At 33.5% G+C, this 135,369-nt stretch overlaps 3 protein-coding genes and 2 long non-coding RNA genes across 10 annotated transcripts; 2 read left to right on the top strand and 3 right to left on the bottom strand.

Annotated features, from left to right (window-relative positions):
• Window positions 1-7,044: 7,044 nt before the first annotated feature.
• LOC134281819 (uncharacterized protein C12orf56-like) lies at window positions 7,045-38,815 on the top strand. Of its 3 annotated transcripts, none has more exons than XM_062764256.1 (12): window positions 7,045-7,425; window positions 21,010-21,587; window positions 24,136-24,301; window positions 27,087-27,163; window positions 30,793-30,810; window positions 32,789-32,930; window positions 33,206-33,315; window positions 34,193-34,282; window positions 34,874-34,985; window positions 35,565-35,717; window positions 36,088-36,269; window positions 36,507-38,815. In XM_062764256.1, exons 1-12 carry the CDS (start codon window positions 7,168-7,170, stop codon window positions 36,646-36,648), a joined length of 2,028 nt encoding a protein of 675 aa, XP_062620240.1. In that variant the 5' UTR covers window positions 7,045-7,167; the 3' UTR covers window positions 36,649-38,815. The 3 variants fall into 3 exon arrangements, with proteins under 3 accessions (XP_062620240.1, XP_062620238.1, XP_062620239.1); XM_062764254.1 differs by having other exon boundaries at window positions 21,010-22,037; XM_062764255.1 differs by lacking the exon at window positions 30,793-30,810 and having other exon boundaries at window positions 21,010-22,037.
• Window positions 38,816-43,521: 4,706 nt separating this feature from the next.
• On the bottom strand, window positions 43,522-44,403 carry LOC134281807 (uncharacterized). Its single transcript, XR_009995176.1, has 3 exons — window positions 44,144-44,403; window positions 43,790-43,863; window positions 43,522-43,599 (listed from the first exon to the last, which is right to left on the bottom strand). It is a non-coding gene; the product is annotated as an uncharacterized LOC134281807 (long non-coding RNA).
• A 3,148-nt stretch (window positions 44,404-47,551) lies between these two features.
• Window positions 47,552-52,120, bottom strand: LOC134281815 (meiosis expressed gene 1 protein homolog). Of its 3 annotated transcripts, none has more exons than XM_062764252.1 (3): window positions 52,029-52,120; window positions 50,178-50,332; window positions 47,552-48,313 (listed from the first exon to the last, which is right to left on the bottom strand). In XM_062764252.1, the coding sequence occupies exons 2-3, from the start codon at window positions 50,301-50,303 to the stop codon at window positions 48,185-48,187; spliced, it is 255 nt and encodes an 84-aa protein (XP_062620236.1). In that variant the 5' UTR covers window positions 50,304-50,332; window positions 52,029-52,120; the 3' UTR covers window positions 47,552-48,184. The 3 variants fall into 3 exon arrangements, with proteins under 3 accessions (XP_062620236.1, XP_062620237.1, XP_062620235.1); XM_062764253.1 differs by having other exon boundaries at window positions 51,982-52,108; XM_062764251.1 differs by lacking the exon at window positions 52,029-52,120 and adding an exon at window positions 51,820-51,953.
• Window positions 52,121-65,302: 13,182 nt separating this feature from the next.
• LOC134281810 (neuroglian-like) lies at window positions 65,303-124,279 on the top strand. 2 transcript variants are annotated; one of them, XM_062764243.1, is made up of 10 exons: window positions 65,303-65,753; window positions 81,066-81,233; window positions 111,715-112,020; window positions 113,645-114,027; window positions 115,653-115,884; window positions 116,226-116,356; window positions 116,546-116,756; window positions 117,192-117,314; window positions 117,796-117,969; window positions 119,625-124,279. In XM_062764243.1, the coding sequence occupies exons 2-10, from the start codon at window positions 81,164-81,166 to the stop codon at window positions 119,756-119,758; spliced, it is 1,764 nt and encodes a 587-aa protein (XP_062620227.1). In that variant the 5' UTR covers window positions 65,303-65,753; window positions 81,066-81,163; the 3' UTR covers window positions 119,759-124,279. The 2 variants fall into 2 exon arrangements, with proteins under 2 accessions (XP_062620227.1, XP_062620228.1); XM_062764244.1 differs by lacking the exon at window positions 65,303-65,753 and adding an exon at window positions 75,390-75,651.
• A 5,622-nt stretch (window positions 124,280-129,901) lies between these two features.
• Window positions 129,902-132,526, bottom strand: LOC134281816 (uncharacterized). The gene is made up of 5 exons (XR_009995177.1): window positions 132,393-132,526; window positions 132,155-132,228; window positions 131,806-132,006; window positions 131,563-131,640; window positions 129,902-131,256 (listed from the first exon to the last, which is right to left on the bottom strand). It is a non-coding gene; the product is annotated as an uncharacterized LOC134281816 (long non-coding RNA).
• Between the last annotated feature and the right edge of the window lie 2,843 nt (window positions 132,527-135,369).

Raw genomic sequence — 135,369 nt, 5'->3', positions numbered from 1 at the left:
AAAAAGTGTAAGGGATGGGGGCAACAAGCCTTTCGCTGAACTTCTCCAGTAGTAGAGAGTCTGTTACGTTTAGGAAAATGTTTCGTGGCAACCCTCCCCTCTACCGGTGAAACTTACCCCATAAGGGGTCGTACAGACGGAAGTCAGTATACTTATTGAGACTTGGGGGTGTGATAATGATTGTACATTGTATAACGTCCCTATTTTTAACTCAAATGGAGAAGCCACCTCTTGCCGGTGGAGAGCTACAAATTTTTCCTATATACTCGGCACTTATAGCCATTGAGCAATGAGGGATCTTTTTTCGTGCCAGCACCTACTGCGATACGGGACCTCGGATAATACGGTCTAGATCTCATCCGAAAGAACTCCACTTCCCATAGTGGTATTGATCGACTCCTTACTACTGTGTTTCTTGACTCTAGAGCAGACGCCGTAACCACAGTGCCACGCGGGCGACTGCACCCGGGGGGTGGGGGTGGGGGCTGCATTCGGGGGGGGGGGGGGGGGGGGAAGGAAGTCATTATCCATTTGTAGTCGTGAAGATTATCTTTGTTTAACTAAATGATCAAAATGATTTAATTATGAACCACTATTAAAATAATATCATTTAAACATTTATTCATATAGGACGGATAAGTCCTGAAAACGTTAGTATATAAACATTGTTTTACGATTAAAAAAAACTATTCGGGGAGGGGTTGCTATGAAGGGGGACGAATTGCTTTATACAGCGAGATTTCCCACGGAAGACTATAGCTAGCTATATATTGAAACTTCCTAAGTCTCACTGTATAGTCTTCCGAAGGAAGCATCACTATGTAGTCAGTCTTCCAGGGGAAATCTTACCATCTTCCGAGGGAATGGCATTATCGGGTACATACCTGAACTTATAACAAACATCATTTGAAAATTTAAGTTCGATTTATAAAGTATTAAGGCAGAAAATTGAAAAATCTCGAATAACCCCGGCCCGGGTTGGCTTACCTAGTTTTACCAACACTCGTAGCGAACACCCCTGCCACCTAACGTTATAATGCGGCACTAAATTTTGACAACTGTATTCGTCTTCATTGAATATGCTTCATTCTTTGTGTGATTTAATTCACGTTCGTAATAGAGATAATCATTTAAGAAACTGTATCAATTTAAAAGAAAGTAAAATGAATTTACAAGAAAAAAGCAACATAGAAGTAAGGGCAAAATGAAGAAGGATAAAAGTCAAAGTGTAATGTAATAAAGACGAATATGAAAACAATAAAGTGACATATAATTACAATAATACTAAAGCATAAAGAAGTAGGCAGAATAAGAATAAAAGCAAGATACATAGACTTTTGGCGGTAATTCCCTTCCATATCTCACCGTCTTTTTTCATGCTAATGCATTTCTTTTCAAAACGTCGTCTGTTGATGTTCGATGTTAGATCTAGCAAGAGTTAACTCTCTTACGTCACAAGTACTATCATTTGGCGCACTTTTTAAAAAATAAAATCGCAATATTCTACTAGTGTAAATATTAAATAAATTTGTGAGATTAGTTCTTATTTGTAGTGTATAAAATATTTATCTTTAAACATGTTGATAAAAAGATTAATGTTAATTTTCATCCACACAAATAAAACAGAAATAATCGATTAAAAAGGGGGCGACATTGAATCAGAAGTGTCGTATCAAGCAGCTGCTGTCTTACCAAGTCATTGCTAACACGCTATTTTGTCTGACATCATAAATCTTTCAAATTGTTGGCTTGATAGTGATTCAGCCTCTCTACCAAAGTATAAAATAATTTTCATAAACCCATAGTCCCAGCTCCAAGGAATCTCATTTTGTATTCTGGACTTGATTTAAAATCTTTCTTTGGTCTCTACCGCCGAAAAAGGATTATTAGCGATACATGTATCACCATTTTTTAATTTTTTTTTTCTTTTCAGTAAAAATTTTGATTTCTGCTTTGGCCCCTGGGGTTAAAAAATATGCGATTCCTTAATTATGAAGAAGGCATTCTGGTATTTTTTGGCGTCATTTACATGTACTTGGATTTGGAAGCAGGTACGGATCCAGGAATTGTTTCCAGGGAGGGGGAGGGCAAACCAAGTCCAAAAAATCCACCCACAAGGGAAAAAACAAACGTTGAAAACATTATTTCGTGTGTTGGGGGTGGTTTCGAAATTTTAGAACTATCTTTGATTTTTCATACCTTCTAAAGCAAAAAATACTGTTATGTATTTTGGGTCTTCCCACCATTTTCCCCCTTATTAATCAAAAGTTTGTCATGTGTATTGCAACTGGATTAAAGTGTACACATTTCTTTTTAAATCTGACATGAAAAAAATGACACGGATCGAAATTGTAGGAACTTGATATAAACGAATTTACTAGGAAGGGGGGGGGGGGGGGTAATTGCGACATTAATAAGTTTTACAAAACTAACTTTTAAAAAGAATCATTAAGGATATACGCAGAGAAACTTTGATTTTTTTTCTTATTCCCTTTATAATTTTAGAATTTCAACAATTGTTTATAAGGTTTTATTACTTTGTGCGATTTTATGATGCCTGCGTTAGTGCGTATACTATAAAATTTATCTGAATTAATGCCCCATGTCTGCCTTATAACATTTAGATGTGTCTAAATAAAAATTTTAATTATTTTCAGAGCGCTAGCTTAATGACTTTGTATAATAGGAATTAATCTTTTGAGTGCCTCTGCTTATAAATACAAAACAAAACATACATGTACTAATAGAGGGCGGAGCCCTCTCACGGGCCCGAAGCTCTCCCTATAGGTAACACGTATGTATATGAAAAATAAAAGAAATCTATTGTAAACTATATGTCAATTACAATACCTATGGAACTGAGATTCTTGTCGCCAATATGGCGTCCTGTAAAATGGCGTCGTTTTGATTCACGCGCAAATTCTCGTTGTTGATGAGACTTTCATCAAATGAAAACCATTTAATCCAAGGATAAACAGTAGTAATGTTTTTTTTTTTACTAAAATCAAATCCATCTTCCAACTTTCGATTTAGACGTTTAGATTTATTTATAGTTCGCGCTTCACAAGTATAACGGCATTTGATTGGTTAGAAATTCCCTACGGGCGGCGCTGTCGTCTGCACTATTAAGGTATCCAAATTGTTTATGCATAGATATATAAATATTTAGCAGATGGAAGTCTGAGTCTCATTTTTGTTGTTGTGATTTTTAAAATTCAATATTTCATTTTATGAAGTTTTTCAAATGACAAAATTTCAGTATCTTAAATATAATAATCAAAACAGAAATCTTAATTGATATATATAATTTTAAAAATATAGAAAAGATTTTTTTAGACAATTGGAATTACATATATACTGTAAAGTCTAAAATTAGGAAAAACTAAGTTAGACAATGTATGATGTACAGTCTGGAGAAGTAGTTGTTCAGTGTCTGCATGTATCCGTAAATGCATGTAAATATACAGTCACAAAGTTATATGACTTCAATGTTGCAGTGCATGCTGTTAATGTAATACACATCAAGCATATCAATATAGTTTTCTATCCTAATAAATGTGCTTTAAAACTTTTAAAAACATGAAGCAAATATTCAGAATTTTTGTTTGACATCAATAAAGTTAAATATTCAATTCAAACTTCTCAGAAGTGTACCCTTCTATTCACAAGTTTTGGTTTTGAAATTATATGATTAACCAAGTCTTAAACGACAAAGATACCAGAAAAATTACTTTTAATTTCGAGATTTTTTTTTCTTCAGATAATTAAAAAGTATAACTGTTTTCAAAATGATTGTGTTAATGTTAGATTTAGAAAATTCGAAAGACTATTTAAATCAGATTTGTTTTAACAACATCAGCCAAAAAAAAAAACAAGCTAATTCAGAGAATTCATGTCCCCCGCTTAGGGAAAAAGTCGGCTCCCCCTGACTGAATTTGTAGAATTATTAAATGTATACATGTATACTGAAGCAAATAAAATACATGTATGTCAATATGCATATAAAGATTTGATTGCTTATTCTTTATTATGTGTATAGAAGATTTTTTATATGGAATATTTATCACACTGTAAAGATGATTTGATAACCTCATAAATTTTTCATTTCACATGCTGAATACTATCATTTAGTAAAAAAAAAAAAAAAAAAAAAAAAAAATAAAAATTTTAAAAAAAAAAAAAAAAAAAAGCTTCGACCAAGATTCGATCCCGGGATCTCTCACATTTGAAGCGAGACACATAACCACTAGACCAGGGAATCGCTTTACCCGGAGTGAAGTATATGCAGAACTGAAGTCACATACATGTATATATTCATGTTTTCATGTTCAGTATTCTCAAAATTTTACACAATCCATGGTGTTTGATTTATTTAGCCTTTATTGAACAGTTCTAATAGATGTAATAAGAACATAAAGTCCGCCGAGAACCTGTTTTATACGCAATAACTCTCCTCAAGCCCCTGCGCTAAAAATTGCGACATGTAATACTATAAATACTAATAAAACAAATGGGGTGGGGCACTTTGAGAGGAGCGAGAGACGTCCTAGGGAATTTTGGTATAAAATTACATTGCATAACCTCAAAATCTTCTTGAAATATCGCCCGGAAATGAAAGTGTTACACACAGACAGAATGTATAAATTTACGACCTTGAACTTTGACCTTTTGACCTCAAAATCAATAGGGGTCTTCTTTAGGCCACAGGGAGTTGTTATGTAAAATTTCTTTGCTATAGCTCAAATGGTTCTAAAGATATCGTGTGGAAACGAAAGTGTTTTAACAGACAGAATTTGCCTATTTATGACCTTGACCTTTGACCTTTTGACCTCAAAATCAATAGGGGTCTTCTGTAGTCCATAGGGAGTTGCTATGCTAAATTTCATTGCAAAAGCTCAAAGGGTTCTCGAGATATCGTGTGGAAACGAAAGCGCTACAGACAGACAGAAAGACGGACGGACGGACGGACGGACGGACAAACCCAAAAGTGAAATATACATTTTTCGTTAAAATAAAGAAAATAATCATTATAATTAAATTAATGGGTTACCAATTAATGTAAAATAAAAAGAAATAAATAAGAAGAAACTTTAAAAAGATATATCACAACAGGGACCTAATAAATGTCCCTAATCATGCATCCGTTGCAAATTTTTTTTCTCATAAAAGTTGTGATGCTGTTATATTTTCAACCTTCGTGATAGTAACACAGTCAAATTTGGTCTGATGATCAGATTCATCCAGGAAGTAGACCATCTGTCTGTATTTTAGGTCATCTGAGTTCGTCTTCTGATCTTATGCTAGCTCTCCATACGTAGCGGTTAGGTTAGCTCTCTGTTTAAGAGCGTAGCTTTACGTAGCGGCTATGTAGCAGCTACGCTGTTGAACGCAACCCTGGTCTTGACAATATATTGTTCTTACTTTAGATGATGTCATAACTATGATAATGTAATGGGAGTAATAACAGTTGAGAAAGGACTTGAGGTTTCCAGATCAGTGTTGTTAAATAAGCATATGAATTAAAAGTAGTGAAAGACAAAGAAATGATGCTCAGAAAAGTTTATGAGTTGATTATTGTAGGATATATTTGGGAACAAGTTTACTGTTATACATGCATTAAAGTTTGAGGTGTCGTTGGGCCGAGGTGTATCACATTTCTTGGACCTCGGTACGTTGAATCCCTTATTGGTCCAGTGCATGCCGCTCCCTTTCCCCACTACATTCTTCGACGTTTAGTGCTCTGGCTAGACAACCCTTTGTCTCATGATGAAATATCTCAGTTAGTTCTTTGATTTATTACATGTATTTGAATGAAAAGTTTTTTTTAAGAACTGAGTTCTTTGTTATGATTCTCTGACACTGACATACAATTTCAGAATTTAACTGATTTCACTGGCGGATTTAAGGGGGGCGCGGGGGGGGCGCACCCCCCCCCCAAAAAATTTAAAAGTATGATGTGTCTGATATTTATAAAGCCACAATTTGGTACAAAACTAACCAAAAAAGTGTTATTCTGCCTGGTTTTATTCTTAAAATACACAAAAATCCAGGAGCTTCCAGGGGCTGCGCCCCCTGGGCCCCCACCATTCAAAGTATGACATGACTAGTATTAAACACGTCGTACTTTGGTACATCACTAACCAATACCACTATTAGTAAGTAATAAGTAAGTAAATCGTTTATTATATAGTGGCATGTGTTACAATACAATGAGAATTGAGAAACATTCAATACATTTATTATTTAAACATCCGGACCTATATGCTATTTACTTTTACCAAAAATAATTGAAAAATATGCACTATTATTGTGCCTGGTTTTACTCTACAATACACGAAAACCCAGAAGCTTCCGCCCCCTGGGCCCCCACCTATATGCTATATACTTTTAACAAAAATAAATTGAAAAATATGCACTGGTTAATATGTGCCTGATTTTACTCTAAAATACACGAAAACCCAGAAGCTTACGGGGGGCTTCGCCCCCTGGGCCACCACCTATATGCTATATACTTTTAACAAAAATAATTGAAAAATATGCACTATTATTGTGCCTGATTTTACTCTAAAATACACGAAAACCCAGGAGCTTCCGGGGGCTTCGCCCTGGACCCACTGGGGCCTTAAGGCGGCCCCCAGACCTCTTGCCTCAACAAAGTTATCCACGCCCCCCCCTAACCACAAATCCTGTATCCGCCCCTGGATTTGTCATTAAACAATAAAAGGTAGCAATTTTCTCTTCATGGCTCCGCCCTCACTAACGGTCACACCGTCTAACACATTAACATTTGTTACTCAGTAGTTTTGCAATTATCGATTTAGTACTGACAGTAAAATTTTACAAAATTTTGAAAGTTCAAAAATGACTAGTAGCCTTACATTTTAACAAGTCGTGAAATTTGATAACATTAGGGTTTAGATAAAAATTCAGTCGTGTTTGTTAGTCATGACTGTTAGAGTTATCTCTCTTTTTATTAGAACTCTTCTGTTTAGAAAACCACATTAAGACAATATGACCTTTGACACAAACTTCCTGCATACCAATTAATCCAATGGAGTGCTTGGTAGCAGTGTCAATTGTTTGGAAATGAGTAAACGTGCAAGAGGTAGCTAATGTCGTTATTTGACATCAGAGTTTAAATAAAAGTGAAAATAACCACGAGCATGCATGGCGCGGGGAAACACAGATGTTTTGTTCAAGAAAAACAGCAAGTTGGAAAGTTTTCTCAAGCGCACCTTGCCAGAGGAGGCGTTCGAGCGCGTGCGGGGATACGAGGCATGCATCATCGTGACAGAAAAAGAGAATAAAGGCTTCAAATATTGTGTTCTGGACGATGAATATATTTATCAGGCGGAAAACCCGCCTAAAAGCCGGGAAGACCTCCAAGTTATGGTCCCTCTCAAGGAGATCATATCTGTTGACTTGGTATGTACATGTATTTTATCTGTTGTTGACAATTGTTTGCTTTGTATTCTCGGCTATATCAATCACTGGAAATTTCTTCATATGATTATTTATGAATTGATACACTGTATATATGTACAGTGAGGTTGCCAATAACGAATCGCACCCATTAACGAATCACTTTCAGATGAAAATTCTGTATTTTTCTTATCAAAGTCCAATACTTAGCTAAACCTACCCTGTCATGCTGAATTATTCTTGCTTTTATCATTTATCATGAAATTATTAAATTCAACTTGTTCAATGTCCTAATTTTTAAATAAACATGAACAAGCTTTTTTGTGACGCTGACCAGAAGCGTACATGCAAGCAGACTACTTTCACTTTTCGGTACCGCTCCAATGTGAATCGTACATTCTAGGTAAACAAATTTGGTGCAGATGTTTAATAAAATTATGTGTCAAAAAGCACTGAAAGCGTCATACAATTTCTAATTCAGAAATTGATACTATTCGCTTTTAAGTTGTGGGTAATTAGGTTTCCAATAACGAATCGCTGTTTCTAGAAATATAAGATGCAGGGATCCTGTCCAAATTATAATTTTTCATATGCGGTTTTTTGCACACCAGTTACAGTAAAAAACAAACAACAGAAGATGTCTACCAAAAGCGTACAATAAAGGTGGTTAAAATACACATAAACAAAATCAGCAGCCAAAATCAGTAAGAAGTGCAGAGAATGTGGATTCGACTTCGAGAATGTCTCCCGGTGGTATAGGCTATACGTACATGTATGTGCATGTAAGCTAATGTGAAGACATCGAAATAAAAATCGTCATGATTACCCAACAAAATTAAGATTTATAAATTTTATTTATTTATCCCTTTGCAATTTAAACTTCCCTACTAAATCATTATTTCCAACAATACCCCGTCTGCAGTTTTCCTATTCCCTAAAAAATTATTTCCAATAATAATTTTTTAATTTCTTGTCATCATGATCAAGATGAAGCTCGTATAATATAAAATGCATATTGCTAACAATACTTTTTCAATTCAACATCAAGCTAAATAAATTATAAACAGAGTATTATGATACCCCCCCCCCCTTTTTTTTCAAGAAAATGATATGCAGACTGCAGCCTTTTGCCTATATATGGAATATATGCCACCATTGTCTTCACGTAAAAGGGAGAAAGAGCACTATGAAAGCAGCTAGAGGAGAATGAGCTGTCTTATTCATTTCTATAGAGACGATGGACAATTGAAGTAGACCCATATATATAAAGTGAAAGGACAACCTCCAGTATTTAATAAATCGGAATACTGGTATTTAATCTACTGTGGATGTTGGAATGGAGAAATCCAGCAAATGAATCCCAACATCATTATTTGTAAAGTTGTCTCTGCTCATCGGAGGAAATTTAGGTGTTGGGTCTCGACATTTTGAAAATATAATTGTTCCTTTCAGCTTTAGGTATCTCTGCATCCAGGCTCGTAGGAAGCAATTTCAGTTGGTGGGGGAGGGGTGTAGAGCCATACATTTTCAGTTGAGGAGGCACTATCATCCACCAAAATTCCTTGACAATTAATTAATCAAGCATAAAAAAGGTCATCAGACTTTTTTTTAGGGGGCACAAATATATATCTAGCGATATATTTTCTATCTAAATAGCGACAAAATTATGGGGAGGGGGTGTGGTAGCTCAATGAGTACAATTTTTTAATCAAAAATTAATTCTTCGGCTGTTTGCAGTTCATCATGCACATATTATAAGTTTTTATGTCCTCTTATTTCAACTAGTCTGTTTTTTTCCTATGATTTCATTGTTGTTGTTTTTACATTAATTTTCGGATGCAAACAACTCAAAAAATTCCTAGCTTTTCTCCTTTGGGGGGGGGGGGGGGGGGGGGGGGGGGAGTGGGTGGGGTTTGAAATATTTTTAGGCATAGTAAAACGTTACGTAAGAAGGGTATTTTTAAATTTACACGGTCCCGAACCAGAATAATCAGCTTTATGTCACGTGATTCGGTAATGGAGAAAATGATCCGGTAAAGGAGAAAACATCGTTAATACAAGTACAGCGATAATTTTTTATTTAATCAGTGGTTATTGGGAATTAATATATGATGTTATAAGTAAAACATAGTACCACCAAACAATGTTGTAAAATGAATTTAACTCAAACTCAGGTACGAAATATCCAAGCAAATTTACTGTAATATGTGAGACCTTCATCAGCTGTTCATGTGCTTACTCTTGTATTGTTTACAATTAATTTATTCTGAATGGAGATACACTATAATCATAGTACATGACTTTAAAGTAATTAATTAAGCTTAAGCAGCATTTATTATGTCTTATTTTTATTCAGATTTTGTTTACAAAACTTGCAGTATTACCGATCGTGTTTTGACAACATCCCCCATTTTCAATAGTTTGTTTACAAATTTTATTCTCTAAGTTTCTGCGTAAATACGGTAAAATAATACATTTTAACAGATTACAGTTGTTAATAATTACCGGTTATTGATCTGTGTTCAGTACCAGCGTATTCTTTTACTTACATCTATGTGAAATCGTCATTTTACCGCTCGCGAACTTCTTGTGTACTTAAACATGCGTTTCCTTCGTCTGATTGACCGCTTCACTACTCATCTTGTCACCTGTGATTCTGCTGCCTGATTTCTCATTATTCAACCATGTTGTACATTATTTTTATCTTGAATTATTGTAATATGATGCTGACCAATATTTTTGTCCCTTATTTACCTTATTATGGTGAACTATTGTCTTATTTTATCGATCTATCCTAGGTACTATGTTGTGAAGTCGCACTTCCGTATTTGCGTATATCGCTACGCGCACTACTTCTGAAGGCGCCTAGATTCGAAACTTGATTTTTATAACAAAACTACGTAGTCTTGGATAATTTTATTTATTAAACTAATTACGTATTTTAGTGTCCATGTAATTAAAGTAATCCGGACAAGGTCTTGTATTGTTCATTAAATGTTTATTAAGGGTTTTAATTCTGCTTGTCCGGAGATTGTATATTGTTCGGATTTTCCATAGATCCGTACAGCGTTTGGATTGGTCAATTATTTTCCGGACAAAAAGGACAAACGCTGATTGGTGATAGAAGGTTATATATAGGACCCAATTTCAGCATCTCGACACTCAATCTTGACTCTACATCCCTTGTGGTTGCTAGTTCTTGAACCAAATCCTCAGAGAAAGCTTAAGGTATTCAAGATGATAGATCTTGTAGTGGATGATGCTAATTTTTATAAAGACTCGAGACTCGCGCGTCCGGACTGGACAGTATTATAAGTAGAGGAATTATTCCAGTCATGTAGACCAGTAATTTGTTTGTTTACAGTTCGAGTTATTAATTAGGACTTATGACCGGAACATTTCTATTAGTTGTTTCCAAGTTCAGAAGTTAATTGGTTATAGTTTATGACAGAATTATATTTTGATAGTTGTCCGGATCGTTTGTTCGGATGTCCAGAATAGTTCATACAGTTAAGTTCACATAGGTTATTCTTGTCCAGAATGGGTTGTCCGGATTTGGCAGTATTTGTTCGGATTTGCTTAAGCTGAAAATAAAGTCATTTTAGGAATATTCATATGTTCGGGATAATTTACGCATAGTGTCTTTGTAAGTTAGGCAGTAATAAAGTTGATTGCTGGAGATATTTAGTACAGATTTAGAATATAGACCTATATTTAGGGACTGTCCGGATTGACGCATGTTAAAATGAATTCATAATTATTTATTTTAACGCAAGTATTTCCGCAAAGTTATTTCACTTCGAGTCCGAGAGCTAAGGTTGTTTGCAGATACTAGAATATATAAATAAACTGTATTAAGTGTAGTCAGGACAAGTTCACCCCCCCTTTTTTTTTCGGGTCAATTGATTGTCTGAATGGTCAGCATCTCATTTGTTGTTGTTGTTTGATTGTTGCCATCCTCAATAAAAACTTGTTATGCCTGACAATGGAGTTTTTATTTTGTGACAAGGGTCCGCTCGACTTGTTACAAACTGGTGTCAGAAGTGGGATTTTACATGTTTGTAATTTCCAGGATGCGAACTCTCGTCAGTTGTGTCTTCCGTGTTGGGTATAATTTTTTGAAGTTTTGCTCTGTTCTCTCTTTTAAGTATCTTCTTGTGATTGAGCTCTCTGTCTGACGCAAAATGGCATCTCCTGATAACGAAGTTGTTATAAATGTACCACAAGACCAAGAGAATGAGATCGACCAGCTATCGGAGCATGAAGATGAATTTGATCTTGACCTAGATAGACGAGGTGCAGGTGACTGGCAACCTAGACCAGGTGCGAGAGGTTTAAATCTAAAACCAGAACCTTACAATGGCAGCGATGATTGGCAAGAATATATTTCACACTTTGAAGTTTGCGCTGAATTGGGAAGATGGGGTGACCATGATAAAGTATAAGCGCTAGCTGCATGTCTACGGGGCTCTGCACGCACGTTCTACATTAGTCTACCTGTTGAATCTAGGCAACCATATGCTGTCCTTGTTGACAAACTTGAGCAAAGATTTGGAAGTTCCCGACAACAGAATCGCTGGCTCTCCCGATTTGAATCAAGAAGACGCACACCAAACGAATCTATAGCAGCTTTGGCTGACGATTTGAGGCAGATGTCACAGAAGGCCTATCCTAACCTGGATGCCATGGCACAAGAGGCGCTGTCCATTAACCAGCTTTATAAAAGTATAACATTGGAGATGAAGTGCCGCTGCATAGATAAAGACTGTCAGACGATCGCCGATGCTGTAGAAGTCATAGAGCGCTATGAAGCTGTCCTAGGTGATAGTGAAAAACGGAAACAACCTGTTAGAGCAATTGGGGAAGAAAAGGACGTCAAGAAAAGCCAGAGTGGTGCCAGTGCAGCCCAGACGGAAGTGACAGATGCCTTGAAGCAGATTCTCGTCAGACTTGAAAAGCTAGAATCCGGACGGCCAGGGAAGTTCGGTGGTAGACAGAATTTCAACAACAGAGAGTGCTACATTTGCCACGCCCCTGACCATTTCATGAGAGATTGCCCTATGAACAAACAAAATCCTGACGTGAGAAACAGATCATACAACCCTAGCAGCAAGCAACAAAGAGCATCCAGTCAGGGAAACTTCAAACCGTCGGCTTACTAGGTCGGAGCTTGGCGGATGATACACATGAAAGGCCTAAAGAAAATTTAGAATGGGATGAAAATATTAGATTAGGACACATTGGTAAAGCTGAAAAGAAATGGGATGATGGCCTTTATGTATCTGGGTTGGTGGGTGGTCTTCAGACAAATTTTCTAGTTGACACAGGTTCAACAGCAACAATTATTTCCAAATACGTGTTTGACAGTATAGATCCACATGTTAAGCCACAGTTAGAGAAGGACGAAAGGACACTGGTTGATGTTAACAACAGAGAAATTACAGTCTATGGCCGTGCAGAAATTCCAGTGGTACTTGGTCCATTGAAGTGTACCCTTCCTGTGGTTGTGTGTGATGTGCTGAATGAAGGTATCCTTGGTCAAGATTTCCTTATGAAGAATGTGCAGAAATTGGATCTCGGGAGATTGGTTCTATGTACCCATGAAGGTGACATCAAGTGCTGGCTTGGAGGTGAAGCAAGCATGGTTTGTAGAGTTGCAGTCAAGGAGACGATGGTCATTCCACCTGAAACAAAAGTAGTTATTCCAATTTTGATACCTCAAGCAGAGCATTTGGCAGAGCTTGGCCTAGTAGAAACACCAGCAGCAATTTTTCAAGACAAAAATATCTCTCTTGTTCCAGGCATTGTAGAGACTCGTTCTACCACCCAATTAGCAGTTATTCAAAATTTTAGCAGCAACCCAGTTACCCTTTATCCAAACATGAAACTGGGCACTTGTGAGTCGTTTTACGAACAGCCTTCTTCTCCAGACCAGTCATGCTGCAAGATCACTGAAACCAAGAATCCTGATGATAGCAACCCCAAACTGCCAGAACACCTTCTTGACCTTCTGCAACGTAGTTCCAGGCACCTACAGAATGAGGAAACTGTACAGTTAAAGAATCTACTAATTAAGTACCAGGATGTCTTTTCACAATCATCAGATGACCTTGGGAGAACAGATTTGGTACAGCACAAAATCAACACTGGTCCAGCAAATCCAATTAGACAGCCTCCACGAAGATTACCTTTTGGCAAACGCGAGGTTGAGAAACAGGAACTAGAAAAGATGCTAAAAAGAAATGTCATTGAGCCATCAAACAGTGCATGGTCATCTCCTATTGTCCTGGTTACCAAGAAAGATGGTTCTACCAGATTTTGTGTCGATTATCGGAAATTGAATGATGTGACAGTCAAAGATGCCTATCCCTTACCACGCATAGATGAATGCCTTGATTCTTTGTCAGAGTCAAAATGGTTTAGTTGTATGGACCTCAACTCTGGATTTTGGCAGATTGGGATGGATCCAGCTGATAAACACAAGACAGCTTTTTCAACCAGTCAAGGACTCTACCAATTTACTGTGATGCCATTTGGACTTGCCAACTCGCCCTCCACTTTTGAACGATTGATGGAAGACGTATTCCGAGGTCTCCAGTGGCGAGAATGCCTGATTTACATTGACGATATTATTGTACCTGGAAAGACAGTTGAAGATACCTTAAGTAGATTAGAACATGTTTTCATGAGACTCCAGGCTGCCAATCTCAAACTCAAACCTTCCAAGTGCTCTCTGTTCCAAAAAGAAATTAAAGTATTAGGACATGTAGTATCAGAAAAAGGCATCCATACAGATCCAGACAAAACAAAAGCTGTTCAAGATTGGCCCATACCTACCAGTGTCAAAGAAGTAAGAAGCTTTCTGGGGTTATGTTCCTACTATAGGAGATTCGTACAGGGATTTGCAGCAATTGCCCGACCCCTCCATTTGGCTTGTCAAAAAGATAAGAAATTCCAGTGGAATGAAGACTGCACTATGGCTTTCCAAAAACTCAAAGAAGTACTTGTTTCTCCCCCCATTTTGATTTATCCAATACCTGGCCAGAGTTTCATACTAGATACTGATGCAAGTAACATGGCAGTTGGAGCAGTGTTGTCTCAAATAGAAAATGACCAAGAGAAGGTAGTCTCATATTACAGTAAAGCACTCAATAAACATGAACAGTCTTACTGTACTACTCGCAAAGAGCTGTTAGCAGTTGTGTGTGCCCTTAAACATTTTCACCCATACCTGTATGGCCAACCAGTTCTTCTCAGAACAGACAATGCAGCAGTCAACTGGATGAGAAACCTTAAGAATCCTACAGGGCAGGTTGCCAGATGGTTACAAGAGCTAGGAACCTATAACCTTACAGTTGTTCATCGCCCAGGAATCAAACACAACAATGCTGACGCCTTATCTAGAAGACCGTGTAAAGCCTGTAAACATCAGCAAGACAATGATGTGGAGAACAACCATGAGAATGAAGAGACTAGCTGTAATGACAAAGATACAGAACATGTTTGTATTGTTACCAGAGGTCAGAATCAAAGTTCAGAACCCCATCAATTTCATAATACAGCCATACTTCAAGGTTGGGAGCCTGACCACATCCGTTTACTCCAGCTACAAGACCAGAACATCTCGCCTATCATGACGCTACTAGATGACGCCTCCGACAAACCTGTCTGGAATGATATTTCACACCTTTCAAGTTCTACAAAAACACTGTGGAGACAATGGGATAGATTACAAATACAGGGTGGCATTTTATACAGAATCTGGAAAGCAGATGACAAAGAAACCAAAATTCAGTTAGTTGTACCTTCAACAAAGCAGTCTGAAGTTATCAAATATTACCATGACATCCCGTCTGCTGGTCATCTCGGCATCGAGAAAACCCTGGAAAGAATCAAGAATAAATATTATTGGCCAAACCTTAAGGAGTCTGTAGAAGAATACATAAGAACTTGTTCCAGATGTTCTGCTAGAAAGAAGACTGTTGACAAAAGAGTTGCACCCCTTAGACAGTATCTGGTTGGTGAACCAATGGAAAGGATTGAGATTGACATCATGGGTCCACTTCCTCTATCACTTCAAGGCAATAAGTATATACTGGTCGTCTGCGACTGTTTCACCAAGTGGACAGAGGCCTATGCAATACCCAATCAGGAGGCAGAAACAGTTGTCAAAGTCCTAGTCAACGAATTCCTTTGTCGTTTTGGCACTCCACTCCAGATCCATTCTGACCAAGGTCGCAACTTCGAATCTCAGCTATTTCAACAGATGTGTCAACTTTTTCATATAGACAAAACCAGAACAACTAGTATGAGACCTCAAAGTAATGGAAATATTGAACGTTTCAACCGTACCTTAGCAACCATGCTTACCATGTATTGTGAAAAAGAACAGAACAGATGGGACGAGTATCTACCCCAAGTAATGATGGCATACCGTTCCTCAGTTCACAGTAGCACACACTTTACGCCAAATGTTATGGTATTTGGTAGGAACATCACCATGCCACTTGAAGCTGTTACATGTCTCCCAACCAATGAAACAGAGTCTGACACCCAGGATTACATAGCTGATCTCCAAGCAAAACTCCACTCTATTCATGAACTTGCTAGACAGAACCTGAAAACAAGTGCAGAACATCAGAAACGTTATTACGACATTAAAGCCAGTAAAAAGTCCCTTGACATTGGTCAGCTGGTGTGGCTCTACGAACCTTTACAGAAAAAGGGGATTTGCAAGAAGTTATCTTGTCCCTGGAGTGGTCCCTGCATTGTCCTTGAGAAAGTTGATGATACCACGTATCGAGTCAAACGGAGTGCTAGAAAAGAAGCAAAATTATATCACATAGATCGCTTATCAGTTTATAAGGGGAGGGATGTGCCAGCATGGATAAGGAGGTTGCAGAGAGAAATTCAGGTCTCTTCAGCGCAGTAATTGAGTAATGTTTCTGGAAGGAATGTTTAGTATCCATTGTACCTGTGGGAAGAATAGTGTTCCTCCGCTACCGGGGCATTGTGTAATTCCTGTTGAGATATTACAGGGGTAGATTTGGGAGCAGATTTTTCTTTTTATAATTTGTTGTGTTTTGATTATGGTGAAGTGGGGAGGATGCTTAGTGTCTAGGTGACACTGTGTGAAGGGTCGCGCCCTTGGTTGAGGATGCACAACTGGCCTGATCACCCAGGGTGTGCTCCTGCGGTTTTTGGTGACCATGAAGAATCCTTGAAGAGGATGTTGGGTCTGTATTTTGTTTTAAATATTATTTTGTTATTTGATCTTCGGGATCACTTGGTGTTGCATCTCCTCTGTGGTGATATCTGCTATCTGCCTTAGGTGTGTTGTGTTGTAAAATGTTTTACTTTTCCTTGTCCTGCTGGCCATCCCGACAAAATATTTTAGTGATAGTAGGGTAGGGGGGTGGATTTTAGAATGTTTTACTAAAAATAAAAAATGTATCTGCAGACGGCATTGCTCTCGGCTCAGAATATTATACTGAGCCTGACAGATTTTTTTTTTACCCGTTTTCAGCATGTCCTCTGCAGTGTATGCTTGTTGGTTGTGCCCAGACAAATTCAAGTCGAATCGAGACAGAAAGAACCACCTAATTTCCCGTCCCCATGAGAGGATGCGTGTCATCTGTCCGTTTTGCCCAGTTAGAGATGGTAAACGAGAAAAAACACTGCGTAGAATGGCGGATCTCAAAGTCCACGTGCTGGAGGCCCACAAGGGGTTGGGACGGTTAAAGGATGTTCCCAGTGATTTCTATTCCGAAGCTAATGGATTCTGGTTCTCTGTCCATCCATCAGACTACAGAAAAATCGTTCAACCAAATCCCTGGAAGAGCGAGGCGGCAATTAGAGCACGATTAGAGATAGTGTCATGGGTGAGAAGCAACAGTCTCAGCAGTAGGAAACTCAGAGAATTTGAGCAAGGTTGGGAGGAGGGAAGAGGTTCTTCATTAACTCCAGAGGAACACTTCAGACCAGACTACATAGAAGAGACAGCAGAAGACCACAGTCCAGTAATGAAGAAGCCAAGGGGATATTCACCAACCAAACCCGAGTTAGATGACCGATATACGATCAAGGCCATCAGCTTGGAGGGAGGATTGATCCGGGTTCATGTTGCTTCAGAAGACAAAGTTTTTAACATCAAAATGACTTCAGAGGCCAGCCGGAACCCTCAGATTCTGTCGTCTGTGATGCGGAAGTCACAGAGCATACATCCTGATCCATTCTTCCAGATTCCTACCTTTTTTTCGCCTATCTCCTCACCCATCCTCCTAAAGGAAATGTCCAAGCTGTTGGGGGTTGACGAAAAGTTAATAGAATCCATCAGGAAAGGAGCCTCTCCACCTCCTTATGTTCCATCCAAACCATCTGCTTGTTTTCTACCAGAACCTCAGATGGAAATTTCAACAACTGAAGCTGCTTCTGCCCCAGTATCTGCATCTGGTGATGGTGGTCCTCTAATCGCCATTCCGATAGGTACCATTGAGCAGGATGCGGACTCTCCTCCTGATGCAACGAAGCCTCTGGTTGACTCTACCCCCCCTGCTCCTGAGACGCCTGTCCCATCTGTTCCTTCTCAGACCATGGAACCTGTAGAGAAGCCTCTTGAGTCCACAGCACCCCCCAGTATTGATCTGCCAGACTTCAAAAATTCAGTTCTCTGGGAGTTTGCTGACCCTGCCGCCTTGTGTACTTCTCTCCAGCCATTAGCTTCTTCAATCCTGGAGGACGAGGGCCCTAAGTCAGTCTCCAGTGGAGCCGTGGAACACCCAGTCTCCTCTGCTACCTCCCAACCTTCATCCATCATGTCACAGCCTTCATCCATCTCCGGAGAAGAGACCTCTGATCACCCTGTTGTATTTGATCTTGTGTCTACAGAGAGAGCTCGTGTCCTTCTGGAGTATGGTGTGATGCCACTTTTACCAGCGGCCAGAAGAAATTGGCAAGGGGTGCCTCCTTTTGACATCGCGCGGGAAGGGTCCACCATTTCTTGGCCACCGACCAAATGGGAAACCTTAACACCTGACCAAAAGCTGCAGGCTTGGGAGTTCGCTGCCCTGGCTCTTGAGACAAATGGCGTCCTCTCAGCAGACACCCTCTCTATCTCACGAGCTCAACTTCTTTCTAAGTACAATGTCTTATGTCTCCCCGGATCCGCCAAACCAGCCATGATACCACAAGACGAAGTAGACCGTAAGCTAAAATTTTATAATTACAAAAAACTTTGTGATATTGCGATCAAGGGGGCTAGATCTGATGTTGACCGTGACTTTCTTTCTATGATGGAGGCAGCCGCCCTGAAAAGATTGAAGAAATACAATTCTATTATTGACCAAATTAAGGAAAGGAATGTACCTATCAGACTGTCTTAAATTTTTGTTTATGTGTTCTAAAATTCAGGAGAATTTTGTATTTTTTAAGTGGGGGGTGGTGTAATATGTGAGACCTTCATCAGCTGTTCATGTGCTTACTCTTGTATTGTTTACAATTAATTTATTCTGAATGGAGATACACTATAATCATAGTACATGACTTTAAAGTTATTAATTAAGCTTAAGCAGCATTTATTATGTCTTATTTTTATTCAGATTTTGTTTACAAAACTTGCAGTATTACCGATCGTGTTTTGACAACATCCCCCATTTTCAATAGTTTGTTTACAAATTTTATTCTCTAAGTTTCTGCGTAAATACGGTAAAATAATACATTTTAACAGATTACAGTTGTTAATAATTACCGGTTATTGATCTGTGTTCAGTACCAGCGTATTCTTTTACTTACATCTATGTGAAATCGTCATTTTACCGCTCGCGAACTTCTTGTGTACTTTAACATGCGTTTCCTTCGTCTGATTGACCGCTTCACTACTCATCTTGTCACCTGTGATTCTGCTGCCTGATTTCTCATTATTCAACCATGTTGTACATTATTTTTATCTTGAATTATTGTAATATGATGCTGACCAATATTTTTGTCCCTTATTTACCTTATTATGGTGAACTATTGTCTTATTTTATCGATCTATCCTAGGTACTATGTTGTGAAGTCGCACTTCCGTATTTGCGTATATCGCTACGCGCACTACTTCTGAAGGCGCCTAGATTCGAAACTTGATTTTTATAACAAAACTACGTAGTCTTGGATAATTTTATTTATTAAACTAATTACGTATTTTAGTGTCCATGTAATTAAAGTAATCCGGACAAGGTCTTGTATTGTTCATTAAATGTTTATTAAGGGTTTTAATTCTGCTTGTCCGGAGATTGTATATTGTTCGGATTTTCCATAGATCCGTACAGCGTTTGGATTGGTCAATTATTTTCCGGACAAAAAGGACAAACGCTGATTGGTGATAGAAGGTTATATATAGGACCCAATTTCAGCATCTCGACACTCAATCTTGACTCTACATCCCTTGTGGTTGCTAGTTCTTGAACCAAATCCTCAGAGAAAGCTTAAGGTATTCAAGATGATAGATCTTGTAGTGGATGATGCTAATTTTTATAAAGACTCGCTCGCGCGTCCGGACAGGACAGTATTATAAGTAGAGGAATTATTCCAGTCATGTAGACCAGTAATTTGTTTGTTTACAGTTCGAGTTATTAATTAGGACTTATGACCGGAACATTTCTATTAGTTGTTTCCAAGTTCAGAAGTTAATTGGTTATAGTTTATGACAGAATTATATTTTGATAGTTGTCCGGATCGTTTGTTCGGATGTCCAGAATAGTTCATACAGTTAAGTTCACATAGGTTATTCTTGTCCAGAATGGGTTGTCCGGATTTGGCAGTATTTGTTCGGATTTGCTTAAGCTGAAAATAAAGTCATTTTAGGAATATTCATATGTTCGGGATAATTTACGCATAGTGTCTTTGTAAGTTAGGCAGTAATAAAGTTGATTGCTGGAGATATTTAGTACAGATTTAGAATATAGATATATTTAGGGACTGTCCGGATTGACGCATGTTAAAATGAATTCATAATTATTTATTTTAACGCAAGTATTTCCGCAAAGTTATTTTACTTTGAGTTCGAGAGCGAAGTTGTTTGCAGATACTAGTTAGTATAAATAAACTGCATTTAATAGTCAAGACAAGTTCACCCCCCCCCCCCATTTTTGGGGTCAATTGATTGTCTGAATGGTCAGCATCTCATTTGTTGTTGTTGTTTGATTGTTGCCATCCTCAATAAAAACTTGTTATGCCTGACAATGGAGTTTTTATTTTGTGACAAGGGTCCGCTCGACTTGTTACATTACTAAGTGATTCGATAACGGCAACCTCACTGTACTGTATATATGTAAGTAGATATATTGCGGAAGGAATCGACAAGGGAGCAAAACATTACTTTAACTTTTAGTAGAGATGAATAAAAAATGTAGCATTAATTGTTTTATTTTTCATGTCTAATGTAGTGTTTTCCATGTAGATCATAACAGTTTTGTTCATATGTCCTGTCATTAAAACTTCTCAATGAATTACCAGTAATGCATTCTTAGAACAAGAGGAACTGACTGTTGAAAAAAAAATAATGCCCGTAAATGATCCTTTAATGATGATATTACATTTCTTTTTCAGGTCAATGATTTTCCAGATTTCTTAAGTGGTGAAGAAAGGACTAATACTCAACACATACAAGTGTTTCATTGGACATCAGATCAAATAAAGAAACGATCGCTCAGAAAATCTAAAAAATCTCCACGGACAGGCTCATTATCAGATCTCCATGGTGATAGATCAAATGCATCAACACCGCTGGAAAATATTTCAATTCAAGAGGGAAGTAACTGGTCTGAAGATTATGGTTACATAACACAAAGTACGTCGAGTTTACAGATAAACAGTAGTCGGCCAGAGAGCCGAGGGTCTGTGAGCTCGTCGCAGGGACTTAAATCCAGTGGTAGAGACATTAAGACTAGTAGTCTAAAAAAGAAGAAAAGAATAGGTGAAGGGATGGAAGACAGTGTACTTAAGGCACTCAAAGAAGAAATGGAAGATGGACAACTGGAAGACATGGATGACTTAGATGGTGTTTTCGCTGCCTCATACACATCCATTCTTCATTCGACTCGAGGAAGCAAAAGCAAGGAGGGATCAGGACAAAGAAGGTCATTGGATCACCGGGAATCTATAGACACCACCCTCAGTCAGTCGGGGTCAGTACGGCCCCAACCAAGGGCCCCTTCTATTTCCATGGAAAATAAATTAAATGTTGTTAGTAATCAGAATAATTCTTCTCATGATCAAGTTGAAGCAGAAAAACCCACGCTCTGTAACTGTTTTAGCCTTAATTGTTTCCGATCTTCCCGCGTATCTTGTGGCCGTGATGATATGGTCAAAGATAGCACTAAGAAACCTGTTGTGACCAATGGAAAGCCTTCAAATGATGAAGTGTTCTTTACTGCTAATACCCCTCAGAAACCTGAGATAAATATTGATGTCACCTCTGATATTGCTAGCCAGGGACACAAGGGGTCTATGCAATCATTACATGCATTAGTACAGGAACCATTAGTTAACTCCCGTCGTTCGTCAGTGACGACGATTCGAGGGATATCCAGGGCTGGCACCCCCGCTCAGGACTTTGATGGCACGCGTAGTGCCAGGTAAGACGTAGGCTAGTTGCATGGTTACTATGGTAACTGGGCAGGTGTTTGAGCACTCTTCTACCACCTTTCGTACTGACATTCCTGTTGATTTATTGTGCTAATTAATCACTGGTTTTTCTTTCCTCCCATATTTTTCCCTCAAGACTTGATTTGTTGATTTTAATCTCTCTGCAAGTTTTTTCATCATTTTGCTGTTGCTGTTTTAACACTTCCTAGGTGTCTGTCTTAACAAGATTTTATTACCTTTGTACGTAGTAGCTGTCTGTTCAATGGTTCATAAATTTTATGTTACTGACTTTAAAATCTAATGAAGCACTGTTAATGAGTGAAATTTCTTTATGTACCTTTTGCTGATCGAAGTTAAGACACTGTTTCAACATAAATATATACAGGTATACTATTCAAACTTTGCAATTGTCTTCATGATTTAGCAGCAGATTTGATTTCATGGAATGAGATGAGTGAATCTCTCCAGAAAGAGCATAAATAATACAAGATGCTTGCTTAGTTTAAAAGGCTGTGGAGTATCCCATCAATCATCCTGAAAAAAAAAATCACCCTTGTCTATGGCCAGATTAGTTGACCACATCTGTGACACTTTCCTTATGTTGTCACAAAAATATTATCAGACGTCGGTGCCTTTATATCTTAGGAGGTCGTCTTTATTTTTTTACAATATGTCAGTACTTATCATCGTAGTATTAATTTACATGCATGATATAATACAACTGTAATATATGATATGGCTTACCAACATTATTGGCAATGTGTAGCATCTCCAGGCTATAATATATTTGCTTTTAGTTAGTTAATCAGATTTTATAGGAGTACTACGAACACTTATATGCTACTAGAATGTATAAATCTTTGACTTCAAATATGCTAGAAGGATTTCTGTGAAATGTTTTTTCTTAATTAAAGTAAATAAGAAAAATCGTATTATCGTACACAGTATGATACAATATTAGCATATAAAACTTCTAGAAAAAACAATTCTATTTTATTTGGAGACTACATGTTTGAAAATTCCTTATTACACGTACCAGAAAAGGAATTCCATTTTAATACTAGAAACACAAATTTTCGTGGGCATAAAATTTTGTTGTTTTCTCATCAAAAATAGTTTCGTGGGCATTTAATGTCGTTGTTTTGAAAGTAACCCTATTCAATATATAGTCATATAAAATTTCGTGTGGGATTTAATTTCGTTGAATATTGTTAACAACGAAATAAACGAAATAATTTAATATTTGTGCTTTTACAGTATAACATAATCATGATAATCAGAGGTAGAAATGCCTGTTTGAAGTTGATGGTTCCATTTGCAAGAAAAGTGATATTGATATATGCTGAACTTTTCCCCATTTTTCAAACATGTGTTCAGGTTAGCCTTGCAGGTTCCCTGGCTCAATTGATTTACAATACAATAAATTGGTGCCTGACCACCAGGATTTTGTCCATTTTCATTCCTAAGGGAGCATAAAATGATGCTTGTGTGATATGTGCCTTAAACTTGATTAACTTTCGAATAGTCAAGATGTGTGACATGGATTTAGGGTCACTTGATCATCTTATTCACTTGACATGGATTTTCCTCAGTCACTCCATTGAAAGCACTGATATAGTGAGAGATGATGCATGTGTTGGCACATACTGAAAACTTCATAAATTGTTTTGTTTCAATTTTAAAATCACTGATATGGACTTTTATGCCAACATGTTTAAAACTATTATATTTTCAGGTTTACCTAATTTTTATTGAGTCTATATAATAAAAGTAGTTTATGATATGAATATGCATTATAAAAATCTATGTACAATGTGTAAGCATGTACAGTATTTTGAAATTATTAAGTAATATTGATCAGAAAGTCATGATTTAATTTGAAAATTCCAGTACTACTTCAGTCCAGATTGGGTGAATACTATAGTAATCGTAACATTGAGTTAATTGTAACAAAACAGAGAATTATATGACTGCATGTGTACAGTACTACGGTTCTCTGTAGCATTCCTGTTCATAATTTACATATAAAATATAATGTCTTTCATAGTTTTCATATTTATTTTTACCAAAGTCTATCTACTTTTTTAGTAACCTTGGCATGGCTTCGGTGTCAGATTTCGGAAGCTCAATCATCCGAGTCAACACACTTCTGGCTCCGGAGGAACGAAAAAAGACTTCCGTCAGTATTTACCTCTTAAATCTCCAATCCCCCATGCTGATGCTGATCCGCAGTGCTTGGAACAATTACCTCATTGTAAGTAACCTACATAAGATTTCTCTCCTAAGAATATTGGTAAGTCCAAAATAAAATTATTAAATTTGTTTGGAATTGCCTCCCGCCTCATTGAAATGCCCCCTCCTGAAAAAATTTTTTTGACCAGAAATAGGAAGATTTTTTTTTATTTAATCAATTTTTTTCCCATTACATGCAACATACAAAACACTGAAATATATGTGTCAGATCTACGTAAAATTATTTTTTTTTTGTTGATGGTATATACTTTTTTAAAAAATCAGAAAATGTATTTACTGTTTACTGAGATTTTTTATAAAAAATTTAAAATTTATATTCAATTTGAAAAAAAATAATTTCCTTCCCTCCCTCCTGTGTCTGAAACCCTTCAGGCAATTTCCAAACAAACAATTTTTTAAGGATGGCCTAAGATATGGGTATTATTTCTGACCTACTCATAATGATGCCATTTTTTTTTTGGGGTGGGTGGGGGGGGGGGGGGATGATCGAATTAGCAGATTTACTTCAACTGTGAAATGCCAATGAAATAGAAGAAACTTAAAACATAAAATTAGAAGTATGTTAGGAAAATTACCTTATCATCATTCTAAGTACAGTACTTTAGAAACTCGGTCAGTGTGAGTACTTAAAGAATGAATATAATTCCGAGCTCTTAAATTCAGGAGTAATTTTCTTACTGTTAGTACTTTAGGTTTCATCATGAATTCCCGCTACTTTAGTGTCAGATGATGATTTTTGTAAGAACCATTGAAAATCTAAATTATAAATTTACAGATCAGTCATTTATAAATATCAACTATACAATGTTACATTTAGTCCTTCTCAGCTTCAAAATATATAATACATATACATGTATTGGAAATGTCAGCGTATATTAAATCACGTAGCTCAACCAGGTAGCAATATAATTAACTGTCCTTTTACAACACATATGTTCAGTTCTGTGTTAATAAGATCAAATGAAGATTGTGTCTCTGTTGCTATGGAGATGTTTACTGGTTTCTATCACAACCAGTCAGCTGACATTTATAGGAGCACTATTTATTTTTGCCCTTGTATTGATTTCTCTAATTATCCTGGATTTTTTTTTTTACCTTCACTAGCTGCATTTGATCCATATATTGAATAATCCATGTGTTGGCATTTTATCTATAAACTCTGCATTATTTCACTGTGTCATTGTGAACAAAGGGATGCCCTTTATGGAGAGACATTAAAATAATGACTTTTTTTGTACTGATGTTGAATTAAGTGGTTTGATTGATTTGGAACAGAGAAAGTAATATGAGGGATGGTGGTTAGGAAGAAAAGAATATGTCATTGTCTTAAGCTAAATGTAGGATCAAAATAGTAAAGAAGGTCATATAATTCTATATAAAGACTAATGGAAATTTATCACGAAAAAGGATTTATGTTTATGTTTTTGAAATTCCCAGCATGAAAATGGTTTAGTGTAATGGCTTAGAGACTTGGAAGATCATGTTGTCTTGTAAATATTGAAATCTCTGTGAAATAGTTCCAAGGTGAATGAAAACCTGTCATAAAGAATTAAAGATATAAGATAGCTTTATAAAGTGTGTTTATCAGATAGCCAGTTGCATGTACAAATAAAAAAGTCGAGACAACTTGAAAAAGTTGGCCATATGACCTGCTTTATATACCTATATTGAAGTTGATACTTTACTGAATTACATTTTATGGTGTCACAGTAAAGAAATTATCTTTGGAGTGAATAATAGTTGGTTCAAAGCAGTTTAAATTGTGGCTTGTTTGACTGTTCAATTTGGAGTTTAAAGGAAAGAAGAATGAAATTTAAATTTTACAATTCTCTTTGAAATTCTCTATTGAAATGCTTATTATCAAGATAGAGTAAATCCTGTTTGATATTTAGGAGTGTGGAACACAATTTATTGCTCAGAACAATTATCATTTTAATTCTACGTCACTCTTAATCCAATATACAGTGTACCCCCTCTTGTTATGATGTAAAAGACTGCTTATCTAAAGTGGATGTTGTTGTTGAATTGTTGATGTGACGTATGTGCTAGTTTAGGGAAAGAAATTTGGACTTTTGAGAGTACATTAAATAAATAAAATTTATAGCTGCGTAGTGTCGGGTAGATAATGTTTATTTCATGCAAAAGAGATTTTTTTTACTGAGTCAGTACATTCCTTTATAAGTGTATTAAGCCAAAATCTTTACACACAGTAACACAAGTATTAAAATCAGTAATTTTTAATTGACATTTTAAAAAAAAATCATTTGCCAGTCTTTTAATGAAAACAAAATTATGAAAGACACAAAATAATTATGAAAAAAAAAATATAATAATAAAAGGAAGGTACATGTACTTGTATATATCTCAACTTAAGATTATATAGACATTTAAATGGAAATTAAAGAGGATCAACTGTTTGTTTGTTGGGTTTTTTAATTTAATTTAATTTTTTCTTTTAATTTCCTGAAAAATTATAGACACAATTACATGTAACACATTTATTACAGCCAAAATTAATTGTACATAAGATTTGCAATGGTCAAAGAAATAATTAAGTGTTTATAATGCAGTCTTACTGCATATGAAATGCATCTCATGTAATTTTTCACCTTTACTGCCTCATTTGAGTTTCTTATCTCAAATCAATGTTCATTTCATGATTATTTATTCATCATTGCATGAGTGCTATCAAATATTGTTAAATATTATAACTAGAATATTTGTACACATGGTAAATTTTACATTTGTAAAATTGATTGATTGATTTTTTTTTTCTGTTCTTGTAGAAACACACCCTCAACATTGACTTAGATTATGAAAAGAGCTTCAAATCCGGTGCGATAAGAAGTGGTCCTGTCCAAAGGTATGACATCATCAGGAGAGAGAGAAAGAGAGAGCTGGAGAGAGAGAGTGAAAGAGTACAAAGTGCATTTAGAAATAAAATTAATGAGTGCTTAAAATATAAAATGCAAGCATAGGTTTGACATTTTTATTAGTCTGTAATTGATCCTTATAAATTTAATGGTCTTTACGTAATAATCTTACATAATACTGAAGTTTAATCATTAGATAAACATATAAGCTAAGTCAGTATAGATTTCAATATGCGTGCATATACTATGTTTATTATTTTGAAATTCTCAAGAGAAATTGTGTACATTGCACAGTAGGCAAGTTTAATAATAGGAATGGTTTAAAGGGACTAACAGCAATACAAATGTTTAAAAGATCTTGAGCTGTCAATGAAATATAAGAAATTTAAATGTTGAACTTTAACATGTAAGCAGGAATAAACATGGAATGACGGAGCATTGATTGGACGAGTGGTGGGTGGTGTGATATGGCCAAGGATGTGTATGACTTCTTGTCATGTATCAAAATGCAGTTCTAAAAATCAGCTGATAAGATTTATATTTCTTTAAAGTGCATCATCAGCTGTTTGCATTACATGTCTTTTATGTATAGAACAGTCAGATTTATTTTTAAAAATAATAAATTTTATTCAAATTAATTTACAACTTTAAGAAGTCATTGGTAAAGATTTCGTTATTTAAGTTGAATTTAAAAATTTGGAAAGGAAAAATCCTGAAATATTAATGAACACATTGTGCTTTAGTTTACAACATATGATATTTATAGTCACTCTACATATTAACCAATATGATATTGATCAAATGCAACAGATTAAAAAATCACAGCTAAATCAGCATTACATTGGAAATTTAATTCCCTTTTTAAACAGAATAGTCAGCCAAGCTATGCTTTCGTTTGCAAGAAAGCAAATTTAATTCTGTAAAAATTCTGTAAAAAAAAAAAATGATGCAAAGCTGTACCCAGAAAACATGGTAAATTAATCATACATCTGTATATTTAAGATGCCAGATTTTAATTATCCTGATTATTTTATTTTTCTGTGCGGTCAGAATCCCTAAGTACAGGTAGGTTTTATTGTCGTACCTATTCTGTGTCAGAACATTGTGGCTGTACGTTCCTTAAATTTCACAGACTTTTGTCATTTTTACATTGGTGGCTATTGAAGCACTATTTAACTGTCATCCTTAATGTTCCATCTGACTGTATACTGTGAAGTTTGCTACATAAAATCTGTGATTTCACATACTGCACAATGAAAAAAACTTCTTCCAGATCTTTATTGGAGGTACATTAGGTTTTACACTTTTTCTCCACGTTTGAGGCGATTAAAAAACATTAAATTCCTTTTGTCAGTATAGAGACTGGACCTCAGGTGTTTTAAGGTCACCTGAGTAACTTAGGTGACCTATTGCTATCTGTTTTTGTCCGTCGTCATCGTTCGTCGTCCGTCGTGTGTTAACATTTGAACATTTTCAGCTTCTTTTCTGAAACCACTGAACCAATTTCAACCAAATTTGGTATACAGCATTTATGGGTGAAGGGGAACAAAAATTGTGAATTTTATGGTCCCCGCCCCCATGGGGCCTGAGGGGTGGGGCCAAAACCACCAAAATTATTGCAATCTTTAAAAATCTTCTTTACTCCTGGACATCAAGCAGTCAAATTGTTGGCATGAATGTAATGAGCATTGAGTCCTCTACCAAAATTGTGAAATTCATGGCCCCTGGGGCAGGGGTTTTTGTGCTAGGGCGGGGCTATATAGATTATATAGTGAAAATGCATTATTTCTTTGAAAATCTTCTTCTTTGCTGTAGGGTATTAAGTAAACTAACTAAGTACATAGTTATGTTGAGCAAGAGTACCTCTACCAAAATTGTGAATTCTATGGCCCCAGGGTCAGGGGTTCTAGTGTTAGGGCAGGGCTCTATTGATCATTTAGTGAAAATGCATTTATTCTTTGAAAATCTTCTTCTCTGATCTTGGTTATAGTAAACTAACTAAGTAAATAGTTATGTTGAGCAATAGTGCCTCTACGAAAATTGTGAATTTTATGGCCCCAGGGTCAGGGGTTATGGTGTTAGGATGGGGCTCTTTTGATCATATAGTGAAAATGCATTTATTCTTTGAAAATCTTCTTCTTTGCTTCTGGGTATTAAATGAACTAACTAAACACATAGTTATGTTGAGCAAGAGTGCCTCTTCCAAAATTGTGAATTTTATTGCCCCAGGGTCATGGGTTCTGTTGTTAGGGCGGGGCTCTATTGATCAGATAGTGAAATGCATTAATTTTTTTGAAAATCGTTTTCTCTGCTTCTGGGTATTAAATAAACTAATTAAGTTCATAGTTATGTTAAGAAAGAGTGCCTCTTCCAAAATTGTGGATTTTATGGCCCCAGGATCAGGGGTTCTGGTATTAGGGTGGGGCTCTAATGATTATATAGTGAAAATGCATTAATTCTTTGAAAATCTTTTCCTTTGCTCCTGGGTTTATGCCAATGATCCAAGTATATATATTTATGATGAAGAAAGGTGCATCTAGTAAAATGGTTATTTTTTATGCCCCCTGGTCGGGGGGGGGGGGGGGGGGGGGGTCATAGTCTGAAAATAATTTATGCTTTGAAATCTGCTCTTTAGTATTAATCAACCATTTTCTGATAAAATTTGCAAAATTTTGAAACATGTGGCCCCAGGGTCAGTGGTTCCTTTGGGGTGAGGTGCACAACTGGTTATAAAGTGGAAGTGCATTTTCAATTGTTCAAATCATGACCCACGGGGTATAGTGGGGCCAAAATCTTTGTTACTCTGATCTACCTCTGGGTATTAAGTAAATAGAGTAAACATGATAGGTTTATAATTTTGAGAAGCAATGGATATGGTGCCTCTTTCAAAATTGTGAATTGTGAATTTCATGGCCTCTGGTTTAAAACACGAACCAATTTTAATTGTTTGAAATTTGTTGCACGATACTCAGGTGACCTATAAGGCCCGTGGGCCTCTTGTTAATTAATAACACTTCATTGGGTACTCGGGTTTCATTCTATTCTCTATAAAGGCGGTGTCTGGGAAGTGATTCTCTCTATATACCTTTTTTTAAAAAAAAAAGTGCCACTCATGAGCACTATATATTTATATGTAGTTGTTAGCACACTGGTATTTGCCTAGGTTATGTCCACCAAACCATTTTATATCAATTTATTACAAGTGAGGGCTTTCATAGATATTTGACAAGACCTTTCTACCTTTGGTAAATAAACTATGACTTTTGACCCCAGTGACCTAGGCCTTGAATTTTGACCGACTTTTCAAAAATGATATCTTTTCTTATTAAACCTTGATTGAGAAGAGTCTGGGCTTTCATATTTGTCATGTGCATTACCTGTGACAAGATATTTCTTAGCATCTATGATTTTTGATGCCTTGACCTTTGCTTCATGTTTGACCTAATTTTCAAAAATTTTAATTTTGGTGATTACTTTTAAATTGCATATTATATTTATAATAGGGATTTCATATTTGACAAAAAATGGCATCCCATCCACAAAGACACCGAAAGCGGAGACCAATTTTCTTTGAATATGCTTGTGTTTAACTTTCTCTTTATTTCCTTGTTTACAACAGGAGAAGTTCTTTGAAGAGGTGTGTAACCTGCACTTTTCATGAGCCTTAGTTAAAAAGCCTTAATTTTTAATGTGCTTAAATATGTACATTTTAATATGATAAATTCATTAAGGCCATGATTGCTTGATTAGTACCATTTAGTGCAGGCATATACTATTTCATACAGAGAATGTTATTTTTATTGCTCATGAACTCGTATGAAAATATTTTATAAAGATATTAATTATTATGTACCATATAAATTTGCTTTTACCATGGCTTAGCAGTTTAAGTCACCTGAGTTGCTCAGGTACCTATTGCTTTCCATTTTTTCATCATCCATGCAATTTCAATTTATGTTAGGTTTCTTTTCCTAATTTTAGTAAGGAAACAAAGGTTTGAATCTGCATGAGATCCTTTTGTCCTTGGACACCAGTGATTATTCTCTTCCGATACTTACAGCTTATCAATTATTTTTTAGTGTTTTCCGATATAGCGGTTAATCTTTCAATTTTTGCAGCAATCCGTTTTTGTTCTTGCCTTGATAAAGGCTAAAAAATTCAAGTTGTATAGTTCATGTTTTCATCTAGTCTGCATCATACAGATCGATGTTTGTTTTTATCTGCCGAATAAGATAAACACAAACATAGGGATAATTCAGACTTCTTTACAATGGCGTGGCAATTCATTCAGCCAGGTCAAGATGTAAAAGTTGTGGAAGAAACTGTCACATGTACTGCAATTTTTGTCACTCTTTTAAACATTTAAACATTTTGCTTAAAAGCCAAATTCCATCAGCGCCTCAACCCCCCAACCTATTTCAGATAGTTTGGCCTATATTCACAGAATCATCACTGGGACACAAAACCTGAACAATTAAAATCCACTTGTGATGTCACTCTTGTGTACTTCAGTCTTCACCAAATCTTTTTTTCAGTACATGCCCTTCGGGCAGGTGTAACTACTAATTACACAAGCCCAAATAAATATTTACATGCCCAGAATTAAAATTATCCAGTAATTTTATTCTTATTTGCCTGTTCATGCCAAGGAAATGATCCGAAATCTATTTCTATTAATCTTGCCATTAATAATAATTTCAACCTGTATACTTTTTGTGGCTCCTTAATTTGCAAAAGTTCCTTGGAAATCACAGTAGAATGAACTGTCGCTAAAATTTTTATTTTGTGTTTCACTTAATGATGAAAAATCAAAGACTTTTAAGTCCATTTAACATGTTTAATGTTATCGATATTATTTAATTTGTTAGTATGGAGGCTTAGGCCTTAGAATTTACATGCCCTTCGGGCTTTTAAGTGTGCAATTTCCACATGCCCGCTTCCAATATTATCATGTCCCGGGCTTTGGACTCCCAGGATTTGGTGAAGACTGTACTTAATACTGGAGCACATACTCCATTACTTTTCAGAGAAGGAGAATTGCAAGTTACATTGGAAATGGTGTTTGTTATAATTTATGATAATTGATACTTGTATATATTCTCCATCCAGGATCTCGACGAGGGCAAGAATAAAAGATCAAATATTGATGTCTTATAAGTCCAAAATATACTACTTTGAAGCTTTGGATGGGGGGTGGGGGTTAAGAGGCTTGATGTCAGATGAAGTCACTCTTAGTTTTGTGACCCAAAGTCATTGTTACACTTTCATGTAGATATAGTTACTTATATTGCTTTAACTATTTGTATAATGTATAAAATACATATATCCTTGAAGAGAGTTTTAACACAAAGTTAAAATTCATACATTTTGTTGTTTGTCTCCGCTTCACATGCATTCTTTTATTAATTCCCTGACCTTTATTTTATCAATATTCCCTGAATATCTATTTTGTTCATCAGTGATAGTTATGAATAAATATTTTAATTATGCTTCAATTTATCAATACTTTTTTTCAAATTTCTACATGAACATTGAGTGTTCTTTGATTTAACTTTCCTCTTGTAGGTATATAGACAACAGGAAGAATTCATTTAAATTATTTTCTTTAATTACAGAGAAAAGATGGAAGGCCTTTTTAATGCCCTGAAGCGAGATCTTCTGAATCCAGATAATACAATGGAGGATACCTTCTCTCTTCTCACTGAGCTCAAAACTGCCACCGAGAAAAACTTCACCCTGAAGAAACTCTTCTGGAAAGTAAGTCAGATGAAAGATGTAGTTTACTTCCATCTTTTAAGTATTACACAACTTAAGCTAATTCAAGACATTAATTTACACATATGAATTAAACATAATATTAATTGTCATAATTTTAAAATCTTCAGGTTTATTTTTAAGATTAGGAAATAAAATTATCTAATTTTAATATTATGGAAAAGTTAAAATTAAATAATATGAACTCAAGTAAAGCACATCTGTCTATTCAGGATTTTTAAAAGTCACAAAATATCAAGTGCAAATTGTTTTTTCAGAATGCAGATATGTTCTTGTTCCTTGTACGACAGACCATGCGATATCTTCCAAAATCACCGGTTAATGTGAACACAGAACATGGGCGAGTCCAAAGAGCTGATGAACTGGAGTAAGTGTCATTCTGTCTTTAAAAATAAAATCTGAAGTTAATGCAGTCCCCGATATATTCTTGGTCTAAAGTGATACTGAATAAGGGCACTGCAACACAGATCATTGCAAAAGAGCAAATGAATCTGGGAATAGATTAAGTAACTTCTATTGCCTATGCTTACATTCACTCCCCCCCCCCCCCCCACCCACACCCACACACACACACACACAAGGGTTTTACTCAATCCCCTAACCTCCAATCTCATTCTGTGGAATAACAAACTATGAGGAACACATAGTAAAACTTTGTAAAAGAAATGGAGAGCAAAAACAGAGTTAAAATGTAGTGGCCGGAATAAAAAAATGGGGGAAAAGAATGGGCATTACCAACTTGAACAGATCGAGTGAAAACTACTTGTAGAGTAAATGCTGAAGGGATGTGATGAATGCAAATGAGCAATCTATGAACAAATGTCAAGAATATCATTTAAAAAGTAGTATATATGAATATAATAAAATTATAGTATATGTATACTGTAAATCACTTTTTATTGATAGGAAAAAAATCAAATATTAATGTAGAAATAAGAATTAAATTTTTTTCTTCAAAGATGAGGAAAGGTTAAAAGCAGAAGAAAAAAAAATAACGCGTTATTAAGCAGTGTGCTCGCAAAAATTTAATTCTTGAGTATAATAGTATAATAGATTTATCCTTAACATTATATAGAGCAATAACCACAATTCGTGAAAATTTTGTCTAGCTACATGTAATTAAGAGTCAATGACTATCACACGAAAATAAGGTGTCATGAAAATTAAGTGATCTACAGTACTACTTCTGGTCTTGAAAATCTTGAAACAATTAATACATAATTCCAAACCATTTTTTATTTCAGGCTAGTCATTCTTCTGACAGAAATTCTAAGTCTTATGTTCAGGGAGTCTGAAATTATTCCAGCCAGAATACAGACTCTTAAAGCAGACAGGTAGGTAATCCAGGTCAAATATAGATACCTAAGACAGGTAGGTAGGTAGGTAATCCAGGTCAAATATAGATACCTAAGACAGGTAGGTAGGTAATCCAGATAGATTTCAAACTCTTAAAACAGATAGACAAGTAATCCAGGTAGAAATCAGGCTCTAAAAGCTAGTAGGTAAGTATTCAAGTTACAATATAGATTCTTAAAACACACTGGTGAATTATCCAGGTATAATATAAATTCTTAAAGTAGACAGGTAAATTACTTAATAGATAGAATTAGACTCTTAAAACTGACAGGTGATAAAAGTTATAAAACGGCACAATTTAGACTCCTAAAGCTGGAATTGCTGTTTTCATTCAATGTTATCTATGCTAAAGGCAGGAGCAAAACCTAATATGTTATATACTAGCAGCTGATGTAGTTTGATTTTACATGTAAATTAGATGAAAAAAAAATCTCATGATGTTACTTTGTATTATATTACACTGTAAAATGTCAATATCCATTTTGTGTATCATTCAAAGTTAGAATTCTGGTGTATTCCATTTCATGGATCTGGCTTGAAATAAACATATCTTTTTTTGTTGATTCCAGGGGCAAAGCTATATTTGATCTCATTCGACTTTTGATATGTAACCCAGAAGTACCTGAGAAAATGGCCGCCCCCTCTAAAAGTACACAAAATCTACAGGCCACAGATGAAGAGGTGAGGAAAAATGTCAAAATATGCCCCCAAAATTTATGGATAAAACTTAGAATCATTGGAATCATGAATAAAAAATCCTGCTACACAACATCCTATCAGTGCTAGGGCTGTATATTTTTTAAAGCGATATGCGATATATTGGATTCTAAAACAAGTCCATCAAAAAAGGATTATTAATCATTTAATGCATGAATTTCATAAAAAATTTAGTGTTTTATTACCCATTTCAAAGTTCTTACCCCATAGTCAGTAAATAAAACACTTCCAATCGAAGCTTTTAATGACTGTAAAATCAACATGTTAAAATAAAATTATTATGCATTTTATAATCACTATAAAAACTGTGCTATTTCTTTTATAAATCTATAATTATTGATCAGTTTTAATTCAAAAAAGTGAAATATAATCTTTGCTGCTTAAAATTCCTATCTTTTTAGCAGAATTAGAAGAAAACTGCTTTTCCAACTCCTATTGGAAGTAATTTTTCGATACGATATTTTTCTTGAATATCGATATGTATCGATATATTGATACAGCCCTAATTTGTGCCTCTGAACATTTTTTTTTTATTTTTTGTAGATTAAGAAGCAGATAGATGAGTTCCGTAAATCAGCCCTGTTGGCACTCTTTGAAATCTTCCTGATGGCTCGACAAGCCAACTGGGGAAATCGGGAGGCCAGTTTCTTCAACATCAGCTGGGTCATTAAGACCATGGAGGAGATGAGAATGACTGTATGATCCCAACTCTCTCTCTCTCTCTCTCTCTCTCTCTCTTCTTCCAATTCTCTTTTTCTTTCTCTCTCTCTCTCTCTGCTTTTTTTTTGGTTGATTTCTGAATAACATTTTTTTACTGAGTACATGAAATATGTGATTGAAATGTCACAATATGAGGGAGGCTACTATCTTTCTTATAAGAAAAAAGTAATGTCGAAATATTAACCAGATTCTGATTGTGCTGCATTAAATCGAATTTCAAACATAGTCTCAATCAATTCTTTGAGAAAACTCTCATGTATAGAAGGAAACCACCATCACTTAGCTGAGTTTATTAAAATGTGAATGTACGACGATAAGAAATTAATCTACTTTATTTTGTGTACAGGAGGCTTTTGTGGAGAATGTAATTGACCAGATGATGAAGTTCATTGGACCGAGTCGGAAGGATGCACTGATGCCACAGGAAGCCGTCACGCTTTATGTACAGTTTTCTGTACTGCAGACCTTTTTACATTACAGTCCTAAGATATCTGGTTTTATACGCAGCCACTATCTAGAGGAATTCAAGTAAATTATTTTTCATAATTTTGTGTGTTCTATATGTGAGAGCTGTTAAAAAATAACTGTTAATTAAAAATATTTGAACTTGATAGATATTCTAAATTTCTAAAATTTCAAAATTTTCTAATGATTAAGACCTGACAAATTTTTGAAAAGAATTTGTTACATAACATTTGATAAAGCAGAATAGGTACATGTATTTAACTGTGATTTTTATGCATTGAATATTGATTTTTTTTTCAGATATTTTGTTCAAGTCCCGGTTGTGATGAAGAAACTTCCTCAGTCTTATCCCATTTGTATGATCACCATGTCCCTCATAGAGTCCGTCACAAACAAAGTCCTAGACCAGGGAACCTCCATCTTCCCCAAGTCTCCCAGGTAGCATCACATGACTGTCATGTGACCTCACACACAAACACGATCACATGGGTGATCACATGATTCACAGGGTGAAGTCTGCACTAGCAACGATAGACATTTTGTTTCTTGTAACAGTGTTGTAGCAAAAAATTTACGGAGTTGTGTCCACTGTAGCAATTGAATTGCTGAAATAATTTAAGTATGTTTTGATAAATATTTATTTTTTTATAACAGTTTAATGTGGCATTATTTAATGTGTAAGAGCATCTGCAATAGTAATTTATGATATGTGAGGTTATACCATGTATAATTGTTCTTTTAGATATTAATTTTATGCTTGTTGTTTATAGAAGATTTTGATATTTTAAGATATCATCCTTTTTATTATTCATTTGATATTTACATAAACTTTGACATAAGGTGTAAATCATTTTTATATTGTGTTTTAAAAAATGGCACTATTCACAAGCTGCATTGTTGTATAAATTATTAAAACAGTACTTAATTCCAGATACCATATATACAATGTATAAACATTGATTTCAGACAACTAACTTTTAAGTGCAGTGAAGAATGGCAACTCTAGCTTGCAAATAAAAAATATTAATATGAACCAATCTCATAAAACTGGAGGACAGAAATACAAGTATTTTTTAATAATGAAGAGTTTTCTGTGTCAGATTGAATCCAAATTATAGTACAACCTTGAAAAACTGTTGATTAGTACACATATTGAAGACAATGACAGAATTCAAAGCAGGCAGAGTGTGCCATGTTAGAATCAAATTTAAATTAGTAGGACTTTATAACCACTAAGGTGTATGTTTATAGATGTCTCTGGATTTAGTTTTATATACATGCATTGACAAATTCACAGTGAATTCATAGCTTTTCTTAATCTTCCATTATTTTACTTACTGGTACTTACGGTTTGTGTAACTGGCCACTTGAAAATATTCCCTATTTAGAGAATCAAGATTTTGGGAAAAGAAATACAAAAAATAAATGTTAAGATGCGATGAGTTAAATGTACATGTATTTACATTTTATGTAATGTTAAATTATTTATACTTATTGTGGACTTTTTTTATTGTGTTCATTAAATGAACGTCCAGTTTTGATTCAGCAGGTCTGCTATTTTCTTTATGTTTGTTAAATATTTTTACCAGATCTAAGTGGTTTGGTTAAATATTATTATTATGCCCCCTTCGAAGAAGGGAGGGCATATTGCTTTGCTGCTGTCTGTCTGTCAGTCCACCATCAGTTTTCATTCATTTTCTTCGCAGAGGTTGCAAATATTGAACTGAAATTTGGTAAAGAAATTTATCATAGAATATCTAGATCAAGTTTTATTTAGGGTACAGTTTGGTCATTTTGGACAGGGTTATGCCCCTTGGACTTAGAAAAATTCCTATTATTTGCAGTTTCCATTCATTTTCTTTGCAGACGTTGCTCATATTGAAATGAAATTTGGCAAACAGAATTATCAAAATAATCATAAGAATATCTAGATTAATTATTGTTTTGGATATGATTGAGCCATTTGGGACAGAGTTATGCCCCTTGGACTTAAAAAAATTCAATTATTTGCAGTTTCTATTCATTTTCTTTGCAGAGGTTACACATATTGAAATGAAATTTGGTATACAGATTTATCATAAAAATGACTAGGTCAACTTCTGTTTGGGGTACAATTGAGCCACTTTTGATAGAGTTATGCTCCTTGGACTTACAAAAATTCCAATTGCAGTTTCTGTTCGTTTTCTTTGTAGAGGTTGCACTTTTGAAATGAAATTTGGTATACAGATTTATCATGAGAATATCTAGTTCAAGTTCTGTTTTGGGTATAATTAAACCATTTTGGATAGAGTTATGCCCCTTCAACTTAAAAATATTCCAATCATTTGAGGGAGGGGGCATAAGCATTTTAAAAACATCTCTTGTTTATTTTGACATGATTACAGTAATAAAATACCAGTGATTTTCATTTACTTATAAAAGGTTTATGAAAGCATTCAAAATTTCCTTGGAATATAATTTTTTTATTTATCACATGTACAGTTACAATATATAGTTAAGAATCGAATCTCCATTGGGTGTACATGAACATATATTTTTCTTTAAATTTAAAACTACATGTACATGTTGTTCATGGGAGAGTTCATAAAGAAGTGAAGGGATCATTTTTACTGGAGTTGTTCAGAATTTTCAATTTTAGGATATTCTTAAACTGAATTGGATTTGTTTACTGTAAAAAAAAAAAAAAAAAAAATGATGATAATATCAAAAAATTTACGTGAAAAATTTGTATGTTGAAATTATTGCACTCTGCAGGGTGTTAAGATATAAAAAAAAAGTGCACTGCTTCTAGCAAACATGGAATTTTTGTACCAATATGTAGCACGAACACAGTTACACTCTTGGGTTGGATTTTTCCTTAATCACTCATACATGTACTTGATGTGGGTTAGGACCATTGCGTTACTATGTTTAGGACTGTACCCAGCCCCCCGCCTTTCTGTTTCAGCTGCAAGTGCCAAAGTGTCCACTACTTGTGATATAAAGTGGGATATAAATATTTTTGTATTGTTGTCTCACGTTACAGTTTAATTCATTAATTATTATAATCATTAGTTAATTAGTGTTCTCTATCTCTGTAGAATGTGTTGCCTCTTTGTAATAAATGTCTACTTAGAGATGTAGGTAATATTATTAAATGTAGAAAAATATGTGTAGTTGTTCATTTAGTTATTACTGGAAGATATCTTTATAACATAGAAATTTGAAATGAAAAAGAAGCTAAGTTTTAAGAGTTTATGTTGGATAGGATTTCTGATGTACATGTGCATTTATGTACAATAATGTCAAAGAAATTTTCCTTTACGATCCAGAACCGTAATTAAACTGCTTGGGTTAGGACTGTAGTTGGGGCAAATTTTAATTCATTTAGCCAAAGCCAATCGATCCCTATCTTTTTTATATGTACATTATTCACTTATGTAGTTGGCATGCACAAACAATACTACCTCTTACCATTTTCAAAAGTTGGGGAAGAAATCTTTACTCTAACAGTGGTTCCTCTAAATTGTGATTTTAGGCTACATTATTCTGTTACCATCATGTTATTTCGGACAAATTTTAGCATAAGGAAAAGTTGAAAAGAATTTCAGTCAATACTATAGATACATGTAGAAACATGTCCCTGAAAAAAAAAGCAATACTCAAAAAAACACGTACATTAATCCACAAACTATGCTTGGTTGATTACAGTCATAGCACAATGTCACAAAATAAAAATTTGAATGCAAAGAGACCCACTGCAGAATAAATTTCCAGTATATATAGATATTACGTATGCTATTTTCAATTCTCACAGGTCACTCAGAGTTGTGTCGCATGTTTCTGATTCTGTTACTAGAAATATGTCCATATACATGCCTTGCCCAGGTTACATGAAAATTTGAATTGGTGATAGAGTTTGACGTAAAATCTTGTCTAAATAGTTTCTTTAAAACGCAATGAACAGTAAAGTCAAGATAAAGATGAAATGCTGTTTTCAATATGTAGGGGGAAAAAATAAATTTACACTATCTGGGGATGCTTCCACAAAAGTACCATGGCTTTGATGTTTTTGAGAAGACTTTTGAAAGATTTTAATCATTTTTTCTATGTATTCCTATGTAAAACTTAATGGCTAATTGTAGCCCCACCCTTCCCTGGGGTCATGATTTTAACGAACTTCAATCTACACTATGTAATAAAGCTTTTATATAAGTTTCATCTTTTCTGTACATGTGGTTCTTGAGAAAAAGATGCCAAAATTTATTATTATTTTTTTTTTACCAATTCTTTTAAATAACCTCCCTTTGAAAGAGGGCAGTGCCGTGTCCTTTCATTTGAACAAACTTGAAACCCCTTCTCCCAAGGATACTTTGTGCCGATCAAGTTTGGTTGAAATTTGTCCAGTGGTTTTTGATCAGGAGAAGAGGTCGAAAATTGGAAAAGTTTATATGAATTTTCAACTCAGGTGAGCTAAAAAGTATTAGAAAACATTATAACGAAACTGTGTTCGTTTTTGAGTTTTGGCACGTTGCACTTTCAGTTTCACTGAAGGTGATGAACCTGAGAGTTTAATATTAAATATTTTGATGATATTGTAATTAAATAAAACTTTTCTTTTTTTAACAGTAAAAAGAAAGGGGTCACGTCTGTGTCTGACTTTGATTCGTTATCTATTGCTGGTCGCAGACTTTCCAACGCGTGATCTGTGGCAAACTCAACCATCCTCCTACAGTAAACGTGATTCTGCGAGACTATGGAACTCAGAGACGAGAACCTTGTACATGTTTTGTATTGCATGCATGTATGTAAACGTATGAAATGTTTGTATATTTAATTTAATAATCATATTTCATTTCAATATTAGATATATATATGTACATTTATGGCCCTCTAGCTGATATTCAGGTAGAATGTGTCGGAAAACGAACTTGACTGAAATTCAATTTTATGTTGTTGTTTTTTAATTATATTAATTCAACTCTTGTTTGAATTTGTGATTCTAAAAAAAGTCCTTGGTGAAATATTTTACTCAAGTACGATATAATTTTTGTGCCCCCTCAAATAAAGATTGGGGGTGAATATGTTTTGTCTTGTCGTCTTTTTGTCTGCGAAAAACTAATAATAATGATGAGGGAAAATTCTAATTAATAGGGCTTTTATATTTCACATGTGCATTCCTAGTGGCCAACTTTTTTCAAAGCCAAGTTACTTTCAATTCCATTTTCCCCCTACATTTCCTTGATATCACTATACTTTGGTTACTATGGTAAAAAGTGGGGGGGGGGGGGGGGGGCAACCATCCTTTCAATGTACAATTACTATAGTAAAGGTATTGTTGGGGGAAAAAGTGGGGGGGGCAGCCCCCCCCCCCGACCCCCCTGTGGCTACGTCCCTGCACTTTGGATTTTGACTTTTTAATAAGAACTTTAACCTCTGCAAAAATTTTTAAAAGGTAATTGCTAGAGCTTTCACATATATTTGTGACTATTTGACCCTGGAGTATATTACCTACTCTTAAAAACTTAAATTTCGCCATATATTTGTACATCTGTTGCTATGGCTTTTATATTTCATATGTTTATTACTAATGTTACAAGTCCTTCCTTGGGATACCAACATTCGTAACATTTAATTTTGACCCTAGAGTTTGATAAACTTTCAGGAAACTTGAACCTTGAATGATTGGTGTAAGTTTTTATTTAACGTTTATTACGTGTGATAAAACGTTCTCTTGAATATTTTTTTTTCTTTTATAAGGGTTTTACCTATTTTTTTTAATATTTTTTTTTACAAACTTTACTTATAACCATAGCAGGAACTTTCAATTGAATTGACTATGTATATCTCTTGTGAAAAGACCTGTCTTTGAACACTAAAGTTAGCTTTGCTTTGGTACTACTGCTGTTAGGGCTTTTATAAGTAATCATAGTGACTTGACCCTTCTTTGGATACGAGAATTTTGACCTCTTGAACTTTAAAAGTTAAAGTTTGACTTGCATCTGAGAAGCCTGAACTGGCAATTTATAGTGTCATACGGGATCAGTGTTTCTTGCACACATTTTGTTTTGACTGAGCTTTTCCTCAATGCCTTCATCGAAGAACTTCCCGGTTGATGTGAGAGGTCCTTATGCAATTTGTCTTTCGTAATAAATCCAACTGGCTTTCTGGTATATGTTGAATATAGAGAGATATATTTGTAAAGAGAACCCAAGGAAACCATGTAGAGGGAAGTGAAGGTTGCATGCATCTTTTCATTAATTTTGCCAAAATATGCTGAGTTTATATGTATTCAAAAGTTATCTTGTTGAACCTCACCCTACCCCGACAAAAAAAGGTAAAAAAGTCTTTGGGCAGTTTGTGGGCCTCTTATTTAAGGAAAGATGTCAAGAGAAGGATTTTGCTAACAAAAATCTGGGGGAGCCCTTCATGTACATTTTAATACAAAATTAAAAGGTCGGAACACACTCCTTGAGCTCCCTCGATTCCCGAAACTCTGTGCCTGTATGTGTACCATCTCCCTATTGGGAGCGGTGCGGACCGAAAACCCCAGCTAGCACAAAAACATTTTAAAAATGTTTTTAAAACATTTTCAAAATGTTGCGAAAACATTTTTAAAAATGTTTTAATCACGTGATTTTGTATGGTTTTTTAAACGTTTTTAAAACATTTTAGTGAAATATTTCAGCAAAATGTTGTCAGAACATTTTCTTAAAATGTTACGAAAACATTTTCAATAATGTTTTAATCATGTGAATTTGTATGGTTTTTTAAACGTTTTTAAAACATTTTAGTGAAATATTTCAGCAAATGTTTTTGGAACATTTTCTTAAAATGTTACGAAAACATTTTTGAACAATGTTGTAATCACGTGATTTTGTATGGTTTTTTTAAATGTTTTTAAAACATTTTACAAAATATTTCAACAAATGTTATCATAACATTGTTATAAAATGTAACAAAAACATTTTCAAAAATGTTTTTTTTCACGTTTAATTTGTTTGGTTTTTAAAACGTTTTCAAAACATTCACGTCAAGGTTACAAAAGTATTTTTACTGAAATTTTACTTTTCTCGTTTAAAAATGATATATTTATATTTTAAAAGAAATAAACACAAATTGTATTTAATTTTTGAACCTTTAATACAAACCCATATTCAATATGTTAATCACATTTAAATTCCATTCTCGGTAAAAGTTTTAATTTATTTTCTTTCAAGTCACCGGTTTTTTTTAAAAGGGTGAAAACGGCGTCTAATCCATTCACTGAATTTTAAAAGAACATGAAGAACAGAATCACAGAAATCCTATGTTCACAGTATAGGTCGAACAGAGCGGCGGATCTATAAGACTTAAAATCACATACACTGAAAAGGCTGATAAGGAATCCGCCCCTCGGAAAGAATAGCACAACCTGTTAAGATAAGGAAAATTGTGTTTGTATTAGGGTTCTACATCTAATGTATCTTAAGATGATTATTGAAAATATACAAAAACTATTTTAAATAATTATATCAAATTTAAGTTATTTCCTCATTTGCATTGAAAAAAGCAGAAAAATAATTACTATGACAATATTAATGAAGAGTAATAGATTTACGTACACCTTTGCCTTCACCAAAGGCGGGTCTTTTGAATGTGGGAATTTGAAAATACGGATGATGCAATCAACACCATGCTGTAAAGAAATTTCATTTTTAAATCAACATATTGTTTGATGATTTTAAAACATTTCACAAAGACAACGAATACTTGAATCAAGGATATAATTGTGTTGACTTAAGAATGAAATATTCAAATCAAATACATGCATGTGTATAACCTTAACGCTTTGTCATTTCGCTTTGTCATTTCTTAATGCTACATACATTTGTACAAAGTTATTGGTCATGCACTGGTAGTATAAAAGTCATTTTTAAATGATCTTTTAAAGTCTTTGATAAAGGAATAATTCTTACCATTCAAAGTTAATAAATCCCGAGGTTATTACTGTGGTTTTATGGTGCAAAGTCTTCTCATTCAAATCGGCACGGAGTAAGCGCGCACATCTTGTTTACCAGAATTCAAAATTTGGCCTAGATAAGCTGCAAACCACTATACTCTGTAACGTGCTGCCCAGCAGGAAAATTGCATAATAGGTTATCATGACACTGAAACTGACCAGTGTGCCAATCCCTATCTAATGCCTCAGAGTAAAATCCTGGGAGTGGATCACAGATTTGATGAAGAACATTTAAAAAAAAAAACAAGAGTTTTATCAAATGCTTATGATTTTTTACATTTATTAATATTTTGAATTTTGTGTTTGCCTATTCTTTCATTTATTGTTTTTTTTTTTATTTGTTTTAATTAAAGGACTTTATATATGTCTGTTTAATCAATAAGCCAAAACTAGAAATCATTATAAAATACCGGAAAAAAATCTTTCAATTTAAAAATTACTACTTAATTCCTCATTTCAACACTATTCTTTCTATATATTCTTTTTTTCTTCATAAACTAAATTTTAGGAAAATCGCAATCATACACTATTTGAATGTTTTAAGAACATTTTGAAAATAACATTAAAAAATGTTGCAGCAATGAAAAATGAAGTCTTTAAAAAAGGAAAACACATTAAATTGAATGTTCTAAAATAATTTTAATTAATTTTAATAATTATTATTCTCACAACATACTCTTAAGTAATAAATGAATTAAATTGTGCCGCAATTACATAAATGTTTCAGAAACATTTTGAATTGTTTCCAAAAAATGTTACAAAAACTGTCAATAAAATGTTTCAATTGTAGTGAAAATAATTATTTAGTTAATGTTTTAAATAAACATTTTCACTGCCTAGGCCGAAAAATATCCGGAATTTAATGTTTATAACTAACAGCGATATTAAGAATGTTTTTAAAATGTTTTTAAAATGTTCCTTACAATTTTTTCAGAAAAGTATAGGCAAATTGTTTCCGTTTTACAGAAAAAGAATGTTTCGTTTCATGTTTTAAGAACGTTTTTAAAACGTTTCATAAGATCTTTAATATTTGGAAGCTATACATACCCTTATAATATTTTTAAGAAAAATGTTCCTTAAATGAATTAAAAATGTTTCAAGAACATTTTGACAACGTTCCTTCCAAATGTTCCAGAAACGTATCCATGCAATGTTTCAGATGTATGAAAAGGGAATGTTTCATTTCATGTTTTTAGAACGTTTTTAAAACGTAATATAAAAATCTTTGATATTTGAAAGCTAAACACACCTTTTGAAACATTTTTAAAACGTTTCAAAAATATTTTAGAAAAATGTTCCAAAAGGATTTAATCATAAGCTTCTTGAAAACATTTAAAAAATGTTTTTAAAATGTTATAAAGAGAAGAGGAAATGTTTTAAAAATGTTTTTAAAATGTTTAGTCTGAAATGTTTCGAAAAAACTTTTTTACAACACCAATAAAATGTTTTGAAAATGTTTTGTGCTACCTGGGACACCTTGGCTAGCGAAGGTGGCATGCATGTGTACATGTATAGTTTAATATGTATTGCTTACTGTATTAGACTTGTTTTCAGATCGAAAATGAAATTCTTGTTTTGCAAAACAATTAAATGTGCATTGTTATTTAATACGATATAAAAACCAATTAAACTTGAAGTACTGATCATCAGTATTCGGTTAAAAAAATCTTCTTTGTTATTATTTCATTAAATTGGCTTATCATAAAAAAAATCCTCTGTATGAAAAAAGTGAAGATGACAAACAGTGATCGATCTGTTAAAAAATCATTACAAACATGTGAAGAAGGCATAAAAAACAGATCCCTGGAAATCTCAGAGGTGGGATCAGGTGGCTTGGAGGGGTAAGCATCCCCAGCTGATTAGTCAGAATTATGTCACAAATCAATCAATTAAGACGTAACATTCCGTAATCATTCAGTTTAAAAACAAAGGTCTAACAATTAGTATGAAACAACACAGTCAAAATACTAACCAGTGATAGGTTATGCAATGTCAGATATCTGTGGCTATATTTTATCAAGAAGGTCGTGAGTTCCAAAACTTAGTACATTGAATACATGTAAATCTCTCTGCCTCTATTTTATTTAGAGCAACATAACTATTCAACTAAGAATTCTTGTACTGCGTTGATTAGACTTGCCTTAAACGGTAACTTAAATTTTGAAGTAGATTTTTACATTGTTGTACAACAGTCCAAAATCAAAAAATCCTATTTCTCTTGGATGGGGGATTTGAATTTAACCAATAAATTTTTGTAATATCGAACACTTAAGGAATAACAGCATTTGACAAAAACTATACAGAAAAATAAAAGTAAATTTACTTTTATTTTTCTGTATAGTTTTTGTCAAATGCTGTTATTCCTTAAGTGTTCGATATTACAAAAATTTATTGGTTGAGGAGGAAACCTGAGCTTCACGTTGCAATTTTTAAAGAAAACACACCATTTTTCGAGACCTCTGACGGAAAAACGGTTTGAGATTATGTTAGAAAATAAAATGATTTTGAAAGGTCATCGTAGGCATATGATTGTAAAAAACTTTAATCACATTTAGTCAGGGCCGACTTGTTATACATAACGTACCTAGTTCTTTACATTTTTATATTAAACTACAGCAAAAGGCTGTATTCCATAACAAGAGGCCCATGAGCCACATCGCTCACCTAAGTAATTTTGTTCATTCTGTAATTTAACAGATTTCCCCCTTGTAATACCTATCTTGACCATGCCCAATCCCCCAGGGTCATGATTCGAGCAATTTAGAATCTACACTACCCCAAGACGTTTCAACATAAGTGTCAGCTTTTCTGGCCCAGTGGTTCTTGAGAAGATTTTTCCTACATACTTCAATGTAAAACTTGGATTCCCTGTTGTGGCCCCGCCCTACCCCCAGTGGTCATGATTTGAACAATTTAGTATCTTCACTACCCCAGGATGCTTCCACATGAGTTTCAGCTTCTCTGGCCCCGTGGTAATTCTTAAGAAGATTTTTAATGACCTCATCCTATTTTTGTATTTTCTTGATTATCTCCCCTTTGAAGGGGACTTGGCCCTTTTTTTTAACAATTTAAACTCCCCTTCACCCACTGACGTTTTGTACCACGTTTTGTCAAAATTGGCCCAGTGGTTTTTGAAAAGTTGAAAATGTAAAAAGTTTACTGATGGAAGGATGACGGACAATGGGTGATCAGAAAAGCTCACTTGAGCTTTCAGCTTAAATGAGCTAAAATCTGGTGGCCCAGTTATGAAAGGAGAATAGAAGGCCCGGTTGTAGCCGTTTTTCATAAGCATCTGTGGTATATAGTATAGCTTTCCAGTATGAACCTGAATGTTTTCCCTCTGGATTAAAGGAAAAATAAAACATTTCTGGTTGTGTCATGCTTTGCATGAATTTAATTAATGATGTAATGATTTATAAATGGTAACAATAATATTCAATGTATTCTTATAATATACATTAATTCAACTGATTTTTTGCTAGCTGTATTCAATAATTTGAGCACTTTCTATAGTTTATCTTCACTCAACTGCATACATGATATTTCTCTCAACTTATTTCTCACCAAGAATGTCTTATGGGGGATGAATAAATAAACAATATTTACAACAACTTAAGAAAGTGTGTCCACAAAATCTATAAATAAGTGTTCACAATAGTGCTTGGTAAAATCACAAAATTGTGACTTTTATTCTGTGTTTGCCAATCAAGGCAAAATACTGGTCCTTTACAATTTCAACTTTAGAAAAAAAAATTATGAAATAGATAAATGATACATGAAAACAATATAAATAGATACAATATGTATGTAAAATTATGATGCCCACATCATGAACTTTGTTGCAATCTGAGATTTATTAAAATAAATTATCCAAACACTCTCACACATAATTCTAAAACTTCAAGCTAAAAAATTGCAAGATTTTACATGCAGACTTGTCTTGTATTTACAAATTATAATTATTGTGTAATACCTAGCTAGAGAGACCAGTCATTAATTAATAAGAGTATAATTTGCACTTGGGTACATCTTTGTCGGGACATTCTCTATTTTTGTTGAAATAATACCAGCATCCGTCTTTACGAATTAACTTCTTTATATATCCATTATGTGGCCATCTTGTAGCCTGTAAGAGAAAATTTCAAGCATTATAAATTTATTACTTTAGAAGTTACTCAGCAAATAAGACTAAAATGCTCACTAAATTAGCAATTACAATTAAAACGCAATTAATTTTTAGCGATATTCAATTTTAGTGATCTCAGCACCCTCACTTAAAACACCAAAATTAATTTAAATCCTCGGTAAAAAGTCTGCTTATACGATAGTTACATGTATTATGAGTGATTTTACCTTTATTTATAAATCTTCTACATTAGAAGAAAAAAAGGCAATAACAAAAATAGAAAATGACCTTCTAAAAGATATATTCTACTGAAATTCAAGGACATAATACATTTTTTTGTTTCTTGACATCTGTTTCTTTTTAATTTAATAAATTAACACCACCTTATAATTAACTACAAATCATCCTTTTTGGTGAGAGTATTTCCCATTTCTACTTTTAAATACATGTACATTCATATAAAATGTATAGCCTCTTCCTTAACTTGGTATTTAAGGTTTAAATGTAGCCCTATCATTAATTATAAATTATTGCCCCCTTCCCCCTTTTTAAGGGGGGACCTATGTCCGAAAAGTCTTTGTGTGAAATTTTCAAAACTTTGACATTTCTTTCCTGACCACTTGCTCTTAATTTTTATGTATTAAAAACAATACCTTTATATGCTTATTTTTACACAGGAGCACGTGCAAAAACAGTGTGAAATGCTAAAAATAGATTATTTTCAGACATTATTGTTCTACCCCAAATATGCGCTAAAAAGAACCAAAAATGTCATATCACATTCAAAATCAACTGGTACTTAATTTATATGACTTGTATCTTTAAAGTGAAGGCAAATTCATTGTAATTCATATCGCATGAAAAATTATAATGGAGCGCAATGTAAATATCACCCCGTTTTTCTTGTCGTATTTTTTATAATTCCGACATGCATAACAGGTAATATCTTCAAAAGTCTTTGTGTGAAAATGTTGTAATTCATATTTTTTGAAAGAAATGATTCATCCCTTTATTTTAACAAAGAAAAAACTATACCTTTATGATAAAATAAACGAGAAATATGACGTTTTCATTTATTTTCGTACTCTTGTGTCATAAATATTGACCTTTCTGCACTAAAAAAAGGTAAGTAAGCACTGTGAAACATCTGAATATAAAACTCTTTTGCGAAAAATGAGTATTTTGTATTGATTAGAAACAATTTAAACAAGTATGATTCTTTTCTTCTTCATTCCAATCATTCAGTTTGTTTCTCCCCCCCCCCCCCTCCATTTCCCCGTCAACAACCAACACCTATTAGAACTTTATACAATAAAATCTACATGTAATATAAATCAATAAGCAAATATAGGTACAAGTACATTTCTTAATTTTTTCTTAGTGTTGTCCAGAAATACAATTAATGGTTAACATAAACACATTTTCTTGATTTTAGCCGCTTTCTTTGCTGAATTTTATCTAATCTTTTTGCACTTACCGGGTATATATCTGCATATCATCGAGGTATTTCACAATGAAATTGTTATGAATTATCAACCAAAGGAAGAGAATTCTAATATTAACAAACTCCATAAATCAAATAAAACTGTTATTAATGATGAATAATTTTTCTTTTTAGTAAATTGCGTACGTTATTGATTATTAACAATGTATTGCCTATATCATACTTGTAAAAGTCAACAGGTAAAAACAAACGTCGCTATTGTGACGTCACATAACGCTGCTTTGACGTAGAACGACATAGGTCCCCCCTTAAGCCTCTACCATAGGGATATCGTCTCATTTACATACAGATATTCCATTTTTGCTCCCTTTTTAAACCTTGCATTGTTTGTTCTTGACTTGCAGTAGAGTTGTTCCCTACCTCTTCTTTTGTACACACAGTGTAGTCCTGGGCGTCCCTGTATCCCGCCAACTGGAATCTGTACGCCTCCTCTACGTCATCACTCCACTCTTTGGCACGCACCATCTTTGTGGGCTGAGCTGACATTTTTATTATCCTAGTACAGACTGACACACCTTGAAAAAAAAAAATCTATACATTAAGAAAATGTCCATTTAAGAAATGAATTTAATAGCTACCCATTTTATACGGTATAAATTAGGTTGGGGCAGTTTACGCTTTATAAACTGCGAATTTATAATTTAATTTTCTTTCATTTGATGTAAGAAAAAAAAAGATGATTGAACCTAACAAAATGGCTTCAATTTGTACAAAATTTGAATGTAACATCAGGCGGATTAATACGTTTTTGACACAAGTCATTGTGACGTAGGCAACCCATTTTATACAACATAAAGTACATTTTTTATCCAATTAAATATACAGCATTACAACCAGGATTAAATTATAAGAAAAATATATAAATCACTAGAACCGAATTAATCTTCTGTTCTTCTACCTACATGTACATGTTCATGATACATGTATGTAAAAGGACAAAAAAATAAAATGAATACATATACCTATCAGTTAACAGTATCCTTCTAAAGTTATTATTCACCAAGGATAAACTTACAAGCCAAAGTAATTGAGTAACCCTAGCTGTTAAGTTTTGACAATTTCCATGACACCTTTAGTGCCTCACTAAAGACAGACTGTAATATTTCACTTCGTTCACAGGGACTTGCTCCCGGCGTGTAATAATTATTTATTAAAAAAATCATATACCGTAATAATAAAACTGTGCAGTTTTATTATTACGGTATATGATTTTTTAATAAATAATTATTACATGCTGGGAGCAAGTTCCTGTGCTTCTTTAATTAAAAAAAAAAACAATTATGGAGTTTGATTATGTTTTAACCTCTCGGGTTTAAGAGCATCAAATGATGGTCCAAGGGAGGAAATTGAGATGTTCATATCACATTCATATGGACTTGTGATCAATGTCTGTAAATTGCTTCAAGTCCCTGTATATAGTTTACCTTAATTATTTACCATGGAAACACCATTTATAGAGGTCTCTGACCATAATGAGCCATAACAAGTCCTGCAACAATTTACCAGGCCACATCCAATATCTTATACGCTAAATAATTTATATATGTGCACAGTATACTAATTTTGGATAGTGGATCGTGGATGAAGCAATGAACTTCAGATGATTTAACTTACTCAATTAAAATTTAAGTAGCAATGTTCATATTTTCAAATGAAGCATTTCTTACGTAAGAATATAATTTTTTTATTTTAGCAAACACCAAATGGAAAGCAAGACTTTGTTTACATATCATCATACACAAATTTATGGCAAAATTTTAATTTAAAAGTTAAATAAGTGTGGTAACAAATAATAGCAATAATATAACACTAACAAAAGTAGCTTCTAAGAATCTTTGGTTTTTTTTTTTAAAATATATATCTTTCAGTTTCAATACACACGATATAGTGGGAAAAAAATAGGCCTAATATGAAGATCGATGACCTAGCTTACATATATTTGAATTTTTTAAGAATCTAAAACAAAGGTAACCATTCATCAAAACACAATTTCACTTTTTACCTGAAGCCATTTTCTCTTATTTGTACACAGATGACAAACAATATATTGGATGATAAAATTATGAATTCCGTAGCCGAGAGGTTAGACACAACAAAACAGGACAAGCAGTCGGCCTCGACAACAAATAACAATTGATACTATAAGATAGCTTATCAAACTTACCGAACAATAAGTACAATCAGTTTAGATGAAAGAAGATCGAGCTTTACCTGAATAAACAAGTCAAATCGCTCCGCTCTACTGGGTTTGAATCACGCTTGTTGACATGTAACCACGCCAACTGCAGAGCCGCATGGAATGTATAGCTTCCTTTTGATTGGTGGATAATTTGGAGAACCCAAGGACGGTAACTCTAAAATTGCGGGAAAAATTCACGTGCTGCAAAATGAGGAGCATCGAAAAGTACCTCTTTCTAAAATGGCTGTATGTATGTAGACAACAGACTATATTGATTTTGTTGTTTTATTAATACACTTTGAATCAAAGCAGAAAGATGGAGGATAAATCATCGATCATACCGATCATACCGTTATTAAGAAATAATAAGCTAACACGGATAGATCATTTTACTAAATAATTGAATTGTAATTTCTTATTTATTCCTCTTCTGAATATTTCGTCTTGCCTTTAATTAATAAGGAGGTTACATGTATGTTTGATTTTTTTATGTACATCTCATCTTTTAAAAAAAAACTGCATAATAATTTGCTTAAGAACTATATATGTCTGGATTGTTTTTGCTTTGTTTTACAGGTCCAGTCCAAAGACTATTTCTACCTACGTAGCTATAAAAAATAAAAGCTACGTAGGTATTTAAACCTACCCAAAGTAGCTATTTTTACCTGCTTTCTGCTTTACTTACATTTTGTGGCCAAACGCAGGAACGGCGCAACATGGTGAGCACTGAATTTCTTGATACAGTCACACTGATGATGGATATATATGACAAAAATTTGGCCAAAAAATGGTCATATATTATCAATTTTGCATAGAAACTAATGTAAAATTTCTGATTCAGGAAATAGTCAATTTTTGGTCAAAATTTTGTCGTATTCATCATTACAGTGACTGTATCAAAAACTAGTTCTAATTGTAACGGGGACCGTTACAGATGTTCCCCAAACGCTCCCCAACTCCCCTTTTGTGCAAATTTCCGTTAAAACTTTTTTCAATATGCTTAGTATCGCAGGATTTCATAAAAGAATTTTAAAAGCTACAATGATATCACTTTTTTGTCATTTAACACATTGTTCGCAAACACACGTGCAAGCACATGCAAGGTGATCATGACATGTTGTCTAAACCATTAACATATCTTTATATTCCAGAAATCAATAAAAAGTCATAAAAATATAAATTTTACCGTTTTTCAAACATATTGTTCATTTTACGCATTGCGTGTGCGCATGTGCATGCAAGCACGTCCTTGCATTCAATTTTGATAGCAATATCATGTAGGAATCCATAATACCTATTTATATTCTAAACTTCATCCTGTTTTGTTGAGAAACAACAAAGATATAGGCATGTAAAGTTTTAGCCAATCAGATTGCGGCACACGTGGATTTATGTGCTTTCATGATAATTATTATATATCATGCGGTAGATCTTCATAATATGTGACCAAATTCAAAATTTCAAAGGATTGTGACGTAAAACAAGAAAGATATTGAGACTTTAGTTTCAGCCAATCAGAGCAAAGCGCACGTGCATGCGCGTAAGATCTTGCAATTTTTGACCATGTCATCTTGCCAATATTACTACTATATTCATGCATTGTGAGTTTCAAAAAATTCCATCCAGAAAGAGAAAAGTTACGGCTTCATCCATTATCTTGGTAATTTCACATGTTGCACGTGTGCGCTCTTGCCAGCACACGCGCATGTACGCGCTTTCATGAAAATCATTATATATCGTGCTGTAGATCTTCATATTGTGTGACTAAGTTCAAAATTTCAAAGGATTATGACGAAAAACAAGAAAGATATTGAGATTTTAGTTTCAGCCAATCAGAGCGAAGCGCACGTGCATGCGCGTGAGATCTTGCTATTTTGACCATGTCAACACGTCCATACTACTAATATATACTTATATTATGAGTACCAAAGCATATAATCAAAAAATAGAAAAGTTACGGCTGTATGTATTATTTTGGTTATTTCACGCGTTGCACGTGCGCGCTCTTGCATGCACGTGCGCGCAAAATGACCTTCGTTCCGCAAATCTACATAACATGCCTACTGACCCTAAAAAGGTTTCACCTAAGTTGGACGTGTAGTTTACAAGATCATTCGCGGAAAAGATTTTCCCAGGAAGAAGAAAAATAATAATAATAATAATAAGAAACAGAGTAAAAACAATATGTTCCCCAACTTCGTTTGGGGAACATAAATATGGTATTCACCATGTTGCGCCATTCAGTCATTTGGCCACAAAATGTAGATAAAACAAAAAGTAGGTAATAATAGCTAGCTACTTTGGGTAGGTTTAAATACCTACGTAGCTATTAATAGCTACATAGGTAGAAATAGTCTTTGGACTGGACCTGTTTTAGTTGTCTTTACCTGTGTACATGTTTTTCTGTCATTCAGTTTCCATAATTTTTTTCTAATAAATAATGTATTTTTTATATATGTACATTGCAATGATTTTTTTTTATTAAGTAGTAATTTCAACTAATTTATATTCTGATTATAATCAGTGGATTTTAAGTTGTTAAACACATAATTACATGTTTTTTTAAAACAATGAGATCCCCTCAATTTAAGAAAAAGTTGCTAATATTACTCTATACAGGTCTGGGCGGCCTCCGTTTTTGGAGGATAGGTAGATTCAGTATGGCAACCAAATTTTTTACCATATATGGAAATTGCAATGCAATGTCGGATAGTTTATCATCTGATTTCAGAGGATAACACAGGTAATTTTCAAACGCCTCGTGCCTACCTTTAATCAAAAAGTGCAAGCACCAGAGTACAATTAATTAAAAGATCAAACATTAAAGTAGGTCTACACTCGCGCTACGTCATTTACGAATAGTAGAACCGGAACCGCGCTTCTTTTTTCCGAGATGTGATTTTTTAACTATATTGGTTTGACTTTTACTTAGCGTCTTAAATATCCGGTAACGATTTTGCTCCAAGTCGCTCGCGTCAACAAACGTACAAACACTGATTCTACTACAGTTTTACGGATAAATTAATTAAAAAGAGAAGGCTGGGAACAACTTTGGGTTGACAGAAAAAATAAGGTAATAAAACGATATTTCTGTGAGTGATGCATGTTCTATATGCCGTGCCGATAACACGGACCACGAACTTGCTACACTGATCAGAACATGTACCCCCCCGGTATGATTTGTATCACACTCTCGCGACTATTGTCGGCGGCCAAGTTGAAGCTATTAGTGATGATTCGGAAGAAAAGTAATGACTACGATTTGACTTAGACAATTTATAAGGTTTACTAATCAAACATTACAAAATTTACTTTGAATCATAATATTGTATAAGACGCACCCCCCCCCCGGCAACCTGCTTACCCACGAATTAATGCAAAATTATCGTTTGAATATAAGTATACGACAAAATTTGATTCACTTACAGCATACTTACTTTCTGTAACAAAATTATCCAGTATGTGAGAACCAGTCAATCACATCCATTTTCATTGTCTCCAATTTACAGACAAGTGTGTTTTAATTTTTTTTTAAAAAGAGTAAAATAAGATAAATGTTAGTGACAGTAGGTATTGGGTGTGCATAATTATTGTTTTAAATATGTACAACTTTGTTTATACAAATATACACTCAAACATTAACAATATTACAGGAAAATACATTACTTCTAGAATAAGAAAATTAGGGGGGTACCTTTAGTGTAGAGCTCATACCACGAAAAGTAATGCGTCAACATATAATTTGTTTAAGCTTAATCTTTTTCTTAAATATTATTTAGTAAAAATAATACAATTTCACGAAGTTTGAGTCCATAATTTTTTTTTTAAATGACCGAGATTGACCTGTGAAGCATATTATCTCATATTAAATTTTAATACGTTAGCCTAACAAAGTGCATCTATTTATAATAATTCATTCAAACAATGATTATATATTGTTGACTAACATATTTCTACTCTCTTTAGGGAATTAAAGTTGAATATTTAGATCTGAATCCATTTAAATACAATAAAATCTAGGATAGGTAAATTTCCAGTATTTTACATTTCGGGGTATATATTCCGATAGCAATAGCGGAGAAGTAAACATGTTGACATATCATTTTTCTTGTATCTATCCATTGCTGAGATGTATGTCTATCTTTTAAAAGCAGATTTTTTAAGATTGAGCCCATTTAGTGCCGAGTATAGAACTACCTTAAACTACCGATTGTATGTGGCGATTTGAGATTCTATGTCTAGAATTTTTACAACATGCTTTCAAAGTTGGCACTACATGTGCTTCATTTCTACTTAATGTTTCTTGTTATTTTGTTTAATTTTTATATTTTTCCCTATCAGGACAAATAAAAAGGCGCTTATAAATGCTCAAACAATACATAAATAACATACTTTCATATTTTCTTTTAATTAAAAATTAGAGAAAAAGGAAACACAAAAGAAAACGTACTGTAAATACAACATAAAATCTGCCTGATAATTTAAGCAAAGATAAAATAAATATTATTTAGAGAAATCAAGGAAAAAAAAAAAAAACACTTTTCAGCTGTGCAGCACCCAAATTCCTAGATGAGGCCTCGACGGGGAGTAGACATCCGCAGTATATATATATTTCCACGGACAACGTAAGTTTCAGTCAGATTAGTTTTGAAGTCAACAACGGGTAGACGTAAGTGAATTTAAGTCAGTCTTAAATGATATGGAGGACGGTCTAACCTTGCTGTAGATGGAGATTGATCCCAATTTATTTTAGGGGTCTTAATATTTCAGTTTATAATTAGATACACGTACAGTCGACACAGAGAGTTCTTTACTTTAAAGATATGTTTTTTGAGCGTGTTGTATTTTAGATACGAATAGTTAACTTATTAAACAGTATAGAAGACTAATACAGAACGGTAAGTACTGTAGTCCCGTGCAGAAGAGCAAACTTCAAAGAAAAACATCTCTATCGTGTCATTAAATGAAATAATAATGAAACTGAACTTTTCAAAAATATGTTGTTTTTTTTCTAACTTTTATAACACATAATTATGATACCTGAAAATGAGCTTGGCTACAATTAATTTTCAGACAGGAAAGGGTTGAAAAATCAGCGTACGGTACATAAACCGAGAAATGCAAGAGTTGCTGTCATGTAATTGTTTGGTTTAGACTGCATTTGGTTTTGAAAAGACCGGTAGGTGGCGACACCTCTATCCTCTGTTTCTAGAGGATAAAATATATCCTCCAAAAACAGAGGCCGCCTAGACCTGCTATAGGGGAAAGTGTTGATATTTCTGACACTTCAGTATGCCTATAAGATGAATTAAAGAATTGAGTTCTAGCTGATGAATGAGTGACTTGTAGAATGGATCTGTGGTATTAATATCCCCTTGCAACAGAGTCCAGGAGAATATTGTGTGTATTCGTTTGGGTGAGTGGGTACATGTTTTAAAGTGAGTTGATTCTGTGCAAAACAAAGTGACATATAATTTGCACTAGGATCATTGTTAGGATTCAGTGTTGAATTCTGCTTTGATATAGATCATGCTCTTTGCCGGGGGGTGGGTGGGGGGGATGCTCTGCCTTGCTGTGCCCTTGTTCAAGCCTAGCTGCTGTAGCAGGAGCCAAGAGTTTAGATTGTTTCTGATGTGATCTGTCAAATTGAAGGTAAATTTATTGCCATAATAGCCCTCTGACTTTATCTTTCACCTTTGTAATGGGATCAATGATAGTGCTAACTTAATAGCAATTTAATTTTTTTTAGCATGTCTTGGAAAATCTCACCATTTTTCAATGCCTTTGATTGTTTATATTAAATTATAAGAATATTTAGAATATTTTGTCAATAGTAAACAAAATCATGGTGCTTTAACATCATGCTTTGCAACTTGATGAATGTATTTTTAGATTTCTGTTAATTCGATCATTTTCTTTTCTCTGTCTATTTTTGAGGGAGGAGGGGGTTGGAATAGTCATATTTATGCTGTATACACCATTCAGAATTTTTTTTTTATTGCATGAATTTGCCAATTTAATACATCATGAAAATTTTAAAACTAATATGTATTTTAATTTTAATGAAAGCAGTATCTGTAGTATTCTGTGCTGCATTTCATTGTGCATGGTTTATAATTTTATGTTGAAAAAGTATTAGTATAGTGAAAAATTACATGTCATGCCTTTCATTTTAATTTGTGTATCGTGATTGACTGATAAAAGAAGTACATGCGGGCTTCATCCTCCAGCTGATTGCATTAAGAACCCTTTGGTGACAAATCCTAACGAGGTCTTAGCTGCCATAATCTTGTTGGTGGTGCAGGATGGGAATTACCAGGATTCAATCAAAGAAGATAACTGACATGTTTCCTAATTAAGCAATAAATTCAAGCACTGGTTTCAGTTCAGTATCTGTAGCTAAAGATCACCATTAATTTATTTTAATTAACTTAATCCATTCTCCCTTCGAAATCTGATTTCTGAGGTTTCAAGTTTTGTGTAAATATCAGAATCACTATGACTTTGAGTTGTAGGAAAAAATTCATTAATATGTGATATGTGAATTAAAATTTTTTTCTCTGTCAAAATATATACTCATTGATATCTAACATATATACTACCGGTATACATGCATGCATGTACATGTATGTCATTAATGTTACTTTACACACACCTATTGTTTCACCAAAAAATATACTGAAGGTAATAAAGTTAAACATGATTATAAACATGATGAAAAGGGGGCAAAAATCAGGCTTAAATTGCCCTCTTACTTTGTCAATGATTTTAACATTTATTTTTATAAGTTTTGAAGCAACATAATGTTAAATTTTCCTATGAGCTACTATGATAAGAATTTTTCCTCCCTTGATGTGATTCAGGATAAGTTAAATTCCCTAATAGTGGTAAAGCTGATTAATTTAGGCAACCTTAAAAATTCTCAATATTTTATGAGGAGCCTTGAAACGAGCCCCAGAATGCGAGTTATTTAATGGCTGAGTGTCAGCTGACCAATATAATCGGAGTTACAAATGTGAAAATGATAAGGAACTGATGAGGAAGATTAACGGACTAATTATTAAACAAACAGATGTGGAATGTTTATAGAGTTGGTCAGTTTATATCCCAGGTGTGAGTCAGAAAGAGGGGCGAGCGGCCTTAATTGTTGTTTCATATTATATTTATCTGAAGATTGAATAGATAAATTTTTATTGATGGTTTTCTGTATCTTATCTGTTTCAGTTGGCAAAATGAAGAATTGGGCTCATTAAACTCCATCCATGGACAGAAATTTCAAAGGTAAGAAATAGTGAGTAGTTTTCCTGCATACCCAAGATGACTTACATCTCCCACTGCAATATAGCAGTGATAAGAATAAACTATACATGTCAGTCTCTATTGGTGTACAGACTTAGCAAACAAATTGGATAAGCTTGTTAACATCTACATTGCTATTTGTATCCATGCATGACCGTCACTTTCTATAAAGACTGACTGCAGATGTTTTGTCCTGAAAGAATAAAGTACATGTATACACAATTCCTACAAGATATAATGAATAACTGCAGTTTGATTGTTACTAGTGCACACTTAATATAATGATTTTATGATATACTTCAACTGTTGTATCTTGAACATTGATATTTTGAATACCATGCATTTGGATATACGTCAGTGTGATTTGGAAATCCAGGCTATAAATAAATCTTAAAGTGTTTTATCTCAAATTTGTATAATTGTAGATTAATAAGGTTTAACTGCATGTACATATCTGTGGTATTTACATGAAGAACATTTATTTGCTTCTTGCAGTATTTTCCAACTTTGCTGAATCACTTGAATGCTCAACAGCAAATGCCAATATTGCTAGTTGGAGACGGTCCATCTTTCTGCCTACAAGTGTAACCTTGCCCATTTTATGAAAATTAAGAGATGGAGAAATTATGAAAGATCAATCAAGGTAAAAGTTGATTATGGATTTTATCCTTTCTCATAGTACTGTACGTGTACATAATTGACGTATTCAAAATTTAGCGCAATCACTTGATATGTAGTTGTTGGTGTATTCATGAATTAGCTCTATAAATGTCTGTACTGTGTATTATATTTATTAATGATTTTTTTTTTAAAGAAATATTCATGAATTAGCGCATTGTTGATCAAGCAAATCCTGCTAAAATATGATGCCCACTTTTTTAAGTACAATACAGTATATTGTCAACAGAGGGACTTTCCTTTTTGACAGTACTGTGCAGATTTTTAACTCATCAACTTTATATGATTGTTATCACAGCTGACAAGAATCTTAATTAACAATGCAGTAAGTTATGAAAAGATAAACATACACATGTATAGATCTAACAGATAGTGTCACCAGCCCAGATTCCTATAGTGATATCACAGTGTGTCTAATCACTTGGAGACTTTAGTAACAGCACAGTGTGATCAATCATGGCTGCTTCATCGTCATCAGATTGCATGTCGACTGTAGATATGCATGATCAAAAACAGAGATTGAAACTGACATTATAGTGTGGCCAATCATGGCTAAACATGCCACTTTTTTCAGCCAGTATGACAAAAAGCATGGTAGTGTAGAAGTTTGAGCAGTCACATTTACATACATGAATTGTCTTTAACAAAGGATGATGTGACATAACTGCTATCTGGGGCCCCTTTTTCCACGACGAATTATATTTAATCTACAACGATGTAGGTAGTTTTCAAACATGAGTGAAGAAATACGACGCATTTTGAATAGTTTCAATAGTTCAGACACATTTTAGTTATAAGGAATACTGCATTATCTTTAATTTTTTAGACCCTATCAAAGCTAAATTCGGCCAGGTTTGTGAGAATATTTTCTTTTATGGCAAGAGAATGGGCGGGTCTTAGTACAATAGAGGGATATGCGTGTCCGAGAAGACCTTATATGGCTATTGTTATTATTTCACACTTAGTCATTGTCCAGTCCAATGACAGAACAACAAAACATGCTGGTCTACTACGTGTACATTTTATCGCAGACACGTGGTTTCTACATTTCAAACTTTTATAATGGTCAGCCAATGCTGTTTATACTTAATAATACGCATGGATTTTCAGCATTTATGGTTTTTAGGACAAGAAATGCAAATGAAACTTGTATTCACCGATACTCGGGAATACGTGTAGACCTAGCGATTTGCTCACTAAACACGCTACAAAACTTTAAACTAATGTATATCATGTATATTCTATCAATTGTTTGTAACTGTATATCAATTTTACAGAGGTCTCCGAAATGGTACGTATGTAGATCCGTGTCTAATCTGTGACTCAAATGCATAAAAAAATATCGGAAAGCAGTAAAATTCCAAGCATGTTTCCATAGTATTTTTGTGGTACTCACTCGTAACGAATTTCATTTAGCTGATTGGTCAGTTAGAAAGTATCGCCTGTGCCTCGATTAGCATATGAATTCATTCTCACGTCAGAAAATCTAGTTCCGTCGACCTGTTTATAATGGGAAAGGCAAACTAGATTTTACAATTTTTTTTAAAACAGCATGTGAGCGCAGTTAGGTACAATTTTCTCCTTTCACATATAGGTAGATTTCAATAAAATACAGTGACCAGCCAAAGGAGAAAATTGTACCTAAATGCGCTCGTATATTTTAAGGGCTTCAAAGAGTGGGGCGGGGTTAAAATGCAATGGGAATTGAATGTAAACATGATACCCCTACCCCAATAAAAGATCTATATCTTTCAAATCACGTTTCTATTTTTGTTAAAAATAGTATTCTATAAAGGTACACATATCAGTGATTAGTTACTTACAAAAATTTGAGTAAAATTTAGACATTTAATTTTTTGTCAGTATACGAGGGGCCGCAAGTCACCTCATCCTTTGATACACAATGCTTGTATGTCTATCCTCCTTCTGGTATTTAGTCAAAGATTTATCTCTCAAACTTTCAATTTTAATTACTGTAAAATTATGAATGTATAAAATATTCTTTAAAAAGTTAAAAATTTATTAAAAAAAAAATACATGGGACTTTTATTTAACCTTTATTTTGTCCTTTTTCAGCTTGACATACACTGTACTTACTGCACCTTAATTCATGCAGATTGAAGAAGTAATGTTGTCATGTTTGTGTCTTCATCACAGTTTGCATTGGCTTTTTACAACAAGGTAAGTGTCATTCTTCTGTTGCTTTAGATTAGTGATGACATGTAAAAAAAAAAGAGTATTTTATCTATGCATATACATGTACACTGTTATATATGCTTCAACTCTGTTCAGATTCATTCCTCCAAGAAGGGGATTAGATATTTAACTATCCTTAATACATGTATCAGAGACAGAAGATCATCTATCTGTCTGTAAACAATCTTCTTCCACAGGTGTGGCCAAGTTAATAAAAAACTTGTTTTAAGGCTTTAGGCTATACACACTTATTTTCATTAATGGTAGTATATATTGAGTTTGGATTTAGATGAACAGTGTTGCCATGGTTACTAAATTTAGGAAAATATGATAGTGTGCCTCTCTTTTTAAGTATTCAAGTGCTGCATGCTTTCACATTTTTGGTAAAATTTATAACAAAAGCTGATATACCCACATTAAGAATTCTATTTGTAATTGGTTTTAAATTTTGGTGAACAGTACTGCTGTTAATTATTTTCAAAACAGAAGATGGTATATAAACATATAGTTTTTCTGTTAAATATTATTCTTAAAACGACTTTGTTTCTTTGTTTGATGCTGAAAGGGGTAAAAACATAAGCTGTGTAAGTTGCTATGTAAACTTTTTTTTTTTGCCGTGATTGCAGACGTTCAGACTTTTATCAATAAACAAAGATTTTTTATGGATGTATTTATATCTGTAAAAGCAACTTAAATTATAAGCTGATGAAAGTTTGCAAAATATTGTAGGACATGGATTAATTCAAGACATATGAAGCAGTTGACCTTTGACACCTCTTAAGATATCTCTCAAAAAGATGGCTTTGAAAAATCTAATCTAAGTAGTTATAAAGCAAGTTGTGTGTATACATTGATCAACAAATGATCAGTTTTCTTGAGAAATAAAAGGAAAAAATACCTAGTCGATATAAATATATTTTTTTGTATGAACATTACATAGATTTCTAGTTGCAAGCTCATAAGTACTGTCTCAGATATACCATAGAGCTTTAGAAACATTCTCTATAAAATAGGTGACATGATAGATAAATAATAAATGAATCTTGGCAAAAAAAGGATCCCTTAATTCAATAACTGCATTACAGAACCTATGTTTCTGTTAGTATTCCTCTGTAGTAACACTGGCGTCAGACATGTACGCATGGAAATCAAATTAACGCACAGTACTTCATCAAAAGCAGAGAGAAATTTTATTATCTCCCCTCTCTAAGGAGCTAAAGCATCTTTCAATGACAGATTTGTGTGGCATTACAAATTTTGTTGGATGCAGGCAAGGGGAAAAGAAAGGGGGGTCATTTCTGGGGGTTCAATGGGCTATTATTGGGTCTGGCCTCTGTAGAGCACCACATAAATAAGGCAGACATGACAGAAATACTGCTGCTGATGATCAAGATTTTCATTTAGACAATGTGATTTTTTTCTTCCTCTGAACCTCTGGAATTTTGATTAATGCAGTGGTAGCATGTTGAGCCCTGGTTGCTGAATTACCAGGAATGACTTGGGATGTCGGTAGGTTGGGATTATGGGGGGAATGTGTCACTTGAAAGCTGGGAAAGCATAAATCACTGAAAGATTGTTTTCTCCGTTGCTATTTTTCTCTTCTCTGCATTGTTTTTGTTAAGAAAAGACATTATATTGATGCTTGTCTGCAACAAAAATGTTCATTTATTTTTTTTTTTTTTGAAAAAATATGGTAATTTTTGAAAAAATATTTGCTTTTTGTTGTGATTAACTGATTTTACAAAATAATTGAAATCATTGATCGCCATTTACAGGTCTATAAATTCTGTACCATACTTCCAAATTCATTTTAATATGTGACTAATTGGTACTATATAAAATTATAAATATAGAAAAAAAGTAGCACCGCTAGAACTGACAAATATTCATATTGCTGCAGTTCTAAAATTTACACTTTAAGAGCGGTAAAGTTGTAGATGGTAATTAAAACAAACAAGAAGCGTGTCTGTCGGAAAATTATGAGCTGTTGATTTTTGCGGAGTTCTCTTTGAGAAACAACACAAACCCCCTCACTTCTCCCTTTGAAGATTTATTTAATGGTTATCAGTTCTTATCGCCACACTTATCTCCCTTGATACTGGCTGATTATGGCCCCTGTGATACAAAGGAGGGGGCCTCTTTTTCCCCGATTTCTGTTTTTCTGTTTCATTTCGTTATCAACACCATCTCTTCAGTAGCAATCACAGTGGAGAGATTTGATAATTGGCTTTTTTAAAGATGTTGTCAATTTGTTTGTACTTGTAATCTACAAATGTGTGTACGGACTGGGAGCAGCTGTCTTGTGTTGAGTTTGATTTGAAGTTCTCATAAAAACTTCAAAATAAAGCTAGCCAGATTTGTAAAAAAAAAGTGACACATATTATGTAAATAAAAGAAAATGTGTGAAAAAATATTAAAGATCTGAATTGCAATTTAGAAAGTTCGATTAATGTACAGTCAGACAGGAAAACTTGAATTGCTCCTCGAGAGTGATCAAAAATATACATGTACCCCATGACTTTAGATGAATGACTTATTTATTGCAGGAACTTCTCCCATCTTCTAAAGCATCCACCCTTTTGGCATGTGTGATTTTGATCCGAGTTAATACCTATAAGACCTGAAACAGAAAATATTAATTCATGCAATGTTTCAGCTACTTGTTCCCAAGCCCTGGAACTCTCACCAGAGCAGATGCTTACACAACAGTTAAGATGGGGTTGAACCTATAAACAATTTGTTAACAGTGCCCTCTTTCTAGATAAACTTAGATATTAAAATGATCATATTTGCACCCCCTCCTAAAAGTAAAAATATAATATATACAAATGACAGATCATATTAGAGATCTTTAAACAAAGTACTCTTCAACACTGTAACACCCTTTATACAATTTACCATTAAGTGATTGAATTTGACAATGTAATTCATTTCATTATAAATTTATTAGTATATAGTTGCAGCTTTTCAAGGTAAAATATAATATAAATGTATGGCTATTGGCTATACAGTTCTTGTTAAAAATCATGTCATAAAATCTTTGCATATGCCCCGGCACTATTCACAGAAATTCCTCTCCAACATTTAATAAGTGTAATGTTGTTAAAGTCTGGCAAAACACTTGTTCTCACCCCATAACCCACATAGCTCTGCGACATTTGGCCATTTCTCTCTGGCGGAATTCTCCCCCGAACCTCCAGCAGAGACATAATCTGCACTCACCGGACTTGACATAAATTTTTGTGTTTTTCTTCCCCACAGCTAATTTTTAAGCTGTTGTTTCTCGCATTTCAAAACATTAGCAGTTGTGTCTGATGGGTTCTGTGCAATGAGGACCACATGTCATTGGAGGAGATTGAGTCACTTGCGATTTTTTTTTTCTCACTCAGTCTAGGAATACGTCCAAGAGTGAGTGTTATGTGTTACTAACGTATCAGAGACTTATTTAATCATACTCTCTCTTCCCAAAAGGTATTCCTAAGGATTGTTTGAGTACTTGGTATCTTGGACAGTTACTGAGGTTATTGTTTACAGATATTGTAAGATTTACCTGAATTGGACTTGTTGATTAAAACAATTCAAAGGTAAGGTTTATTTATTAATTCAATATATATTATTTCAGGAAATTTCTATATATAAATATCATTCTGTAAAAATCAGAAAAATTAATATTTAATTCCTGAAGAGGCAGTTGAAATTGTCATTGTGTCTATATTGATATCTAAATTAAGGAAAGAGAACATTTATAAAAATTAAATGTTTTGAACAGCTTTGAATTACATGACAACTTTCCCCACAAGAATATGCACAGATGAGTATCCACGGGACTGTTAACAAGTAATTTCCACATTGATATAATTTTTGCCATTATTCCTTCTCATGGACTTCAGTCAAAAACTATGTTTCATGAAATACTAATAAGGAATCCTTTTGATTTGTGGAGCCCATTGATCATGCCTGGTTTTAATTTGTCTTTTTCATGGAGACTTAATTTCATGGGTATTTATCAGGAATTTTTTTAAAATAGAAAATGTAAATAAACTATGATATTGACAAAATTTATTTATCTTAGGAATTTGGCTAAAGGGGGGGGGGGGGGAGGCACAAATTTCATTGAACAATTGAACATTGATCCCCATGAACAATGAATGAAAATTTTACAGTAATAGTACTAGTAATTCATAAAAAAAACTAATTTTTGATTTCTTTTAAAGAATGATATTCTTTTAAAGAATCATTTTATTTATTTTGACAAAATTTACCAGAAAAAATATTTAATGAAATAATTATATATATATATATATATATATATATATATATATATATATATATATACTGTGAAATCACAAATTTTCATTGGGGTTTAATTTTCGGTGTATTCAAAGTATGCAAAGACCCACGAATTCATGACCACCACGAAATGTAAAATTTAATATACATTAATCCTAAACATTCTCCATCCATGAAATCGAGTCCCCACAAACCAAGATTTTTTCCTCAAACCTAAAAAAATTGACCCCACAAAAATATGTGATTTTACAGTATTGCAGTGGGTATTTAAGAATTTTATCAAGATGATACATATCATATTTATATAAAGGTTATTTGTGTTTGAAATATTTTTTCAACACTGATGGGAGTTTAAAGTGTATGAGAGTTATCCCCCTTAAAGTGTGTTGAGATGTTGTAAAACTCCACACCTGTATAACAGGTGTGCCCGGCTCTGATCAAGATGTTATCTACATAATACATACGGTATATAAAGCCAGCATTGTTTAAGGATGTTTATAGATAAATTCTTTGAAATTTGTTATTGGCAGAAGAAGTACAATCTTGCCTATACATTATGAAGGAAGGTGCAAAAAAAGTTATGAAAAGGAGGAACTAAATAAAATGATGAAACATTTTTCTGGAAAAAAAAATGAAGGAAAAAAAGAGGAATAGGGTGAAAGAGAAACTGTAAAAAAGTTACCCATTTAACTTCATACTAGTTGATGCATGACATGTTATAATTAATTGCAGAAAGACCATACAATATTAATTTCTTATATATACATTTGTGGTATCTCTCCATTATATAAACATACAGAGAGAAAATATCTTCAATTCTGTATGAAGTTTGTCAGAGGTCAGAGGTCAATACGTGACCTAATCACACGGCGCAATAATATCTACCGGTACAATTATAAAATGACCTGCTCTACTTGCTTTTCATGTATAAAAATGAATTAAATAAGCAAGTTAAATGATAATTATTTTATTTTGAATGTATTAACAAAGTATTTCATACAGTTTTTGGGCTATCGATTCAACCTGTGTACATAGAGAAAGCTAGGAGCCTAGCGTGTGTTTACATTTTTCTTCACTTTTGTCAGCTGCACAGTCTCTAAGGTTCATACTTATTTTTTGGATAGACCTTTGGTTAAAGAACTATATGCGGTATATTGCATATGTTTGCCCCCACAAAAGTCAAATTTTGAAAACTTCCTGAAATGTGCTGAATTCAATAAATTGTAAGAGAAATATAAGTTAACAGAAAATATTATAGTTCCAGAGCATTGTATTCACAATTTCTGCTATTAAGACGTCACAAACTAGTCCGATTTTATATCCTTTTCCAGAAAGAGGACAAAATGGACAAAATTTCAACAATTTATGCTTTAAAATTTATAGAGCGCATGTGTGTTCAGGAACAATATTGACATATTTCATTGATATTATCATTCTACACGTTATATCAAAATATTTATTCTGAACACACATGCGCTCGGTGACTTTTATTTAAAATATCGACGAAATATGTACATTTTTCTGCAAAATTCATAAAAAACTGAAATTACGTCATATTTGTGACGTCATTACGTACATATGACGTCATTACTTATGAAATTATTCTGTGCTTTGAAGTCAGCATATACTCCCCTGTTTAAGGACTTAATTAAATATTACTCCATCAAAGTTTGATTTTGTGGGGCAAATGTTGGTTAATACCACATATAGTTCTTTTCATGATAAACTTTTATTTTATCTTTAAATTTTACTCACGATAAATGTGTAAATCTGTTGGAAAATATCTTTGCAATCATGCCATGAACAGCTGCCAAACACCTCGGCGTTTTCGTAGTTCAATGTAAAGCTGTCGCCAATGTCTCCGTGTTTATCAGTGTTTTACGATAAGTATGCCTTTAGTTACTGAAACCGTGGAATGTTTTTGATCAAATTGCAAATCAACTGGCTCGGACAAGTGTCTCAATCCATCGGATCCATCCATCCCTTTCCAGCGACCGAAATTCCTCCAACTTTTTATCATCAAACTTCGGACGTGTTTCTTGTTTTTTTTTCAGCATCGATTATAAATTTTCACGAATAAATATTCCCAGACAACAATCTGTTCACTATTACTGATCACAAATAGCCTTTCACAAAATATTCCCTTCGAAATAGATTGCTTAGCCTAATGAATTCGAAGCATAACCGCCATGCAAGCCGATTTACACCTTGCGTCATTTTTCAAAATCTACGACGGATGGTTAGTGCAATAATTTAAATTCGAAAATATTCAATTGTCTGTCTCAAATGTATATATAAGTAATAAATAACAAGTTTATAAACTTCAATGGGAATTGAAGTGGGTTTGTTATGATCAAATCTTCTGAGAAGGCCTTCGGCCTTCACAGGATTTGATCACGTGACCGACCCACTTCAATTCCCATTGAAGTTTATAAACTTGTTATTTATTTCTTAATTATTCCATCACAGAGAAGCAACTTATAATCTTTGGTTCACCTTTTTTCAGTATATGAAGTGTAATTGTGCCTTGGTTGACTTGAAATTGTGATGTTAAACTGGGACTACTCTGATTTCCGCACAATTCATTAGAAATACTTGCCGATGCCGTAATCTGATTGTGAAGTATTGGATACAGTGAACAGAATTATGTAAATCGAGTCAAATCTTGAACAATCACGTCCCTCATGCTATCGATTTTAAATAAAGATGTAGGAAACATTCCCATTCCTAATTCAAGCAAGAGAGGCTAGGTCATTCTTTCCACAGAATTAAGACAATAAAATCACGATCTTTCATATCCTTGTTGTGGACAAGATTTTCTGACCGCTGATTCGGGCATGCTATTATCAACATTTTTTTCCATGGGAAACGGAATTAAAGTGAGAAATTTTCATTTCTCCATGTGCTAAAGAGGCCATTTCAGACGCTCAGATAGAAAAGAATCTGTAAATTTCGGAGTTATTGGATTTGAGGGAGAAAAAAGTTATAATCAGATCATTCCTTGATAAGGTTTGGTAATATGAATTGGCTTTAATGATGAAAAAACAGCTATAGCCCCAGCTAAACGGGGCAAGCAAAGACGTTAAGAAATTCTCCTTGTCAGAGAGATCAGATTTGAAATGAAGCAGACTGAGGTCTACAGAAGCAGTGGGGTGGAAGAGATAAGATGGGGGGCCCATATCACAGAAAGGCCCAGCAATTGTATAATTGACTTTATTTGACATGTCAGTCATTAAATGTTTCCAGTAAAGAATACTGGTAACTGATCAGTTGGGATACTCTTAGCAGAAGAAGTAAAAGACCCTGTACTTTAGAATTAATATCATAATATGTATCTTCTAGTGTTCTCTATTGGCCAATTAAGGGCAGTATAGGGATCTTTTACATCTCTAGTATGACTGGTTTTATTTTATACACACAAAGAAAATTTATCAAAAATCTATCTTGTAACACTGAAATTATATACGTGTACATGTAGTACATGCATTTTGAAAGGGGGATCTGATCTTTTGGTAATGCTAAAAGCTAGCTTTAAAGACTGCCTACTTGAGAACATATTGTGTCTGAGCTTGTCTTAAAGGGATTTTCTGTGATTTAGCAATGTCAGGATCTCTGGAAAAGAAATCTAAAGAGGTATATGAAAATTTCACTTATATGTTGAGTATGTTGGAAAACATTAGATGGGTTAGAGTCCCATCAATAGTCTCACATCATCAATAAGTAAAAACAGAGGAGAGAAATCAATTCCAGGAGAAAATGAAGAAATCAATCTCCCAAAGTACAATGTCCAAGTACATACAGCCTCAGTTGTTTAAGTGCTAGGTTATTTTGCTTAATAATTTACAGTTGAGGTTTGGTATCTTGAACACAAATGTCTTGAGTATCGGGGTAAGTGGAAGTAATTTGGAGGTCCCAACCCCTTATTCTTTTAAGAATGTAACCACCATTATCCTGGGACGTCTTGAATTTTTTTCCTTCTCAGTCCCATTGAGTTCTAGATTACATGATTTGACTGTAATATACAGAATACTGTCAAGCAAAGGCAAATCTATTGTAAGGCTTAAGGGTGAGGGCTCAAAAACCTTGTAATATTAATAAAATACAATTAAACATGCTTATACAGAAGTGGCATGAACAAATGAATTTGCTTTGTTATAAACAAATTTCATTACATATCCATTAATTTCACAATATATTCTAAAACCAAATTGAATGGAGAATGAAAATCACTTTGATGTAAGAATCATTTTATTATATGCATATGTTTTACTTTCCTATAAAAAAAAATCTTTGTACATGGAATTGATTGAAGACACTGGGTCTGTAAAATTCGTCTTTCTTTACTCAGGTACTTGAAGCAGTTTGAGGCTTACTTTAGTTGCAGACCATGCATTGATTTGTCATTAATTCAGTGCCTCGTTAACTAAGTTTTCTTGACAGCGATACTGTCTCCTCGTCAGTTTCCTGTATGTTAATTAGCCTGTCTTCATTGGTTTGTAGAAAACATTTAATGACAGACTAAGTCAGAAACAATTTCTCTACATACCATTAACAATCACAGCTTAGGAGTCGATTGTAGATATACAATATTGCTATTGACAGGAACTCATGAGCAATCTAAATGTAGATTATTTAATTATTTTTTCTCATTTTAAGCTAGCTTAGGAGCTATTGGTATTTCCAAGGTATTGGTGGCTGCAAAGGTTAATAAAGGATTTGCTTTATATTGATATCGCAGTACTTTTCCTTACTAAAAAAAAAAGGTTAATGGTTATTCACCTTATCCCACGTAGCCCAGCTGTACCTTCATATAGGTAAAATGCTGTGTGATCTTTTCTTCAATACATTTACAAACAGTATCAGGATGGGAAAATTTTAATACATGTAACAGTAAAGTTTCTTTTATAAGACGTTTTTTTTTAATGAAATTGTACCTTATTGAATACTGTATACAGGGTTATTTTCGCCCTGTCTTATTTTTGCTCTTTCACTCTTGCAAACAATTTTGCCCCATTTTAAATTTGCCCAGTCATAGTTTTGTTTAAGAAATTATACTGTATTCTTTGAATTCGCCCTGTTTTAAATTCGCCCAAATGAGGGTAGGGCGAAAGGGGCGAAAATAAAACGAGGGCGAAAATTTACCTGTATACTGTATGTACAGCTTTCCTATACCACCTGCCTCTTTGGACTTTTGCAAGTAAGCCAAGAAGGGTTTCAAGGAAAGAAAGGTCTAGATAGATAGGTGTACTGTAAGTAGGAATTTCTATTTATAAATGTCCTTTTGGAGCCACCAGCCCCCAAATCTTTAGGATGTCTTGGCATGAAGCCACTATATGGGAAGTGGGAACAAGAAATAATTGCAATGGAGGGGCCATCCAAATGAACAAGATTACTGGTAGTACATGAGCTACATTATGGTCATTCTTGTGTCAAAAGACCTAATTGAAGCATTAGTTTACTAGCTCAAAAGGTGCGAGAGCAACTTTGTGATTACTTAAAAGACTGTTCTGTAACTGTGAGGAAGCAACATTGTTGTCCTGAAAGAGACTCCTCAAAGGCTGGAGGAATGAGAATTTAGTACAAAGGATGAGGGAGCAACATTGTAGTCAAACAGAGCAGTGGAATTTTATTACAAGGGATGAGGGAGTAACATAGTTGTCAAACCAAAGATTGTTCAGAGACAGGTATTGACTGGTAGCACAAGAGGTGAGGTTGCAACATTGGGACCTTATAATAGATTGTCCAGGGACTGGTAATCTGTGGTAGTACTGAAGATAAGGGAGCCACATCATGGTCAGATATTGACAAATACCGCTTTGTGGAAGCACAAGAGATGAGGGAGCCACATTACTTTATATGGTCAGAGATTCATCAAGCACTGGAGTTGTGGTAGCACAAGAAAGAGAGGGAGCAACATTGTAGTCATACTGGACCATGAAGTAGCAACTTTTTCTGGTCAAACCAAAAAGTATGGTAAAAATGTAGTCAGGCCAAAAAATTTGGGGGAGGGGAACTGAAACATTGTGATATTACCGTATAATCCCTATTAACCGCCCCAGGGGCTTAGAAAATTGCGAAAAGGGGGCGGTTATTTTGGTATTCTTTTAGTAATATTTCATATCATATTTTAACTTCAAAAATATTTTGGAAAAAGAAAATAAATTCAAAGAATCTCCAAAATAAAATAAGTACTAACTTTACTTTAAATGAAGATCATCCACCCAAAGTGTGCTAAATGAATCATTTTCCATCAAGAAATTGGATAATAAACAAGTTTCATTTTCAATTCATTCAAATTTTTGCAGACTTTTGATACGATTCTGTTCTTTTTAGATAATTTTAATCACTGAACAGCGGGCACTTATTTCCAGACAATTGAAAAAGACCTAAGGGGGTGCTTATAGGGGCAAGGGCAGTTAATAAGGATTATATGGTATTTGATGTGCCTTCACAGCTACACTGTATGGTTCTGAACAAATACACAGACAGCTGTATTATAGGGTAACTGCTGTCTTAACTTGAAGGTCATTCAAATATTTTTAGTATATCTTAAATGATTAATATTAAAAGTCTCTATAAATATTTGATTATTTTTAAGAAAGAGGGGATGTTATTAAAAAGATTAATATGATAGGATAATGTTGGGTGGTGTTTGAGTGCATATATCTTTATATCTCAAAGCTTCATAATCAAGTTATAGAATAAGTTATTTGCAGGATGCTAATTAAGTATAAATCCCAAATATTAAAAGAGATTTCATATCTCTCGTTTATTTCATGCTGGGGAATGTTAAGTGCATTGTTGATGCACACAGTCCAATACAGTAGCTAGTTCATCATGTACTCGGCAATAAAACTGTGAAGACACAAGATGTTTATCCTACATCAGCAACATCAATTAACGTAACAGAGATACTAATGGTAATTAATGGAGAAAAAACAAACCTCATCACAATAAATGTGCAGTGAGGTGCCCTGATGAAGGGACTGAGGATTTCACACATCACCAGACTCAATCACTGACTTTAATGGCCGTCCTGTGTTATCAGTCAGCATGGGGGATTATCTCCCCTTTTAATGCTCTCCTGAAATAGAGGAGGGAATATGGATTTTTTTTCCTGAATCACAAAAAAATCAAACTCTGCTTGTCATGACATGAGTTGAGATGATGACAAAGAGAAAATTGTGTCTCTCCTGGGTTTTTCTTTTGACTTCTGCACATTATATTAAATCAGCATAGAGAGTTGTTAAATAATCACTCACCAGGAAGTTTAAAATTAAACTTATTTTTGTATCAGTTAAATTGAATTTTGGTTAAAGAATATGCACGATTTCTGTTTTATTGTTCCATTGGGATTAATGAATTTTTTTCTGTTTCATCTTAATTGCCTTGTATAATTGTCTTCATGATCTCTATCACTTTCTTTTCATGGCAAAATTTAATGAATTTTATTGTTAATTTTGAAACACTTTTATTCTGAGCTGAACGATTTTAAATTCAGTAATACACATTTTTGAAGTTAATAATCCTTCAAATCAGACATCAGATGTTTTTAGGGTGTGCTTTACAGTATTTTGAGGGGGAAAAAATACATATTTAAAGAAGTTATGTTTATATATAGACATGCATGCATGTCCATTAAGCACCACACTCCCTTTTTGTGATAGATGGAATTGAGTTTCTAACACACACACACCCATATATGGGCATGCTTGGGATTGTTCCTGAGATCTTTTAAATTCTGTTTCCTTCTTGTGAAAGAGGACTGAAGTTTTTCTACCATGTAATGACCACCATTTTATTATCAATGATTAGAGCTGAGAAGATTGCAGAATCCTACATGATGTGTCAGACTTGTCCATCTCATTGTAATAAACACATTGTCTTGAAGAATTATGAACTTATGATTAATCAGTTACAATGTTCTGTTTGCTTTTATGGGCACCGGCCTGTTTAAGTATTCCTGAGTAGACACGTAAATGTCTCTTCTATTTTATTGCCTGTCTGTCTGTTTGTTTACCCACGGCAGATGATGCACTTCTCCTCTGAAAGAAATCCCTGAAGTACTCATAAATGTTCAATATTTGTATTCAACTATAGAGGGACATCTATTGTAAAATTAATTAAAGAGACAAAATCCCTGAAAATTTTGTGTGTTAGAATTCATTTGAATTGAATTGCAAAACCTTCAATGGCACCAATGATATTTGTTAAAGGCAATAATAACAAAAAAGACCCATTTTACTTGATCAAACTATCGTTATTAGGAGACAAGCCAGATTTCCACTTTATTATAGGTACTGTAATTTTAAAGCTAAATGGATGATTTTAGGAAATGAGAGGATTGGCAGTTCCGTTGTTGTATGTAGATGTTAATGAATTGACATGCAAATTGCGTTCAGTGCTTTATGCTTCTATGACGTGCTGGGTATTAAAGAATACTCTGAGATCAAATATTAGTGACCTCAAACATCTACAATAGATTTATCGCTAGCTTTTGTAATGATTACACAGACAGATTCCTAAGGGGAAAATCTGTCGTTTTTATTAAAGTTTTAAGCTCCAATGTCCGTGTTTTTTGTTCTGTCAGGAATAACTCTATCGGCTAAAAGCACTCGGCAGAGTCGTAGTCCTCTTGGAGCTTGTTGCGATTGACTGAAGTTATTCCACATTTTATTCAATATTTTAGTCCATTTATCCAGCTATTAATTCGCCTGGTCGGCCCCTAAAGCAAGTTCCATCAGGAGACAATTTTTATGTAACGTCTGCTACAGAAATGTCAACATGCAAAAAGATTCAGAGCCAAATCAACCATGAGAGAGCATCTTCGTAATTTTTTTTTTTCAAAAATCGATGCATCCCTTCATTGTGTGGCGGAGTCAACATTTTTCACGCCCGGGAGATTTCCTCGTGCTCTATTGGTTCAAAGAGACCATTGTCAGGAGCACGTAGAGTTCCAATACATAAAAAACACCTCACGTACCTTTAAATTTTTTTTTTTCATTAATGCTGGCTATTGATTGACAATAGTGTAACAGTGACAGATGCCACGCTTTATTTTTATTTCTCGTGTAGCGTTTGCTGAAACGAGGACTGGAATCCTAGCTACTGTGTTGAAGTGAAGTTGATTGTTTGTGCAATAATTGAGGATCAAAATTATATTAATGTTTCTACGAGCACAAGAAAACTCAGGTAAATTGATTATTTTTTGTGTCTCTCCGTTTATGTAAGCAGCAGTTGCAATATTTAATTTGGCTGGGCAATTGTAAATATTTTCTTTCATAATTGTAAAACCAAACAAATTGTGAAGATATGGCTTATATTCTTTGTATTGGGGTATTCATAATGTAGCTTAATTCTGGCAGATTTTCCCTGTCTTCATACGGTTGCAATATTGCTACACACTGCTGATTAATTCTGCCTTAGGTAACCAAAGTCTCTTACAGAAAAGTAATATTAATTTCCAAGCAATGTTCAATGTCTTCATTAAGCTAATGTCCCTTAATCTCCCTTTGAATCAGCTATAAATTGGACTAAGCCAGGAGATTTTCTAGCAGTGGGCATCAGGAGAGATACTTTTAAAATAAACTTGCATAGAAAGCACCACATGGCACAGAAAGAATGATATCAAAACCATGCAGGGCTATTATTTATTATAAACTACCTGTAATAAAACGAGCCGGTCTCAGGAAAACCCTCTCACCTTAAAAGCTTGTTACACAATTGCCGTGAAGGATTTTAATCCTGTTGGACATCTGTCGGGCCATTTTGACAGAGAAGGTTATTGTTACGAGAAGATTTATGCGAGGGGGAAGTTATTGTTGGAGAGATCTGTTTCCCAATCTGTGTTGGTCACCCAACCCCCAGAGTGTGTATTTATATATACCCCAAGCATTGATTTCTGGCAAGGAATTCCCATTAATTTATAATGTTTACAGGATGTATATAGATACAAATTTATAATGGAGATACAGTTGGTTAAAAGTTTTCTGTGGAGTATGGTGTGTGATTTTCTATGCTTTGATCAGAGGGAGCTATATGTTCTGAAATACATCTCTTTACAAAGTACCGGTAAGACTTCTAACAGCTGTATATTGTATTTAGCTTAATATATTAAGAGGTTAATAACTTACAATCAATCATCACCAACACAGAATTAATTGAGTAATAATTAAGCTGATGATCATGTTATTAGAATCTCGGCTCCGAGGCTCTAACCTCCCGTAAAATGAAACCCTGGAAGCTTCTTGTTTCTGATATAAACCTTTAATATTTCATGACCTGTTATTTTGCAGTCGAATGAAATCAATAAAATTTTACAATTCTAGGCAATTTTTTTTATAACAATGAGGTAAATTTGCTTAAATCAGAACATGCAGTCATTAGTCTACTAAATGTATCATATATATTGTATAAATACCCTGCATACTCAATGAATATAGCAGAGTTTATCCTTGTAATGTACTTGTTCTCTTGTACCATGTTAATATGCCACAGCTAAATCATCAATACATGAGGAATTGGCATGGCATTGGGAGGAGGAGGGTATATCAGATTTAGATATAAGGACTTAATCTCTTTAAGTACACCCCTGATTTTTTTTATCGCAGGAAATTAACGGAGAAGCTATTATTTGTGGTGAATAGTTAATGAAAGTCAGAAGGTACAAGTCAGAGCGAAAAAAAAAATCTATCAGACAAAATACATGCTGACCACGAATATTTATAGATTTTTTTAATGTTACACTTTGTTTTTTAGCAAATATTCGTATGTTTAAACATGGTAATTTATTTGGCAAATAATGATATTTGCCTAATTATCAGATCCATATACAGACAGAATTAAGACAAACAAAAGTCATTAGAGTAATCTGTCTCTTGTGGTAACCATAGGGTATTTTTACATTGCCCTAATAAGAACTGCAGCACATTCATTTGCAATATTTGATCACTGAGTGCATTAATGTAAATTGTATGGCTTAATATCAGTTAATAATAAGATATAAAAAATTAAATGCAATATAAAAAATTAACATTATCACATAGCCAAGGTTTAATAAAGAAAGGGAAGAGGAATTAAAAAAAATCTAAAAATTGAATTTGATTTAAGCAAATTAATCAGTTTTTCTATACACATAGGAAAGCCTGGCAGAACCGATTGTCCAAGCTTTTGGGCGCTGGAGAAATAATTAATAATGAGGTGGTAGCATTTTGATGATAAAGAATTTAGTCCCTTTACCGATCAAATTACCTTGGGCATTGACTGACTGCTATTTTAAAAAAATAATTCAAAGCATATCTATCATCAAAATTTTTTTTCATTTCTTTTGTAATGGTACAGGTACTTAATGGAATGAATGATGTAATGTATTAATTACTAGGGGATTTAAAGGAGGGGTTAAACATTTTTAAAGTACACATACAGCATGTCCTGATCCATGCAATTATAAGTTTTAATAATGGTATAGAAATAAAATGTAATAAAATGTATGAAATTGTATATTCTTTTATGTGATACACTTGCAGAAAGAGAATACATGATGACAATCAGATGCATGCAAGGTGAAAAACAGTTTTAAGATGTTTTTCATGTTAAACTGTAATTATATGAATTATTTTGAAGATGCTTTTTCTGTACATATGTGTATATGTTTTACATGTATGAGATGATTTTGATATTCTTTATGAAAAAGATATCATATAGACATAAAATGAATACACAGTAATGATTCACTGAGGTGTATTTATCAAGCTTACTATATTACTGAAATAGTTAGGGTGTAATTAATTATCTTTGTCATGCATCTATAAAAAGAATATTTAAAATTATTTCATGATTCTGTAACATAATTTCCAAACTACATGCAAAAAACTTTTTAATGAGTTAAGAGTGCTAATAACAATTTGAGTGAAGTTTTCGTTTTCAATTTTGCCGACTGGAAATGTCATTTGTGTTATAAATGTTAATTATCAAATTTTTTACTTCAGTGATTTTAACATCGGAGGTTTTGATCTTATAATTCCGTAACAAAGTTATCTCGAATAAAATCAATGTTATCAGGTAAATTGTAGCTTTTAAAAAAAGATTCAGATCTACAGATTTCAGAGTTAACTTTCCCACGACCCACATTGTGTAAGAGTTTCCATGTTTTTAAAGTCTGGCTTGTAGAGTAGTCTTGGAGTAATTTGTGAATTTATTCATTAAGGCTCTCTCTGACTGTGTCAGCCTCACCAGTGACTCATTGTGTGTGACACAGACCCAGGGAATTGTCTTTCACGATCGTACCAAAGAAAGATCTTTTATTCTGTCCCCATCTGACTTACGATTTCGCTTCTGCTGTTCGGAAATTGACAATACTCGGCTGAAATTGAAATATAACATTCCAGGCTGTATTCAGTTGTGTGACATTTCCTACCGATTAATAAACCAGGGATTGCGTTAGTGTTATTTTTTTTCCTTATAAAATTTTCTTCATCGAATTTTACTGTGACAATTAATATAAACTGTAGCAGAATAACTGTTCCATTATTACTTAGTGAAGTTAGAGATTTACATCATAGAAGGAACTAAATTAATCTTTAAAAAAGGGTGTATAATGCATTACTCATTTTACTTAATTGCTGTGAAGTAGACTTGCGAGTGAAAATCACATTTTGATGCTCATCTAAAATTTGTAGCATCAAGTTTTTATGAAGGAATTTGTGATAGATTTTTTTTCGAGTCCTGCAGTGTTATTTTATGGATTAAGGTTGTTAATGAGAAGATCCGATGTTGTAGCTCCACTTTCCATGCAATGTCCTTTCTGAGAGACACGTTTTTGCTCTTGACGCAATCTTCCGACAATGATTTGAGAGACAGGGAATGCGCATCATAGCAGTGGTTGATTGTGACTGTAATAATGGAATATTAGCTCTCTCTTTTGGTAAATTGCTGTTTTTTACTTGAGAATTATCTTGTTTTTGGAAACATTGGTTTTGAAACAACTGACACTCTTGAAGGAGTTATATGATATGATTTGATCTCTTTACAGCCATATATAAAAACTTATCAAAGAGTGAGTACTCTTAAATTTATATGTGAACATGCATATATTTTGAAAAGTTACTTTTAAAATGGTTTTATAAGGATTAATTTATGTTAAATTTATTAATAAATACTTTGTTTTGAAGCTCAGTTATAAGATGTGTGATTACAATTACAAGGAGCACACATCAGGTGTCAGACCTGTTGACAGGGTATGCTCACTCCTCCATGGCACCTGATCCAACCTCTGATGTTTTGGAGGTCCGTGTTTGCTCTGCTCCTATTTTGTAATTTTAATTAGTAACTGTAATAAGAAACAATAATATAAAATGAATTTTAAAAAGTCTTAATAATTCAATAATATTTGCATCGAGGAAAAAGAAGGGCAAAATAGTTATTCATATGGAATTATAGTTTATCTACGATAAATTTAATTATAGCTGGAAATTATAAGAACAATTTGAATAAGATCAGAAATGTGATAGAGCAGGTGTTCAATAGGGGTGGAAATTTATGCATTTAATATCCGTATCAAAGATAATGGATGAGATTGCCCTCAAGTTCTAAATTAAACCCATATAATAGCCAGCTGATTTATGATCTGTAAAATCCTTACTCATTTAATTTTTAATGCCCCAAATTTTTAGAATTTCAAACAGCTAGGAGAACATTAGGATTGTAATATGTACAGGTTGATCTAAGTAATTTTAGGTACAAATCCTTTTAAAGGTGTCTCAGTATTCATTTAAACAGAATTCAGTTATGTGTACTGATTGAAAAAAAGCAGTTAAACTTTGTATATAGCCAGTCTATTTAATATTGTAAATCTTTTTCTGATTTATGTTTTAAAAGGTCATTTTTACTGCAATAATTTGCCATTCAGTAAACTCTATTGACCCAGAAAAGTATACCCTAAGGTAGCCATTGTTTAATGTGAAGGAATTTTATATATATAATACTAAAATGTTTTATTCTGTATATGAAGGTATTAAGCTAGATTCCAAAGTAAATAAAGGATGAGTTCCAGATCCTGGAAACATAAATCCTCCGTATTTTTTTTTTTTATGAGACCGTGGTCTCTGCGACAGAGCCAAAGGTCTCCATTGATTGCTGGGACACAATCACATTGTCCCTGGCTTTCCATGTGTAGTGTCCATTGTCTGTTGACGGCCTGCAGGCATCGGTAGGCAGCTCCAATAGTCTGCCTAGAGCTGGCGAGATTTAGTTAATCTCTTCTTTGTAAATTGACTGTCATTTGCAGGAATAGAGATTTACCATTATTCTATAACAACCATCCTCTTCCAACCTTGGAGGTATATCTGTGCATACTCTGTTGCATCACAGAGCTTTATTCTGTATATTGGAGTGAATTTAAGTCTTTGTTGAAAACTTGATTTTGTGATGTTGTAGCAGTCCTGGTGTGGTTTAATGTTTAAGTTGATTCTTAGAATACAGTGTCTCTTAGTGGCCATATGATACTGTAATTTGAGAGTATATTTTGGGATATTATGTGTTGAGTGTACTTTATAAACCTTTAAGATCTACAGAGACAAGACTTACAAACTTGATTATTTGTCTTGCAGGTGGAATATAACGTGTGTGTGAAGAAGATATGAGGACAGGACATTTTGTGAGATATGGACTCGCTGGACAAGCAGTCAGCATTAAATGAATTTAAATCATGAAGCGAAGCCAACATTTTATCTGGGATTTTACTCTACTATGGTGCTGGCTCAGTTACTTTGCACAAGGTAGGAATTTTTACATAAATTTTTCATGTCCACAGGTTTTAATTGGTTAATAATTCATCAGGTTTCTGGAACATCAGAATGCAGAGGTTTCTCTTTCATTTTAATTACCGTCGTACCCCCAATAAGGTGAGTCTACTTAAAATCCTTGAAAATATCTACATTAGTAATTAGTTTCTGTATTTCAATCCAGCCATTGGCGGAGATTGATGAGGATAAAAAATAATTTCTTTTTCTTGAAATATGTTACACTTAATTTCAAGATTATAATGCTTACAAGCTACCCAAGAGAGTCATGTTTGACTCAGTAAATCATTAAAATTTTGCTGTTTAATTCAATTTCCCCTCCCTTGAAATTTATTTCTAATTAATTAGAGAGCAGTCGATTTCAATAAGTAATGAAAAATAGCCTCTGATAAGTTGTATGGTGATAGTCCGTTATGGAGCATTTGTATATATATACTTGACATTGGATCAGGAATCCCCTCGAGTAGTTATTGACAGACCGAACAACAAACATCCATTGACAACTACACCTGTTTGACAGCCTAATCATGGGCAATCTTACGGGTCCATTAGGGCTACAAAACACCTTAATTATTGTCTACCTGTCAATTCGCACCTCGTTACCTGTGCTGGATTTAAAGTCTCGTTTGTTTCTGATATGTCACGTCTGTTACGTTTAGCCGAACAGGTACAGAATGTTTGACAGCTACTGTGGCAAGGGGATAATGTTAGATTTTATGTTAATCATTAAACATCATTGGTAAATGTTAGCGAGGGTGATCAGTGATCAATTGCTTGTAAAGTTGTGTAATTTCATGTAATAGAGATCTGATAAAATTCTAAATCTGTGCAAGTCTGGAATTTTTGAAAAATCTTGCAGTTATTGAAATGTTAATTCACAGATCATTTCTTTCAGTTTTGATCTGGAAATAGAAAAAAAAAAATTAAAAATACAAATGGCCCCCAAAATGTGATAATGATCAATATTTGAGGAGGAAAAAAAAGTTTAGGGATGAATCTTATTATAGAAAACATCTTTAGAACTGATCTTGATTATGGTATATACACATGCAGATAGAACATGAATCTTTGATCAAACAAATGTTTCTGAAATATGTAGCACACAGCCTCCCAAACAAACATCAGAGAGCATGCTTTATGAGGGACTTTTGTATCCAAACTAAGCCAAAGTCTGGCCTGAAACCCGTTTTAAGAAAGGAAACCAATTTGCTCTCTGTCAGCTTTCCATTGATTTTACTTTTTTTTTTATTAAATTTATTTATCAGTTCCGTGACTCTGTGCCCCTCTCTCAATAAATTGTTATGGGATATGCAATAAGTATATGTTTTATTTATGTGTGCTTATTGAGTATACCCAGACAAATTTTATTACACCCAATTACAAGTTGGGGATATATGGGAAAATCAATATGGAGAAAGAATTCAGTAAAACACACTTCATCACACTGGAATAAGACAAAATTCAGCTGATTGTGGCTGAAACAATTAGAAATCGGGGAACACTGCCTGCATGCAATTAATGAAGGCTGAAAACTTTTTTCATGATGGAACCAAAATCAATAGATTTTGTTTCGTTGGTGGATTTACGAATCTTTGCATTGAGTTTATCAGTTGAATTTTGTGTATTCAATCACTGCCATATCTGATATCATAATTACTCTTAAACTCATTAAATACTGTAAAGCTAATGCACAATGCATTAAGGTGCCTAGAGTTTTTGTCTTGTAATAAAACAGTCAATATGTGCAGTGGCTGGTTTGTTAAGAAGAATCACGTGAAAATCGTGCAATTTTATAGAGAAACTGAAAGAAGAAGGACAAAAACTGTATCTATTTCAACAGAGCGAGACTTGTCTTGGGTTATCCATCAGTCTTTGCTCTCAAGGAAATCCAATATACTTTTTCTCCTCTCTCTCCGCGTTCATGTATCGTAATTTAACCATGTTTCCAGAGACATTTTACTCGTCACGAGAGCCTGTCAGGGAAAATGAGCCACATTTGCTGGTCAGGATATAGCACTTTTAATATTGTTCGTGAATTTCCGCAGCTTCTGTAGGGAGACATCAATCAAAATTTATACCGAGAAATTTATCACCCGCAACCACTCGGACAATTTACCTGGGTTTATAGTGTAGCAAATATGGACGTAAAATTTCAACCAGCAGCACTAGCCGCTGTCGGCCTGATTACTTATAAATCGCGGGGAATTCATTTTTACCAAATTATCACTTGCCACTGCTTGTGAAAATCTGACGATCGCTGGTCAATTCGGCCATCGATTCTGTCGACAAGCTCAGATATGCTTGCATCATTAACTTTTTTTGCCTGCGTGCGATTTTTTCCGCCACGGACGTGATCCGAGATCCGAGATTAACGAAGTAAATGGTGAAGATGTCTCAGGAGTTATAAGACACGCGGGCAGCTCCTTGGATGGTCAATCCTATCAGAAGAGCACAGATCGTGAAGCTTATAATGAAATCATAATGCGCCATTCAATCAGCCATTCCCAATGATCTTGATGTACCATGTATATTGTAGTACAGGGTGGTGAGGGATACATCAGATGTCATGAAATATTAAAGATATATCCACAGCAATGTCAGAATTAAGCTGTAAGATTGGTATGAAAGGCTGCAGCTCTGTATTGCATCCTAGGCAAGGGAGTTTATTTATTATAAACTAGTATAAGGAGCTATAAAGATATTGTAATAATCTGAGATACCTCTGACAGATAAATGTAGATATATATATATATATATATCACACTTGAGAACTTTAAAATTTATGCCCTTATTAAGTTGATGGTATAAGGGGGAATTTCATTTTTTTGGACAATGCTTTTAATATGTTTATAAATTGCCATTGGATGTGCTTCTCTGAAGTTTGAAAATTAGGTTAATTATTGTCAACATTTTAAAAGCGTTTAATGTCAGTCCTATCTGTGCTTCATTCTGAATGTTTTTCCTTGTTCACTGATCTAACAAATTGAAATTTTCGCCTGTTTAGGTGTGATGGTAGGGGAACAATGGATTCCCTTTGTGCCGTTGAGTGTGACCATTTTTACACTCTCCAGCCTCATTTTCAGATTGATGTCGTCCATTATGGTCACCCAGTCTTCCAAGATAATGTGATTTTTCAACAGATTGTGCTTTGTGAAATGGAATCAAATTGTGCTAGTGATGTCTGTTGAAATTTTGATTGGTTCTAAGTGGTCTACGGAAATGTCCTCTTAATTCTGTAGAATGCTAATGCATTGGAGGGAAAAGATGGCTAATTGTCATGACAGTGGCTTTGGGTTTTTTGGGTGATTTTGAATATAATGCATTTTGTCCTAGCCATTTAATGCATGTCTCAAATAGAGAGTCTTAAAAAAATATCACGTCCCAGGCCATCCGTAAAAAATTGTTTGTTTGGAATTGCCTCCTGGGGGTTTTCAGTCCCAGGAGGGAGGGAGGCGGGATTTTTTTTGGATTATTTATTTATTTTTTTTTATAATTTTTTTTTTTTTTTTTTTACAAAATTGTTGTTAAATTACAATTGGCAAAAAAAAAAAAAAATAGAAACTTCAATGAACTGTGGTGATTTTGATAACTTTTCCTCTTTTTACATCCAGACTGGTCTGACATTTTGGCGGCTTTCATTTTTGTGCTAGACGAAAAAACGTAAAAAAAATATTTTCAATATTTTGCCAAAAAAATTTTTAGGCGGGGGGTATGTTACAACGCACTTTGAAAAATTACACACTTTGAAATTTTTTTTCAAAGTGCGTTAAATTTGGGACCAAGCTAACGCACTTTGAAAAAATTAAATTTCTTTTCAAAGTGCGTTAATTTCGACCATATTAACGCACTTTGAAAAAATATAAAGCTTGATCAATATATTTCAAATAATCAGTATGATAAATAATTGACCCTGGTTGAATAACTTTTAGGTGATAAGGTCACTTCAGGACCTGAGATATTGATGTTTTAAATATTTTAGGTTTTGATAAATATTGTAAAAGGGCAATAGAGATGATTGTTTAATATTACTTCGTTTCTTTTTTAAATTTCTAGTCTGCAATAAGTAGATGGGGGGGGGGGGGCTAAAAGTGAACGACTTAAGGATAGATTTATCTTAAGAAAAATGGGCAATTTGATTTTCCAAGACTATAAAAATCCTTTCTTTTTCATACGTTTTACTGTACTTATAAAATTCTAGTTTTCAACTGTCTTAAGTTAATTCAATTATTGATATTTTTCAACATCTATCAGTAATCTAAATACATATCCATTGTTTGGGTATAGCATAGGCATCATAACTGGGCGAAGGGCAAGGGGAGGGGGGCTTAGCCCTCCCCCCTCCCCACTTATTTTGGTAAGATATACATCACATAGGCATTGAAAATGCGGCTTATTCTTTTTGGGTTTATTACTCCCCTCCCCCGTTTTATTTGTTACCGACGCCTTTCTATTGAAAGAGAAAGGATTATTCTTTAGAGAGAGATCTTCTACCCATCTTCCCATCTTCTCTTCTCGACAGGAGTAAATCGATTCATATATAAGTTTACTGAAAGATAAATAACACTGAAATAGAATCTTTCCATTACTAAAATCTAAAATCAAAATTTTTATTTTTACATTTTTTATCAAAGTGCGTTAAGTGTATCCATGGTAAAATGTATTGATGTAAACTCTTAACGCACTTTGAAAAATTTTTCAAAGTGCGTTGAGTATGTCCCAATTTTAACGCACTTTGAAAAATTTTTTTCAAAGTGCGTTGCCACAGGGGTATTTCACAGAGGCGAGCGGCAATTCCAAACAAACAATAATTTTATTTTGGCCCCATAGAAAAAAAGAATTAACAGACATATATGAAATTTTTTGTTCTCAAGCATTTAAAATGTTTAATTGTTGAAAAAATTCAATGACATCATCTTTCCTCTCCCTATGTCAATTTTATTGACAATTAATAGAACACTTGAACTAAGCTGCTTGAAAACAGGATAATTTTTAAGTTCCTTAATAAGGGAGATAATCTTATTTACGACATTTTGCATGAGGACATATATTGCAAATTAAAAAGTTCTTGTTTCCAGCTTACAATTCGATACATTAGTAATTCTGTCAATTTGAAAATCAAATTTTTCTTCTTGTGCATAATTTGAGCAAATTTAAGAAACAAAATTTTCTTACATTGCGAACATATAACAATTAAGGTAAGAACTTTCATCAGAATTCATTAATTCATCATGGTAAAAAACAAAACTGTTCCCAGTGCTAATATGCACTCCTGCAGATCTTAGTTATGGCTATATATTGGTATGGATTCTGTTTTGATATTTGTCTCACTGCGACAGATGTAGATATATAATGGCTCTGTATTGTTTCAGCATCTTCTCCACTGCGGAAGATCAGATGTCTACTGAGGTGTCAGCTTCATTGATTTCTGAAGGGTAGAACTATAATTACCCTATCCCTCTCTAATGAGTTCCTCTATAGATTTTACACTTTTTTAGGGAAAATTCTTGCTAGCAATATATATGCCATTTTCTGACTCTCTACTAAAAGAATAAGTCAAACTCAGCTGAGTGATAGTGGGAAATCGTCATTGATCATTGTGGGGGACCAAACGTCAAAGTCATTGGCTTTCATTGGTTACCCTTATATTAACTGAGAAATTGTAGTTAAAGATGTCAATGGACATTCTCTATATGCAAGTTACGAAATTATGTCCCCTGAGATAAGAACCACTAAAATAATGGTTGCCCACGAACATTGACCCTCGATAAATAAACAGATTATTCCAGTACTATATATTAAATTTGAAATGATGAAACAAAGCAGTACAAAAACCATGACTAGAGTATGACAGGAGACTTAGATTTACCATTTGCTCTGTATATACATATTGGCTAATAGTTATAGCTATACCAGATCATTATATGATTGTTTCTATATGATATATGCAGGGTTCGACATCAATGTTAGTCCGTTAGTCTTAGACTAATACATTTTCATTCGGACTAATAAAAATTGTAGCAAATTAGTCCGATTGGACTAATAAAATTTCTTGGGAGAAAACAGAATTTACTGATGTTCAAATTTTTGACAACTTTCACTGGAAAACCCCATATTTATTTTTAGCTTTCTAGCTTCTTGGTGGGAAGTTAGGTAATTCTGAGTCAATTTGGCGCTTAATTTTATAGTCTCGTTCAACCAGACCCTCGGCTGTCTCCGTAAATCTCCGACCACCCAGAGGGTCTGGTAAAGATACGTATTATCGTTTGTGACGCCAAAACGAGGCTTACCGAAATTCTGGTAAAGTTTTTGATTGGCTGAAAAGAACACACCTACAAGATTTAAACAAATACATGATAAATCAACAGAAAAATAAGTTAAAGATGTGAAAGTTATATGTCTAAAAGTTAAAACCGTTAGAGAGGAATTGTTTACGGTAATGCCCTTCAGTTATAGGTAAGCGTGTTTTATTATGTCTTGCAAATATTCTGTACGAAAGCAAAAGTGAAAGTAGTGTAGCCCTACCTGCGTAATAAACATTCCTTTGATTGATATTGTAATTTCTCGTTTGGTATCCCTAATTAAAGACCAATTTATTAATATAAAGTCACAATCAAGCAGAAGAAACGTCTTGAACGTTTGATTTCAAAAAGGATTTTTAAAATGAAAACAAGATAGCGCCCTCTGACGGTTACAAACGCTTACGTGATTCTTTACCAGACTCTCTGCTGGTCGGAGTTCACGGAGACAGCCGAGCGTCTGGTTGAACGAGACTATTAATTTTAGGACTCATCGTATGAAATTAAACATTTAAGTGATCATGATTTAGTATGACACATAAATAAAGATGTCGGATGTTTAGATGATGTAATCATGTATAGAGAAAAACGAATGAGATCGGGAATATGATCGTAGTTTCTGATTGTGCGATTTCAACGATTTCTTCGTATACACATTTCATGTAAATGCTTTGTTTATTTCAAAAAAGTACATTGCAACATTAATTCTATTTATTTATTATTATTTTTGACGGACTAATAAAATTGCCCACGGACTAGTAAAAGTAAAGAACCACTAGTCCGGCCGGACCAAAGCCTTAAAATGTTAGTGTCGAACCCTGTATATGGAGATTGTATCATTTTAATTCTTCATGATTTTCTTTTATATATGTATATTAGAATTATTACTACATCACACAGGTGTCTTTTGATTATCTCATGAGGAAGGAAGATCCACTGTTAATTAAGCTAGCAGTATACATAACCAGCATAATTTTGCAAATTGAAGTTATGAAATTGATATTTATTTCTCTAACATTATTGAGTACATTGAGTAATCATGGCCATGCATGTTCTCAGTAGAATTATCTCGAGATCATATTTTAGTAATACAGATATAAATTGGCAGAATATTATGCCAATGGAAGTTCAATGTACATACCATGGCAAAGCATAGGTAAAAAAGATTGTATTTTCTAAAAGAGGGTCGGATATAAATAAGGAGAGGGGGGAAGAGGGGGAGAGGTTGGGGGAGAGTGTGCATGTCAATATTCCCTTGATAATATCTATATCCACTGTATTCCTAAAAATGCTTCATTTCTGAGCTCAGATGCTCCAAGTCCTCTGGCCTTGACTGTATATCAATTATCCAGGGACTCCATTTAATCATCATTACCCATCACATTTTACGTCAGTGGTATATGACCTGAGGAAAGCCCTAACTTGATTGAAACACAGAATTGTATTGACCTGACCAGAATTATGGGGCTTCTCAAGGGAGACAACTCTTTACTGAGCATCTGATACAGGTGTAAATTTGACCCCTGAGAAGGCCCGATGATGTGTTTATTGACCCTGAGGTCATAGAAAACAAAGCAATCAAAGGCACAGACAGTGTAATTATTGATGTATCCGTTCATTTTTCAGGTTCATTGAAATTATCAGTTAATTCATGGATAAGAAATTTTGGAAAATTGAGTTTTAGAGAAATTGATTTACTTCAAAAAATTATGGTCTAATGAAACAAAATTATTGTAAAAAATTCAATGAAAGAATATTGATAAATTAAATGGAACAATTTTTTATTTTATCTATTTGCAAAAACTCCAGTTTAAAGAATATGCAACACATTGAAAGGGAGGGAGGGATTTATGGTCAGCGAATATAAGATTTTTGAAAATTGACAATGCAAATGTCCCATTCATTCCCAAGAAAGCTGTACTGAGCTCTCTGTTCTGCATTAATGTTCTCGTTAGGGTAGTGTTTTATTCCAGGTCCTACATGTGACATTTTTCTAAACACAAAGCCTATTTAGAATTTTTTTTTACGATCGGAGTTTGTGTGACAATATCGATTTTAAAACTGAGAGTCAAAGAGTCAAGTTCCCAAGGGACTCCATCCGTGACAACACTTAATGACTGCGGGCTCAAGATCAATACACACAAATTAAACTCTGTAGAACCTGGGCAGCTCATCTGATAAAACATGAAACCAACAGTTTGTAAACACTTACTTTCTTACTGTGGTGTGATACTGATTGGTCAATTAATAACTATGATTAAGTTATCCTATTGTGATATTGTAAGAGTGAGTATATTTCTTCATTAGCTCATTTGTATTCGGGTCTGCACACAACCTTTTCTGCTAACTTTTCCAGATGATTAAGTATGATACACATGCATGCAGACATACCCTTAACTGTGCAATAATGCAATGCACGCGCTCCCTCAAATAATACGTCCAACCAGTAGCTGACATTCAGATCAGATGATAAATGTGAAATACAGATTACGTAATCAAAGTCCATTAACCTTGAAGATGCGATTGAGAAAATGTGATAAAAATTGAAATTATACCAACTGTGGGAGGATAAAAAGACCTGGAGCTTAAAAAACAAGAAGTTTTTGAAGAATTTAATTATTGCATTGAAAAAAAATCCTTATATGAAGAATAGGTCAAGAAAAGAATTGTTTAATTTTTAATATACATCTCTGTTTTTTTCAAAGCACACACTCCCTTGAGTTTGAGATAATAAGGCTAAACTGAATTTACATGTCTAGATGTCCCTTGCTAATAAATTTGTAGGAATCACATTCATGTCTATTATTATGTGTACCTGTTCTGCTAATTGTAATAAGGATCAGTACACCTTCTTTGTTTTATAGAGACATTTTAAAAAGCTTCAATTTTATTAGACAAATTGTTTGCAGATGAAAAAGAAATTTAATATCATGACCTAGAACTTATGGTCATATACCCATTGTAAACATATGAAGTCAAGGTTGCACTTAGGATTGAAAGTACATGTACTAGACAGAACGTCTTTTCCTTGCTATCTCTAATTGTAAATGGAGGATTGCAGATGACATTTAAAACTGTCAATACTTTGTATTTGCCCTTCACATAAAGTCAAGATAACAATTAATACCATACTTGTGAAGATTTAAACTTCCTTATATAGGAGTTGTAGAAGCTGACATTCTTGTCACTTTTGAACAGCAGGTTGCTTCAACCAATGTAAAGAGCTTATGTGATTGTGATCACATGATACATCCATAATGAAGACCAAAAAGATTACAGGCAAGTCAATGGTGACCTGCAGTGTAAAAATTTAATAAGTTGTATTGCAAGCATAATACAGTTGAGCTTCAGTATCTGGAATACTGACATCTCAAATTCCATGGGTTAATACCAAAATGATTTTTTAATTTCCCTTAATCATTGATCTTTATGTATGAAATATATGGAGATAATGAACAGTATTCATTGCAAGATCAAAAGTCCATAAAACAATACAAAATAGGAGCAGAACAAACATGGACCTCCAAAACATAAGAGTTGGGATGAGGTGCCATGGAGGAGTGAGCATCCCCTGCCGACCTGTCACACCCGCCGTGTGCTCAGTATATTTTACCCTGGATATCTTGAATCCTTAAATGTTTAAAAAAAAATTCTATGTCCTTTTGAATTTTAGATAACAATATTTGACTATTCCAGGGCTCTCACACCACTTTTTGGGACTGGGGCCGGGGCCGTTCAAATTGGGAAAATTATCGTCATTTTGGGAAAAGTTGGATAACACAAATTCATTAAAAAAAAATCCTCAAATTTTGCTTTCCTAGCATTTTATCATCAATGCTAACTCTGGTTTGAATAAACAGTTAAACAGAATAAACATGGGTACGTAGGCTATTTATGAAAGTACATTAGCTTTGTCATTACTATCTTTGAGTGTTGATATTGTGGTTATATGTCTTACTGCGTGACAGTCGCTAGTCACATAGTCCCGAATTTCCTCGATCACATGGGCAACTTTGCTTACCAATACAGCGCGAGACTGAACATGCCGAAGCACGGGTATGTTTCTAGGTGCAGCTTACTAATGTTTAAATGAAATGTCTATTTTTGAAATCAAAATGCTGGTTTTTGTCGAAACTACATAACAAGATACTCTGCACTCATAGTTATATCAATATAACAATAACCTGGTTTCCCGAACCAGTTTACGAATGCATTTGGCGCGAACTAATTAAATAGTAGTACAGTTTCACTTTCATTTGCAAATGTGTTTTGTTTGGGTTTTTTTTGCGATTAGGTTTGATGGACTTTTATTTCTTAATTAATATTTTACTCTGGATGGAAATTGGGAAATTTACACCTTTCTTTTGGGGAAAAAGGTACCTTTTTTGCATTGGGAACGGGGCCGTTGAACGGCCCCAATTTTAGAGAATTGAGAGCCCTGTATTCATATAGTGTGTAAACTGGAGGACACTAGTTAAGTTTCTAAAATGTCTAAAAATGGTCCAAGTTCAAACTGAAAGCTGATTTTGGGACTGCCTCACAGCGTGGGACTGACAGCATTATACCAGCATCTGACCAAAAAACACATTCTGGATCCTGGCCAGATTATTATGGCGAGGATGTGAATAATTTATTTGATTAATAATGAAGCTGTGGGAATCTTTTGTCTCTGAAAAAAATCAAAGTTTTCTGTAAGCCATCAGCTTTGACATTTTTTCTCTCTGATCCTTAATATTCTTTCGATCCCCATTGTTAATTTTAATGTTTCAATTTTTTTCTTCTTCTACATATCGGTAGTAAGCTCTTTGCCAGTAGGGCCATGAGCGTGCTTTAATCATTAATTTTTTTTATATAGTTAATGTCCTTTATCACTTAAAGATCTTTATATGGATGAAAATGCTGCATTTAATCTATTTATACAGCTGGTTTTTCGTTCCATCACAAGAGCAAATTTTGCTTTCATTTGACAAATATGTGCAAATGTGTTCAGATATGAGCATTTGATAACCTTTGCATATTGATTACAAATACAGTTTTATTCCTGATTTAGATCGCATCAGTGTTTTTCTGCATAGGTCTTTGTTTACAGAGAATCAATTAAAGCTCCCTGGTGACATAGAGAATTTTATGTGTTTCCTATCTACCAAGCAAGGGAACATTAAAAAAAGCTATAGAGAGCAGGGTTATCTTCATTTAATGGATTTTTCTTCTCCCAGTAACTGCTAGCAAAGGAGATTGTTACTTTCTCTCAGTATGGTATGGACCAAGAGTATTTGTAAATAAAAGCTATGTTCTTCTTCCTCAAATATGCTGTAAAAGGGCAAATTTTAAAGCAAGGCTGCATGTAAATGCAAATTGCACTTTAATTGTCTAATTGTAAATGCTTTCTGTGGTTTTGATTTTTTCCCCTCAAGGATTGCATTTAAACTTCAGTCTTGGATGCAGTTCCTTTGCACTGCAGCTAGTACAGTCTGACATTAAGGTAAAGTTTAGTCCTCCGCATGGCACACTCACTGTGCAGGTTTGAGCATCTGTTCTAGAGTCGCGAAGTATGGAGTTGATCCATCAAGGGTTCGAATCCCTCACTGCTCAATGGTCCTGAGTGCTGCGTATAGAACAAAATATAGCTCTCCACCGACAAGTGGTGGCATCCCCAATATGAGTAAAAAATTCTCAAAAGGGACATAAAACAACATACAAACAAGCAAAAAAGAACACTGCAGCTACAATCAAGTTTTCATTTCTTCAACTTGGATGCAACTATAGGTTTGTGTGTTGTTTGATAAATTAAAGCTATTTTGATGTGGCCTTTTTGGCATCCTTAGAAGACACTAGAATGAACAGACATTTGCAAGAAACCGAACAACTCCATTCAAATATTCGCTATTTTATTTTTAAAAATGTTCAAGTGTGATGTATTTTACTCCAGATTTGGGATATATGTTCCAACATTTATCCTCTTTTTGCCAACTTCTCTGGAAGAAGCTGCCAATGCAATTACTCATTGGAATCTAACTAATGGTATAAAATTTTGTATAGTTACATGTATTGTAAATAAAAATGTCTTCTTTTGACTAAGATCCAATACTTTACTGGTTGAATTTGTGTTGCTGATAAATAAAACGCATTTGACCTAGTAATGTTGAAAAGAATAAATTCCAAATTTAGCGAAAAGAATTGATTGAAAGAAAAAAAATTAGGTAGGCCTAATGTAAACAAGTATTGAGTAACAGCTAAAAAATATCTCGTTATAAAAGTGTAAAAAGTCTTGATTAAAACTGTCAATGGTCCATCAAAATGTTTTCAGGGATTAAGATGTTTGAACTGGGTCTGAGAGTTGAACACACCCCTGTGTAAATAAGGACTGTGACGAATCAATGAGGGGCATTCATCTCCCATTGTAACCATTGCAATAGGTATTGTCAGACGCGGGTACCAGTTTATATTGGTTCTGGGCTCCAAATCAATGACGAGGGTTGTACTCCAGTAGTTAGCCGGGTAAATACACGGGATCGCGGGGCTATATTGTCCTAGCACTTGAGGCTCTCGACTTCTCCTCCCATTGGTAAACAGTGACCGGCTGATCCCGCTCTCACACTTCAATAAATTAAATCATCCCATGTTTCAATAAGCCAAGTTTACTTAACAGTAGCAGGACTAAACAATTGACATTATGTTGACGATTACTCTTTTAATATGATACGCATACATGCAGATATAATAGCAGGTTAAGTTCTCTTTAATAACTATAGTGTCTTGCTCCTATAATTTTAAAAAGACTGTTAATTAAAAAGTGATACATTGTAAGTTTTGGTATAATTGAAAATGCTGGGCTTGAGGAAAGCATTTTGTAGTTGAAGTGCCATATTTCTTCTTGAGTCATAATGGGCGCATGTTGAAGTTCTAGGCTTTTAGTATTGCTCAGAAATCCATAAGGGAATTAAAAAAATATTATTCATATTCGGTAATTTTTCATTTTTTTTATGACTGTTGTTTTCAGAGCTAGGATAATGCTGATAGATTCATTAATTATAAATATTTCGGGAAGCCAGATGCCCCCTGTGTTTACGATTCCATTCATAATTATACAGGATCAGCCACCGAAAACAGAATTCCAAATTTCAAACCTGTCAGAAAAGTGACAAAAATTTCACCCTGGCAACCCCAGCTTCCTCCCTAAATTAGATTCCGTTATTAGCGCAGTGGAAAATTTTCTTAATTATGGAAATGAGTCTTCATTTGCTTGGTGTGGAAAAAAGAATAGAAATGAAATTAGACATTTTCTTTGTTCGCGGAGATGGCAACATTACAAATTAGAGCTTGTAAAAGGATTGCTCTAGTCATTTTTCAGAATAACGACACTTTGCAAGATCAAATTGGACACTTGTTCCTGAGGTTTTGGGTTCTTAATTATTCCAGGTCTATTCTGGCTTATTGTAGACTGTAGAATACCATAGCTTCGAAGAATATATTTTATCATACAGCAGCCAGCTAGAATGTTTGCTTGCCTATATACTGTGCTATGTTAGTTTTCAAATGTTTATAGCAAGCAATTAACTGTCATAAAAAGCTTGTTTGTTTGGATTTTTTAGGGAGGGGGGAGGGGATGATGCAAATCATTTGATATTACAGGGCAGCAGAGAAAAAGTGACCTTGACCTTTGGCCTTCTAAAATATGAATGCCAAAGTTAACTTATTTTGCTTCAATATGTATATGTCAAAGTTACTTAATGGTCATCAAACTTTGTACACAGGATATGAAAATCAATTGACCCTCACAGATTTTAGAGTCTAAAGAATAAATGGAACATGATTTTCTGCATTTGATTGCTCCGGCTTTAAATGGTTTTCAAATGCAGTATCTTGAAGAAAGTTGCAAATGTGCCTTTACCCAGTGGTTCAGCAGGTGTCTTTTTGGACAAATGTCAAGGTCGTTACTCATCAGATTGGAAGATTTTATTTACAATATTTTTCTTTGTCTTTTGGCATCTCTGTGAAGTTTTTCCATTTCATGAATAAATGAAGAACAATAGAAATGGCAGACTTGTGATAGTGTACCATCAGTGGTATAAGAAGGCTGTGATTGGATTAAGAAAAAAACTACAGCTTTTTGAAAGTGGTCCCAGGCACAGTTCATTTGAAATCGTACTCTACTCATGTATTATGGATTTGGCGGACTGCTCGTCAATGGATTGTTTTATAATTAAGAATGATTCTCCAGATCCCTATGGTTCTCTGCCTTGGTACATATTTCAGTTGTTTTGGTCTCCATCTCTGATTCTACAGAAACTCAGATTGACAGTGCTTTAATAATTCAACACCTTGTAAGATTGATTGTTATGAAAGATCTGCCAAAGGTGCTGAAAGTCTAGGAATTATCATTATCATTTGCAAGAACTGCTAGGATATGTTGAGTGGCAGATTGCTCCAAAAATGTGCAAAATTATTTCTTATCTCATTCTAAATACCCCCCTCCCCCAAACCCAGACGTAAAAAAAATCAGTATGAATGTTTATATTTTAGTTCATCTAAAAAATATGTCTGCATTGTTAAAATTGCCAGTTTCTTTAAATGACAGAGATTCGTTCATATTAAAATGAGCATTACACCAGCAATTATTTCTGCATTGTGCATAAAATCATCTTCGCTAGCCAAGGGTTTCTGATACGCTTAGCTGACTCTCCTCATAAACCCTTGGCCTACGGTGTTCATAGAAATCGGGATTTTTTTCCAGAGTTCTGATTGGATTTCAGTACACCCAGGTCGACCAATCAGCAATTGTTTTTTAGCTCTACTGGTCAGAGACCAGAAGAGCTTATGCGATAGTAAGGTGTCCGTCGTCCGTCCTTCTGTCTGTCCAGCTGTCTGTCCGTCTGTCTGTAAACAATTTTTCAAAATGCTACTCCTCCTACAGTTGTGGTCTGATTTTATTATAACTTGGCACACAAGTAAACAACACTAAGATACATAAAATAGTGCATCAGTTTTTGATTTCAATGAACGATGTTGCCATGGTTACTAAAAATAGAAATTTCTGTGAAATTCCTTTAAAATGCTACTTCTCCTACAGTTTTGGTCTGATTTCAATATTACTTGGCAGACAAGTAGACTACACTAAGATACATAGAATAGTGCATCGCTTTTTGATTTTGATGAACAATGTTGCCATGGTTACTAAAAATAGAATTTTCTGTGAAATTCCTTTAAAACGCTACTTCTCCTACAGTTTTGGTCTGATTTCAATATTACTTGGCACATAAGTAGACTACACTAAGATACATAAAATAGTGCATCGAATTTTGATTTCGATGAACGGTGTTGCCATGGTTACTAAAAATAGAAATTTATGTGAAATAACTTTGAAAAGCTACTCCTCTACAGTTTTGGTCTGATTTCAGTATTACTTGGCACACAAGTAGACTACAATAAGATACATAGAATAGTGCATCGGTTTTTGATTTCGATGAACGGTGTTGCCATGGTTACTAAAATAGAATTTTCTATGAAATAACTTTAAACGCTACTCCTTCTACAGTTTTGGTCTGATTTCAATATAATTTGGCACACAAGTAGACTACACTAAGATACATAGAATAGTGCATCGCTTTTTGATTTCGATGAACAGTATTGCCAAGGTTACTGAAAATAGAATTTTCTGTGAAATTCCTTTAAAACGCTACTCCTCCTACAATTTTGGTCTGATTTCAATATAATGTGGCACACAAGTAGACTACACTAAGGTACGTAAAATAGTGCATCGGTTTTTGATTTTGATGAACGGTGTTGCTTTTGTTACTAAAGATAGAAATGTCCGTGAAATTCCTTTAAAACACTAATTCTTCTACAGTTTTGGTCTGATGGCAATGACTTCTTTTCTCATCCTCTGTTATATGTACAAACCAGTAGAGCTACAGTCTCGACAGAGACTTCTGGTCGTAAATGATGATATTTGCGTTCGGGATACATCTTCACTCTTTAATCTCGGAAATGAAAAACGCAAGTAAACAACGATCCGTAAGATAACATTCAATTCTATGAATAGCCATGGTGTCATCCAATATCTTCTAAATATGTGATTAAGAATCTATATTGAAGCTTCAGATTTGTTCCATAAATAATGAATAAACATAACTCAGTTATTGCTTCTTAGTTATTCTTGAAAAAACATCGATTTAATTTTTTTTAAAAACGTGTCTGTATTTCTGGTGATGACCCAATCTGTGCGTACCTGATAGATTCGAGATCACGTGACGGAAAACAATCCCGTCTTTTGACTTCACCACATGCCAAGGGTTTATGAGGAGAGGAGCGTATCAGAAACCCTTGGCTAGCAAAGATGGCATAAAATATGAAGATAAGGAACTATAATCACAGCCATTGAAACAATACAAATCAGGAGCAGAGCAAAAACATTAGAATAGTGGGATCAGGTGCCATGGAGGAGTTAGCATACCCTGTCAACTTGTCACACATGCTGTGAACTCCTTGTCTAACAAATATTTGGTGGGTCAAACAAAAAAATCCAAAGACAATTCAGAGTGTGAAAATCATGGCCTAACAATTTGTATGTATTCAATGTTGGTATTAATTCACCAATAAGATTCATATTCGCTCATAATTACAGGTAATCTGATCCGATATTAGATTGCTTACTATGTATACATAGTCTCATGGCATATTATCGCATATGTAACAGAACTAGTATCCAACTATAATAGTTATAATGACAATTATTGATACAGATAATGTCTCTAATGACAGAAATCTATATAATGCTATGTAACTTTATAAGGTTATTTTTGATATTCACCAAGAGTATTACACATAGTGAAGCAGTCATTGAGGGATATATTTAATAGAGTTTGAATGCTGGAAAAGCTTGAGTTATTAGATGTGTAGTTTCAATTTGTAAAGTTGTGAAGATCAGTCATACATGTACAAATTACTCATAATTTTTGTAGGTGTCCATTATTTCTGAAATGTTCTCTGGATATTGGTGATAATGGGTTTCAACATTCAGCCACCAAACAATGATAAAGTTTGACACCTCTGCTTTAATGCTTTTGGCCTCTATCATTTCTTTGCAATGAATCAAAAAGAGGAAAAACTATTGAATTAAGTTGTGTAAAATGTTGGGCTTTTTTATGATTTTGCAAAATGAGTCAAAAGATTATGTCATAAATTTTAAGCATCCAAGTGTGATTTGATTCCATTTTATGCTGTGTATTAAATGATCAGGGATGAAGCTTTTGAATGTTATGGAAAGACCCAAGATTGTGAAATTTGACACAAAAAATAATAATTATAATCAAATATTCCAGCTCTGGCTTTATAGAAGCCAACATTCATCTAGCCAAGAGCACTGCAATTAGAGCTGCATCCAAATTTTTTAACTGGAACGGAATGTTTCTGCGAAGGTTTGATGAAAATGAATGGTTCCCGCATGGCCTCGGATATTGACATTTATATCAGCAAGTCCTGCAGTCAGGGCTTCAGAGACCAAAATGAGTTCTCAAATAACCATATAAATAGACATCTGATGCAGACATGCATACTCAGGTTAAATCTTGGAAAACAATGAAGGCAGATGTTTTATACCTCCTACATTAATATGAAATAAAACTGGACTATAAGTATAGATCAGTCTTAAATATACCAACCTCATATCTGTTGTGGGATGGGAGTAGAGTCTCAGATCAATTTTTGTTTCATGACAATTATTTTAAATTAACATATGTAATTCAAGTAGGTGTACAATGCTATTAATACAGTGAAACTTGTCTGATCTTGATGTTGTGTATTCTGATATCTTGTCTAATACGATGTTAACCCTTGTCCTGCCAGGGATTCTATCAGCATCTCTGAGTGCTGATAAGGAGCTCCAGCCGCTGACTGTGCCACGCTGATTTATAAATTTCTCTCAAATTGCATATGCAGTAGATTATCTTAATTATCACCAATTTATAACTGAATTTCCTGATAACAATCTACACAACTTTTTTCCATAAAAAACAAAAGAAGAGAATTGTGAAGAAATTTTTTTAATATTTCAACTCAGTAAAAAACTACAAAAGCTTAAAACTAAAATTTTACATTTAAAATATTTTAAATGAGAAATTATTGGTATTTTAATGTCAAATTTCATTTCAAATTAACTTTTCACAACTATTATATTGTAAGAGTCCTTTGTGTAACTACTGGCAATACTTTCAGATTTTTTAAACATAAAATTATGACTGCTACAAGTCCTTTTTTGACACCCGTTTTATGGACATGGAAATCCGATTTTGTGGCTCCATTTCTTTCTTGAATATATCTGCCGTAAAGTTTTTTTTTAACCAAAACGTCTTCAAAACAGGTATTAGAAATATTAAACTTGAGTTGTCAATCATTGTGCGATCATTGGAGCACAGTTGTATCGATTTATAAACTGGTGACGCGCATCAATGCTTTTAGATCCACGCGTCCTCGAAAAAGTCATTGCTCCAACGTAATATTCATATCCATGGAATCAAATCATTAGAATTCTTCATCGGAAGCTCAATTTAGATATATTTTACCAAATAAAACATTTATATCTGCCTGCTATTACTGTAAAAGCTTATTTCAATCGAGCATCTTCTCCGCGACCTCCATCTTGTTTTCAAACTTTCCCCAAAGCATGCGATCATCGTGTTTCTTTTTCTAAGAATACATAAGGGAATTTCCCATCAAGAGCCAATCATATCATTAAACTACTGGAAAATCTATCTATTTTTAGTATATAACTTTGAAATGAATGGATTCCCTTTATTTCATTGGTTAAAATACGAAAGAAAAAGTCATGTGTGCAAAGTCGATATAGTGACGACCGGCACAGAACGGAAAACATGGCCGCTCTCACTTTATCGACGACCGGCACTGTGATGGTGTTATCTGGGTCGTCGATAAAGCGACGACCGGCAGGACAAGGGTTAACTTCAAGTGCCTTTAAGTTATTTCAATTGTTTGAAATGTTGTCTAATCTGGAATGTTTTATGTTACGGCCAATTTCTTCCTGGGAACCAGTGGTGGTCAAAAAAGACAAGTTCTACAGTATATATATTTACTGTGAATTATAATACACATGAATGAATTTAAAACTTGAGAGAAATGCAAATATTGCATATATGCCAAGCTCTGGAATTCCCAACGTGTTCAGATTTTTATTAATTAAATTCATTTATTTATATAATGAATTACAGTTGAACACTTAATATTTTCAATACCATGGATATGTCAAAATGATACGGAAGACCCAACCACTTATTATCAAAGTAAATTTTATCCCACAATTTCTAAAATCCCCTGATGCAGATATTAATCAAAGCAAATGAAAATCGAGAAATAAATTCTTACACAGATTTTTATTTCTCTAGGTTTACCAAGAGATTAATATGTTATTAGTTTGTTAAATCTAATCAAAAACTGCATTGGCTCTCGTAAAATCTAAGCATATACTCTTGTGTTATTTCCTCTAAAAATGAAGCAAATTAAAATGTATGGCAGTGATAAAATTTGAATTTGATTAAAAGCTTTCAACAAAACAGTCCTCTAAAGGGAATCTGCTTCTGAGTTATTTCCCCCTTGTGTCCATATTAAAGGAAGTTGTGCGTCTTTGGAGAATTGTCAAACATGATGTTATTAAATCAGAAAGTTGCATATTTAGGGGAAAAAAGGAGAAATAAGTACATCAAATTAAATATAATTTTAAAAATTGCAGGAAGCTGGGAATTATCAGGAGGCAGGCAGAGAAAATTTCACTTTTTGTTAATTTGATTGTAATGGCAGAATGATATCTAGGGAGTTTATCAGTCTGGATTAATTTACCTATTTATGATTTCTATAAGCAATGTTTTTGCACATTTTTGGCGTCAGAAACTTAAATTATTTTAAAAAATAAATTCTGATGAATTGTGCTACGTACTTGGGAATTATGAATTTTTCAAAAATTTAAATATGTTCTAAGATGGTGAAAGATTTAAATTGCTGAATCCTTGGGCATAATAAAGACAATTTATTCTAAATAAAAATATGATATGGCTATGACTATCTTTTGTTTAAATGAATTAAAAGTGGTTACCGAGCCAGGGGTCTGCAATTTTTGAAAACTTTTATTATTGTACGAAAGAGGGGAGAGAGAATTACATTTCCCCCTCAGGTGAAGACGGGAGTTTATAATTAACTTAATGACGGACTGACAACATAGCGGTAAATTATTGATGCTTGGAGAGGTGTATTAGGATGTCAGTCGATCCCAACGATAGAAGTTTAACTTGTCAAATGTCGGAAAGAAAAACGAGAAACCAAAAATACCTATACACCCATCATTATGAGCCGTCTGCACAGAAGCAAACAGTTGCAATAATTGAAAAAAAAGCTATTACATAACTTTTGTCAGAGAAGAAAAGTATGTGCAATCAAACAATTAAAGGCAATTTTTCTAATTGTGGCCATCTTCTTGCAATATAAAATGTTGTTTTATTGGCATTGGGTAGAAATAGTGCAAGTAGAAATGGCATAGAGATTCTACCTTATGCACTAACGAGCATTAAATTCATGTAACTGCATTGATAATATTTTTATCTTTCATCAGAATTTTTTGTGTCACTGGTTATGGTAAGATTTCCATTCATGACATATTCATTTTTATGGATTTCTACATATGACCAAAAATATCAACATATGCCCAGAAATGTCACAATCTCCCCTTAGATTGTGAACAAGACTGCTCTGGGATTTGCCAAAATGTAGCTAATGGAGCATTTCTCCGATAGTTCAGTTTTAGGTTATAAAATTTTTTTTGCACACCATCAATTAATCATGATGTGCAGATGCTAATCAAACTAAAACGCAAAGCTTTGTGTCTCATAGCTTTGTGTGACAAAAGATGAAGGTGACCTCTTTTCAGATGTGCAAGGCAATGCGGAAACCTTTTGTCACATCATGGTGACAAATTAACCAGCTTCGTTAATTTCCATCCAGGCCACCAGTATGAAATCTCGTGGACGCTTCAGATTGGGAATGACCAGTCACATGTTTAGTCATCTCTGAGGGTGTTAGGGTGAAGAAATTAGATTGTAATCAGCTCTGTTCTCTTAAAACGGAGAAATTGGTCATCTGCGATGTCTTTAACAAGGTTAAATTGGACCGGCCTGGTGACATGTATCTTATGGTCTTCAATCCCCAAGTTAAATTGTCTTATGGATTGGTTCTTCCAACTGTGTATTATTTGGATTCACTATTTATTTCTGTTGCCATGATTAATATTATTAATACCAAATAATGAAAAAAATTAAAATAATTTTCATGTATATCCAGGACACACAATATATGAAAAAAAAAAACAGGATTAAAAATTAAAGACAGAGATTAAGAGAATAATCATTTCACATGCAGTTTTTACTGCAATGTAAAGTGACTTAAAAATTTAGACTAAATGTTGAGAGTTTGTATTAGTTTCATTTCCTTTGAATTAGTTTCCTGTTTTTGATAGCTATTATTTGATTTGCTTCGAAATCCCATTATAATCTCCCAGAACAACTTTTGGCAGAAGAAATGTACGAAACGTAATTAACTACATCTTAAAAATGGTTGATTCCACTGTAATTAAACAAAAAATGAAATCTGGAAATGCTGGAAATTTTTATGGTCGTCTTTTAGAGGGATCGTAAAATTCCAACAGTCACCAACGAGTCAACCATCTGCTGCCGTAAAATTCAAAAAGACGGCCATCCGTCAAGTACGAGATTACTACATGTCCGAATTCGTGAGCGGGAACCCGCGGGTAATTAAGATTGGTGACATTATTTTCTGCCTCAATGATGGGGACGATGAGGAAAGAAGACAAAATTGACAAAAATGTCGGTAAAATATCGGTAATGAGTCACAGCAGTACTGTGTGTTGCAGACTAGGGCATGTTGTTGAGGATGACAAACTTGCTGATGTTTTTTTGAATGTGGCAGATGAAATCGGATAGATATGGTTACGAATGCAGACATCGGATTTGTCATCTGTAGAAAAGACAGCTTCCAGGGGACGTAAAAACAAAAGAAATCATCTTTAAAATCTACTCGAGAGTGTTTCCCTTTGAAGTATTAACTTTCAATACAGTTTAGTTAATTCGCTTAACAGTGAAATGGTTTTCACACTGTTCCGTGGTTTTGAATGACAATGGAATATTTGATAACTGTCTTTGCTTTGTTAAGGATTTTCTAAGCCGGATTGATTATAGTTGTTAATTAGACAAGATCCCAAGCTTTCTATTATATGCCATCATTAATATTGATTAGTTTTTCCCTTACTTTTTAATGGCAGTCGATCGGTCAAGCATTAAATTTTATCAGGAGCTGGAAATCGATACCCTGGGTGTATCTATAAAGTCGTAACTTGTACCTGCATGAGCTTTATATCACAAGTATTTTATTATTCTATTTATCTTGATGTCTTATTGCTAACAATCAATTGCCATGGACTGAAAAAACTTAAGATGTCTGAGGGTTTGAAATATTGCAGTTAAAATACTGAAGGAAATCACTTAGACAGATGATCTATGAATTGGAAGATAATTTAGAATTTGAAGACTGTACGAGGGATCATCAAAAAGTTTGTGGACTAGCGCCATAAAATTAAAACCACTTAAGGTATATCAGTGAATTTTAAAATATATAGTAAGCATCATCTTTTCTATCCAAAGAATAAACCACAAATCATGAATTTTATTTTTAAATAAATTAGTAATGTTTTTGTAAGCAATGGTATGTCCAGGCGGCGCAACCTCAAAAACGACGTTTTTTCGACCTATGTGTAACTGAGAAATGAGAAATTGATATGATCATTTGACATCCAAAAAACCCGTTAATTCAGGTATGTGTCGGGACACAATTGTTCTATAAAATATGAAATTTTCACTTCATTTTGAAAGTTCTATGAAATTTTATCGTAAATTTTACACGGAATGTCCAAACAAATGAGGCCTTGAAAATGACGTCAAAAGGGGGGAGGGGTTTCCTTTCCAACATTCTATAAAGTTTTGCCCTAAAAAAAAACAGTATAGACCTAAAATATGTTGAAACTGGCTACAGAGAAATAATATGCATTCAGAATACTTGTCTTTTAATGTCAAAATAGATTCAGAGAGTAAAGGGATACACAGTTAATGTCTATTTGCAGTCAATGTGTGCAAAATCAATCCCGTCAAAAATGACGTTGATCATGTGTTGTATATATTTAACTCCCAAAAGCAAAATATGCCGGCACAATCATGCTCGGATCTCTTCCAATATATTAATCCATCTGGAATATTATACATTCATTGAAGGCCACTGTTCATGACATTGTATAATCATATAAACAAGGTGGGTTTAAGTCCTTACTCAGCTCCAGGGAATCTCATCAAAAAAGTATGAGGTAGGAGAAGAGGACATGGAAAAACAATGATGTCATCGGACGTCATGAAAATAAACGACGACAGCGCCGGGTGATCATATAATGCCGTTTTCATTTTATGATAATTTGGAAAATATTGAACGTATCAGGCTAAAATTTTCAATATTTCTTTATTTTGTGTTGTTTTATGTTCCAAATAAATTTTGAAAGCACAGACTACATAGTACTAATTTTATAGCCTCAGTCCACGAACTTTTTGATAACCCCTCGTATATATATATCTTCATTATTCATTTTTTGACATTTGGTACATATTTGCTCATTTGAGAGAGATGCATGTATCAATGGAATGAATAAACATTTACGTGACATTGAAATTTAATGCCATCATGATACCTCTCAAAAGAATAGTACAGTCAAGTCTTGTTATCTTGAACTTTATGGAACCAGCTTGGTAAACTTTTAGATATCTGAGGATTTGAGATGAAGATCAAAGAATTACGTAAAAAGTAAGAGGTTGGGACTTCTAAATCACTTCAACATATCCGGGTACTGTAGAAGTACTTTTTTCCGCGTGGTATTAACCCCCTTCCTCGCAGTCACGCATTTTAACGCATATACCATTTCCTATTTCTAACGCAAAATCACGCATATACCGTTTCCCCGCGATCACGCATTTTCACGCACTTTAAAAAGTTCATTTAATCTTTAATTTAATGCCAATGTCCTTTTACTTTATACTTGCAAAAATCTCATAAAATAAGAAAAGTTATTTTTGTATTAAAATTTAACGTCAGAATATTATTTAAGCTAAACTTTAGAAAAACGTGTACCACGCTAAAAGGTGCTTGCGGGGAAATGGTAAAGCTCTATTTTTATGACGTGGACATTAAGTGTATGTTGCATAACAGTTCAGTAAGTTGTAAAGAGTTAATTTACGCTATGTACGCGGTCACAAATCTTCCGTGAAAATTTGTCCAAGCATACATAACATAAATGTAAGGCATATAGTGATAAACTACAAAATCCGCGTAATTTTCTATCCGCGGATTAAACAGAAATTGAGATTCCGTGGAATTATGACCCCGTGGAAAAAAGTACGTCTACAGTATTTAAGATGTCTGTGTTCAAGCTACCAATTAAAGCTCAACTGTACAGTTGTGATTAAGCATGTCATGTTCTATGTTGCTTATTTTTAATGATTCACCAATACAATATCTTTTGTTAGTCATATTTCAAATGAGATAATGTTTTTAAAATCTAAAAATTCAGGACAATTCTTAGTACACATCAAGAAATTTCAAGGATAAATTGTGATGAGCTTGAAGGACTTGCATTAGAACAGAAATTTACCAATATTTCATTCCAATATGTGGAATGCATTGCAATTTATTAACTGTCCAACCCACAGGAAATGAGACAGGTTTTATGCCTTCATAATCTAGAAACCCAATAAATGGTGAAAAAAAAAAATCCAATAGCATGTCCATCGGGACATTTTAATATCAAATCCTACCAGATAAATCAAATCACAAAGACCTTTGTCTTGTGTTATTAAGGCAGAAAGGACACCCACAAAATTTTAGTATCTGTCAATATTACTGTATCAAAACCTGCATTGACCTTGTTTTAATAATTTTTTTCCATGCAGCCTTAAACCTGTAAATAATTTTATTTCTTCTTTGAAGTTTTTACTTTTAAAAGCTGAAATTATACATAGCTAAACTTAAAGGATTTAATTTGCTTCCATTATTAAGAAAAAGCAAGATTTTTTATAAAAATGCAAAAAAAATGAAAGAACAATACATGTACATATATAGGTCCTATCATTTTGGTACACATCCTACATTAGATGATTTATGAGATGCATCACCTGATATGATTTCATCTAACTTAAATTTATAGGGTCTGAAAGCTTCTTGTTTGTGGAATATATTGTACTCACTGCAGCCCAATGACTTTGCACCTGGAATGCTTGGTCATAATTGTGATTAAACTGAATGCACAGTGATTTCAGCTGGAACTAATGCTGGTATTGTCTGATGTTTCTCCATATCTGCATATCTTGGCAAGTGATTTTCAGTCTTTTCTCCGACAATTGAGTCGATAATCGAAAACTGTGAACTAAAATTTGGAATTAAGAGATTTTCTTCCATAATTTCAACCACTAAATATTGCAAGATTTTATTGTGCAAGTTTGTAACCTATAGATTACTTTTCTCAACTGCGATAAAAAAAAACATGCAGACAGATGCACTTTTACTATTTCTTTTTTTTAAATCGATATTTAAATGAACATTAAAGAGGTAAGTTGCAAGAAAATAAAAACTTAAACACGTATAATGTTTCTTGACCCTCAGGCCCTTGTCAGTTTGCGGTGCCAATTCCATTGATCAGCTTGAAACAACAAACTCTGACTGCAGACATTTGGACTATATACACACAGTCAACTTTGCTTCTATCCGAGCGATCATTATTGAATTTCTTTTTCTTTTTTTTCTCCATCATTGATACCAAAGATTAACCCATCAATATCATTTTTACAGGGAACAGTGTATCATTTGCCCAGAGCCTTGCCTTTTTGACTTTATAATGTTGGTTCTGAGTGACCGGGGAGATTTACGTCCTTCGATTTCTGGTCCTCCCCAGCGGAAGAATGGATTCTACGACCATAAAACCGTATAGCTCTTTGCAGACATATAAAGCTTGATTAGACCCCAGAAAAAAATCAAACTAGTATATAATGGGAGATTTTATGCCCTGAAGTGTGTCAAGATTCCTGACAGACCAGGGTAAATAATGAGCTGACCTTTTCCTGGGGAAATCTTCGCAATGGGGATATTTAAAGTATAAGGTTTTAATATAGGGGCAGTTTATGTGGTCAGGGATTGCTTTAAAGATTTTTCCCTCTTCAAATGCAGAAGAACTTAATATTTGGCTGTAGAAAGTAAATGTGTTGTTTTTGCATTAAGCACAGAGAAATATATATATATTGGCATATTGCTTTCCTTGACCGTAATCTAGATTTTTTTTTTTTACAGAAACTGAACTTCCAATTAGACATATTTTGTGAGAATTTTGGAAAATGAAGTAAATTGAACATGAATGAAAGGGGAAGAAAAGTTATTATTATAAATTTGAGATGGGATATACAGTTGAACTTTGGTGTCTCGAACTCCGATATCTTGAATACCGTGGGTATGTCAAAGTGATATGGAAGTCCCAACCACATATTCTTTAAGTATTTAACCATCGATATCTTGAATCCTCGGATATCTCAAAAATTTTTCTCAGTCCCATTAGGTTCAAGATAACGAAGTTTGACTGTATATATAATATTATACAAATTTTTCTCCAAAAATTATAGATGGAACAAATTTGCCAGTTGGATTTGACCCTTTAGTTTAATTGATTTATATTGCATCTAAAACTTTTTTAGTGTACATAAATTCTTGTGATAAAGCATTCAATTTCATTGTGATATAAATATTATGAATGAAATACCCTTTTGCCTGCTATTTGGCAGCATATCATTTAGATGTTCACCCCTTTAAGCTGACTTTACATAGTTTGCTTTCCTTGTGACAGACCAATGCCAACTCAATTAATGAACACTAGCATTGGCAAATAAGGCAATATTTATCCTTAGCCAAGTCTGTTCAGTTTCCTCTCACAGCTTAAAGTGTAAGCTTTTCGTAAGGCACCAGGACCAATAGATGTAGCCTTTGGTCATTAGCTCTGATGCATAAAGCCATTGGTTAAGCTGACTATAGTCATGATAGGGGCTATAAGTATTTAACTCATCACATTGTAGAATTAGTGTCAGGCTGTCTGTTTTGAATATCAAATATCATGTAAGTGCATATGCAAACTGTTCAGTCTTTATTCAAAGGAAGTTTAGAAAAGATGTTTAATTTACACGGAATGTTACATATTAATTTGGATATATATGTGTGCGCATGTGTTAACTGTCTTGCCCAGTATGGTTAATTGATGTACAATGCGCATGATATTAAGGCATACAAGTTTAATTGTCAGTGTCGTAACTGAATTATCTTGCAACACACAGTTCGTTCTTTGAAGATTCCATAGCTACCTAGGCCCTGATTAGAGTTTAGAGTCATAGATTTCCTTTATTGGCATTTCTAAATGGGGAAGTACCTAAAATGATTAAAAAAAGAAGTTGGTTTGATATTAGATGAGTCGTGAATTTGTCTTTATAGTTTTATAGTTTCATGTGACAGGTAGATAAAGCAATGTCTGTCAGATTGTTTGAGCAGTCATCTGCCGCGAAGACCAGATCCTGATAGCACAAGTCTTGTGAGATACGTGTCTCTGTCATGACATCTCGTCATTTTAGAGGCTTTTTCTATCACATCACAGAAATAGATCACAATTATAGACACCATTGCATCGGCATCTTACCACAGTTTTCTTTAACAGTCGCATCGACAGCCGGAAATTCCTTAGCCGCAATGTTTATAGGGAAATTACACAACGAAATAGAAGTTTTTTAAATACAATTTTTCTGTATCTATTTTAAAATATATTTTTAGTTCTAAAATATATTTTTTCATGTGTGGGATGTGCATGGTCCATAAATTTGTGAATGTTTTGATAGAGAATTAAGGTATTTATTAAATTTCCTTGAAATCAATTATAATTGGAGTCTAGACTAGTAATTAGTTTGGATAGATTTCAGTTGTTATAATGTAGAGGAGGTAAAATGAAATCATGCCAATTTTCATTAAATGGAAGCAATTTGATATATATTGCACTGAAAGACCCATTTCTAGAAATTAAGATTTTTTAAAAGTCTATTTTCAACAGGAAATTTTGACATCCATTGTGGTAAACACAATAAGTTTGCACCAGAAAGTGTTCAATTAAAGTGACAGTCTATAAATATCTTGGAATAATCTTTAGTCCTAAATTAAATGAGATTTATTTACCATATATATCCTTGTAAGTGCACCTAGTATAAATGATGTATTCTTTCAGTCATATTTTATTTGAGAGGAATAAAAGCACCCTCCGATCAAGCAAAGCTTACTTAACTTTTTCTTGACTAACTAAAGTCATATGCTTGTTAATAATGTAAAGAAAGTCCCTTGATCTCTTAATGCAATAATTTTCAATTTTCATTGGGACCAGTGTGCTTACTAGGGCAAATATGGTAGCAGTTTAATATTAAATTTGGTGAAAACAGATGGTCTGGTGTAATATAACTCGCCACCTGCCAGTATCATTCTTAATACAGGGGACGTCCCTCATAAAACAGGACTATTGTCGGGAGAACTTGATAGCACATTCACTGAGAAAGAGGCGCCATAATTTGATGCCTCTATCAAGGAGTTTCACACAAAATTTATGAGATTATACCATGGGTACAGTAAGAAATTAATCTCCTATAAATTGCTGTGTCAGTACATCTTGTACCTCAGTTGAATGGGAGAGGTGACCCCTCTGGCAAATGAAGATAGTTATGAGAGCTATATGAACATTAGGAAAAAAAAGCTGTATTACAAAAATTATGTAATCATAACTGATCGGGGAGACTCATTTACTCTCTGAAGGCTATCTGATGAAATGATAAGATCAAATTTAGAAGGCCAATTATTTTAAATTTTTTCCGAGTGGTTCATATTTGTCTTTAAAAATTGTTTTCTATGATTTTTTTTTTCTACGGATGGGGGGAGGAGGGTGTTATACATTTACACATATGCTACCTTAATTAAAAAAAAACTTGAAAAAAAATTTAATATGCCTGATAATTTTAATTGTGTACAGATAGTATAGACATGTATACAATTGAACCTCATTATCTAAATCTCAATGGGTCCAAAAAATTCTTTGCAATATCCAAGGATTTGAAATATCAGGGGTGAATACTTGAAGAATTATAAGTGGACGAGACTTCCAAATCACTTCCACATGAACATGATATTCGAGATATTAAGGTTTGAGATATCAAAGTTTAACTGTATTATAAGCATTTGCTTCATTGCTGTTGGTAGCAAACCTTTAATACCATTCAGCCATTCTGTATAAATCCCATTCTTTGAGCATCAGGAAGATATAGATGAGTAGAGGGACATCATGCATGCACAGAGACGAGGAGTACAATTATCCATTATTACAAATTGCCTTCTGCCCATTAAGTGTCATCACAATAATTTATGGACATCAGTTGCCTCTATTGTTCAGCTAGTATTCCTGCTAAAAGGGGGACTGATAAAATCTTACAACCATTTGGAATTCAATAAAACCTCATCCTGGCTAGAGGCCCCCAGAAAAAGAAAATAAAAATATGGTGGAGCACAGGAAGTAGTCAGTGACAGTATTCCGATATCTGATGTTTCAGGGGCAATTAAAAATCCATTTCATGTCCTTATTGGCTTGTTAACTGTTTCTTGTATAATATTCTGTGGTAGTTCAATATTTAAAAATAAACTGAATATTTATAATGGTTTTTAAATAGTCATGTTATCTGTTTTTCTTCAAATTTTATTAACTCAATTATTGAATTAAAAAATGCTGAAATTATCTTTAAATTAATTAATTTAAGAATATATTTATACTAAACATTTGCATACAATGTATATCATTATTCTAAATAAGATAGAACCAAAAAATTTTTATATATTAATCGAGATACTGGGATACATACAAATCATGAAATTAATTTCCTAGCTGAAGGGAGGTAACTCTCCACTCTTCATGGCTATACATTTTCTGTTAATTATTTTTACAGGTGACCAAATAAAATTCCTGGAATCCCTTGCCGACCAAACTGTCAGGAAGGGACACCAAGTCTCATTCACGTGCTCAATTGGTTTCAACGACGATGACACGGAACAAGAAAATCTCCGTATCCGATGGAAACACAATGGGGAGGTCCTTGACACGAGGTCACACAGGTTCAAGGTGATGGACGGTGGGCAGACATTGGTCCTGAGGGAGGCGGATTATGGTGACGCGGGGCAGTACACCTGTATAGCCAGCGTGAGGGGACAGGTCAATGAGAAAGAGAAATCCTCAGCCAAACTCATTGTCAAAGGTAAATCTCTAATAAAATTGAATAACATCAGCATACTGTATGTCTAGTGGGATTCCTCTTTAAACATTTTTGGTAAACTTAACTCCATGCAAATAAAGACTGATTTTAAATATGTTTTCTTAACTGTGTCAGTTTAATTTCCAAACAATGATTCATCAAGTTTAAAACAAAGGTGAATGAATTTTAAAAATTCATTAAAAAATAAGACTAGTATGATCCCAGGCACCTGACAATTGGATGGTGTTATCCCCTCCCCCCTTTAGCTTCTGAGAGTGTATAAAAATACTACTATTGAAATACTACAGTAAAACTCGGTTATAATGAAGTCACTTGGGCCTATGAAATTACTTGCTATATCAGTAATTCCTTATATCCGCATAAGAAATTTGTTAAATTTATATAGCTATGGATCCAAGATGACTTTGCTATATCTGTGAATTCGCAATATTGGTGTCCGTACTAAGGGAGTTTTAGTGTATTACCCCCTCTTCCAAAATTGTGAATTTCATGGCCCAAGACCACAAGAGGCTAAAAGGACCGTTATGATTGCAGTTGAACACTGTGTTTTAAAATATTAAACTATTGTCTTGATATATTTTTGTGATATACCAATAGAGTGTAGATAGCAACAGCATATACAGCAAGTTTCTGAGTTGCTGCTGATTACAAAACTACCTGTTATGTTGACCCTGGATCATCCTATTTGTCTTATTTCGTAGTTTTAATTTTGCATTATTTCATAATTATCTACCATTCTTTGGAAATTTTACAGGCTTGTTAAAAATAAAATACTCAGGTGACTGTCAAGGTCCTTATGCCTCTTGCTTTTAATATGCCATGAAAACTCCATAGCTGTGAAATTACCAAAATATAAATCTATAATGAAGATTCCTCATCTGACAATATGCCATTGAAAGCTGGAATGGTTTCTGTCTATTTTAAACCAGTTCTTGGTGTCAGATTTGGCCCGTACGTTTGCCGATTTTTTATGGTTATTGTTGTGAGATTATTTTATCTTGGTGTGAACTTGGCCTCACATCTACATAACTGTGACAGGAAATGAACGGTTTTCAATAAAATGACTTCGTTTGGGGAGCCAAAAAAGAAAACCGAGAGCGAATCGTAATGATGCAATTTGATTTCCCTCCGAAAATAATGTTGATATACGAGAAATGTCTGCCCAAAAATACATAACTCTAGATTTGGTGTGTTGAATAGGAATAATGAAATAGTGGGTAAAAAATCTTTTTACTGACATAACGCAGGCCAGAATGACAATCTTGTGATATTGGAAAATTGTACAGAAAGGAATTGATCTCATTAATATAGTATATATTGTCTCCTTGTTCTTTTACAAGCACACGAAAATTAAGTCAAGAATTTAGTCTATGGCATTTATATTCTACAGAATTATTTTCAAATATTGAAATTATTCGCCATTTTAAAGAAAAATATTTTTTCAGATCAGTGGCTTATCCTTTTTCAATTGTCAAGAAAAAAATGTTTGTTTGTTGCATAACACTTCGATATAGCCATAATACTTGAAAATAATGATTGCTTTTGACCGAGTTTGTATGTTGCAAATAACAGAAATGAAACTTCACATGAATCCTTTCTTATTTAGGCACACCTGAACCTCCACAAGACGTAGAAATCAGTTCCTGCGGACCAAAGAGGGTGGAATTGATTTGGCGCGATGGTTTGGATGGAGGCGAACCCATCAACGAGTACCTCATACAATACAACACGTCAGATAACCCCTACTACTGGAACTCAGCGGACGAGGAAATCGAATACATGGACAAGGTATCCAAGACCGCCTTCATCAGCCTGTCCCCCTGGGGCTGGTACTCTTTTCGCGTGATGGCAAAGAACAGTCTGGGATACAGCGAACCGAGTAAGCCCACGAAAACGGAATGTAACACGCCGCCCGAGAGACCGACGTCAAATCCGGTTAACGTTAAGATGAAGACGGACAAGGAGGGAAAACTAATCATTACTTGGGATGTAAGTCTGGCCTTTAAATTAGGGGCTGTTAATGAGATTATTGTGTGGATTAAAGGTCAGAGGAGAGTCGTTTGTCTGCTCAATTAAAAAGGATGAAGCAATATATTTGCTAGAGAAAGGGTAGAGGAAAGATTAGGTTTGAAATTGAATTCTGTAGGTAATTGATTAAAGAAATAACAAAGAAATGCCTGTTTCAATATGGGAAAGTAGAAAATGAATTCAGTAATAAAAATAAAAAAATTGATGCCTAATTAAAGAAGTTAAATATGTATCTTTAAAATTACTTTTTACTCATATTACAACTTTTTTTTCAGAATATCTTAAGTCTCTATATTCACTCTTGAGATGTTCACAACAGATGAAATACCGGTATTATATAAAAGACTGCACTTGAAACAAAAATGTTAGATGTAGACAGACATATCTGTACATGAGCAATAGCATTTTGATGGACAGAGTTAAGATCTTTCCCACAAATCACCATAAATTGTTATTGAACAGGAATGTCACGGCATTTAATAGACGCCTGGTCCTCAATTAACAGAGCCCCTTAAAGCATTCCTTGTGAGTAAGATGTAGGAGTTGTATAATATTGCGGAAACAAAAAACCCCGATTTTCCTATCATTTTTCGGTATAAAACAGCTATCAGCCAGCGTCTTATTGATCCGACAATGACGACGCAGCTCTCGTGGCCTCGGGAGCAGATAATTGAATTTCTCTGGCCGATGGAGTCAGATTTATGAGGATCAGTTTCAAACAAGATGAAATCCTGCCATGGACGGAACTTATCTCTAATTATCGTAATCACTTCCCAATACAGGCAGTGATATTTTTTTCCAAAACCAAAGCTGAAGATGACAATAGTCTTAGTTTGGGGGAACAATTTCTGGGTTGTTTTTTTTGAGAGTATTCAAATGGCTTTTTTGCAGACTTAATTTGTTTTATTTAGGCCAAATTCTTTAACAAATACTGTAAGAAAAGCTATTTTCATCCTCTTACATATAAATCACATTTTAATTATGCAAACCTTTCTTGACTGAAAATATATTTTATGAAAAATTTTACAAATTTAATACACAATTGTTTTTCACATGAAACCATGATGCCCTTACAAATCTAGATAGGTCATAAATTGTTAAAATTGTTTAAAAAAATATACATTAATAAAATAATAAAAATATATGATCTTTCAGTGGCTTTTACCATTGACAAAATATTTGAGATGTCACAATCACATTTGCCTAGACACTGATCCTCAGCTGAATACTGTAGATTGACAAATAATCATGATCAAGGTTTTAATTTCGCTATGTTCACTTTTTATCATTTTTCCATGAAATTAAACCCATCAGGAATTTATTATTAATTTTAAAAACGTTTAAATGCTTATATGAAATTTTGCAATAATTTCTTGCAGCGTGAAATTCAAACTATCGCAATTGGTACTTTTTGAGATATCGTGAATTTTTCACACCGTAGAATTAAAATGACTTACAGTATATGGCTTGATATGCAGTAAATATGATTATATTGTTACAAACCATTTGTGTTTGTAAATATTATAATGGGACTATAAATAGTTTATTATGATTAAACATAACAAATTATGATTTTTTATTTCCAGCCAATGCCTCGAATGCAGCACAATGCTCCAAGCTTTGGTTACAGGGTGAGCTGGAGAAAGCGGGGCAGCACGTTCTGGAACAAGAAGGACATTAAGAACGCTAATGAGAACCAGTTTGAGGTAGACGTGGACGACGTTTATGGTCTCTACGACGTCCAGGTACAGGCCATCAACAGTCACGGTCCCTCGTTCATGCCGGTGTTTACCGTACGGGGACACTCGGGGGAGGGGGGTAAGTAGTAGCTCTGGTTGTCTGTTAGTAGTGAGCAAATATTTATTCTATAGTCCACATCATTGTGCGGTATTCAAATTGATGAGACAGATCATGATGTTAAAATATATTTAATCTCTAAATGAGCAATTATTGATGGTTTTAAAATGATAGATATAAAACTTTTGATATTGTCTAATTTCTCAGAAGCTCGTATAATTTATGCACACGTTTTGTTACTTTCATTATGCATGTTAAATTATTTTAAAAGAATTTTGACTTTTAAACTTTGCATGTATATAATTTTAGGGAGTTATATTTTTCTTCTTACAACTTAATTGTTTGATAATTGACCTTTGCAGATCCATTAATCAAGCCTCGAGATTTCCGAGTTGATCCAACCAAGGACCCCAGACCCCATGAAGCTCACTTCATCTGGGAATCTGTTGACCCATTGGATGATAGACTCAGGGGAAAGTTCAGAGGTTATAAGGTATAAGGTCAAATGTCAGAAAGAATAATTAAATTGTGTTATGTATTTTATTCATGTTATAATATGTTCCATTGTAAATTTTTATTAGTTTTTTTTAAGAGAAAGTGTTTTTTTTTTATAACATTATAATTAATCTCAGTATTTGATTGAATCTCAGTTCAAATAAATCTCCGTTTTCTTTTGCTATAGTTACAATACTGGAAATCCAGTGAGGGACGAAGGAACAAGGTTGAGGTTCCAATTATCATAAAAACAGATATGGCTCACCTGTCACATGATGTGCGGGCTTCCATACCTGATTTACCGGCGAACACGGCATTCCGAGCGCAGGTATTGGTGATGAATGGACACCACACGGGACCCCCTAGTGACACCATTGATTTCAAAACATCGGAGGGAGGTCAGTTGTCTGTCTGTTGGGTTGTAAGGTCTGTCTGTTGGGTTGTAAGGTTTTACTCTCTAGAATATTTGAGTTCTAAACACTTTTTTAAATTTACAATTTTACTGATTTTTTGAAATTCTTTAATTACATTCCCTGTGAATGATTAAAAAATTTTTTTTGATCAACCAAGAAGTTTTAGTGGCTGATCTTATAATCATGTCATGTCCAGTTGGAAGTTCAAGGACTGTAATGAATTATTTGTTTTCAAGAACTTTCAAGGAGCTATTGGTAAATCAATGCATAAAGAAACCTGATTTCCTGATATTTTTGGAATATGACTGTAATAATAAAAGAAAAAACATGTTAAGGAATAATCAGAAATTTTAGATTATATATTTTTACAATTTATCTTTCCTTTCTGTGTTGACCGTTAGATCTTTTTTTTGTTTTCAGTCCCTGGTCCCGTTCGTAACCTACAGAAGGATGAGGTACAGAGTGATCACGTGGTCCTAACGTGGGATCCTCCTGACGAACCTAACGGATTCCTGCTAGGATACGACTTAGGTTACCAAAAACGTAAGGTTGAATTTGAACCAGAAGATACCCAACCCCCCAATTGTCCATATTTGAGACTGTCCTTTGGTTAATCGCAATGAGTGGCCTTAAATCTGCAACATGATATACATGATGAATTTTACCTTATTGTAATAATAGAATTTTGTTTTGGAATGATTATGGTCAAATCCTTCAAAATTTTTTGATATATTTTGATACAGTTGCCAAAATTTTCTTTTCTTTTGAAAAGGAACGAACCCTTAGCTTTCAATACTGAAAATTTTCTGTAAATTTTTAAATGAATTTCGGGCAAATTCAGTATAGGGCAATATATTGGGCAAATCATTATTGAAATACAAGTAAAACTATCAGGTCATCTTCAACATTTAAGTTGAAGTTGGTTAGTTGGAAAATTAATAAAAAGGGTTTTTGAAGAAATATATATTTCAAGAAATCTATTATGAATAGTCTAGCTGTGTGAACCATTAGTAAATTATTTCAGTAAATGGAGAAGTGGAGGGAGATATCAGGGCCCTGGAACCAAGGATTAATAACCCCTCCCACACCTCAGCCCGGATCACAGGTCTACAGGCCAATCACCAGTACCGCTTCTTTGTCTGGGCCAGAACCAGCTCAGGGAGGGGGGATAAAAGGGGGGTGCAGGTGTTAACCAAAGGTAAGATACAAGTGTTCATGAAGGTTCAAGTGTTAACCAAAAGTAATATACAGGTGTTCAGGTTCAAGTGTTAACCAAAAGTAATATACAGGTGTTCAGGTTCAGGTGTTAACCAAACTTAAGGTAAGATACAAGTGTTCAGGTTCAAGTGTTAACCAAAGCTTAGGTACAGGTGTTCAGGTTTTGTTTTTGAGTCAGATGTTAACCAAAGGTGAGGTACAAGCTAGTGTACAGGTTTTGTTTTGGGGAGTTCAGGTGTTAACCAAATGTAAGATATAGGTGTTCTGGTTTGGTTTTTGGGAGCTTGGGTGTTAACCAAAGCTAAAGTATAGGTGTGCAGGTTTAGTTTTAAGGCTTCTGCAGGGTTAACCAGGCAGTCAGGGTTTTTGTCAAATCATAAGGCTAAGGTATTGTACAAAGAAATTAGCAGGCCAAGTAACCGCAGATTAGGTACAGGTATCCAGGTATTAACTGAGGATAACATGCATGTACTGCAGTTAAGATATTATATACTGAGTAAAATGAAAGAGTCAAATACATGTATTGAATAATAGGTTTGATAATACACTCAGGTTTTGCTATTACAATATATGTTTTCCCATTGTTTTAAGTTAATGGATTTAAATAGGTGGAAACAATTAATTCTTTCATATATGACTCATTTACTTTTTACCCCCTGAAATTTCCATTTACTTGGAATAAAATGTCTTTATTGATGAATAAGTCATGATTATTCAACTTTTAGAGTCCAATAATAGCAATGGCTTCTCTCTCATTTCATGTCACCATGGTGACTGAGTTGAATTCAGCTCCTGAGAGCTCTCTAGGGAGGCGACTAGATTGAGATTTTATTGCCCAAAATACTTATCTCCTTTAATGGAGTCGTGCAATAATCATGGCTTAGAAATTGTGTTCATTAAGTCCTTTTTACAAGATTAATGGCTGCATGGTTTGTGATTAAAATGCAATCACCGTGCAGTGATGCTTTAATTGTTTTCCTCCCGATAATGTGGATATTGATTGAAGTTTCATCCGTGAGCGATCGTTTCTTGTTCTGATGTTTTGGAATGGATTTTGACTTTTTAGTTTGTGTCATCCTTGTGTGATAGTAAAATTTGTCACTTTATACTGAACTGAAAGTTTTAATCAATACACAGGCCTCATATTTACACACAATCTGATTAAAAAAGGTACTTGATCCATTTCTAAATTCATAAAGTTCTTAGTTATTTTGACAGTTTTTTAAAAAAAATACTATAACAGGCTTCTATTAGGTTTTCAGACAGGGGTCCTCCCGGCGCACATCACGTCTTAAACCAAGTCAAAAATTGAGAATAGTTATTTTCACTGTCAGATGTATGATACAAGAGAAGAATTCAGTTATCTTTACAAGCTTTGATTGCAAAATAGTCCTCAAGCATTGCTTTAACCTGATGGAAACCAGGTTTCTAGATCTTTCCACATCGTATAGTGCTCCCTCTAATGGAAAACTCTTTGATCAATGCCTGGAGATGTCAAAATGTTACTTTTTCTTGCATTTCCTATTGTTTGTATACAATTGAGCACATTTTTGTTCTAGTTCTTATATGCTGTATAAATTAGAGAAAAACATAAGAACTCATCCATGAAATGAAAATGTATCTGTACCTTTTCAGGTCTTGCAAACAGCCAGATGGCCAGCATCCACCAATCAGGAATCAGTTTAGCATCACATGACCTTGGAGCCAACTGTCGAATGCTCATGGCTATAGCAATCTCATGGACTTTGGCAAAACTAGTCTTCCACTGACACACACTGAGAGAGATTAGGGTGTTCTGGTCTTAAACGGATTGTTAAGGTTTCCTCTATCAATATCATTTCCTCAGTTATCCTGCTTCAAGGGATATCTGAGAAAAAGTATGGAGAACATCTGATATTGTAGTGTGTCACCGAATCTAATTGAATGAACCAGATATTTGCAACTATATGGATTCAGAATTGAAGCCCATTTCACTGGAGCCAGGCTATAGCAAAGGACGTACAGTAATTCGATAATTAAGGGTCCATCTTTATTATAGGGCTTTAGATTATGTTAACCATATGAAATTCTTGTTCAAGCTGTCTTATGTTGAAAACAAACTTTGGTAGCTTGTGCAAAGTATCTTCCAAACATAAATTGGAAGCAAATTTTGCATGAAAAAAAAATTTCCAAAGTGATGAAACTGCAAACTTCAACTTGAAATGACTGTTTTAAAAGTGCTACAAAAAATGCAGTGCATATTCAGTTCTGTGAAATTTCAGTGTAAGCCATAGTAACTGAAACTTGAAAAATGAAATAATAAGAGATTGAAAATTGCAATTCCAGTACTTACTAAACCTGGGCAGTAGTTTTCTGAAATGATCCTACTAGCAATGATTGTCAGAAAAAACAAAAGTATCGTGGTCTTTATTGAATGAACTTTTGAAACCTTAATGACATTTCAAAAATGTGATGATAATGTAACTAGTCCAAAATATAGCTCTTCTTTTGAGACTGTGTCCATGACCTTCAAGTTTGTTGGGAACTGGCAGTGAACCTAATTTTCCCGTGATCATTCCAACTTTGTGCAAGTTCCATGTAACATTCCAATGAAGTTGGCGTAATGCATGCATCATCCAACAACCTAGTGGAATCGTCTCGACAGCGAATTGTTTCACATACAGCTTCATCCTGTGTTTATAAAATTGTGACATTTTGCTGCAGTTTAATTTCCTGGTGTGACTTTCCTTCAGATTAAGAAAAACTGGAGCTCAGATGACAGTCAAGTGAGCAAAGAAACCACATGCAGAATCTACAATAATGTCTCATTTAGGAATCTCTTCTAATTAATGAATTGATTATGTGCCATAATTAGCTCTTCGTGGTTCACTGATGTAGTAAAACCTTCACCTGGCTTCGAGTGAGCTGTACTGTAATAAATCACTGATGTATGTAGTGAATGTTTAGTCCCCTGTCCAAGAATGTGTCATTTTCTGTGAACAAAGATTTTGTATTTGTCACAACAACAGATATTTAATCATGAATTTTTGTACATGTTTTAATTTTAATCATGGTTATAAAATGAAAGATTTTTGACGTGAAAAGTGATATATGTATTTGATTTTCATAGATTTGTATGATTTAAATGAGCATATGTAAAAGTTTCATCATGTCTATTTATAGTTAAATAAAAATATATTCAGGATAATATATATATAACTTTGAGCCTGCTGAAGACGTGCATGTAAAAATCTTTATTCTAGTCAAACTATAGAGTCGTTCTTCGTACTTATTCAGTATTATACTTGCATTTATCTATTTGAAAAAATGTAGTGAAGGCTAAACAATGTATTGAAACCAAAAAACTTGTACCAATGTTTAAATGAAATATTTTAAACATGTTCTTCATAAAGCAGATATTGCTGGTAATTCATATTCCCAAATTCTTTTTTTTTTTTTTTTAAAGAAAGATTACATGAACATACATGTATTTGAGGACATTGTTATCTAATATGTACTTAAAAAAATGGAATGGAAATAATTTTCCAAATGAACAATCTGTAGTTAATTAATAATTTGTTAAACTAGTATACTTATTGGATAGTATAAAAACCCATGCATTTTGAAAATGACCTTTATTCTGTACCTAAATGCTCTTCAAGCATTCAAAATGTAGTTATTTGTTTTGTTTTAAAAACTTTGGAGATTATTTTGAAAGTGTATGTACTTACAAGCTATTGATCATCTTGTTTATTTTTGACTAATGTACATTTTTGTACATGTATGTACCTGTATGTAAAAAGCAGCCATGATGACTTTTCTGTTGGGTAAATGAGAATGATTGTTTGAAAAAACTCAATGTGCTTGCTCTTGATCACTTTATTTTTAAATATGAATGGGAATTTCAACCAAGCAGAATCCTCATATTCAAAAGGTTGTGAAATTTTGTAGTTCATGTAGTTCTAGCTTACATTTACTTGTTCCCTTCTAGAAATTCATAATCAAATTCATCAGCGTCTTCATCATCGATCATATTCATTATCAACTTTTACAGTAAAGTTCTGTTCATTTGATGACACAAAATCAGTCATCACAGCTATACTATTTGAGATTACCCTTGCAAGTTTTCCAATGATACTGTAGCGACTTCTACTTGCAATCTGAAAATTCCCAAAATGATAGACTGAAATGAATACCACCACTTCTATGGCCATTTTAGATTGATATTTACAAAGTTGGGTGCATGCAAGGATACATGTAAAAGGGAAATTTTTCAGATACATTTAAAAGCAATTGAAATATTAATAAGTTGCTTTTTATTTGACATTTTATTGGAATGAGTTTTATTCTAAAACTTCTAAATTTTTATCTTCTTCCAACGAATGGCTTGGTTTCTTTCCTGTGCATCAAAGTACCGAAATGATTATAAAATTCTTTGCCACTCCTATTATCAAAATAAGATGGTTTCCCCCTATATTGATACATTTTGAAAATGAGGAGTATTGATGATTTATTAATATGTTAATAGCTGGACTTGATGACTTGAAATTTTATCTTTCATAGCAAAGGATAATCTACAATTATATTTTAGTTTCAAATATATTGTACCGAAAGAAAGTGAATCATATGAAACATTTGTCATTTTCACTAAGTATTTGTTTTTTTTAAATCATTATATTCCTATGATTTCTCCCACAAAAATATATTCATTCTTTTCATCCAGTTTTGCACAATTTCATTTTTTGTGTGCTCCATTTCTTTATCAAACGAACACTTCATTCTTGCCAAATGCACATTGGTACATACGTAAACATATACACTGCATTCTGGGTAAAAAATGAACCACAAGGTTGTGCTAGATGTTGTGATAGTTATTTTGCAACAATTTACCAAGAAAATCATATCAGTATGTGTTGTTTTTCTAAAGATGCTGACTCTGAAATGAAACTCTAGGTATATAGTTAGACAATGTCAAATTAGTCAGGTACCCATTATATTTTGATTAATTGTCAAAGAGTACATGATATGATCTGAAAGAGGTTGTGTTGATAAATTGTATTAAATCTTGTGAAGAGAACAATCAAGGATTGTTTTATTTATTATGGACTTGGTTTGAGTTCAATTCTGTTTTCTTTAAAATTTGTTTATCAATATTTTACAAGTTTGATAAAATAGAGAAAAGAAAGTTCAAGACAGGAATATATTTAACTTGATTTTCATAACAAGCTAAATTCAAATAGATTTGGTTAAAATTTGACAGTTGTTATCTTTATTTAAAAAAAATGTTTCGGGGACAAATATTTCAACGAATAACTTCCCTTTATGGAAAGAGTGATAACTCTTAAAATAAGATTGCTGCAGTATTTTCTTTTTCAACAATCATGGACCCAATTTTCATAATCATATCTTCAATCTCCACAAGAAATAGTTCTGTTTTGGCAAGCAGATAATAATGTTACTTTTATAATGGAAAATGAAGTGAAGAGGTATTGGAAAGATAGAGGGTTGTTTCCTTCAATTTTTTTTTCTAAAGAGAAGTACATGCAAGCAAAAACAGCTTTGCTTTATACAATAATAAAACCCTAAATAGATACTTTTTAGTTAGTGCCTGGTAGGCCTGCCCACTGCCTTTGGCATGAATATAATACTCATTGTCCTCAATCTCAAAATATGTCATGTGTTGGCAAGTTCCATAGGAATCCATGAGATATTTGTTGTAAATCAATCAAACTCACAATTGATTATGTTTAAATGTTTTATGATGTGTTTTCTTTGTTCTGACACTAATGTGTTTTTTGAATGGAAATGACCTCATTTATGTTTTATCTTTTTCACATTAGCACTAGAACTGTTTTGTGCCAAATGATTTCATTTGTTATTCTTTATTGCTTTATTATTTTATGTTTAGACATTTAGTATGGCTGAACTTTATTTTCTCCAACATCCATATTAATTTCTTTTCATACAAAGCATAATTGATTTCGAGAATGGATAACCCATAAATTGTTTACAATATTTACAATTACAAATATTGAATATTTTTTATTTGTGAAAATTCTTCATTTTTCCCAAAGCTTGTTTTTTCTCTTTTTATGTGTGTTTCGTAAATGTTGAAAATGAACCAGACTTTGCAAATACTCAGAAGTTTTATTGTGTGTTGATTAGTAGAGGGGGCTTAGTGCAATTAGCTTTCTCTTTCTGGGAAACTGTAGACGAATGCTTTCCTTGTCATTTTATGTTGTACAGACAAAAGTTAATTATATCTTGTTGATCATTAAGATTATTAAATCATTTTTATTTCAAAGTAAAAAGTGTTGTTCTCATTTATTCTTAGAATGAAATAAAGGAAGATGAACATTGCTTTATGTCAAAAAGTCTACAAACGTTAGAAGTCTGCTAACAGGGCATAAAACATGAGTTCCTGAAATTCCTTCAGAGGGATTAGGTGTCTATCGGGAGCAAGCAACCCCTGTCAATCGGTCACAACTATTGTGTTCTTCATGTATTAATCAGGAAGACGGAATAATCCTTAGTCAAATTTAGTATAAATACAAAGCCCTATTGATTGATGTAAATTATATCAATGTGATAGGTTGCTTTTAAACGATCAGATTTTTATATCCTTTAACATCAACATGATTCATTTTCAGTTGAACATTATATTTTAAAAGATTTGATATAAACTACCAACAATAAACCTGCTATATGTTAATTTTACACGCATATTGTATTTGTAAATTAATGATAATAGTATGAACTATATGTTTATTATTATTGTTGTATAATCTCTGTCATACAATAGTATGATTATTACTTTTTTCTTTCATCTATTTTTTTGTAAATATAGACAATATCGGGTCGACATATGAAGGAAAGTTACTCTTGTTAATTAAAATAATTCGTCGTCAAGTGTTTTTCTTCTTCTCGTGAACAAGTTTTCTTTAAATCAAATTGCCTCATATGAATACAAAATTAGGCTAACTAATAAATGGGTGCATGACAAAGTAAAAAAAAAAATTACTGTAGAATTTCATGTACATACATGTAAGATTGACTAAATTTTGCTAAATGGGACCGTACTAGCTACAGTAGACCCGTCAAACTGGACGTATTTCATAAGACTTCAGTTTTAGTTTTCTGAATTTTACATGTATTGAGTAGATCTATTGTTGATATTCAAGTGATTTTTTTTTTCAGCTAAAGAAGTTATCTTGTGATTTTTTCCTCGAGTCTATACGTTTATAGAAAACCAAGTCAGTAATACTAAAGGGCTTTTAAATAAAATCCGGTTTCTAAATCATTAAGTTTTATATAATATTTTTTTCTCCTCTCAAATCCAATTTACTTGTTTTGACACTCTTTTATGAAGTGTATTAGTATTAGTTAAGTAAGGATGATACAGAAACTTTTTTTCTTTGGAGGAGATTTAATATCACGTCACTGGTTAAGAAAAAGCAGACACTTCTTTTGTTTTTTTTTTCTTTTTAGACTTGTAGAATTCAATACCTACCATATCTCACCCCCTTAAAAAAAACACAGCTAGAATAATCATGGTAAAATAGTTTAATCTTCACCTTTTTCCCTCTTGTTTTCTTCGAAAATGATACTAAAGGAGCACATTTAGTTAACTGGTATTACATTTAGTCAAAAAACCGTTGTATTTTCTTGCATAAAAGAAATGAACCCTTGAAAAATATTTGTTAATACTTGAATAAAATTACAAATACGGATAAACCACACTTAGTAAAGGTTTACAGATGAAAACAAATTTCAGAATATAATAAATGTGCTAGTTTGGTGCTAAAAGTGTAATATAAACTTTAATAATATATCAGGTTAGATGAATTTTATGCGGAAAAGCAAAATGTTAAAATCAGACTATTTGATTTTTGTGAATTTTTACCGTTTTGCTTTTCCCGGGGGAATTATAGAAGGTATTTCATTCTCAAAGTCCTTGGAGAGTAAAAAAATTCAGAGAATTACGAGTATATCCTCTTTTCTAAAACTAGAACTGTGACATGATATTTAATCTCCTCCAAAGAAAAAAAATTGTACTAGTATCATCTGTCCTTAACAATGACTTCGTAAGACAAGTTCTTGAAATGCTACAATGTTCAGTTCAATTTATACTGAATAACTGTGTATATAATACTCAATAAAAGATGGTTATGACAGTGGTCCATCTCAAAAAGATCTATAAATGTAACAAAAACTGACCTTTCGCAATTCCTGAGGTGGGAACAGGTACGTAGGAGGAGTGAGCATCCCCTGTTGACCGATTTATTGATCAGGAAGACGTAGTAAATAACGTAGTACAATGGCCTAACAATAGATCTGAAACAATACAGCCAAAATACGACCTATATAATGATAGGTTTTCTTTACTAACAAGGTCGTTATAACGGCCCACGAAATGCCGAGGAACAGATTTATAAGTGGGTACAAATATCTCCTTCATTTCTTTTTCCCAATTAATGCAGTTGTAACATATGTTGGTCACTCATCCAAGGACAAAGGATACTCAGGCTTACTGTATAGCTTAATATTGAAAATATAATATAATATATAAAATACCAGTATATCATTCTCTTGAATGACTTGAAATAGGGGGAAAATATACCGAATCACTTTTCTAACTCCTCAATGAAGGGGTATGATTAGAAAGGTATTGTTTGCAAGACAAACAGCTGTATATATCGTGTGCTAGACAATTACTAGTAAGGGTATAAGTATTAATCCAATATAGAGAGACTTTATATACTGCTATGATAGCAAGTCAATGAAAGCTTGAAATAACTTATAATAATTATAATCCCTGAAGTAAAACACTCTAGGTTTAAGAGCACTTTCGTCAACAATATTACAATTTAGAAAAGAAAGTACACGTCCTTCCGTCTTTCTTTAAAAAAAAAAACGCATTCTTTAAGTATATGTACTTATTTTTTGTATCTTGACTAGAGAAAGATTTTCAAGTGGGAAAAAAGACAGATTGCATTCATACACGTAAACCGATTTTATAAACTGGTATAGCTAAGTAACTCAACTTTAACTATAATAGAAATATTTACTCTTATATTCACCTATTTATACTCACTTATTCCACTTAATTTATTCACTTATTTGGTTGAACATCGATCCATTATCAGTAAAAGTATGCTCTGAAAAGTTTTTTTTTTATATAGAAAAAATTTAATTTATCTAATATTCTTTTATTTACTAAAATGCTATGTTTCCTCATACTACGAATAATTTATATAAAACAAAGTTTAACGTGGAAACGAAAGCGAGGTAGACAGACAGCTAGACATACAGACCAAAATTAATATCCCCCAATTACGGGAAGGGGGGTTAATATTTTGTCGATTCAACCATTTATTAATCGTCTCCCAAAAGCAAGCTATTTGTTTTGATTGGTATTGATAATATATATACAATGTGATTTTTTATTTTTCCACTCTTTTCTTCAGAATGCTTTTGGTCCTTTTGATTTTCAATATATTAACATATATACATGTAAGCTAGAATAAAAAAAAAAATGTACATTCTTTTAGCAAAATGACGATCAACTTTTTATGTGCTTGTATACTACATATAAAAACGAACAATATGGAAAAACAATATGAAGCATGCATGTACATGTAGGACCAATCGTCCCTAAAAATCGAAGGTAAGAGATGGATTTATTCTTGCCTACAATATAGGGATGTCAAAGTTGTCAATAATTGATATTCGAATATTCGATAGGAGTATTCGAATATATTCGAATATTCGATAAAATAAATACATCTTGCATTATTAAATATATATCTTCACTCTCCTGTCAAGTAGTGTAGAGTTTATGCCATTATTTGGAATAAAAACTCATGTGGAGTTCGGTAAATACACTGCAATTATATTTTTTAAAAGAAATATTGAATAGTATACATCCCAAATGTAATGATTGTTAGAAAATTCAAAAGATTCTTTAGTATGTTCCAGATTAATTATTGATCGTCTTACTAAAGTCTACACTGATAATTCCTACAAATTTATACCAAGCAGAACAATTATCTAACGGTGAAATATTAAAAGCAATTACTTTTCGCTAATTATGATTTCCTGATAATGATTTTTAATGATTTTTACATAAACAAGGGGTCCGTGTGTTTACTGTAAAACTATGTCCTTACAACAATACAAGCTGATTGTAAGTACTGGAAACTATTATACTACTAATTAAGTGAACAAATACATAAATTACTCTAATAGATATACTCTTCACACCTTTAAGGTGATCCAAGAGGAGTGGGTTTTTTAAAAATTTTGTACGAACTTTATTCAATTTCTAATAAAACTTGCCAGGGTTTTCTCTCTTTTTAATGCTTGTATACTTAAAAAGGAATATTCGAATCATAAATTTATATTCGAATATCAACTCATCGAATGAATATTCGAATATTCGTTGACATCCCTACTATAATAGCATAAAAGTATCAATTAGAAATTATTATTGAAAACGCATTTTAATTGTTGAATACATTACAGGTAGAGCAACAAGTGCGTTTAAAATAAGACATGTATGTTTTGATCTTTTAATAATAACAATACGTGTCATTAAAATCAGATATCAAAACATAATTACATTCAAAATGATCAGAATAAAAAAACCTAAGATTTAGCACGATGAAAATCATTGAAATCAGACATGTACTGAATCATAAACTCAAAAATTTGCACAATAAAGTTTATTATCATCATACGAGGGTTGTTAGAAAAGTTCGCGGACACATTGAATTACGGAAAATCTATTGTGTACTGTGAAGTATGACCTATGTCTGAATAAATTCCTACATTTTGTTTATTGGTATGTAAAAAATTAAGTCCAAATAATGAAATCTTGAAAATCTACAACGATTTTTATTATGAGGTCATGGGATTCACGGAGCAATCACTTGACGTAAGGCGACGTAACAACCAGATTTCAACCCGTTAAGCTTTGTCGCAGTTCAAAAAATCTTTCATTTCTTCAGATTTTTCTTATCTTTTTTCTACTTTAAAATTGAATATCTAGATCAACATGTTACTTTTCTACTATAATGTCTTTTGTATTGATTTGGATATTATTGAGATCTTTAAAAAGTCTATGCAGTTAATCGATCAGGTATTGAAACTATGCAAAACCATATAGGCGCAGAGCAACGTCCATGCAAAAAGGGGGTATTGAAGTGTCACCGCAGTTAATCATTCAAAATGTTAATCCTTCCATTCTTATGAAGCTACAACCATTTGAAAACTTGTCCTTTGTATGTGTAGGAAATTCCCGGCGGAATCGTGAACATTTTAATCTCTTTTTAGACATTTCCCTGTCCGCACACATAATTTTTACGTACTGCAGTGCTTCATGACGCTCAATGACGTTCCGATTTTTGGCTTTGTTTTTACGCGTCGATCAATCTTAAACGGCTATAAAACAGTCATATACCGTCCAATTTAGTTCAAAACTTCTCCCAGTGACGTTTCATGCATACTTTAGCGGCAGGTAAAATATCATAAATCTCTTTGCGCTACAATTGTGCAATTTTTGATTTTAAGAAAGAGTCTTTATAATGTAAACGTGCCAAAATGTAGCATGCTCCGTGAAGCAAGTTTTTTCAAAATAAAAAAGCTGTATATATTTCAATAATCACCGGAGAGCACCCAATTCTTGTATATTTATTGGAAAAGAGCTTAAGATTTTATCTGGAAAGTTTGACCAGTTTCGTGGAAATAGCGCGCTCACAATAGAACTTGTCCTCGAACTTTTCTAACGCCCCTCGTACATTCATGTAAATGAATTACAAATTCAAAGATACAATAATAAAAATCAGACATACATGTATCAAACACTTGAAACACAGCACAATTAAAATCAATAACATCAGACAAAACTTTGCAAACCGCACACGAAATAAATGGTTAGACTACGCCAAATAAAATAGTTCAAATGAGCTATACTTCATCAAAGACTCATGACAATGGATTTGAATAGACTTATCAAAAGACAAATACTTTAATGAGAACAATAATAATAAAAATGGCAAGAAAAAACAAACTAGACAAATAAAAGTATCAAAACAAAACGTCCATGACTCCCATAATAAACATTGTTGATATGGGAGGGAGGTGTAATTTTAAGATAAAAATTATTTCTCAATTTTCGTTTTATAAACACTGTTTTGGTTAATGCTGCCTTCTAGCCATGGTTTGTGGTTAAACAATTGCTGCCACTGAGTTTCGGAAGTTTTAAAGACATTAATAACAATTCATGCTAAAAATACAAATATAATTTCGACATTTGATAAATTCTTTTTTTTCAGAAAATTCCGATCCCCTTGATTTTCAATTCATTATACTCAACACTTATTAGAAGCGACAATGGTCGCGTATTAGAAAAATGACACTGAATGAAGTTTTTTATATACACAACGTACGTACAGTTTTAAAAAATAGTATCAAATATTAAATATTTATAGTTCTTAATGTATATCTGAAAATCAAAAGTGATAGTCCAACTTTTGTCAACGTATTTCTTAACTAGTTTTATTCCCCAACCGGTTTGCTAATATACGAAAGAAAATAGAAAATTGGATAGATGCCATAGTTGATAACATATTAAATTAAATACCTAATAATTATAACTTGTCACATGACTTCCATTGTGTATAAAAATATAGATTGTAATACATCGAAGTGACTGTATCCGCATTCTTAATGACTTGAAGTATTTACATTTAACTCTTATGATGATTTACAATTCAAGACAAAGCGATTTTAAAAAGTTGTATAAGATTTCAAGAAATTGTATTTTTAGAAAACTAAAAAAAAAACTATTTGTAAAAAAAATACCAAGATAATGTATTGAAAATACAGTATTTCTAGGAAAGAAAATGTCAAGAATGTTGTTAAGATACTTTGACTAATACAGCTGAAAAAAATAAAAAAAATGCCGTCCTTTCATACTAAAAAATTCTATCTCAAAAGAGAATCGCATTTATTTAACCTTTGTAGAAAAACTCTCCCAAGATACAATATAGGCCACATGCTCAATGCTACACACTGGACTTTGATTGAATTTGAATCAAAGATGGTTGATTGATCCATGATCATCATATAATGCATAATATTGGAGAACATTATTTAGAGATACATGTCTTTCTTTTTCTTGTCATGAACAGTAAGCACCCCATTCCTGTAATGACGGCACTGAGAATAATAGATCCTGAAATCACAGCAGAAAAGAAGAGTGGGTCTGATAAGGGACGATCGGCATCTGAAAGGGTTTGAAAGGCTTCAGTAACGATATCTGTTTCTTGAAAAATTATATATAAATATGTAATTTAAGTTTTTATAGAAACATGTATCAGAAAATGAAAATAAAATATGTATAATTTATATTTAAAATATGTATAATTTATATTTAATATATATATATATATATATATATATATATATATATATATATATATATATATATATATATATATATATATATATATATATTTAATTTTATATAGCTACGTACATGATTTAGGCATACTTACAGCTAAAATAAAAAAAGATGTTTTTTTTAACTCACCATTTACTTGCTTTGAATTAATGGTTCTTTTGTTCAGACTGTTGATACATTTACCAGTTATACATGTTTCTAACCATTCTGGAAAAAAAAAAATAAGAAATAAAAAAAAAGTATAATCTAGACAATCAAATAAACAATCAAACATATGCAAAACCAACAAAACCAGAAAAAGGAAACTTTGTAAATGCATAAAAAAAATTTGTCTTTAGACATCAAAGTAAATAATGGATTCAATAGATTTACCCTGTTTTCTTTTATTTATGGTGCATTCGATATACATGTTTTTAGAACTGTATCCGCAGTCAGGATTTTTCTTGCTTTCTAGCTTTAAAATGATATCAGTGTCGTATTTGATGTGTATTCTCATATAGTTATCCTCCCTCGATGTTTCTTTTACAACACAGTCTTTGGAACATTCTGTGATATTTCTTAAAGATAGGCTTTCTGAAAGATGTAAGAACATTGCTTAAACATTTTGATTTGTTATATCTTGTATGATAAATTTCTTCTGAAATACCTAGAAAAATCTAACAAACAATTGAACTTCCACATGTATATACTAAGTAGTTTAGGCTATAAAATGCTTATTTACTTTCAAAGCTGGATAAACATGTTGTGGTGTCAGTAATAACTTTGTAAAAATCTGTGGCTCTTTCAATACACTGTCTGAAATATAATATATATCGTTGGATCCTAACCATGTTATTTTCTCAAAATATAAAAGTTTGTCATATTTACACAAATTCAAAATGTTATTGAAGCGTCATGCATTTAATTTTTATTTTGCAAAGATATATGTGTACATTAACAAATGTAAAATTAATGCTTACAATTTGGAAAAGGTGGCAACAGGATAGCACAGGGCAGATAATACTACCAATTGTCCAACAACTGTATCAAATCAAAGCAACTATCTATATCAATGTATTTTCATTATATTTTTTATTGAAATGCAAATAACTTTGTCATTGACATTATATATTGGTGTAAAATTAAGGTCTTACAATGATTTTAAAAATATCATTCAATTTTGATTTTAAAAATCCCGACAATGACTTTTGTCTGCAAATTAAGAATTAGCTTTAAATAGAAAAGAACATACTCGGGGCTTACTTTTTCAAAATATTAATTCTTTGTCTTATCATGAAGAAAAAAATAACACCGTAAATATAATGCAAAAAAAGCTTTTTTCTCCAAAACTTTAAGATTAAAGGACTATATAGAAACAATGTATAGTGAAATGCATAAAAACATTTCTTTTCCTAAAACATAATGAAGAGAATCCGGATTAAATTCCACTCGTTATTTATGTAAATAAAAAAAATCCTTACATCTTACAGCCTTCTATATCTTAAGAATATCCGATCCTCAGCCAGGGAGGATAATTCCAAAAATTCATATTTAATTTGAAATGCATCAAAATGAAGCTTGAAAATAAATCTTTTTTATGCAACAATTTTCATTATATTCATCTTTATAAGATTAAAGGTTTTTGGAAGTCTTGGAAAAGTTCTTATAAAAGTTGACATTTGTTCCCTATAAAAGGAAAAAAAATACAGTTTTAGAAATTTTCTAGAATCCAGCCTTAGATACCAGTGAATATTAGCATGATATGAAATAAGAAGTGATTTGTGGTGTCTTGCCATGATAGCAAAAGCCTTTTACACTACGTATTATAGAATACATGACGGAAATCAGAAGACAAAAAATACCAAATAAGTGTAAAAATTATGACAATTTCTCTGAATGCCTGGATACCTACCGTATTTTAACCCAAATTATATTGTTGATCAATTTGCAATTAGAAAATGCATAGCTGATATTCCTATTCACTTTTTCTGCAAAAATATTGCAGATTTGACAATTTTCCCTAAATAATAATATTAACTTTAATCTTTAATTTAAAGAAATACTGTGGATAAATTTACATAACTTTGTTTATTCAGAGATACTTTCATGGGTATTTTTGATTACTTAACTGCTAATTTGATAAACCTGAGGATCGGACTACCTTAAACAGTCTTTTAAAACAAGAAGGACAATATTGGGTAAACATCTAAACATTTTATCATCTGATAAAATGAATAGTTGGGTATATTAAATTCAAACATTTTTTAAAATAATCTTATTTAGCAAACTTCGCTCCTCAGCGTTTCAGCAGAGTTTCGTCTTGGCATCTATTTAAAGAATTCTACATAATATTTAAGTTCTTGCAATAAATTTGGATTTTATAATGTTAATTGAATAAGACCCCATGGTTAAATTCCATAAAGAAAACATTTAGGGAGGGACTATTTTTCGTGGCGGGAGGTTGTTTTTTAAAGAAAAAGATCAATTTGTCCTCTTTCGAAGTATTCAGCATTGTTAAGTTTGGATTTCTTTTTTAGATTCAGGCTGCAAACAGAACAATGTTGTGCAGTGAAAAGTTCTATGCTGGTCCTAAATTATATATGAGATTAACTCTCATGTATTCTATCATCATATTTGGCAAATATATCAAATAACTCATGAAAATCCTTGAAAAAAAAAATTGGCCCAGTTTAAGCTGAAAATTAGCACTATTTAGTTTGAACTACGGTCGATACAATGAACTTGTCAGCAAATACAATTTATCATTGAGTCAAATGCTGACTGACGATTTTCATACTAATTGTTAGTCCATTATTTATACACTGAATTGACTACGGATTTTCCCGTTATTTTCCGATCATGACAAGGAGCACACGGAGGGTGTGACCGGTCGGCAGAAGAGCTTCTCCATGGCACCTGATCCCACCTTTGATGTTTTGGAGATCCGTGTTTGCTCTGCCCCTATTTTGTAGTGTTTTAGGGACTTTTGATCTTGAATAGTGTTCGTTATCTCCATATGTTTCATCTTAAAAATAACATCACAGACCCCCACTTTTTATTTCATTTTCTTAATAGATAAGCTAATTATAACCACTCGGTTAAAATTCAGACACATGTCATTACTTTCAAATGATTTTATTGCTTTCTAAATTTTTAACTCCAGAAAATTATATTTATTTTGAAAATATTGACAAAATCTTACCATTTTTCCTCATTGTTTTTTCCTCAGTGTTTCATTGGATCCATATAGAAATATAAAGTTATAATCTAGAAGTAGTTATACCACTTAATATAATGCTTGTATAATATACATGTACATGTATATATATCATTCTAAGTATACTCCATTAGTGATATATACTCATAAGTTTGAATGACATCCGCTGACAAAACAAAGGATTTTTCTTTTTGTTTTTTTTTAAATGAATAACAATGAAATATGTTTTATCAAAATTAATTGTTATATGCCAGTATCCAACAGTGATTAATAAAAAATGATATGTGCAAGCGTGTCATGACCCCCCCCCCCCCCCCCCCCCAAATAAAAAAAATTAACAACCATCATGTCCTCTATGTGACAAGAAATTCCACTTTATTGCCGGGTTCATATTGATTTAAAAATTTAATTATTGTATACTATATTTTAGACTTACAGCACTATCACAGAAGCCCAGAAAATGACTAGCATGTGTCAGTGTCCTGACTTAATATGAGTATGGTATGTATGGGGATACCAAACAGCAATCTATAACTTAAACGTCTAATGAAACAATACAAATTGGAAGGAAACAGGAATCTTTGCATCGACCATTATAGAATTTGCGAACTGTTGCAGATTTTAAACAAGATCGTTAAGTAATATCCTTGTTTCATCAAACTGATTGTCAATAGCCTGCCTAGTTTAGGAATTTGTATGAACGAGAGTTATCCGGTAAAATCATGAATAAGTGTCTAGAG

The sequence above is a fragment of the Saccostrea cucullata genome, unplaced genomic scaffold (genome assembly GCF_032062105.1).
Source record: "Saccostrea cucullata isolate Sc308-1 unplaced genomic scaffold, CSIRO_AGI_Scuc_v1 ctg2305, whole genome shotgun sequence".
Lineage (NCBI taxonomy): Eukaryota > Metazoa > Mollusca > Bivalvia > Ostreida > Ostreidae > Saccostrea > Saccostrea cuccullata.
This window is presented reverse-complemented; position numbering and strand designations above follow the sequence as displayed.

Bases quoted from the DNA above. Each gene is read 5' to 3' on its own strand.
- LOC134281819 (XM_062764254.1), top strand. From the start codon at position 7,168: ATGGCGCGGGGAAACACAGATGTTTTGTTCAAGAAAAACAGCAAGTTG. The intron at 22,038-24,135 runs GTAAGACGTAGG...CTACTTTTTTAG, and splicing joins GATGGCACGCGTAGTGCCAG to TAACCTTGGCATGGCTTCGG. The intron at 33,316-34,192 runs GTAAGTGTCATT...TTTTTATTTCAG, and splicing joins CAAAGAGCTGATGAACTGGA to GCTAGTCATTCTTCTGACAG.
- LOC134281815 (XM_062764251.1), bottom strand. The intron at 48,314-50,177 runs GTAGGGAACAAC...TTTCTCTTACAG, and splicing joins CTGTGTGTACAAAAGAAGAG to GCTACAAGATGGCCACATAA.
- LOC134281810 (XM_062764243.1), top strand. From the start codon at position 81,164: ATGAAGCGAAGCCAACATTTTATCTGGGATTTTACTCTACTATGGTGC. The intron at 81,234-111,714 runs GTAGGAATTTTT...TTATTTTTACAG, and splicing joins GCTCAGTTACTTTGCACAAG to GTGACCAAATAAAATTCCTG. The intron at 116,757-117,191 runs GTCAGTTGTCTG...TTTTGTTTTCAG, and splicing joins TTTCAAAACATCGGAGGGAG to TCCCTGGTCCCGTTCGTAAC.